This window comes from Ursus maritimus, unplaced genomic scaffold, assembly GCF_017311325.1.
Source record: "Ursus maritimus isolate PB19 unplaced genomic scaffold, ASM1731132v1 scaffold_11, whole genome shotgun sequence".
Lineage (NCBI taxonomy): Eukaryota > Metazoa > Chordata > Mammalia > Carnivora > Ursidae > Ursus > Ursus maritimus.
The window spans coordinates 34504068-34648246 of record NW_024423453.1 but is presented as its reverse complement, the minus strand read 5'-3'; the positions used below and the strand labels follow the sequence as shown (position 1 = coordinate 34648246).

Here is a 144179-nt window from a genome sequence, read left to right as displayed (position 1 = left end):
AGTTGGGCACCCTGTCTGCCCCCTCACGATCCCTCATGTTCTCCTGAGCTGCCCGCATCTCCATTTAGGCACCCAAGTGTCATCTCAGAGAGAAAGTTTGGTTCCTAGGGATGTTCTTGGCCCATTATAAAGCCTTCTATATATTTTATTTCTATCATGCTTTCGCATATTGGTCTCTACCCCATATCTGCCACCTACCATAGCACACTTTGGGCAAAGAGCACTGAACTGAAATTCAGGACTTCTGGAATAGTTCCCAACTTTACACTTTTTCTCTCTCCTCTTCTTTCCACCTTTCAGACTCCTCATCTGTCAAATTGGAATAATATCAGGTGATCAAAAGTCCAGAAACTCTTGGCACACACATATTTAATAAATTTGAATAGGTTGGGACATGCCACTGGATCCAGGGCCTCAGGTACTCTTCCTTCATGGGCCCCTTCTCCCTAAAAAGATATTTAAAATTATATTTTATTCTCTGACATCAACCATAGTAATCTTTCCAGCTATGTCTCCCAAGGCAAGGGAAACAAAAACAAAAATAAACTAAAAAATTAAAAGCTTCTGCACAGCAAGGGAAACAATTAACAAGACTAAAAGGCAACCTACTGGATGGAAGAAGATATTTGAAAGTGACATATCCAATAAAGGGTTGGTATCCAAAATATATGAAGAACTTATATAACTCAACACCCAAAACCCAAATAATCCAATAAAAAAATGGCAGAAGACATGAACGGACATTTCTCCAAAGAAGACATCCAAATGGCCAAAGGAAAAAAACAAAACAAAAGCCAAATGACCAACAGACACATGAAAAGATTCTCAACATCACTCATCATCAGGGAAATGCAAATCAAAACAACAATGAGATATCACCTCACACCTGTGAGAATGGCTAAAATCAAAAACAAGAAACATCAAGTGTTGGTGAACATGTGGAGAAAAAGGAACCCTCATGCACTGTTAGTGGAAATGCAAACTGGAGCAGCCACTGTGAAAAACAGTATGGAGTTTCCCCAAAAAGTTAAAAATAGAACTACTGTATGATCCAGTAATAACACTACTGAGTATATACCCTTAAAATAAAAAAAACCCTAATTCAAAGGGAAACACGCACCCCTATGTTTATTGCAGCATTATTTATGATAGCCAATTTATGCAAGCAGCCCAAGTGTCCATTGATAGATGAATGGATAAAGAAGAAGTAGTACATATATACAATGGAATATTACTCAGCCATAAAAAAGAATGGAATCCTGCCCTTTGCAACAACATGGAGGGAGCTAGAGAGTATTATGCTAACTGAAATAAGTCAGTCAGAGAAAGACAAATACCATATGATTTCACCCATACATGGAATTTAAGAAACAAAACAAATGAGCAAAGGGAAAAAAGAGAGAGAGACAAACCAAGAAACAGACTCTTAACTATAGACAACAAACTGATGGTTACCAGATTGAGGGTGGGGATGAAATAGGGGACAGAGATTAAGAGTACCCTTATCGGAGTGCCTGGCTGGCTGGCAACTCTTGATCTATGGGTGGTGAGTTCAAGCCCCATGTGGGGTGTAGAGATCACCTAAATAAATAAGTTTTTTTAAACAATACACTTATCATGATGGGCACAGAGTGATGTATAGAATGGTTGAATTACTATATTACACTAATCACTAATATACACGAGTCACTAATGTAACACTCTATGTTAACTATACTGGAATTCAAATTAAAAACTTAATCTAAAAATTTACCTCACTTTTTTGAAAAAATGCATTTTATGACTGTTGGTATAATGATAAATATATTAATATTATCAATTAAAACATTTTCTTTGACCTAAAATTTCATTTATTTTTCTTCCGATGTTAAAGGAATTAAAATGCTTTCATGGGTCCCTAAAAGTGTTAGGAGCCCTCAGCATTGTGCCTTCTAGAGAAGTCGGCGCTGTCCACATGACAAAGTCCCCACTGAGGTGTCATAGTTCGCCCTCCCCCTCTATCCCAGAGAGCTGTTGTGGTTATTGTTCCCCTTTCCATTCTTTCCCCTTTTTTGCTGACTGTTTCCAGTAGAGATAGGTTGCCTCTTTCCCTTGTCTCCAGCCTCCCTTAAGTTCTTCAACTCTGGTTAGTCAAGACACACTCGAAAACAGAAACAGCTCAAAGAATTAAAAATATCATGGGGCACCTGGGTGGCTCAGTTGTTTAAGCATCTGACTCTTGATTTTGGCTCAGGTCATGATCTCAGGGTTGTGACATCAAACACCACATCGGGCTCCACGTTGGGCGTAGAGCCTGCTTAAAATTCTCTCTGCCCCTTCCCACCCCTAAAAAAAAATCAAAAACTGTCCTAGGAGAGTGGAGGATGATTCGGGTTCAGTCCAGGCTGCTATCCTTTACCATCTCTAGAGACCCTTCTAAGCGGACCAGAACCACTTCTAAGTGGAGAAGAGATTTCTGGGATCACATGCATGAAGTTTTAAGAATGGTTTTTATTAGGTTGTGGGCTTTGGAGGATTTCTCTTTTTCTTCTTTGCAATTTCTATATTTCTCTCATTTTTGAAATGAGCATAATTTTTAATAGAAAGGATAAAAATAGTAAAATTTAATTTTAATAAAGATCAACTACTGTATTTTTCCAGAATAGGTGCTGACCTAGATTCTATTTACCCATTCCAGAATGGTTCCTTGGTCTCGAAAGCATACCAACTAACTCCATGCCCTGAGATAGTCAGTCTCTTTCCAGGCTAACTCTGGGCTTGGCCATATTCCTTGCTTTGGCCAATGGGATACTGTGACAAGCAGACTTTTAAATACCCATTTTCTTGAAATCATGTTTTGGATTGGAGATTAAGGCACACCATTCAAAAGACTTTCAAGTTTTTTTCAGCCAACACGATCACCATGAGAGAGAAAGAAGAAAAAGCTTTGCATTTTCCTTTAACACATTTTCCATTTGCTATCATTTGAAAGTGCAAAAGAATTTCCAGTGCCTCCGTAATTAAAAGGGAGGACTTAATATGCTGAGACACAATAAGTCGAATATTTTTCTCAGTGGGTGGCCTTGCAAATACACACCACACACACCACACACACACACACACAGAGTGTCTCTGCTCTAGCCAACCATATGGTCCTCATTTTCTGTATCTATTTCTATTTATGTTAACACAAGAATTCTGCCACTGTAAGACGGCTGACTAACCTTTTGCCCCTTGTTTCGTTCTTGTATTAAACAGAGGGCTTAGCTGGAAACATTTCTTGGGTGCTGTTTTCTTCAGTTTTCATCACATGGGAAAAAGAGTACAAGGCTGAACTGCTCAGTAAAAAATTACATTCGCCTTATTATTTTCTTTTAAGGAGTCCCCCTATCTGCATCGTCTAAGTCCTTTTTCTTTTGTGTTTCATTTATTTAAGGCTGTAGTCTTGCCATCTTCTTTTCCACCAAGGACCAAAGCAAAAGGATCCTGAATGATTTTTGCACACGAAGAGTCAGAATTAGTAAACAACCCAACACCGACTGCCCCCCACGGGCCTTCCGTCTGACTGGACACTAGGGAAGTTACAAGCGGGTCCTGGTGAAACCGAGAAGCCTGCTGTCTGGGTGTCCGCAGGCTCTCCATTCTCGGGTGGGTGGGGGCCGTGGGGGACGGGATAGCCAAGCTCGGGCTAAAAGGGCAGCTGCCGCTCCGCTCCGGCCAGCTGTTGCCATGTGGGAGTGTCGGCCGGCCTTGCCAGGTCATCTACTTTTTCCCAAAAAGCTCGAAATCAAGATTTTGGTCTGAAATCTCTCCATGAAAAAAGTTGCCAACTCATTCACATTTTTAAAAAATATTGTGTGGGTCAACGAATGTGGAAGCCAAATCAAATAAGTCTGGATGGCCTGACGTGGGCGGTAGCCTGCCCGTTTGCACCTTCCGCTTTACATTCTAAACTTCCTCAGAATTTAAAAATGCTTAGCCCTCAAAATGACTTGGTGCCATTTATAATGATCTCTGTACACGATATGGAGAAAAACCTTAAATAAGCCTACTTGTACACAAATTCTAAACAATAAAATCAGCCACTTCTGGCATTCGGTGCTACAGGGCAAAGTAATTTCTTGACAGCATTTTTCACTTTCAAATAATTGTTTTGATATCATGTAGATTCAGCCTGAATTATGTATGTAACAAGCCTTAATATTAGATTTTTTAGGATCAGGTCTATATCATCATCCCCCTCCGGACACACACACACGTAAGGTACTATTGTACTATTGTAAGTACAACAAAAATGACCCCTATAGAAGATTATTGGGAGTTCCTGCAGGATTATTACTGCTGGATATCACAAGTGGTTGGCAAGGATGTGGAGAAACTGGGACATTTGTACCCTGTTGGTGGGAACGTAAAATGAGACAGCTATTATGTGAACGGAAAGATCGTTCTTCAAAAAATTAAAAATAGAATTACCGTATGATCCAGCAATCCCACTTCTGAATATATATATCTCCAAAAGGATGGAAAGCAGGGTCTTGAAGAGATACTTGTACACCCATGTTCATAGCAGCGTTATCCACAATAGCTAAAAGATTAAAGCAACCAAAGTGCTCGTTGACGGTTGAATAGAAAAACAAAATGTGGTCTATACAGACAATGGTGCATGTAGAATGGTGGTCACCAGGGCTGGGAGAGGGAAAGAAGTAGTTTTTATTTAGTGGATGTATTAATCAGGGTTCTCCAGAGAAACAGAACCAAAATGATGCCTATATACATAGAGAGAGATTTATCTGAAGAAAGTGGCTCACGCAATTATTGAGGCTGACAAGTGGAAAATCTGCAGGGCAAGCCATCAGGCTGGAGACCTGGGGAGGAACCGATGTTACAGTTTAAATCTGAAGGCTGTCTGCTGGTAGAATGCCCTCTTGCCTGGGGAAAGTCAATCTTTTGTTCTATTCAGGCCTTCAACTGATTGTAAGGCCCATCCGTGTTCCAGAGAGCAATCTGCTTTACTCAGAGTCTACCAATTTAAATGTAAATATCATCCAAAAACACCCTCAAAGAAATATCCAGAATAATGTTTGATGAAATATTTGGGTACTATGGCCTGGTGAAGCTGATACTTAAAATTAACCATCACAGGGCGCCTGCGTGGCTCAGTTGGTTAAGCGTCTGCCCTGGTTAAGCTCAGGTCATGATTCTGGGGTCCTGGGATTTCGCTCTGTGACAGACTCCCTGCTCCGCGGGGAGCCTGCTCGTCCCTCTCCCTCTTTTCCTCCCCCTTGCTCGTGCTCTCTCTCTCTTTCTGTCTCAAATAAATAAATAAAATCTTTTTTTAAAAATTAACCATCACAATGGGTGTAGAGTGCCAGTTTTATAAGATGGAACTTTCTGGAAATTAGTTGCATATCAGTGTGAATATACCTAACACTGCTGAAATGTACACTTTAGAATGGTTAAGATGGTAAATTTTATGTTATGTGTATTTTGCCTAAATTTTGTAAAAAAGTATATTTGACCTTTCACTTGGGCCTGCAGCACCAGAAGGATACACCAGCACCAGAAGGATACGCAAGCATCAAGGTCTTCGTACCACCAGAAGTTCCACAGCCACAAAAAGGACCAAGTAGTGTGACAAACAGTACAAGAAAGCACATCTGGGCACAGCCCTGAAGGCCAATCCCCTTGGAGGCATATTACATTCAAAGAGAATTTTGCTGGAAAAGGTTGGGGGTAAAAACAAACAGCTAAATTCCACCATCAGAAAGTGTGAGGGCCGGCTGATCAAAGATGGCAAGAAACTCACAGCTTTCATACCAATATTGCAGAAAACAATGAAGTTCTGGTTGCTGGATTTGGTTGCAAAGATGATGCTGTTGGTGACATTCCTGGAATCCACTTTAAGGTTGTCAAGTAGCCAATGTCTTTCTACAGGCCTTTTGCAAAGGCAAGAAGAAAAGACCAACATCGTAAGTTTTGATGATGCAAACATGATCGGAACAAGCTTTCACATTCCAAAAAAAAAAGTACATTAGAGAGAGAAACTTTCTTTCACTAAATACAAAAATAAATCTTTCCATAAGAGACATTAGAGTACAAACTGGATTATATCCTAACTTTAGAGTTTTGCAAATGACTCCAAAAGTGTTCTTCATATAGCAAACTTCTATCAAAGTTGAGAGGGTAAATTATTACATCTCAAAAAAGCTATTTCTGTAGGGAGTTAAGATGACATAATCCATATTGCTTCCTGGGGATATACTTTTCCTCAGGAATAGAGCAGAGAGAGTAAGAGAAATAGAAGTTAATGCATTCCTTGATTGTGGCTCTCAAATAACAAACTTTTCAGCGGAAGTGTTGGTAATGGCTAAATAGCAGCCAATCCGCGGATAATCATTTGATAAATGACTATAATTTCAGCATTGTCGTGAACATTGCTGTGAACCCTAGAGGTAGAATGTGAGTCCATGCTCCTGAAGCATTTCAAGTAGGTTTTCTAGAATTTCATGCTCACCCTTGGGGATTCTTAAAGAAGTAAGAGCAGTAGCGTTTAGTGACTATTAACGGAAATCGTAACTTGGAGATTCAGATCATTCAATTTTCTGTATGCTAGAGAAAGTCTTCCTAATACAAGTTTCTGAAACTCAAACTTAACGGATGTGAGAAGAAGCCCTTCCTGGTACCCCTTCCTGATACCACTGTAATCCAGCCCTTAGTGTATCGGGTTAATAAGAGTGTATGAGTTGTAATAGTTCTGATCTTAATGCTGAGGATCAAGGTCTGATCATGGCAGGTAAAATAATTACCAATTTAAAAGGCAATGTGAGTTTTAGTTACTCTAAATTCCATAGGAAAGATCAATTGAGCTTTTTGTATTTTACTAACAGTTTCTGTAAAGACATTTCCCCCCGTGAAATTAGGGAGTTAAATAAAAGATAATTACTGATGAAGCAGAAAATGAGCTTTCCTTCTCCACAAGAAGGTAACCCCTGGAGAAGCTGTCCAGTCTCTAGGAAAAGTGCTAACACTTCAACGAGCTCATTTAGGCCTAAGGAGAGCAAGTCCAAGGAGGTGATGACAGAGGTGCTGGCTGAAATGCTGAGCTCAGCCCCCTGCAATTTCAGATTTTCGAGTCTCCCTGTTTCGAAAAGGAATTTATTATTTTCTTTCATCTTTACTTCATTTCTTAAAAGTCCTCAACTGTATACACAAACTTGGCAAACCAGTGACTTGTAAACGTGAAGGCAGTCCATGAAGACCACCTAGCGTATTTCTCTGCTTCCGAGTAAAACCAAACTTCAAACTAAGGTCCACCTTTTAAAGTGTATCTCTAGGAGCGCCTCGATGGTGCAGTGGGTTGAGCAGCTGACTCTTGGTTTCAGCTCAGGTCATGATCTCAGGGTTGTAAGATCAAGCCCCCGCCCCACAGTGGGGCTCCATGCTTAGCAGGGAATCTGCTTAAGACTCTCTCTTCCTCTGTCCGCCCCCATCTCAAATAAATAAATAAATCTTTTTAAAAAATTAAATGTATCTCTAAGGAAGGCTATTCCCTAACTGCCCCCCACCGCCCTCCCCAGACTAGGTTAGGTTTCTCTAGTGTACACTTCCACGGCATAGGGTATCTTTCTTTCCGAGCTCACACCACAAATGGAACCAAATAATTACTTGGACCCTCAGCTTAGGATGGCTGACTAAACTCATACTTTGGCCTCTCTTCTCTCCCCAAAGCCTGCTGTGATGATGAAGGAAGTACAGCAAAACAAAAACAACTACAACAGGAAGGGCACCTATAGACCAGAAGAGTATGGAATTTCCAGATTTAATCCAGGTAGGAGAAAACTTGTGGAGGCAAAGAACCAGAAACTCCATGTAAGTGAAAAAAGAGAGACTTCTAAACAAATTTTCCCACTGTATGATGGGAATGTGCCCTGAGCAGAAGTAGGTGGGACTAGTAGGAAACGGAGTCAGAGAGGCAGCCGGCACATAGCTAAGGGTCTGGGAAATACTTGAATCAGCTTGCAACTTTCAGAACCACTGACATGGCCTCAGCCCTAGGGCAAAACCTTGTACGTGTTTTTAAATAGCCAAATAAAATTAGAGTTCTGATGAGAACACTTCCACTGTAAGCACTGGGACTAGAGAAGATAGGCAGTAACCCCCTATGACTGCCGACTAGCTTGAAGGACAGGGAGTTGCCCTCACACAGAACACAAGGTACACGCCGCCCACCATAAAGAAAAGAGCCCAGGGACACCTGGGTGGCTCAGTCAGTTAAGGGTCTGCCTTGGATCCTGGGATCCTGGGATCCAGTCCCAAGTGGAGCTCCATGGTCAGCGGGGAGCCTGCTTCTTCCTCTGTCCCCTCACCTCTTCCCCTGCCCCCCTACCCCCCACCCTCCTCCCAGCTCCTGCACACTCTTTCTCTCAAGTAAATAAATAAAATCTGAAAGAAAGAAAGAAAGAAAGAAAGAAAGAAAGAAAGAAAGAAAGGAAGGAAGGAAGAAAAGAAAAGAGCCCATTTGGCCACCCTCAGTCCCCTGGTCCTCCCCTTCCTCCTAACCACCACAGCTGTCTCCTATAATAGGAATCTGTGTCCACTGCCAGGAGACCAAACATCTTCAAACATGCAACCGCCAGTATAGATCTTTTTACAAATATAAACAGACAATAAAGAAATGCCAAACATTGGAATAAGACCACGTTATTTCATTTTGTTATATTATTTCATTTCATTGGATCAACCTCTGAGAAAATAGTGTTAATACAGGAAATGAAAGACAATTTTAAAAGCATGTAATTATTATCCTAAGAGAAATTAAGAGAGTATTACACCCATTTAAACAGAATAGGTTACTGTGAAAAAGATCAATTATAGTTTTGGAAGTTAAAATTGTGATTATCTAAATTTAAAACATTTCAGCTTTTTTTAATATTGAAATTAAGATTTTCCTGTGACTACTAGAGATGTTTAGCATCTTTTCATGTTTTTTGACCATTTATAGCCCTTATTTCTGTGAATTACCTGTTTATATTTTTGCCCATTTTTCCCTCTTGGGTCATTTGGGTATATTCTGTATATTGATATGTTGCTTGATAAATATGGGGCAGATATTTTTCTCTTAGCCTGTTACTTGCCTTTTAACAGTCTTTCAGCATTCAAGAATGTGAAAATTTTATACAGACTAATCTGTAATTATTTTCCTAAAAGTTGTGGGCTTTAATTTCCCTTTAGAGTGTCTTCTCCAACCTCAACATAATAGCAGAACTTCTGCTATCTATAAATATTAAAACCACCTGATCTCCCTAAACATTTTACAGTTTCCCAATCTGTAAACTGGAAATAATATCTTCCTTACAAGGTGGCTGTGAGAATAATTAAGAAAACACATGTAAAATATCTACGACACGCAGACACTCAATAGGCTTCACCATGGAAACCTTAGTGTGAAGATAAGAAAATTGAGAGCAACGAAATCAGGGAACCAGCCAAGATTAAATACACATCATAATACAGCTTCCCAAGTCACTGCTTCAGGGCAGCCAGACTAAACAGCCTCTCCTTAGCCTCTGTTATGGACTTGGGCAGTTGGCTTTCCTTTTGACTTTATGTGAAACAAGTACACAGACCCATTGAAAATAGCTTACCCATCCCCCGTTCAGTGAGGACGATGGCTTCTGTGGTTGTCATTCCCTTCTTTTCCACCTCCCACTTGACCCACCATAGGGTATCTACAGCTGTGTCTTTCCCTCTTCCTCACATTGTCATTTTCACCCCTGCCTTGGCCTCAAATCTATCTGTCTACATACCAGGTCCCTAAAGCCTGAGACATTGATGAAGATGGCACCAGGGAAGAAGGATCCAGGATTGGCAAACTCCACAGGGAGGAAGGAACACTTCTGACTCTTCTCTGTGCCCTAATTCTTAACTGTCTCATCTCACTTTCACGTAAATTACTTCAACAACCTCCTTGCCTCTCACCTTCCTAGCCACCTCCACTTCCCTCCCACACACATATCCTCCTTTCTGTTGCCTTAAGAATATTTCTAAAGCCAAATCTGATCATATCACTTCCTACTTAAAACCCTTCAGTGGCTCGGCCCCTCACTAGCTATTTGGCACTAGGAAAATACTCACATTCGTTTGGTCACTTTCTCCATGTGAAGAATAGGCAAAATGGTGATCCATTGCTTTTACTATCAGTTTAAATATCTTAGCCTGGCCTATAAATCCCTGTATGACCTCCAGCTTCATCCTAGCCATTCTCTCTCTTGCATTTCTAGGTCAAGTCATCCCTGTCCCCTTTCCATTCCTAGAACACAACACGCTCACTCTTAACACTGTAATGATGCACACACTTTTCCCTCTGGAAGAATACTCTTCCCCCAGCTCCCAGTGCCCTTCTCTACACACTCATTGACTATTCTTGCTTATACTCCAACATTCAATTTCCTCATGGACTATGTTTCTAGTACATAATAGTCTCTCAGTAAATATTTGTTGAATGAATAACTTACCAAATATTGAGTATCCATTATATTTATAATCTACCATATTAATAATTTTATGCACATTACCTCATTTAATGCTCACGAAATTCCTGTGAGGTCAATATCATTTTTCTCATCATTGGATGTTAAAACCAAGTCTGAGAAAGCTTGAGTGACATGTCCATGTGTTACAGTCATACTGTTATAGGTGGAAGAACTGGTATCCAAATCCAGGTCTGTGTGACTCTGAAGACCAAGTATGGAGTGAAATAAAGGGTCAAGCAAGAAATGAAAAAGAAGTAACAGTAAAATCAAATCTTAAACAGAAAGCTCTTAAGAATAAGGCCTTCTCCAGCAGAGGCCACATAGATTTTCAGAAGCAGCACCAAATCTTTAGAGCTGGGCTTTTTCACTAATTCCTGGAGAGAGATACCAAGCAGTGAGTTTCTCTTGGCTGGCAAAGAGGTGTGGCAAACATTCCAAACAGCCCTCTCCCACCAGCACTCTTGTCCCACAGCATCTCTAGCATGAGAAATTAGGAATTAGAAAGCTCTAAAAAGAAATTTCTTGGGGCGCCTGGGTGACTCAGTTGTTGAGCCTCTGCCTTCGGCTCGGGTCATGATCCCAGGGTGCTGGGATCGAGCCCCGCATTGGGCTCCCTGCTTGGCGGGAAGTCTGCTTGTCCCTCTCCCACTCCCCCTGCTTGTGTTCCCTCTTTTGCTGTCTCTCTCTGTCAAATAAATAAATAAAATCTTAAAAAAAAAAAGGAATTTCTTTTTAAGAAATGTCTCTTTTTAATAAGGGCTGTTATCCTGACATACAAGTTTACCAAAAAATCACACTATGAGAGTAGAAATATTGTAGATACAAAGGCTAAGCTACTGAAGTGCCCACTTCCAGGACCTGGGAGAGTCTAATTTGTAGTCAGAGCACAAGGAAGAGACTGTTGCAGTGTGCTCTACACTGTCATAGATTATAGGTACAGAAATAAAACATGGAACAAATATAGGTCTCCATCTCAAAGGGTTTGAGTGCCTTTATTCTCTGCTCATCATAAGAAAATACTTTACAAATAGTCACATGCTTATGGTACTGTTAAGTTTGCTGGGAGTTTCTGGTAATAGTATGTATCAAATAATTCTGTAATGGTTTTGTCCTCAGACAATGCTGACTTCAAATAGCAGGAAGGTAACTTTCTCTGATGGTGGATGTAATGATGAATAGAGCCTAAAGAGAAGGAGGAGCAACAATGCGACATTTATTAATGATGGAATAGTCCAAACACAGGGGTTGGGAGTGAGGTACTCAAAATTTCATGCGTAGGTAGATTGTGAAGTGGGGGGCAGAACGATGACAGAATACAGTACAGTCTGTGGTATGTGTATGTGTGTTTTAACCAGATGCGTGCATTTTCATTTCTAAACCAAACAGGAATGCACAAGGTTGCCCATAAAGGCAAGGCTCAGGTGTTTGGGGCACCGTCAAGGTCAGCCAAGCTACCTTAGATGCAGTCTATCAGAAGCAGACCTGAAATAAATTACAACTTTCAGAAAATCGAGGCTTAAATAGCTCCGCTGTGCCCAGCCTAGAAAGAACCTGAGGGCGCGTATGAGAGCCAAGGAAAGAGCAATGGGAAAACTGAAAAAGAGATGGTCACTATGGTGCCAAGGAAAGTGAGAGCTGAAAACCAAGACTGTATCCCCATTCAGGAGCCAGCTCCCAAGGTCACTGTAAGTCTCTGCCTCTGTCAGGTCTTTCCAGAATAGTGGAGGCTTTTCCGACCATCATAGCTAGGCAACATCTTCCGCTTGTCTCTACTTGCTCGGGAGCAAGTCTCTAATGATCACTTGGCTTCCCATGTATCTTGACCACGGAGAAAATATGTCCTAATCATCGAAGGAGGGTGGAATGAGAGGTGATCCTAGCCCACCTTGCAAATGTTTTACTGCATTTAAATAAATGAAAAGGAAGTCACTTGTATACAGACAAGATAATAGTTCTGAAAGAGTTTTTGTTTCCGAGCATTTCCTTCTCTCTCTATTGAGAGAGCTAAATCATTAGGTATTCATTGGCTCAGGGAAGACATGTAATTGCAGAAAACAGAGAAAAAATAGACTTTTCAGCTTTGTGTTTCAAAAGCTAGCTACCTCGAATTAAAAACAAAAAGGGGGTTCGGGGTGCCTGGGTGGCTCAGTTGGTTAAGCGTCTGCCTTCAGCTCTGGTCATGATCTCAGGGTCCCTGCTCAGTGGGGAGCCTGCTTCTCTCTCTCTCTCCGTCCCTCCCCACTGCTTATTCTCTCTCTCTCAAATAAATAGACAAAATCTTTAAAAAATACATAAAAACAGAAAGGGGGCCATCATGACGAGGTTCAAGAACTGTAAGAGCAGGACTTCCCTACCTACCTTCGCTACCAACTAGAAAAGGAATCTCCACATCTGGTGAAAGAAAAGAATTACAGGAGAAGTGAGAAGAGGATAACAGGATTGTGACCCTGAGAAAGGGAGTCTACGCCTTCCTCTCCAGGCTGAGCACTGAGCATCAGGGTCAAAATTCCACACGGCATTATGGAAACCAGTAGCAGAAGACACTGGGCCCAACCAACTGGGTAGAACCCTGGGAAGGGAGCGTAATACCGGAGAATAAATATCTCCGTGATCTGTGTAGGCAGATAGGCTCACCATCTAACTTCAAGCTATCATGATGCGGCGGCAACAGGATGAGTCTCATGTGTCCAAGGGAGGTAAAAAAATAGTTCAGAGGGAGTGGCTGGATTTGAAGGATTGCACAGATGGGAACAAAAGATGTCTCCAAGACAAACTGCGTGGACCAATGAGGGAGAAACAGATTTTCCCCTGGCCTCCTCGAGGAAGACCAGATTTCCCCCTGTCCTACATGACCACCACCAATGCCTTGGAACCATATAACCCATGTAACCATATAAACTTAACATAAACCGTATAAAGTCAGAACTCAGAAATAACCCCATGTAAGGGAGGGGGCAGGAATCCAAGCTGGCAGGGATACGTTTCTGCCATCCCGATGGAACGGCTACTGAGAACATAGATCTAGCTGAGGTACCTGATAAGAAAGTTGACATATTTCTTGGGCACCTAAATGTGTGGCCTTAGATTAGTACCCCCTGTACCTATTGTATACCTCAGCTTCCCGTGAGTCGGAGAGGTTAATCCAAAGCTTTTACATGTAATGTGCCACTGGAACGTCAAGTTCCCCATCAGTTGAGTAAGGATTTTAATATCCATCATGTGGGGTTAATAAGAGGCTTCGATGTGACATGTGTGTGTAATGCCAGGCCCAATGTCAATGCTCTATAAATACTATTTCTCTCATTCCAATATCATCACTTCTATTGACAACCATAGAATATTACAATTTCTAAGTTTATAGCTGGTTAGGCATTAATTATACTTTAAGTTGCCGGCTTCATGGTGGCATCTTAGCATCTTAATCTCATCAGTAAAATGTCCTCAAATCACATGGATTACTTCTGGGAAGGGTTTCTGTGGCCGGTTAGTCCCACCCACAGTGTGTGGTTTCCAGTAAGCTTCAATCAAAGAGAGTGTCCCCTCCCTGACCTGAGCATGCTGTCATTTCCCAGTCCTTTTGCCACAATCATCTTGGAGTCCATCTTTCGGCATGCTAACTTGCTGTCCCTTATACGTAAGATAAGCCATGGTCTGCTTGCTCCCGATCCAGGAAATGAGTGCTGTCCCATTGCAGAACATCTCTTCCTATAGTTAGGTAAGGAAAAAAGAAGGGTATCAGCGTCGGCCCTCTATATGCATTATTTCATTCAACCTGTGCAATTATCACCATTTCATTGACCAAAAATTAAGGCTCGGAGAGGCTAAGTGATTTCCCTGGTATCCAGGAACTAGTAAAAGAGCAAAACTGGAAGCTAAATCTAGAAGGCTCCAAAGCGTGTGCTTTTTCACCACACAACCACACATGGAAGAAAGAATGTGGAAGGCAAGTATGATTTGTACCAAAATGATGGTTGATTGGAGTATGTGGCTAGTAATTAGGGGTATTTGCAGTTTGTCACCAAAACACATGCATGTGTTTACATAGTAGCATGTAACGTCAGAAAGAGAGAGAGTATTCAAATATCTTTCGTTGAGCTATCGTCAAAACTGGGGCTGACATTTAGTTCTATAATAGTAAAAATAATGATAACAATACTTTGTGTATGTCTAGTACTGGGCTTTTCTAAGTACTTTCACATCCATTATATGATTTAATTCTTACAACATTCCTGGCAAGATGTGCAGGAAAAGCATCATTATTCCCATTCTTATGAAAAGGAAAACAGGCACAGATTTATCCCACATGGCCTAGCAATCTCAGAAACACAGATCTGAAGTCCCAAAAGATGTTTGCAGCATTCGTGGATACTCTGAGTGATGGCAGGAGATACGGAGGGGTGTGACCTCCGTTTCCTTGAAGTAGGGAATGAGGTGTACCAGCCAGGGGCTCAGCAGGAAACAGATGACTTGGTGAAGTTGGATCACTTGAGGAGATTTTATTTAATAAAGGACTACTTATAAAAGAATGCTCAGGGTGCAGAGAAACCAGCAGACACAGTGAGTTCTCCAGATTGCTTCAGTCCAGGGACATAAATACCTGCATCTTACTCTCCTGCCTCCTGCCCCCTGATCACTTGCAGTGCTTCCTGTTGGCCAAATCCACATGAAAGTCAGAGGCAAGGATACCTATTGATGTGGTCAGAACAGTTCAGCCTCAAGAGGCGCAGAACAGGGAGCAAAGGGGTAGAGTGGATCTGGAAGAACAAACGAAAGATATCCTGGGTATGAGGCTTTCTACTAAGTGTTGAGACCACTCTAGAACAGTGTGTCACTAAGACTTCAGCTTACTTGAAATGATTAAACAATAAAGAGTAGTTACTGGACAGGCTTCAGGTACAGTCAAATCAGGAGTCTTGCATTCTGGGAGGGTGTGAGATTGTCCTCCTTGGCGTGCCAACTGTGTACTCAGGCTGCCTGACCACATGGTAGCAAAATGGCTGCAGCAGTTCCTGGTGCTGCATCTGCACACCACATTGAGTGGAGAAAGAGAGGGACCATGTTTCAGAATTCCCAGTGAAAACCCTAAGACTCACTGCAATTGGACCATCTTGGGTCATATACTCAATTATGGACCAAACATTATGGCAGAGATAGGGAATGCACCAATTGGCTTAGCCTAAGTCAGTGCTTCACCCCTAGATAAAGGAATGAAATGGCTTTCTATAAACCACATAGATTCTGGAACAGAAATTAGAGCTTTGTAGGATGACTGGGGAGCCACCAAGAAGTACTCACCCGGGTAGGATTGCCAACCTGCCACAATCAGTAATGGGAAGAGCCAACTAGGGCTGAGGAGTCATTCAGTCCAAAGTGTAATCAAACAGCAGAAACCTAAAATGGATTAAATGGACAAGGGTTTATTTATTTCAGTCAATGAAGCAACAATGTGTAGGTCATCAAGTGCTGTGATCGTGGCTCAATGATGCCCTTTGGTATGCATACTCCTTTCTTCTGATTATTACCTCATGGTAAAAAAATGGCTGCTGCTCATTCAAGTTCAAGGTAGGAAAAAGGAAAAGAGGCAAATGATGATCTAAAGGGAAAAGACTGTTCTCTTAGAGAGTTATATTGCCTTTCTATTGGCAAAAGGAAACCCTTTACATCATTGCCAGAATTATACTGTGCGGCCACCGCTTAGCTGCAAAGGAGGCTCGGGAGGAGGGAATTTTTGTGCCCCAGCCCGAGTCGTAGATGATGGGAGAAGGAGGTTGGGAATCGTTCTGGAGAGCTCAACCATGGTCTCCGCCACAGGAATGATTGCCTAATGGCACTGAAGACCCAGCTGAGGCTGGGAATCATAAATCTGTGGTGGAGCCAATCAGCAGGGAATCACCCGCTCAACAATGAAATTGGTTAACTGGAAAAAATGAGTTTTATACTAAATTTCACTGATTCTGCTAACTCAGAAGAACTACGGGCCAAGCTTTCCTAGCAAAGAGGGCAGTGAAGCCAACCACATAGACAATTCAAGAAAAGTGCTGGAACAATGGTGTTATCTCATTTCCAGAAAAATTAAGAGTTTTTCTGAATAAATGTATAAGGCAGAGTCTGTACACCGTCTATATCATATACCAATGTTGATAGTGGTTATTTTTCCAGAGAAGCTCATCCATTGAGGGAGACCTTTCCGTCTAGTTTTAAAGACTATGAACAAAGTTTCAGTACTCGTCTAAACAAAATAGTTCATACTTTATTTAGGCAGAAATTCAAAACGAATCCCTTAGTAGACAGGTCCTCCACTTTTTTACATTATCATTGGAATACAATTTTTTTCTTTTATACACATCTAGAACAGGGCCATATACAAAGGTGTATCTAATTAAATATAGCTTAATTAAATGAATTTTGTGCGTATGATTGTATAACCCAACTATAACTTCGCTTTGACTTTAAGACCCACAGTGAAAAATCTACAAATTCAACTCCAAGAGACTTGAAGAAACATGTCAATCTTCTCTAGGTGTTCTCTGGGAGCAATTAAGAGAGTTTACCCCCTACATAACATACCACAATTTCCCTCAAGTCCTTCATCACATTGGCAGCTGCTGTCCCCACAATTTCCTTCCCGTCTCTCCTACCTATTCCTGGAGAGACACCATGTCCTTATTTATGTAGAACCATTCACGCCCTTTCCTAGGCTCCCTTAGGTCCAAATCTTGTCCCATGCTTCCACCAGTACATCAAAGGCTCTGTGTGTCTTCCCAAGCAGGAAAGGACCTTCCTTCTTAAACAAAAGAGTAGGGAGAAAGACTGACAAAGGTCAAATCCTAGCAATGCCAAACTCTAGGCAAGTGCTTAATATAGCTTCCTAGAAAGTACTAGTAACTTCCCACCTTTAATAAATAATGTAAGTATTGGAGCAAAAACATATTAATGATTAATTTTCACATGGCATGATATGGCAAAAATAGCAAACATCACACATTTCACAGATTTTCAGTGTAAAAAAGAAGAGGGAAAGGACAAGGGGAAGATAATGACTTAAAAGATATGAAGCAAGAGCAGTAGTTAAGACTGTCGTTAACAGACCATGTGTAACTGGAAAGGGATTGCTGGAAATATGGATTTTTAAGCTCCTGAATAAAAGAAGTATGTGTTCTATGAAAAATGAAATGGCTCCCACTGTAAATGTATAAGAAAATTTATGTTTCATATAGCATGTGAATTAATAAAGCTGCTTCATGGTTTGTGAATATCCTTAAATATTAATAACTGAAAAGTAAAATGAAGTGATTTCCATATCAAAGCAAAGAAATGATAAGCACAGTTATTTTTTTCTTTACGATTTTATTTATTTATTTGTCAGAGAGAGCACAAGCAGGGGGAGCTGCAGGCAGAGGGAGAAGCAGGCTCCCTGCTGGGCAAGAAGCCCGATGCGAGACTTGATCCCAGGACCCAGGGATCATGACCTGAGCCGAAGGCAGACGCTCAACCAACTGAGCCACCGAGGTGTCCCAGTAGTGCAGTTATTAAGCTGACCGCCAAGTCCATCGGTGACTGTTTTCAAGTTCTACGATGCTTATTAGCAACCATGAGTGATGACTATGTGTATCCAAGTTTGGTTTCTTCAGTTTAAAAGCCATGTGATTTTGGTCCAGCCCTTTAGCTTTTTCCATGTCTCTGCTTCTTCCTCATAAACTGAGAAGATAATATTTGCCCTATGTCTACTTCCCCAGGTGCAGTGAGGATCAGTCTAGGTAACACTTACTCCAGCATTCTGGGAATTGTGAAATACGATCAAACCCAAAGTATTACTATCACTCATAATAGTGGTAAATAGTATTTACTGCCTATTCACAGAGCATCTTGCAAGGTAATGCCAGGCACGTAGGCTGCACAATAAGATGTATGATGTTTACTCTGAAATACTTAGTCTCAGTATCACTCTCTAGGACAGAACAACATGTCTTTGGAATGTTAATTAGTAGATCTAATACAGCTATCATTTAGTGAGAGCTTACAAGGCACTAGTCTAAAGGCACTTTAAATACTTATATCATTTAAAGTTCACAAGAACCTGATAAGGGAGGTAGCGTTATCATCATCTTTATTTTACAGAAAAGGAAGCTGAGACTCAAAAGAGTTTAAGGAATTCACCCAATCCCATTTCATGAGGGTATTGAGTGGTAGAACTTGGAATGGGTGCAGCTGATAGACTCTACATGCCACGATGTCTCCTTGTAGTCACACCAGTGATGTGTCTACAAACACCGGCAACAGATATGTGTTGACCGAAAGAACAAAATAAATCCCCATGTTTCAAGTAGTTAGAACATTAAGAGATTCCTATGATATTTATTATTATTTTCCTAAATGAGGAAAGGGAAAGAAAATTTCTCATACCTGTAATAACTGCCATCATCAAGAAATGATCTTTCAAGAGCAGACTTTTCCAGATGGACACTTAACTCTTAAAAGACCAGATTAAAAATCTTCAATTTATTTTGATGAAAATTTTATAACATATGCTAAAAAAATAAAAAAGTTTGAGAGTCAGTGGACCAGGGATGGTATTTGATCCCCCCTCCAAGAACTGAGTTGGTTTGTCTTCTAAATTATCCTTTCCATGGGGCGCCTGGGTGGCTCAGCTGTCAAGCATCTGCCTTCGGCTCAGGTCGTGATCTCAGGGTGCTGGGATCGAGCCATGCATCGGGCTCCCTGCTCAGCAGGAAGCCTGCTTCTCTCTCTCACACTCCCTTTGCTTGTGTTCCCTCTCTCTCTGTCAAATAAATAAATAAAATATTTTAATAAATAAATAAATTATCCTTTCCACTGTCTGAGTACATTTGTGTGTGTGCTACTCACTGTCCCTGCATCTAATATATGCAGCTGTGACGTATCTCTACTGCTTTCCGCCTTTTTCTCTCTCTTTGCTCTTCTTCCTCATAGATCATCTATTACTTCTTTCCTCTATGCTTCCATTTGAAAATCTGGCTTTTTAGAGGCAGAATCCACCTTTTCACTCAACTATCAAAGTAAATAATCGCAATAAATTAGATGTGTTCCTGATATTTATTTGTCTTTCCACTCAATTTCCTTGTAACTTCTTGCCTGGGATCTGTCCCACTGGTAACAAAGACTTTTTTAGGGGGCCTAAATCCCAATTAGACAAAAGTGGGCCACTGAGCACTTCCTGGCAATCCTTCTAGATTTCATTACTTTCCTTTCCCACTGTCTAGAAGGACCATCACACCTTATCTTTTCTCCTCAAACATTGAGGCCTCCTCCTCCATCTTAGCTGGTGATCTCACCTTCAATTTTTCTTTTTTTTTTTTTAAAGATTTTATTTTTATTTATGTGACAGAGAGACAGCCAGAGAGAGAGGGAACACAGCAGGGGGAGTGGGAGAGGAAGAAGCAGGCTCATAGCAGAGGAGCCCGATGTGGGACTTGATCCCGGAACGCCGGGATCACGCCCTGAGCCGAAGGCAGACGCTTAACGACTACGCTACCCAGGCGCCCCATTACCTCCAATTTTTCTGAGCAGGGAGAAGCAGTACAAATGCCCTGCCTGATCTTCCCCCTCCAAATACACCAACACGCCAGTGTCGATACCCGTATGCCCTCTCTGTTCACTCTCTATGCTGTGTTCTGGGCTGTTCTTTTTTATGATCTTGCAAATCACGAATTCTCCCATTAACTATCTTAGAATTCAGATTTTCTAATACTTTTGTACTCCCTGACTGCATTTTTCATTGACAAATTTTTGATCACCTCTTTTGTGTTTCCTTTTTGTGTGTTTTTACTCCGTAATTTCTTGTTCTTTTTAGTGGAAGTTATGCCTTTATCCCTTCGATCATCTCAATCATATTTATATTAGAATCGTACCAAACTGCTGCAGAGATAAATCTGATCTCATCTATAGTTAATTCACATTCTAATTGTCGATTCTGTTGGCTTTCTTTCTGAGCATTGAACCTACCCACGTGTTCTGGAATTTGGGTTTGCAAGCTCATATTGAAGCATTTGGAAGCTTTTAACATTTTTCTTCCTATCTCCCCTGCGCCTTCAGCCATGAACTCACCCTACTCTGTCAGCAGACCTTGGATCAAAAGCCGAGTCCTGTAGTAGCAGCTTGGAATTCCTGCCCTAAGGTGGTAGGCTGAGTTCCACAGATCCAGTCACAGAACAATCAGGCAGCTTGGCTCCATTTTTGACTGTAAGATTGTAACTAGGTACCTCCATCGCCCTAGCTGCACGGCTTTCTAAAAGCCATGTGTCTAAGTAAAAAATCACCTGGCATTTTAATTCTTTTCAGCCTGTTTTGAGAAGGAAGGGGTTTTCAAACTGTAAAGGGATCCAGTTTCTCACGGAGCAATTTTAGTGTCCTCTAACCCTCAGGAACTGAAATTCTGGCCAGTACTCTACACTTTCTGGATTTCCATAAACTTTGTGGTTTCAGCCTACTCCTTTGGCATTTTTGTTCTATTTCCATCTAGGAGATGTTTGTCTTGTTTTTGAACCTGGGTTTATCTTCCTCTTTTCTCCCTTTAGGTTTGATCTATTGTTGTCGTATGTTTGGAGAAGAGTGGGTTATCAAAGCTTGAACTCGGTGAGGTGTCTTAATCTAAAAATTGTACCAATATACTCTATCTTCTCTTTCATTTCTATCATAAGTCAAGCTCCTTATTTGTGCACTGCATTTCAGGCACCTTGTCTTCTTAAGTACTTTACTCCTGTAACGACTCCCCTCTTTTCTGGAATCATTCATTTTTTCTTCCTCCCTGGGCCATTCCCATCTCATACAGGTAAGCTGAAATATCACCTATTTTATTTTTTTAAAAAAATAGCGACAAATCTCTCCTTAGACTCCACATTCTCCTCCAGCTACTTCCCATTATTTTCTGCTCTTCTTTATACCAAAACTCTCTGCAAGAGTTCTCTATATTCGCTGTCTTCACTTTCTCATTGCTGCTTCTTCCCCAGGCTCAGTTCAATCAGGCATCATGTCTGAGACTGCATTATAAAGAGAATGCTTTGCTCATGTGAAGTTTGAATTGCCAAGTGGACATTCAAGCAAAGATAATAAGTAGTCTTGAGGCTCAGAGAAGAGTGCAGGCCTGGGGATATTAATATGGGATCTTTCAAAATATTGATGTTATGGCAGAGATTATTAGGTGCTTATCAAAAATTCTTTCTCCTCTGCCTCCTTAATACAGAACTTCAATTTTTAGCTAAGCATATTGCTGCCTGGAATAAAAGCCTCCCTTGCAGAGAGATGTAAACACATGACTAAGTCTAGTCATTGAACTAATGAGATAAACATGCAAAGGGGGGGATCCCCAAAAGTCTCCTTTAAAAAAAACGATCTGCGGGGAGGGGCCCCTTTCTCTTTTCCTTCTTTCTGGAATGTGTATATAGGGCCTAGAGCTAAATGAGCCATCTCAAATCATATGGTGGGACATGAGAATGAAAGCCACATGCTAGAATGAGGGAACAGAAGATCACAAGTAGCCTGAGTCTCTGAAGACTTTGTGGGTCTGCCACTTCAGCTACTGACCAACTCCTGACTCCCCCTGTGTGAGAGAATGAACTCCCACAGGTTTAAGCTATTGTAATGGGATCTCTGTTATCAGCAGTGGAACACCATCCATTAGGGAACAGATAGTATTGAAAGCCATGGAAGTGAAAGAGAACACCTAGGAAATGAATGGAGATAGAGAACAGAAGAGGACCAGGCCAGAGCCTATGGAACTTGAACAGCCAGAGGAAGAGGAAGAAGATCTAGAGGAAGAGGATCGAGAGGGAGAGGATCGAGAGGGAGAGGATCTAGAGGGAGAGGATCTAGAGGGAGAGGATCTAGAGGGAGAGGATCTAGAGGAGAGGATCTAGAGGAGAGGATCTAGAGGAGATCAACAAGGTAACAGGAGAGCCAGGCTGGTGTGGTGTCCTGGAGGCAAGTGAAGAAAATGTTTGACGTAAGGAGCAGTCATTGTCAAATGTTCTTCGTAGGTCAAGGAAGGTAGAACGGAGAACAATTGACCACTGGATTTAGCAACATGGAGCTCATGAGTGACCAGGACAAGAGCAAGTTTGGAGGACTGATGGGGAAAAGCCTGATTTGAATGGGTGTGAAGAGAATGAGAGGAGAGGAAGACAGAAAGTGTAAGCAACTTGTTAAGGTACTTTTGTTTCAGAGAAGAACGGAGAATTGGAGGAATCACTGGAGAAGTCGACTCAAAATAAGCTTTTGTTCATTTGTTTAAAGCTGAGACAAATAACAGTGTGTTTGGTGCTAATGGGAATGATCTAATTTAATGATGCAGGAATGAGAAGGTAGAATTGTTGGTGTGTTTTGTTTAAATCAAGTTGCTTTCTGAGCTTAACTCTAAGAATCACGTTAATCAACACTTTAATATGTTTTCATAACTAGCCATCATGTAGTTCATTCTTCCTGGTTCTTTTATATTTAGTATGGCAAAAAAAATAATAATAATAAACTTAATGCGTTAAAAAAGGGCATAAATAATGACAGAAAAGATTTTTAAAGAGAATGCTTGATTAAAAAATATTAAAATATATCCTAATTCAACCTTATTTAGATTACATCATTTAGATGCTAAGCACTGCAAACAAATACATTCATATATAAATCTCCAACATATTAAGAGAAAGCATGAGTTGAAGGCAAAAAAAAAAAAAAAAGAGAGAGAGAGAGAGAGAAGTGCAGTAATTTTATTTTAGGGTATGCTTCGTATTTAAGGATAGTCACTTTGACATACAATGTAAAGGCATGATTCTGAGTTTGTCCTTCCTGTAGTAATTACAGTGAAAATAAATAAATACAATTTTAAAATAAAATTACGGTCTTAAAAATGTACTTAAAGTGCTACCCAATCTTAGATAAGAATGGAGATGACTAAAATGTGAATGTTGAGCCTGAAGTATTTAAAATGTTACATGGAAACTGGAACTGAATCAAGACTAGAAGTGGATTCTTTAACTTAACAATGGACCCTGGAAGTATCAGGCTCTCAGGAAAGGAACTAGGGTGACCCCTGCTGGGAGGATGAAGTGAAGGGCTCTCCGTAAAGAGCTAGGAGGGGTGTAAATAGGAGGTTGCAAATTAAAAAACTTGAGTGGAGGAGGAGTTAGAATGAGGAAAGAAAAACAGTAAGAGATAAGTGATCATGAATGACCGAAGTAACTAGTCCACGAGAAAAATTAAAGCAAAGACAGGGAAAGAGTCATACTACAAAAAGAATCATAGTACATGAAACTCCCAGTGGGTAAATTCACATGAAGGTTTTGGTTCCAGACCCTGTGAAAGGACATCTGCAAATTCCTTAAGAGCTCACAGACCCTACATAGGTCAAGACACCTTGCTAGGAGAAGGGAATATTCTCTGAGATGTGCAAATGGTCAGTCATGGTGCACAAAATCTCTTCAGAAACTCATCGTAATTTCAGAGAAACATTGGGGTTTAAAAAAATAAAATCCGAGGGGGGAAAAAGGTCTGAGGAGAGGCGAGGAGATGACAAGAGGAATGACAACAGGAGGTCTGGGGAAGACTGGAAAAAGTGATGAGTTTTTTTTCAGTGGGCTACCAGTGATCCTTGCACCATAGCTTATAAACCCTCACTCTGACTGATTTCAGTTATTTTCTCTCTCACTTCATACAGTTATACTTAATAGATAAAGGACAGGTGAAATTGAAATGAGAGAGAGTGTATAGTACTATAAGATTAGAGATTTGATAGGTAAGATTGCTAGTTTCGGCTTCATGGCCCGGAGCTGCCGTGGATGGCTTTCAGAGGATCCACAAACCTGGGAAAAAATACGTTTTCCTTTTCTGTCTTCCCCAATATTTAGAATTATAGTTGGGGGGGAATTTTTTTGTACAACTTATATTTTTATTAAAGCACTGTATAATACTAAACAAGGAAAAAGCAACATGCCGAGCAATGCACAGGTTGATGATTTATAATTGTCCTCACTGGCCAGCTTTAATATCCAGCAGGCCTTCCTTCCGTATGAATTGGAAATGCGACACATCATTATGATTGTGAACATCTATCTAGCTATACCTTGATACCGACTTAGGCTAGGAAATATCAAAACAAAAAATCATTGGGTTTTATTTGTACCAGTGAGCATAATGGAATGAAAAGTCAGAAGGCATCTTATGCAGCAAGATTTTTACGTACGGAAGTAGGAAACCCAAGTGGTCCCTTACACCCTAAAAATACATTGTACCACCTGCTTCTTTTGCCCATAAAAGACTCGATTGAAAAGTGTTAAAACTTTACCAAAATCGGACTTGATCCCACAAAGTGTTGTCCTGAGTCTTCTTATAGAATTGCTCACTGCATTACCAGATAAAAGACCTTGGTGCAATGGTATGTCTTGGAAATGGTTACTTTGATTTGTGCCCTAGAGGAAAATGTAAACACTAGAACAATGTCTCTCTCAACTGTTCCTATCCCTTCCAAAATTGCTAAAATCTATTCCAGTATTTTGAAGTATATCATAAAGGGATTGCCATTTCTCTTCAAATGAGAGTACTGACTTCTCCTAGCAGAGACAAGTCCTGGTTCTCATGTTATTGGCATAAGGACAGAATCAAATGAGGATTCCTATTTTGGGAGCCCTTTTGGAAAGCTCAAAGGCCTCCTGTGGTTTTGAAATTGTAAAAAACGGTATTTGCCAAACAAAACGTCAACGCCCCGGTTGATACTGGCCATGGTTGGAGAGCCAGCAGTGTTTGACAGCACCTCTGGGGTTTCTGCCTTGGTGAAGAAAGAAACTCCGCATATCACTAAGATTCATTCCAGATTGCCTTGCATCCGTGTCAAAGACAGATCCTCAGTACAATTTTGTTTTAAAGATTTTATTTATTTATTCGACAGAGATAGAGACAGCCAGCAAGAGAGGGAACACAAGCAGGGGGAGTGGGAGAGGAAGAAGCAGGCTCAGAGCGGAGGAGCCTGATGCGGGGCTCGATCCCATAACGCCGGGATCACGTCCTGAGCCGAAGGCAGACACTTAACGGCTGTGCCACCCAGGCGCCCATACAATTTTGTTTATTACCACAAAGGTCTCGTCAACCTATTCAACATTAGAGCCTTGAAGTTCTGTTAGGAGCGTAGAGTACAATTCTCCTCTGCTAATACAAAAATCCCTTGGCTGTCTAAAAGGTAAGGCTAGTGGCCCTTAATTGAATTGGAGGTAGATAACGCCTCCTTGGCCTGAAGGTGTCAGGTTAAACACTTCCTTGGCATCATATCCCCCTTTGTTGGTACTCATAGAATCATGTACTTTTCCTCCACAGCAATTTTATATGTGCGGTTGTGATTGTTTGATTAATATCTGCCTTCCCTACTGGACTGTGGACTCAATGAGACCAGGAACTAATTCTATTTTAGTTGTTCATACAACTCAGCACAGTGCTGAGCATATACTGGTCTCAAGAAATATTCAGAAATAGAAGAAAGAACAAGCAGCAAAATAAGTGGCATGAACAAATTTTTCCGCAGCCTTCCAGGTATATGTGGCCATTTGATTAATGAAATGTGGCTGTTTTATTGTAAGTCTTTATCTGAATTAAGCTAATTCTCACAATAATCTTGTCAAGTAGGTACTATTATTGTCCACTGATGAGGAAATCGCGCCATATAGAGGCAAGTAACTTGTTTAAGTTCTCATGATTAGTAAGAGACGGACTCTTATTCTAAATTTAGCACCCACACTCCTAACTCCCTCTTTATTAGAGGAGTTGCTTGAAAACTACCTGCTCTTTGGATGAAGCTACCTCTCTGGAAGTGAAGAACAGAGGTAGACAGGTGGATCTGGGAGGAGATTTCCTGCCAGCTAGAATCCAGGGTAGCAGTTTCTCTGCAGGAAGAAATCTTTCAAACTGGGAAAAAACCCTGCATGTTGCTTCTGCTCAAAATACCACCTTGAGAGGGGCGCCTGCGTGGCTCAGTTGGCCGAGCACCCAACTCTTGATTTCACCTTGAGTCATGACCTCAAGATCATGAGATTGAGCCCCACAAGGGGCTTGGCGCTCAGCACGGAGTCTACTGGAGATTCTACCCTCTCCCTCTGCCCCTCCCTCGCCCTGTGCATGCTCCCCACCCCTCTCTCTCTCAAAAAACAAAACAAAAACAAAAACAAAAACACCTACACAGTGTCAATGGGGCAGATCTTGACAAAGACGATCTCAAGGACTACAAAACAAAGGAATGGTATAAATGGAATCCATCCCACAACATGTTTGAGAATTCTGACTTTTTTTTCTGATTTAAGCCAAACTTCACCCGGAAAAGGAAGCAATGGGAACTTTTATTCCATCTGCAATACTTACCCTTGTACAGGGACTTCACAGCTTACTGTCATAAGAGGTAAAATTCACCTCATAGAATGTCAACTCTGACCAGTGTCACTATGCCAATGACCGTTCCAAAGCTAAAATTCTTACTGAAGTTTTAAAAAGAAAAAAAAAGAAGCCATGTACTTTGACATTTCCTTTTCAGCAGAAATTTACCTATTGAATCTTTTTTTTATTTTAACTACACAATCTGGATTTATTTTTAAAATTTCAGGCATTGGCTACTATTTTTTTAATAAAAATGGAAGTGAGAAAGATCCAATTACTTGTTTAATAAAAGTTCTCCGTCTCTAAGGAGGAAAAACATTGTATGTTAATTTGTATGGGGGCTTATATGCCCTTTTTGGAGTCTGTGACCAAAAAGGAATTCATAATCACCAGTCTCTGGGTTGAAACCATCTTTAACAACTTTACAGCTAAGAAGTAGGTGGGTTAAAGAGTGACTGTATGGGAAGAGTAGGCTGTTGTTGGAAGTCCGTGTGGGGACATTCTCCATATGCCTCCCCAGATTTGCTATCTATCCTTCCCATCTCCTCTTTGGACATTCTGGAAACTGACCTGTCTGGACTACCTCATAGCTCACCTGCTTTCTTGCCTCCATTGGTTTCTCTACTGAAGGCCACACTCTTGTCCAGAAGCCCTTCTCCTTCAGCTTCCTGTAGCTGATACTTCCCTTTGCCCCCTTAGGCTTGGAGCTGGAGACCATCTCCTGCTAGGTCATCACCTTTGGTTTCCCTTAACCTTGACCACGTCTCAGTAAATAGTGTCTTCATTACAATTTTTTCAGTGACCTTTTGACAATGTTTTCTATTAGGACCCTGACGGATACAGGCTGCCTCTCTTCTTTCACTTTACCTAATCAAGAGGATTTTTTAAAAATAGGGTTTTGGTTTTTTTGGTGTTTTTAAAGTGAGATATGTCACTGGAGATCCAATCCATGGAAGAAATCATTAATAAGCTGAACTTCATTAAAATTAAAAACTCTTGCTCTGCAAAAGACAATGCCAAGAGAATAAGAAGACAAGACACAGAGTGAGAGAAAAGATTTGCAAAAAAATACCTGATAAAGGACTTTAATCTCATAAGCACAAACATTTGTAAAATTCAACAGTAAGAAAATGAACAACTCAATTTAAAAATGAGCCAAAGACCTTTAGAGACCCTTCATCAAAGAAGACAAACAGATGACAAATACACCTATTAGAAGATGCTCCGTATCACATGTCATCAGAGAAATAAAAATTAAAGCAAGATACCGCTACACACCTCTTAGAATGACCAAAATTCAGAACACTGACAACACCAAAGGCTGACAAGGGTGTGGAACAATAGAAACTTCCATGCACTGCTGGTGGAATGCAAAATGGTAGAGCCATTTGGAAGACAGTCTTGCTGTTTCTGACAAAGCAAAACATACTCAGTCTTACCATTGGATACAGCAGTCACACTCCGTGGTATTTACCCAAAGTAATTGAAATTTTATGTCTAAACAAAAACCTGCTCGTGGATGTTCGCAGCAGCTTTATTCATAATTGCCAAAACTTGGAAGCAACTAAGTCCTTCAGTACGTAAATGGAGAAATGAACTGCTGATATCCAGACAATGGAATATTCAGTGCTTAAAAGAAATGAACTATCAAGTCATGAGAAAATATGGAGGACCTTAAATGCATATTACCAAGTGAAAGAAGCCCATATGAAAAGGGCACATACTACATGATTCTAACTACATGACATTCTGGAAAGACAAAGCTGTGGACACAATAACATTTCTCAGGGGTTGCCAGGGGTGGGGGAAGGGAGAGATGAATAGGCAGAGCAGAGAGGATTTTAGGGCAGTGAAAATACTCTGTATAATAGTTTAATGATAATTTAATAGTTTAATGGTATATGTCATTATACATTTGTTCAAACCCATAGAAAATACAACTCCATGAGTGAGCTCTAAAGTAAACCACGGACTTTGGATGATTTGGGGTGATTATGATGTGTCAATGTAGCTTCATCCCAGGCTTAAAAAAAAAAAAAAAAATATATATATATATATATATATATTTACACACACACACCATTTTGATGAATGATGCCGATAAGACTACTCATGTGTGGAGATGGGATATATGGACAATCTTTCTACCTCCTCTCGGTTTTGTTGTAAACCTAACACTGCTCTAAAAAAAATAAATTCTTTTAAAAAATATGTTTTAAATTATTTTAAAAAATAGTGATTTAAAACTAAATTGTGTACTTGCTCTACATTTCTCTCTTCTTCCACTACTTCCTCTTCTCAGTCTAATAGTTTTTGTAACCTGAATGCCCTAAAGGCTCCTTGGCCCACCCCTGCTCTCTATACCAACCTGGAGATCTCCAGAAAACACACATTAAACTCCAAAAAGTATTAAAGAATAATGTTGATCTTAAAGATGTTTTTCTGGGCAGATGAAGAAGACGGTTATTTCGCCCTTCCACAGAACAATTTCCTCTCAATTCCCTTGCTTGGACATCTCTTTCCCAAGGTTTTTCCGCCACAGGCAGCCTTCTCGTCCTCTTATCTGTCTCCAGAACTCGCCTGTCTTTCCCGAAGCTTGGCTCAGCCTCTCCCTCATCTCCTCCTCAGCCGCAAGCAAAACAAAGACCAAGCAAAACGCTGCTCAAACACTACCCTCCTTCAACCAGATCTCTCCAGATGTTCTCTTCTCAGGAAGCATCCTTATAATGTTGTCTGAGAAGAGGTAGCAGTAGCTATATATAATTCCATTCCCATTACTCTAAAATGATTATCGCGACCCTCGTCACCGAATCATTAAATCTGTAAAGATTGTCTTGATTGCGTGTTTTGCAAGAAAAAGAAAGACAGATATCTTTTTTAGATAAGAAAAGTGACGCATGCTCATTGCAAAAAAGAAAAAAATCAAACATATCGGAAACGCGTAACTTACAAATTCGAATTTCCCTTTAATTCTAATATCCACAGATAATCACTTTATTGGCTTGGGGAATGATCCTCCAGATCTTTTTCTCTGTATATACTAATCAATATTATGTTACTTCTTTTTACTTTTTTTTTTTAAGGGACCACATTTTTTTAATAAGCAAAAGATTTGAACAGATATGGATAGCAAACAAGTTCATGAAAAGATGCTCCACAGCGTTAGTTATTAGAGAAATGGAAATTAAAACCACGATGATTGCAACAACATGGACCTATGGGGTATAATGCTAAGTGAAATAAATCAGACAAATGCCATATGATTTCACTTAAATGTGGAATCTAAAAAACAAAACAAACAAATGAAAACAGAGATAGATTCATAAACACAGAGAACAAATGAGAGGTTGCCAGAGGGGAAAGGAGTGGGGGATGGGCAAAATAGGTGAAGGGGATTAAGAGGTACAAACGTCCAGTAATAAAATAAATAAGTCACAGGATGCATATAAATGTCAAACCACGATGCTGTACACCTGAAACTACTATAAAATTGTATGTCAACCATACTTCAATTAAAACAAACAAACAAAACTGCAATGAGATACCACCATGAGCCTATTAGAAGTATTAAAATTAAAAAGACTGGCCATATCAAGTGTGGGCCAGCACGCAAAGACTAGAACTTTCATACACCACTGGTAGAATATAAAATGGTACAGTCACTTTGGAAAACAGTTTGATGGTTTCTTCAAGAGTTAAACATACACCTGCCCTATGATCCCGTCATTCCCCTCCTGAGTACTTACCCAAAAAGAAATGAAAGCATATGTCCATACAAAGACTTGTACACAGATGTTCATAGGTTTTTTTGAAATAACCAAAAATGGGAAGTGATTCAAATGTCCATCAACATTTGAATGGATAAAAACGCATTGTACTATATCCACACAACGAGATACTGCTCAATAATAGAAAGGAATAAATTACTGATAAAAGCAACAACATGGATGAATAAAGTGCTGAGTGAAAGAAGCCAGACAAAAAGAGTATACACTAAATGTTTCTATTTTCTTAGAACTCTAGAAAATGTAAACTGATCTATAGCGACAGAAAGCAGATCAGTGATTAGGTGGGAAGGAGAAGCCAAAGAGGGATCATAGGAGCACAAGAAAACTTTTTTCCTTATTTACTTATTTATTAATTAATTAATTAATTTATTTATTTTTAAAGATTTTATTTAAATTCAAGTTAGTTAGCATATAGTGTATTATTAGTTTCAGGGGTAGAATTTAGTGATTCATCAGTTGCCTATAAACTTTTGATGGTGGTAGATATTCTCATGATCTTTTTTTTCTTTTTTTAAAACATTTTTATTTAAATTCAATTAATTAACACATAATGTATTCTTGGGATATTCTCATTATCTTGATCGTGATCGTGGTAATGAGTTCATGTTTATAAAGATATGTCAAAATTTATCAAAGTACACATTAAAATATGCAGTTTATCACATGTCAATTATATATGAATAAAGCAGCTTAAAATGGAGACAAAACAAAACATACAGCTTCGTAATTTATGGTTTCCAGGCAACATATATGGAAGATTTTTTTATATAAAGGAAGTGAGGGACACAATTCAGATCAGTTGTACTGGGGCGCCTGGGTGGCTCAATTAGTAAAGCGTCTGCCTTTGGCTCAGGTCACGATGCCAGAGTCCTGGGATGGAGCCCTGTGTGCGGCTCCCTGATCAGCGGGGAGCCTGCTTCTCCTTCTCCCTCTGCTTACTGCACCCCTGCTTGTGCTCTGTGTCTCCCACTCTCTTTCTCTGTCAAATAAATAAAATCTTTAAAAAAAAAATACCAGTTGTACTAAAGGAAATGCTCACCAATAATGAGAAACTACCTACTTCAACAAATATTGTGTTACTAAATCACCCTTTTTTTTCATATTTCACTTGTGTGATCTATAAGTTTTCTTAAAAATAACGACTGGCTTAAGATTGCTAAAAATCAATATTATAATTGGAAAAGTGAGTTATTCAATAAGTGTTGTTGCCTTTCTCAGATAGTTCTCAATCTCTAATTGGTTTAATTCTATTCCTATCTTAGAATTATTTGGAAAAATAAGTGTTTTTTATATATACTTTAAAGTGCTAATAATTTTGATGCCCATATTTCAAAGTCAAACAGATCTGAGTTTGAATTATTGCTCTGATGGTAGGTAAAGCCTCCTCGTTTTCATCTGCTCAATTATTAAAAGGGATCAAATGATCTACTTGTTAGGGTTTTCATGAAGAATGAATGTGATAGTCATACAATTTACCTATCATGTAGCATGTATCCAACAAATGTTAGTTCCCTTCCTCCTGTTCTTCCTAAGCAGACTCTTCTTTCCCAGCAAACAATCTACTATGTAGGTAATAAAAGGATGACACATAGGATGTTCCTGGTAATCTTGGCGTGTCAGATGGGGCCTTAAATCTGAGACCATTTGGGTAAGTGCTTACACATTCCAAGAGAGAAACTAGACACATGACCGTGGAAATAGTCAAGCTAGTGTGACAACGAGCATCTACCAAGAGCCTAGAGATTCATTTTAGAAGAGATTTCCTTCATAGAATTCTTGTGAGTAGAGAACACCGAATTTGCACAGACCCAAGGCTGCAACAAGATCCCAATGTGACGTTTAGCAAGTAAAAGTTTCTAGGGAAGCTTGTCGTGTAACCCCTGCAGTTTGGGAGCATAGAGGCTGGCGTCTGGATGAACCTAGCACAGGAGGCTGGTGGAAGCAGCCAGCAATGTCGGTGACAGGAGGCGAGACAGGGGAGGGCCGGCTGTTTATACACCAGTTACACATATTCTGAGTTGCAATGAAGCTGGTAACTTTTTTAAAATTTTAGGTAGTTAACATACAGTGCAAGATTGGTTTCTGGAACAGAATTCAGTGATTCATCACTTACATACAACACCCCGTGCTCATCACAAGTGTCCTCTTTAAGACCCATCACCCAGCTAGCCCATCCCCACCCACCTCTCTCCAGCAACCCTCAGTTTCTTCTCTGTCATTAAGAGTCTCTCCTGATTTGTTTCCCTTTCTCTTTTTTCTTCCCCCCTTCCCACATGTTCATCTGTTTTCTTTCTTAAATTCCACACTTGAGTGAAATCATATGGTATCTGTCTTCCTCTGACTGACTTGTTTCACTTAGCATAATACTCTCTAGCTCCATCCATGTCATTGCAAATGGCAACATTTCATTCTTTTTGATGGCTGAGTAATAGTCCAGTGTGTGTGTGTGCGTGTGTGTGTGTGTGTGTGTGTGTCTATACACACCACATCTTCTTTATCTTTCATTAGTCGATGGACATTTGGGCTCTCTCTGTAGTTAGGCTATTGTTGATAATGCTGCTATAAACATCAGGGTGCATGTACCCCTTAGAATCTGTATTTTTGTATCCTTTGAATAGATACCTAGAAGTGCAATTGCTGGATTGGAGGGTAGTTCTATTTTTAACTTTTTGAGGGACCCTCCAAACTGTTCTCCAAAGTGACTGCACTGGTTTGGAGTCCCACCGACAGTACAAGAGGGTTCCCTTTCTCCACATCCTCGCCAATGCCTGTTGTTTCCTGTTATCAATTTTAGTCATTCTGACAAGTATGAGGTGGTATCTCATTGTGTTTTGCTTTGCATTTCCCTGATGATGAGTGATGTTGAGCGTCTTTTCATGTGTCTGTTGGCCATCTGCATGTCTTCTTTGGAAAAATATCTGTTCTTGTCTTCTGCCCATTTTCTTAACTGGATTATTTGGGTTTTGGGTGTTGAATTTGATAAGTTCAAAGCTGGTAACTTTTCATATCAAAATAAGAATTACAAAAAAAAAAAACAAATGAGAAGAATTGTCCTTACAAACTACGGACAAATACATATGCATCTACAAGATGGAAAGGGAGTTTAGAGTTTCATTGGACTTTTCATCAATGTTTATGTAGTTCATACATATATGGGTAAGAAGCAACTCAGCATTGGGGCACCTGGATGGCACAGGGAAGTGTCCAACTCTTGGTTTCAGCTCAGATGGTGATCTTGGGGTGGAGAGATTGAGGCAGGCATCAGTCTCTGTGCTCAGCGCGGAATCAGATTCTCTCTCCTTCTTCCTCTGTCCCTCCCCATCACACATGCGCTCTCCCTCTCAAATAAATAAATAAATCTTAAAAAAAAAAAAAGAGGGGCGCCTGGGTGGCACAGTCGTTAAGCGTCTGCCTTCGGCTCAGGGCGTGATCCCGGCGTTCTGGGATCGAGCCCCACATCGGCTCTTCCGCTATGAGCCTGCTTCTTCCTCTCCTACTCCCCCTGCTTGTGTTCCCTCTCTCGCTGGCTGTCTCTATCTCTGTCGAATAAATAAATAAAATCTTTAAAAAAAAAAGAAAGAAAGAAAAAAGAAGCAATTCAGCATAAATCCTTAGGTGGTTCTAACTGGAAGCAGAAATATTTGAATATGTTACATAGATACCAAAATTTGTGATAATAAGAAATAATAAGATGATTCTTTGGAATAAAATTAATATTCGAAGGTAGTGCCACTTACACCCCTTACCACAAATAATGTTTGTTCTATATACAAGTGTAGGTAAATTGAAACCATAAAGGGTAATATTGAACTCATAAACTATTAGTGTAGCTGAATCAGATACTTTCTATGATCAAAAGCTATTCTGTGTTCCCAGAACAATTAAATGCCTTGAGATAGACTTAGACATAAGTCAGAGATTACTTCTGCTTATTGGCTCCTAGATTGCTTATCTCTTCACTGCAGATTGAGATCCATTAGCTCAAGGGCCCTTTGACACCAAACTCAAATTTTTACATGTCCTATTGTTTTAAAAATGGTGCAAGCAAAATTTTAGCCATTTAGTGCCTGCATGCTTTGCATATCCCAAAAACCTCACTCAGCCGCTGTTACCTATTGTTTTGACAGGGCCTTGCAGAGATAAGGCCCCAGACTGATGCTACCCTCAGAGCAGTCTGTCACCCAGAAATTCCACGGAAGGCTCTGTCTAATCCCTCTCTCCCATGGGAGTTTCTTGGCCTTCCTCTCCCTCTGCGTGGTGGCCCCTTGTGTTTCGTGCCAGGAGGGTCTTCCTCTGTAATGTCGCCCTGTTCAACTGCCACCCTGTGTAGTATTGCCTCGCTTGGTCATCTTTTTCTTTGATCAGCCCCGCATCCCTCGAACTCCTCCCTCCAGAGACAAATTACAAATTTAGGAGAAAAATTGTAAAATGCTGCTGATACAGAACTATAAGAAGAAAAATTGTGAAATACATCCAGAATACATTTATTGTTATCTGAGACTATTAAGGAACGAAATGTGGGGAATAGGACAAAGATTCAAAAGATGCCAGTTTGGGGTGGGCAACAAATATGCCTTAAGCTTAAATTAATGGTTCCTATTTCCACCTATATTCAACGGGAATGGACTTCCCATTGATCTTGGTTCTATCATTTACTAGTTGTACAAATTTGAGCAAATCTTTTTTTTTTAATTTCTGTGGACTTCCAGTTCTGTACCAACAAAATGGAGACCATAATACTCATTGTGAAGTTATTACGGGTTATTGTAAATATTATTTGAGATAATAAATGCAAGGCACAGGGGCGCCTGGGTGGCACAGCGGTTGGCGTCTGCCTTTGGCTCAGGGCGTGATCCCAGCATTGTGGGATCAAGCCCCACATCAGGCTCCTCCGCTATGAGCCTGCTTCTTCCTCTCCCACTCCCCCTGCTTGTGTTCCCTCTCTCGCTGGCTGTCTCTATCTCTGTCGAATAAATAAATAAAAAATCTTTAAAAAAATAATAAAAAAAAATGCAAGGCACAGACACATATCGGGTTTTCAAAATTTGTGAGCCCTCTGTCCTAAATAGGGTGGAAACTTGGGTTTTTTTCCTTTAAAAGTGTTCCAAGTGTTATTATATATGTGATATATGTCAGTTATCTATACAAACAGGCACAGTGGTTCCAGCAGTAATTTACTGAAGAAAAAGCTGATATTTCAAAAGGTAGAGATGACCCAAACGACTGGCTTATGGAAAAGGCTAATCTTACTGTTCCCATCCTTGCCTTAAAAGAAGTCTTTATGCAAACAGTCAAGTGAGTAAAAGAGCTTCCTTCCGGCTTTCAGCCACACTCTGGTTTCATTTGGAAGACAATGTGGTCTAGTGGCGAGACGGAACAAAAACTCAAAAACTCGGAGCCAGCTCATTCCGACGCAGCGCAGGGAAGGCTAGCTGCCAAGTCACCGTCACTGAGACCCTGGGCAAATCCCTTGACCTTCCAAGCCCCAGTCAAACCCATGACGACAAAATGAAATGGACTAGAGTCAAGTTTCCTTTTCCTGAGAGTAAGGCATCTTTTAAAGGAGTCAAAGCAGATTGAAAATTAAAAAAAAAAAAAAAGTATCTTTCTGCCACATGAACTCCGAGTGCAATAGAAAAAGAAGAAGGAAGGAAAGAAAGAAAGAAAGAAAGAAAGAAAGAAAGAAAGAAAGAAAGAAAGAAAGAAAGAAAGGAAAGAAAATACAAATGTCATTGCTTCACACCAAAATCCAAACATCGGAATCAGGAAGACAGCAACAAACTTCCCCACATCCTTCATTGCTAGATATTTGGTTTAACCTTCCATCATGCCAAGCAGAACTTTAAATTCTGATGTCTGAAGTGTCGGTTCAGAGAAGTGCGGGTAAGGGATTCCTTACATTCTCGAAAGAACCCCCCTTTAATCCAGACTTTTACCATGTGTGGGAGAGAAGATAGTCTCTATTTCTCTTAGGACCTCACAGTGAGCTTCGAAACATTTTTAAGATTTTTGTTCTAAAACGACCTAATCCAGGGCAAAGTCCTGGAGAGTATTTGCTTTAAGAAAAAGTAGGAGGATAGAAGTTAGAATATAGCTTGCATCCTGAAAGAGGGCTCAAGATGCCCAGGTTCTATATTGATTTATCCTGCGTTCTAGGCCCCAAATAACATTTGGATCAGACTTTAAATCCATCAAGCTATCAAAGCATACCCAGACACATGCACGATCCAAAAATCTCCACAACACATGCCCAAGGATCTAATGCCATCTAAAGGCAGCTGAGGCAAACTGCAAAAAAAAAAAAAAAAAAGAAAAGAAAAGAAAAAGAAAAAGAGAGAAAAAAAACCCAAACAAACCAAAAAACTATTAAAACTTTTCACTTTGGATACAAACATAAATGAGGTGTTCTTAGCGTCATTTATTCCTGTATTGAGTCTATATAATACCTATTGAAGTCAGTGAAGCTTTTGTCCCAATATCCAGTGTAAGCAAAATAAAAATACAAATAACTAATCAGGAGGGGGAAAAAGTGTCTGTGTCTGTGTGTGTTCAGCATTATAATAAATCGAATAAATATAATTAAAGATACATAGGGAAAAGTTTTTTCAAAATTCAATACTGCTCAGCCAAAATGTGGAAGCAACCCAAGTATCCAGTGACAGATGAATGGATAAACAAAATATGGTATCTACTTGCAATGGAATATTAATTCTGTTTTAAAAAGAAGGAAATTCTGGCACATGCTACAACATGGATGAACCTTGAGGACATTATGCTAAGTGAAATACGCCAGTCACCAAAGTCAACCGCTCTGGTTGTATAATACAATATTTGTATTGTTGTATAATACAATATAATACAATATTTGAAATATTGTATTATCCCATTTGTAAGAGGTACCTAGAGCAGTTGAATTCATAGAGTAGAATGGTGGTTGTTAGGGGTTGAGGAGAGGGAAGAGAGGGAGTTAGTGTTTGTTTGTTTTAAGATTTTATTCATTCATGTTTTAGACAGAGAGAGAGAGGTGGGGGAGGGGCGTACACAAGAGGAAGGGGAAGGGACAGAGGGAGAGAGAAGCAGACTCCCCCCTGAGCAGGGAGCATGATGCAGAACTACATCCCAGGACCGTGAGATCGTGACCTGAGCTGAAGGCAGTCATTTAACCAACTGAGCCACTCAGGCACTCTGGGAGTCAGTGTTTAATGGGTAGAGTTTTAGTTTGGGAAGATGAGAGAGTTCTGGAAGTGGATGGTGGCGACGGTTGTGCAACAATGTAAATGTACTCAATGCCACGGAACTGTACACTTAAAAATGGTTAATATGGTAAAATTTATGTCATGTATATTTTACCACAATAAAAAAAGTTTAATGCTGGTATGAGAGGGCTGAGATGCATTGATACGCTGTTGATGGAAGCATAAAATTGATACATCATTTCTGGAAAATATTGTGACAATATGTAGCAGGAAATTCTTAAATATTTATATCCTTTAATTTATTGTGTTAGTTCTATGTCCAAGACTCCATCCAAAATATATATGCAACCCTTATGCCAAGAATTCATTCAAAGAACGATGTACAAGGATGATCATTAAAGCCTTATTCACACTGGGGAAAATAGGAAACAGCCTACAAATCCCATGACAAGGGGAGATAAATTATAGACAATGCATAAAGACTGGTGTGTTGCAGTTGAATCATGTCTATGAAGAATACTTAATGACCTGCAGAATTAGATGGAAAAAGGGGGATTCTTGTTTGGTTTATTTTTGTTTGTGTATTTTACAAACATTCTATTATAAGCATTTCTTACCATTAACTGGAAAAAAATGTATATATGTAAACAATTTGTGACTTGATGAGAGAGTTGAATTCATTCTCTATTGAAAATGCATTGGCATTGTGTTTAAGAATTTTTTTTTTTAAAGATTTTATTTATTTATGTGACAGAGACAGCCAGTGAGAGAGGGAGGGAACACAGCAAGGGAGTGGGAGAGGAAGAAGCAGGCTCCCAGCAGAGGAGCCCGATGTGGGACTCGATCCCGGAACGCCGGGGATCACGCCCTGAGCCGAAGGCAGACGCCCAACGACTGCGCTACCCAGGCGCCCCCGTGTTTAAGAATTTTTAAGGCTTTTGTTGAGATATAATTAACCCCCTCACTTCCCAGACAAAAATTATTTGAATATTCAAATGTGCTAAAAATTCACATTGTATCTACCACCACGAGAACCTACTGTGAGTGAAATTATAATAGGAGTTTAACAGATTAAATAAACTGCATCTAAAACCACAATCTCTGGGGTGCCACGTGGCTCAGACAGTGGAGCATGCGACTCTTGGTCGCAGGGTCGTGAGTTCAGGCCCCATATTGGGCATACAGCCTATTTTAATAAATAAATAAATAAATAAATAAATAAATAAATAAAACCATCTCTCTCGAGCCCCTATTAGACCTCGCATGAACTTAAAAGCCATGATACAACGTTTAGATTAGCAGAATGCTTATTCTGTTACAATAAATAAAATAAGCACTTGGCTCTATGTCAAAGATAATGCTTTAAAATATTGATCGCTTTATTCAATTCAGTAAGTATTTACTAAGTCCTATCTGCGTATTAGAGATACAGCAGTGAATAAAACAGCCAAAAATCTCTGCCTTCCCAGAATTCACCATCTAGTGGGGAAGGGAGAAAACAAACAAAATAAGAAAGTAAAAATATGGGGTATGTTAGACTGTGATAAGTGCTGTGGAGAAAAATACAAGGGAAAAAGAGAATAGACAGTGTTGGAGAGAAGTAAGCTGGGTAATGAAGGGAGGTGACCTTTGAGGAGATTTGAAGAAACTGAGGGCGTAAGCCACACACATGGATATCTGAGTAAAGGTGAAGGGCATTCCACATACATGCAAAGGCCCTGTGGCAAGAAAATGCCTGTGTTTGAGGAAGAACAGCTTAGAAGCCAGTGTATCTGGAGCAGAACAAATCGGAGGGAAAAGAAGAGGTCTGAGTGGTGGAAGGAATAGGAGCTCGTATACTGCCTCCTTGTAGATCATTATAAGAACTTTGGCTTTTGTTCTACAAAAATGCCCGGGAAGCATGGAAACAAAAAGAACAATTTCTGTTATTTTATTTTTTACAGACTGCAGATGTCCTCGATAGCATTTTTTTTAAAAGATTTTTATCCATTTACCTGACAGACAGACAGAGAACACAAGCAGGGGGAGTGGCAGCGGGAGAGGGAGAAGCAGGCTCCCTGCTGAGCAGGGAGGCGGATGTGGGACTCGATCCCAGGACCCCCAAGATTATGACCTGAGCTGCAGGCAGATGATTGACTGAGCCACCCAGGTACCCCAACATTTATCTTATGTATCAGATTTTCTGGACACCCAAAATGAGACAGGAAGTCACTTGGAGGGGCAAGTCACTTGGACGACATACCTTCGTTCCATATGTCTTAACCTTCTCCAGGTTAGCCCTGAGATGTTCCCATGGTAAAGGCAAAGGGACCTGGCAGCGAGTAGAAATGTGCCTGCACTTTTTCAATCCTCTGTTTGAAAACATCCCACTGGTCAAATCGAATCACATGGCTCAGGCATGTGCCTCCTGAGGCAGAAAGTCCCATCCAGAATGGGAGGTGCTGCTGAGCCACAAGGGCATGGCAATAGGGAGGGGTTAAGAAGTCAGGCCAATAATGAACACCACTACTGGTTCGGACTCTCTCTTCTGAGCCGGATGAAAGAAAGCCTAGGGACCTGGGCTAGAGAATACCAATGTTAGTATTTGAAATCCATAGTTCCTATGGAAAGTGTGGTTCTCAAAGATAGGCAAACACCCAAGAGGAAGGTCAATATTCTAGATCTAGCAGCCGAGGTGAGGATGGAGAGACAGAATACTCAGAACGGTTCTTTATTAAAACGGAGCTTCAGGAAGAGAATTAAAAGTATGATGGAAACTTTAAAGAGTTTTGTGAACAGCATAAATGGACTACATATTTGGCATACTAATTCAAAGAAAAGATGTTTAAAATTGAGGTTGAAATTTCTGGCCTGAAGATCAAGTTATCGTAGAACAAAAGCTTAGGAGAAAAATACAGAGGGATGGAAACCATTAGGGAAATGATAAGAGATTTGAAGGATAGGTCCAGAAGACCCAACATATGAATAATGTCATGCCACAGGGGAATAAAAAGAAATAATAGAAAAAAGGGAATAATTAAACATAGCAGAAGAACATTTCCTTGAGCTGAGGAGAGATATGCAGGCTAAAAGGGCTCACTGAATTCCAGATGGTTTTAATAAGAAAAGATACATTCCTAGGCATATTCTGGTAAACTTGAAACTCCAAGAAGATTGAGAAATCATAAAAGCTTTCAGTCAGAAAAAATTTTACTTACAAAGAAAGACATAGTGCCGTTTGACTTCAAATCTGTAATGTGAGAAGCTAGAAAGTAGTAGGATAACATCTATAGGTTATTGTAAAAAGAACTGAAACTCCAGGATACTTTACATAGATTACAACAACAACAACAACAACAGGAAATGAATTGGTCAACTGGGAAAGGAAGTTATAATCAGAGATTCAAAGACTATATCATGCCTGGATTCAATCTGAAAAAAACTACTAGGAAAATCTCTATAACCAAACAATATGTGAAATCAGAACAGACACCTCAGGCTGGGTGTTGAGCAAACAAGGCAAAACAATGCAGCGCACACGTAGAGCTGCATTCGTCGTAGAGACTCAGGAAACGGAAGTCTCAGGAGTACAGATCCTCCCATCGCCCACACATCCGGGGGTAGCGCAGAGACTTCTGGCTGAATCAATCTGTAGACAGGAACCCCAGCCCCTGGGCTATTAAGCTTTTAAGCCGCTTGTATGAGGTTAACAGCAGCGCCTCCAGCACATCGTTAGGTATGACCGCAGATGGGACTCAAGAGCGACTTGACGGGGCAGGAACTTGGTTCTAGCTCTATCCTGCCAGTTCAGTGGTGTCCCCTCATCCCCTGACATGAAATGGGGACTGAAGTTCTTGCAGCTAGATGATGCCGTGAGCTGTTACATGACTCAGGACCTTACCACCCATGGTTGGGGGAGCAGGATTCCCTTCCTCGCTACGATCAGGATGGAGGCGCATTGGTCCATTGATCCAACAATTGCCCTTGGCCAGTGCCTTTATGCGCTGAGCTATAATCAGTTTCCATGGAACTTTGCAGAAAGGCCATTTTTTTTTCTGAAAGACCAACCTGCAAGGGGGTCAGTCCTGTACAAGTTAACCCCCACTTCTTAGTGCCTCCCCCAATGATTCTTATCCTCAAATTTGACCTCTACGCTTTATACTTTCTCTGTCAACACTCTGTTTCAACTACTGGGGCAGTGAGGCCAGTCTATTGACTCTGTCGGTGTCACTAGAGGTGATGAGGAATGACCTAGTGTGAACCCCAGAGCGCAGATAATGTGCACTCCAAGTAGACAGAGGAGGCCGTTTGTGAGAACAGCCTGGGCCTGAGAAGCACACACCGTCCAGTCTGGGGTGTAAAATGAGTCCAGCATCTGTGGCTACAGTTCTGCAGTCCAGAACAAAGGCTAAACAGGACTTGCTCTCAAGCCTCTTCCAATGACAGGGCACCCCATGTTTGCTGGAGGAAGAGCCATTGTGCATGGCTTGATTACCAGTCTCCTATATTTCATCTACCATTGCTTCCAGACCCCTAACTGGAGTCAGATGCCAGCTTGCCCTGGTGGGGGAATTACAAGGTCTGATCCAGAAGACAGCTCTGTGCTAATAAAAAAAAATACCCCAATAAAAGCGGGACGGGGGCACCTGGCTGGCTCAGTTAGAAAAGCATGCAACTCTTGATCTTGGGGTCATGCATTCGAACCCCACATTGGGTGTAGAGATTACTAAAAAATAATAATTTTTTTAAAAGCTGGACTATTACACGCTCAGGTGTTTCAGAATAAAGGTTGTAGTCACCCAATCAAGTAAGGAATCCCAACCAATCATGGCGCTGAATGAGGACAAAATGATTATAGAATGGGAGGTGAAAGAAGTAATAAATATCACCCTTGACCTTGCAATAGTTACAGAAATAAGGATCATTGCAGCTATGCTCTTTTTAAAAACACACACACACACACACACACCCCAAATCGTTGTTTTTGTTTCAGATTTTTCCCTTTCTCTTTCCTACTATGTTGAATGAGAACCAGTAGTGCTGAACTTTACAATCGAGTTCATAGGTCACCCTGACCACAGTGAGGACCCACACCCAGGGACGATTGCTTATCACCTGGAAAACCTTGAGATGGATACAACGGCTGGTAAGGTTTTGTGTCCCCCGCCCCCTTGCTAGGAAGAAGAGGTCAGTGTCTTTGTTTGCACGATAGATAGTTGCTTTCTGTGAGGCAGAATGGTGAAGTTGCTTAAGGGTAAGAATGGTTGCTGAGTAGCAAAAAGGCCAGACCTCGAATCCATCCTCTGCCCTTTTTGTGCTCTAATCTATAGCAGAGGGAACAACGTCTCCTCACTCCATTTGCCCTGGCTTCCGTGTAGGTTCAGCCGATGAAAGGCAGAGGCAGAAGACCGGAGTGCAGGAGGAGAGAAGGTAAATTATTCATAACCCAGCTCAGGCAGCCCCTGTGAAGTGGCTGTGTCACATTCTTGGTTTCAGTTTCTGCCAGGCAGGCCGTGCTGGCCCCGCTCAGTGCGAACAGGTCCCCGACTCCAGCCCGTTCTCTGGACTTTGGTAAATCTGCCTCCTCTGGATGTCTTCCTGCTCTGGGACCATGGGAAAGTTCTGGGTTGCCAACTCTGGTGTCGCCTCAATGTCCTACGTTTGCCTTCTCAGCTTGTCTGTCCCTTGTGTGTGAACAATGTCATTCTCCGAATGAAAGTCCCCTCTTGTGAAAGCCCTTGAGTGGTTTCTGTTTTCTTGCCTGGACTTTGATAGAAACAATCTGCATATGTCATTATAAACTACCTCAAATTCTTGGGGAAGTAAGTAGGAGTTTTACAAATTGAAAGATGCTGGGGCATCTGGCTGGTTCAGCCGATAGAGCCTGTGACTCTTGACCTTGGGGTCCTGAGTTCGAGTCCCATGTTGGGTTGTAGGGATTACCTAAAACATTTTTTTAAAAAAATATATATTTTTTTAATTAAAATTGGGGCACCTGGGTGGCTAAGTCGGTTAAGCGTCTGCCTTCGGCTCAGGTCATGATCTCAGAGTCCTGGGGGGCTGTCTGCTTCTCCCTCTCACTCTCCCTCTGTGCTCTCTCTCTCAAATAAATAAAATCTAAAAAAAAATTAAAATCAAGATATTAAAATCATCTAAATACTTGAAATATTATTGCAATCATCTTTTAAAATTCAGTTATTAATTTTGTAAAGTATAAACAAGTCTTTTTATAAGCTACAGAGCACTTTAATGCAAGATGGTATTATTATTTACATAAATATTGCTGAGTATTTTTCCTGTAACGCGACAAGGTAATGCTCTTTTTAAATTTTAGTCTCTTGATTTACGCAATGGATGTAGGTAATCTTTTGATGGGTGAAATTCCACAAACCTCCCCAAAAAAGTCTGTTTTCTAGATTTTATATTTGACCAAGCCCTAAATGTATCCTTCCAGGCATTTTATTTTTTTCTCCTTAAAATTGCATGTGAAGTTGCAAATAATCCATGTTACTGATTTGTTTATATTTAAGTAATCAGCATTGTTTGGCGTAAAAGATTTGAAGGCCTGTGATGCTTTTCAAATATCTTTATCCTTTGAAAACCGAAGTTTATTGCCAATGCTAAGTGAAACTTGAGTTACAAAAGACTCAAGTCCAAGTCAGCCTAAGAAATTGTAAATTTGCACAAGCCCAAAGCTAACTGATGTTTTCACATCTGGCTCTTAATGCTAAGGAAGAGTTTTGTTTTGTTTTGTTTTCGCTTGTTTTGTTTTTGACCGTTAATTCCGCTCTTGTTAAAGGTTCCTATTCAATCACAAATTATATTTAATGACTTATGATTCTGACCAGATGGCTTCAAGATTACATGGCATTTGCATCTAAGAATGTAGCCAACATATCTGGCCTCTGTTCCGAAACAAGGTTTTTCTACCCATCAAATGCCATAAGCTGTTGTCAAATAACACCTACACATTTTTCTGTTACTAATCTATTTTCGTGGGCTGATGTACAGCCAAAGGTCTTTGAAGAATTCAAGTATACTGAAAGAAGAAAAGACTAACAGTATGGCGGAGTGATTAAACACAGCCTTTTGAGTCCGTAAGACATGGTGTGGATCCTGGCCGTGTTAGATCAATGTCCTCCTCTGTAACGTGAAGATAAGAATAGTAGCTGTCTCATGGAGTTGTGAAAATTAAGTGAGAATTTGGGGCAGGGAGGTGAACAAGGAAAAAAAAAGTTAAGTGAGAAAACATGTGAAGAGTTGAGCATACTGCCTGGCTCATAGCGTGTGTTTAATTAGCTATTACTATTTTAATACATTTTCCAGAACATGCTTTTTCGACGTTAGGAAATCTTTTTATACAAGGTAAAAGACAGAGATGAGAAGACATTCCTAAATGTGAGTAGAACCAATGAAACTTCTGGGGATCCGTGAATAGTTTTGTTCACCTATTTATATTTTTGTTTTGTTTTGCTGAAATTTATTTATTTTTCAAATAGTACATTTACATGGTTCAAAATTCAAAAGGTACTAAGAACTATACAGTGAAAGGACTCCCTCCCACCTAGTACCCCAGTTACCCAGTTCCACTCTTCATGAGAAAACCAGTATTAACGCTTCCTGGTGAATCCAACCAAAGATATGCACATACAAACAAATAAATATGAATAGGATCCCGCTTTTTAAAAAAAAAGATTTTATTTATTTATTTGAGAGAGAGAATGAGTGAGAGAGAGAGCACAAGCAGGAGGAGGGGGGAAAGGGGGAGAAGAGGGAGTAGCAGACTCCCCACTGAGCAGGGAGCCCGACATGGGGCTCGATCCCGGGTCCCGGGATCGTGAGCTGAGCCAAAGGCAGATGTTTGACCACCTGAGCCACCCAGGCACCCCTGATCCCTCTTTTTCACACAAATAATAGCATACTACCCACTTTGCTTATTACTGCACTTGTCATTTCTGCCTCACAATATATCTTGTATATATCATTACGTATCACTATGGCTATGCGGTATTCCCTACTTGATTTTAACCAATGCCCTGTGACTAGAAATTTAGGTTGTTTCCAGGCTTTTGCTATTGCAAATAATGTTACATATAACCTTATGTATTTATTACTTAGCATATATGTTATACATAGCATATTACTTAGCATCTTTGCTATACATATCTGCAGGATAAATTCTGTATTTCTATAGGATAAATTCTTCCCGGAAGACATGCTGGGTCGAAGAGTATGTGTAATTGTAATTTTGGTGATTATTTGCAAATGGTTCCCCATAGAGGTTTTACCCCATAGAGGCATAACCTCACAGAGGTTGTATTTTATATACCAACTAACAATACATCTGGACGTTTAAAAATCCACCTTTTGGGTCAAGTACAGACCAAAGGTTCAGCCCCTGAGTTGATCTGAATATACTTTGAGCTTCACATCCTTTTTTTAGTGATAAGCTCCAGGCAGAAGGATATCTCAGAGAGATTTCTTTTTGTCTCCATGGTGACACTTACCTCCTTAGAAGCCTCAAATTATTGTTCCTAGGTTACAACAGTAAAAACTCTGGATTAAAACAGTCTGCCCACTCCATGTTTTAAATAGGAAAGAGATAAGAAAAATGTACACAGGCAAACAGTGGCACACACGCCACATCACGTGCCTGGGGACTGTTCAATTTAGGCATTTTCTTAGTGTGTATTTGGGGTGTAATTTTCTGCCCTCTGAAACCGTCTTTAATTCTTCCCTCTGGCTTTTAAGAAAGAGTCTCTAATTTGTTTTCTTTACTAGCAGAACATGCAGAGAGGGTAAGCTCGGAGGGGACAGTTATGGGTTTGCACTTAATTTTCAGGCTCTCTAAGCAGAGGATTTTGCTATTTTCTGGCATGGCCCTTGATGACTTAAATGCATTTGAATTTCCTTTTTGCTATTAAGAGTTAAGATTGTATTAAACAGTGTTTTCCAAGGACAAAAATGTATCTACTTGTCTAATTTTCTCTTTCATTTCAGTAGTAATCAGAAAAAAATATTCAACTGAACTATTGGAAAATCTCACAGGGCAGAAGTAAACACATATACAATCTTCAGTGTTACTAATCACAGGAGGAAAAAAGTCCCTCTAAAATATCCTTCAAAAACATCAGAGAAGGGGGCGTTTGGCTGACCCAGTCGGAAAAGCATGGGACTCTTGAGTTCGATCCCCATGTTAGGTATAGAGATTACCTAAATAAATGAACAATTTTTAAACATCGGAGAGGTATGTACGTGTGGTCCTATCACTTGGGGTTGATGTGTGAAAATCTGCCCATTTGCCAAAAGGATTTGATTGGCTGTGAATATATTTATTTGCAACACCGAATCGCCCATTTGTGAATATATGCCCCTCTGCAGAGCAACTGTTTTCTGCATTTGGGTCAAACCAGGGGAAGGCTTTAAAACAAAAATCTTCTAGAGGTTTAAGCTTTTACTAGAACTTCCTTCATAGTGTTGATTCTAAATTCAAATAAAAGATTAAGTGAGGCGTAATTTCATTGGTCCAATTTTACGATGCTCTTCAGAGTGAAGATTTTTATTTATCCTTGCGGTTTCTTTATTAGTCTTTGAATTCTGGAAAATGTGTCATTTCAGTTAGAACAGAGAGACGAATAAAAGCAAAACTGAATATATTGTGTGATAATAAATCAGGTATTTACCATACTTGAGAACCAAAACTGGACTGATGTAACAAATGTTTTTCTTTCCTTCTATCTGTTTTGACATCATAAATACAGCTACTGAAATATTATTGGACTGCAAGTAGTCAATACAGCCCCACAAATCTTTTCAAGCTTCTTTCCGAGAACTGATGGAAAGCTGAAATGTGAACTACCGCAAATGAATTGCAGTTACTTTATTTACATCAGTAATAGTCCTTATTAAAAAATCAGCAATAAAACTCTAGCATGTACATTTTTATGGATAATTGCTTAAAGCATCTTAGGAGAAAAGGGAATTAGTTGGGTCAACTAACCAAAAAAAACCTTTAAAATTTAAAGTGATTTTCACTTGTGACCTAAAATCTAATAATCCCACACTCCAAGATGTGGTGGTTATTGAGAAAATGCTGTTCCATGTATCCCTTCTTTTTTTTTTTTTAAAGATTTTATTTTATTTTATTTTATTCGACAGAGATAGAGACAGCCAGCGAGAGAGGGAACACAAGCAGGGGGAGTGGGAGAGGAAGAAGCAGGCTCATAGCAGAGGAGCCTGATGTGGGGCTCGATCCCATAACGCCGGGATCATGCCCTGAGCCGAAGGCAGACGCTTAACCGCTGTGCCACCCAGGCGCCCCCCATGTATCCCTTCTTAATGTATGAGCCTAATCTGATATAAAAATTGAAATAATTTTCTTTTATTTTTCCAAACAAAATTTAAACAAAAAGAAGAGAAGGCATTTCGGTTAGGGGATGTTAAAACACAACCAGCCAAGCCTATATGTTCATATCTGTTTTATATTCTTTTCAGAAAAATAAAACTAGCTTTAAATCGTCACTGGTTTTAAAGATTTTATTTACTTATTTGAGAGCGAGAGTGAGTGAGCACAAGTGGCGGTAGGGGCAGAGAGAAACAGACTTCCTGCTGAGCAGGGAGCCCAGCTAGGGGGTCAATCCCAGGACCCCAGGATCATGACCTGAGCTGAAGGCAGACGTGTTAACCAACTGAGCCAGGCAGGCATCCCCTAAATGGTCATTGGCTTTATTTCAAGACCGTGTGCAGGGCTTCTCTTCACGGCAATATAGAGCTACATCAAAGGCAAATTAGGCTGATGGGGCCCTTCCTAACTCTGCCTCCATCGTGTTGTGTGTATACCAGTAAACAGGCAGGTAAAGAAGATCTATCTTTATATCGAGAAGATTCAGAACTTCTAAAGAAAAAAAATGTCTTTAGATGTCCAATGTTTAGTAATGATTATCTGGTACCCCTGGACTCCGCCTAATTATTCTTCCTAAACCATCTCCTACAGTGAAAGAGAAAAGTATATACAATAAACCCCCAGAGGTCTTCCTTTTAAAATATAATGTATAAGCATTACAAGTGAAGCAGCGTAGATTGGTGGATCAACCTTGGAGTCATTTAAGCCTCGGTTCAAATTCTGTTATGTTCATTTAACTTCGGTATTCTTACATTTAAAACGGAAATAATACTGGGGCGCCTGAGTGGCTCAGTCAGTTGGGAGTCTGACTTTGGCTCAGGTGGTGATCTTGGGTTCCTGGGATTGGTCGGCGGTGGAGGGGTTCCACATTCAGCAGGGAGTCTGCTTCTCTCTTCTTCTTCCCCTCCCCCAGCGCTTGCTTCACGCTCTCTCTCTCAAAATCTTTAAAATGAAAATAATACTTCATAGTGTTACAATTACATAAGATAATGTACATAAAATACAGTTCTTTAAATATACCAGAGTCTTAATAAATAGAGGCTGTTGTTATTACAATATGCTATTTGAATATTTCTTCGGCACCATTCACTGTAATAGATAGTTAAAGGAGACCCTGAAAGGGAAACAGATAACTGCATTTGTAGCTCCATGAGATTGCCAACTATCAGTTAATCAGCAAACCATGTGCGTGGCACTGTAATAGATGAGAAGATTACCATCTAACCGATTAGAGTGCTCTAACTCCAACATTTTTTTCCCCTTTCCTCCTATTGTTGCTTTTCCCCCTCACATATTAACCTCATTGTCTTAGACTGACTTTTTCTACAAGGCTGGAACTATAGTTATCATCAGGTCCAAGTTCACATCTCCCCAGGCTGGCCAGACAGGAAATGACTTGCTCCTTTAACTTCTAAATCAGAAACATCCTAACCAAAGTCTCCAACTGGCTAGGCTTGAGTCCTGTGCTCACTCCTATAACAGTGTGTGTTACTGGCAACTTCCTATAAAATCATACATTTAGAAGAGTGGGTGGGAAAGGGAGAGGAGCAGACCCCCCCCCCAAGGGAATGGCTGCATTTTCCAAAATGAGAGGGTGCAGGACAGGACAGACAAAACAATGGGTGTGCAACACTAAAGATGAAGTTTGAAAGTGAGATAAGTCTGTGACTGTCTAGTTGAAGCAGGAATATGATGGGATAAAGGTTAAAAACCTACACTAAGATGCATAAACCTTTTAAAAACTTGACTTCCCCCTCTAATGTGTATTTGTGCTGTGATTAATCACTGGCCATAGATGATGTTTGATACTTCCATAGTTTTGTATTGGTAACAGATGGAATGAGGCGAAATACAGCAAATGAGTGTATTTCATCAGGGTCCAGTCAGGAGAGATGAACAACATAGTCATTTGAACAGGGAAAGTTCTACATAAAGAATTATTACCTATAACAGGGGATTAGAGCAATGAGGTCTAGCAGGAGGTAAAGAAAATGCTAAAGGCTATGTGAATAGCAGATGTTGGGAACAGCCATCACCCCCAGGGCTGAGATAGAGCACCAAGGAAGGGGCACCCAGTGTTGACATCCAGACTTTGTCGGAAATTGCATGGCCTTATCTCACTGGGTCGCCAAGTTTGCTAAGGAGCCACACTGGTGAAACTAGCTGGAAATCTACCCCCTGTAGTGCTGGAAGAAGGTATTCATGGAGAAAGACCTTGCCACAAGCCCTCAGATGCAGTCACCCAAGAGACACCATGAAAAGCTGCTTATGAGGGGCTCAGCTGGTTAAGCGTCTCTCTTCAGCTCAGGTCATGATCCCAGGGTCTGGGGTTGAGCCCCACATCATGGGGCTCCCTGCTCATGGGAAGCCTACCCCTCCCTCTCGCCACTGCTCGTGCTCTCTCTCACTAGCTCTCTCCTTCTCAATAAATAAATAAAATCTTTAAAAAAAGAAAAAGAAAAAAAAGACAAAACACTGCCTTAAACTATTTCACTTGATTTTCCTTTACTCTTAATTCTGTTGTCCTGGGAAGTTAAGTCTATATTCTCTGTCTTCCTCACCCCACTGCCCTTCTCACAAGAAAACACACACACACACACACACACACACACACACACACACACACACCCCCTCTTAGCTTGCGATGCCTGGTTGGCTCAGTCGGTTAAGCACCTGCCTTCAGCTCAGGTCATGACCCCAGGTCCTGGGATCGAGTCCCGCATTGGGCTCCTTGCTCAGCGGGGTGCCTGCTTCACCCTCTGCCTGCCCCTTGCCCTGCTTGTGCTCTCTCTCTCTGAGAAAGAAAGGAAAGAAAGAAAGGAAGGAAGGAAAGAAGGAAGGAAGGAAGAGAAAGAATCTTTAGAAAGAAAAGAAAAGCTGCTTATTGGAAGCTGCCAAATGCTATGGTCCCAAGTGCGGCTGGCTACTGCTAAAGCCTGGGGAGGGAAGAGCCCCCTGCAGCCAGGAAGAAAAGCCCCTTTCTCCTCCAGCATGCTCGCAACACCTCTACCGACAATGCTGAAGAAGGAGAAAGTCCATTATTCTAGAGCCGGCAGTGAAAGGTAGATTTGGAGGTGGGAGGCAATGAATTAGTAACTGGTATGAAGTATTTATGAATTTTTCTTAAGTACTCATCTTCAAGAAATCCCCTCCGCCAGCCTTATTCTGCCATACTTAAATACAACTTAACCAGAGAAGGAGGAGGACAGAAAGTGTCCAGGAGGCTCTGCAAATTCTACAAGTGAAAGGACACTACTTAAAAATGTAAAAGGAAGGGTTGAAAATCCTGCCACTAGAAGAGCTTTTTTTTTTTTTTTTTTTTTTTTTTTTTTTTTGGCTCAGAATGGATGACTGAAGGTAGAAATTTGGTAGTCTCTTACTTTGATCTGGGGAGTACATGGAAATACATTACCAGGTGACCTTTAGCCGTATAGATGCAATAGAAAGTACATCCAAAGTAGATTTGTGTTTTTATAAAAATGGGCTACATACTCTAAGAAAAAGAAACTCAGATGCTTATTTTGCATGGAAATTCATTCACTGGTATAGAAGGCTTTATAGGTGGTGTGTAGGCAGGTTGAAAAACAACTGTGACATGTTCAAACTGAGATGAATTACAAATTTTTAATTAAGAAGATGATAAGGGTTGAACTAACTGAGAAGCAATGCTTACCAATGTTTTTTCCTTTTTGGTTCAGTCTTCCCTTTGTAAAGGAAGAAGTGGATACCCCTCCATGTTACAGCTAGCAGAGCACAGTATTGCATCCATCAGAGTCCAATGAGGGAAAAAAAGAGAAAACAAAAGAAAAAGAAAAACACCGGGTACGTTAACAGGGAGATTTTATGGTGACTCGAGGGTTGTAGAACTGAAAAAACAAGAGTGGAGCAAGGAGATCCCCAGAGCTAACAGCAGAAGCAACGGCTACACCGAGGTCTAGGGAAACAAAGGCAAGATCTTGGGATTTTCATTCACCTCCGTGGAGGAAGAGAACCTTTGGAGCTGCGTCAGGCCTCCGAGAAGTGTTTGCTGCCTGGCTACCTCCGAGGGGCTGATGAAGCTGGGGCTGCTGACAGAAGCTTGGTCAACACAGTTAGAAACAGCACAAAATCAAGAAAGAAGTCTTCTCCTTCCTCCTCCCATCTTCTAATCTGGCTCTGGAACTGGCAGAATTCAACACCAGCTGGCAAAGGAGTGTGGGAACTGTAACCAGCAAAGTCCCAGCAATAGAGAAGTCATGAAAGGGTGCGTTTGGGTTGAGAGACAACAGCTAAATAAATGATCATTCCTGTGAGCTAGCTAGCTAAAGGGTTTCATTTAAGAATTTTTTTCTTGGGGTGCCTGGGTGGCTCAGTTGGTTAAGCATCTGGCTATCTCTTGGGTCCTGGGATCAAGCCCCGTGGGGGGCTCCCTGCCCAGCAGGGAGTCTGCTTGCCCCTCTCCCTCTGCCCCTCCCCCTGCTTATCCTTTCTCTCAAATAAATAAATAAAATCTTTAAAACAAATTTTTTTTCCCTTGGGGCACCCGAGTGGCTCAGTCGGTTAAGCCGCCGACTCTTGGTTGTGAGATCAAGCCCCATGCTCAGTGGGGAGTCAGCCTGAAGAGTCTCTCCCTCTGCCCCTCCTCCCACTCACACGTGTGCACACTCTCGCTCTCTCTTTCTCGCTCTCTCTCAAATAAATAAGTAAATCTTAAAAAAAAAACCAGTAGATTTGTTCACAGGAAGTGTTACTCATTTATAAAACTGAACCTTGTAGTACGTCCGAAGGCAAATCATAATCAAATGCATTCATTTTTGGATTTTAAAGTTTATTAAAATACTTATATTCCATTTTATTTATTGGTTTGTATCAGCTCTGTTGAAGTGTAATTCACATGCCATAAAACTCACCCTTTTTCTTTTTTTAAAGATTTTATTTATTTATTTGACAGAGCGAGAGAGCACAAGCAGGGGGAACAGTAGACCGAGAGACAGCGAAGCAGGCTCCCCTCTGAGCAGGGATTCTGAAGCGGGGCTCCCAGGACACTGGGATCATGACCTGCACCAAAGGCGGATGCTCAACCATCTGAGCCACCCAGGCGCCCCTGAAATTCACCCTTTTAAAGTAAACAATTTCAAGGTTTTACTATAGTCATAGAGTTGCGGGCATTTTACCGTGGTCTAATTTTAGAACATCGTCTCCCCTCCAAAATCATACCTATTAGGCACTCACTCCCCATTCTTTCCACCTTGCAGCCAGCAGCACCTGTAAAACTACTTTCTGTCTCCATGGATTTGCCTATTCTGGACATTTCATGTGAATGGAACTCTACATGTGGACTTTTGTGACAGGTTTACTCCACTCAGCATACTGTTTTCAAGGTTCATTCATTTTTGGGGCATATGTCACTACTTTCATTTTTATTAATAAAAGATATTGCATTTTAAAGAGCTATATCATATTTTGTTTACTCACCCATCATTTGATGGACATTTTCATTGTTTCTAGTTTTGGCTATGATGAATAATGTCTGTATGAACATTAGACTACAAGTTTTTGTGTGAACATGCATTTTCAATTCTCTTGAATATATACCTTAAGTAGAATTGTTAGATGGTGTGGTAATTTCTATGTTTTCTTTTTTTTTTTTAATGATTTTTGATTATATTATGTTAGTCACCATACAGTACATCCCAGGTTTCCGATGTAAAGTTCGATGTTTCATTAGTTGTGTATAATACCCAGTGCACTGTGCAATACGTGCCCTCCTTACTACCCATCACCAGCCTATCCCATTCCCCCACCCCTCTCCCTTCTGAGGCCCTCAGTTTGTTTCTCATAGTCCATAGTCTCTCATGTTTCATTCCCCCTTCTGATTACCCCCCCTTTCTTTATCCCTTTCTTCCCCTACCGATCATCCTAGTTCTTATGTTCCATAGATGAGAGAAATCATATGATAGTTGTCTTTCTCTGCTTGACTTACTTCACTTAGCATTATCTCCTCCAGTGCCGTCCATGTTGCAGCAAATGCTGAGAAGTCGTTCTTTCTGATAGCTGAGTAATATTCCATTGTATATATGGACCACAACTTCTTAATCCAGTCATCTGTTGAAGGGCATCTCGGCTCCTTCCACGATTTAGCTATTGTGGACAATGCTGCTATGAACATTGGGGTGCATATGGCCCTTCTCTTCACTACGTCTGTATCTTTGGGGTAAACACCCAGTACTGCAATGGCTGAGTCATAGGGTAGCTCAATTTTTAACTTTTTAAGGGACCTCCACAGTGTTTTCCAGAGTGGCTGTACCAACTTGCATTCCCACCAACAATGTAGGAGGGATCCCCTTTCTCTACATCCTCTCCAACAATTGTTGTTTCTTGCCTTGTCTATTTTTGCCATTCTAACTGGCGTAAGGTGGTATCTCAGTATGGTTTTGATTTGAATTTCCCTGATGGCTAATGATTTTGAACACTTTTTCATGTGTCTGTTAGCTATTTGTATGTCATCGTTGGAAAAGTGTCTGTTTATATCTTCTGCCCATTTTTTGATTTGTTTATTTGCTTCTCGTGTATTGAGTTTGAGAAGTTCTTTGTAGATCTTGGATACCAGTCTTTTATCTGTAGTGTCATTTGCAAATATATTCTCCCATTCCGTGGGCTGCCTCTTAGTTTTTCTGACTGTTTCCTTGGCTGTGCAAGCTTTTGATCTTGATGAAGTAATCCCTTCAGAAGTGTATGAGGGATCCAATTCCTCTACATCCTTACCAAAACGTGTAACTGTCTGTCTTTTTTATTGTAACCATTCTAGCGGGTGGGGAGTAGTATCCCATTGTGGTTTTGATCTACATATCCATAATGAATAAAGAGCATCTTTTCATGTGCTTATTGGTCATTACTATCGCTTTTTGGAGAAACGAATAAGGATTGTGTTGAAACTGTAGATCAATTTGTGGAGTATTACCACCGTAACAATATTAAGTCTTCTGATCCATGAACAGGTGATACCTTTCAATGCATTTGTGTTTTCTTTAGTTTCTTTTTATTTATTTATTTATTTATTTTTTTCAAGCAGGATCCACGTCCAACATGGAGTTTGAATTCACGGCTCTGAGATCAAGAGTTGCACGCTCTATTGACTGAGCCAGCTAGGTGCTCCATTCTTTAATTTCTTTTTAAAAATATTTTTAACTACTTTATAATTCACATACTACATAATTCACAAAGGAAACAGTCAACAAAACCAACAGGATGGGAGAAGATATTTGCAAATGACATATAAGATAAAGGGCTAGTATCCAAAATCTATAAAGAATTTATCAAACTCAACACCCAAGGAACAAATAATCCAATCAAGAAATGGTCAGAAGACGTGAACAGACATTTCTGCAAAGAAGACATCCAAACGGCCAACAGACACATGAAAAAGTGTTCAACATCACTTGGCATCAGGGGAATACAAATCAAAACCACAATGAGTTACCACCTTGCACTAGTCAGAATGGCTAAAATTAACAAATCAGGAAATGACAGATGTTGGTGAGATTGAGGAGAAAGGGGAACCCTCCTACACTGTTGGTGGGAATGGAAGCCTGTGCAGCCACTCTGGAAAACAGTATGGAGGTTCCTCAAAAAGTTGAAAATAGAGCTACCCTATGACCCAGCAATTGCACTACTGGGTATTTACTCCAAAGATACAAATGTAGTGATCTGAAGGGGCACATGCACCCCGATGTTTATAGCAGCAATGTCCACAATAGCCAAAATATGGAAAGAGCTTAGATGTCCATCGACAGATGAATGGATAAAGAAGATGTGATATATATACACACACACATACACACACACAATGGAATATTATGCAGTCATCAAAAAATGAAATCTTGCCATTTGCAACAATGTGGATGGAACTAGAGGGTATTATGCTAAGCGAAATAAGTCAGTCAGAGAAAGACAATTATCATATGATCTTACTGATATGTGGAATTTGAGAAACAAGGCAGAGGATCCCAGGGGAAGAGAGGAAAAAATGAAACAAGACGAAACCAGAGAGGGAGACAAGCCATAAGAGACTCTTCATCTCAGGAAACAAACTGAGGGTTACTGGAGTGGAGGGGTGTGGGAGGGATGGGGTGGCTGGGTGATGGACATTGGAGAGGGTATGTGTTGTGGTGAGTGTTACGTATTGTGTAAGACTGATGAATCATAGACCTGTAACCCCGAAACAAATAATACATTATGTGTTCTTGATAAATAAAAAAATTAAAAATAATAATAATACCTATTTTGTGGAGATCAAATTAGTTAATTCATATGACTTTATCAGATTATGATAGTTTCTGGCCAGCTGTTCATCAAACATTTTTCCTTCTCCCAAATAATAGAATTACACCTCACCCCCACAAGAAAAAAGTTTGTGAAAGACTTAAGAAATAGGTCCAAAGGGGCACCTGGGTGGCTCAGATGGTTAAGCATCTGCCTTCGGCTCAGGTCATGATCCCAGGGTCCTGGGATTGAGCCCCGCATCGCATCAGGCTCCCTGCTCAGCGGGGAGTCTGCTCCTCCCTCTTCCTCTGCCTGCTGCTTCCCCTGCTCGTACTCACTCTATGTTAAATAAATAAATGAAATATGAAAGAAAGAAAGAAAGAAAGAAAGAAAGAAAGAAAGAAAGAAAGAAAGAAAGAAAGGGATCCAAAATCTTTGCCTCCAGTTTTAATGTATACCAAAAGAAGCAGTTTATTACAGTTTTTGTCTTTCAAGTTTGCAGTGAATTGTTGTCTTTCAAATAAAATATTAGATAATATTTTCCTTTTGCTATATGAATGTGAAAAGGCTAATGTATGCAAGAAAGACCCTTTTAGAAATGGAAATAGTGTGAGTGACTTGTTAACAGAATCATCAAAATTAGAAAAAAATGTTATGAAATGTTATCTAAGATTGAGAGACTTAAAACTTCTCGTACTGCCACAATTCATTCTAAATTCATCATTTTGGAATGTTTCTTTTCCTTGGGTTTGTCATATCCCTTCCCTTCAGTTTACTCAGTACTGCAGTTTGTCAAATGCAGTGAAAACTGCTTACCAGATGATATTGAGCAAGACTGGAAGCCTTTCATAACGGCGCTGGGGTGGGACCATGTCTCATTAATTTTTTATTATCTTCCTATTTGAATTCATAGCACCAGATCTCATAATTAGTTAGAACTTTGTAAATGGTCACTATTAGACAGAAATGTGAAAGCTGTTGTTCAGATAAAGTCATGACATGTCTCTTGTGTTTTTAGTTAACTGTCCATGACATATTGAAATATGGTGTTCACCATACATGAAGACAATATTATTGGTAACAGGGTATAAGACATGGTGAATTTTTCTTCCTTTACAATAGAGGTTGTGGTTTTGAGCTGTCCACTAATGATTATGTTTAATAATGATGTGAATATTATACTTATTATTTCTGTGGTATTCTTGTTAATGTTTTGTATACTGAAAGAAAATAAAGTTGTACTTGTGAAAAAAATTTTAACGACTTTATAATTCACATACTGCATACTACATAATTCACATACCACATAATTCACCAAATTGTACAATTTAAGGGTTTTTAGTACAGAATTGTGACATCATCACCACAATTAATTAATATTCACCATCCTCAAAAGAAACCCTGCAGGCATTAGTACTTACTTCCCACTTTTTCCTAACCTCTCACTTGTAGCCTGAGGCAAACTTTCATCTTTCTGTTCCTATAGATTGACCTATCCTGGAGATTTCCTATAAATCGTACAATATATAGTCTTTTGTGGCTGACTTCTTTCACTTAACACAATGTTTTAGCATGTATCATTACCTCTCTCCTTTATATTGCTGAATAATATTCCATTTTGTGGATGTGACACATTTTATTTATTCATCCATCAGTCGATGATGGATATTTGGATGTCTTTCACTTTTTGGTTGTTATAAATGCTGTTTTGAATGCTCATGCGTAGCTTTGATACAGACATCTGTGCCTCCTTTCATTTCTTTTAGCAATGTTTGTAGTTTTGTGTAAGTCTTGACCTTCTTTTGTTAATTTCTAAGATCTTAATCTTTCTGATGTTGTAGATAGAATTGTTTTCTTAATGTCATTTTTAGATTGTTTATTGCCAGTGTGTAGAAATAAAATTGATTTTTGTATTGATCTTGTATCCTGCAACCTTGCTGAACTTGTTTATTAAATCTTAAAACTCGGAAGGATTCCATTTTATTTTTTGTTTTTTCTTTTTTTTCTTTTCCTTTTTATTTTTTCAAAGTGCAAATGTGTCTTTGGTATGTATCCCATATATCAACTTCCTCCACTTTTAGAAAAACTTTTCTCTCCATTTACAATTCTATTGTACAACTTTTGTTTAAATCCTTATTCCTCTTGGGGCGCCTGGATGGCTCAGTCGTTAAGCATCTGCCTTCGGCTCAGGTCATGATCCTGGGGTCCTGGAATCGAGCCCTGCAGAAGCCTACTTCTCCCTCTCCCACTCCCCCTGCTGGTGTTCCCTCTCTTGTTGTGTCTCTCTTTGTCCAATAAATAGATTTAAAAAATCTTCAAAAAAAAAAAATCCTTGTTCCTCTTATACTACCGCTATTTTTGTATATCTTGTGAATTGGGTCACTGCAAGATTTGCTGAACAAATCTTCAAATAAAAGTATAGAACCACAAACTGATTAACAAACATGGATCAAAACATAAAAGTAATAAGGCAGTTTTTCAAAATTAGAATGTTTGTGGTGAATCATCCTTGTATATATTAATTTGTGATTGTCCAATGCCATATGGTGAAGAGAAGGCCCAGGGCATTCCTAAAGGGTAGATTGGATGCCTCAAGAAGATGTGACAGAGATGCATCCCTGCAGAGATGGTTGGGATCAGACCGCTTCCAGTAGGAGTCAAAATAGCACAGCACTCTTAGAGCCAAAATCAGGGAAATCTGAACTTATTTTGTGGCCCAAACTGAAGAATCTATAAAAAATAAAAATACGCACTGTATTTGTTTTCAAATTATTACTTCAGACGTCAGCTTTCAACCAAGATGGAATCACAGGAATTTTACCTTTTCTCCTAAAATGACCAAAAATCCAGACAAAGCATATGAAACCATGGTTTTAAAGACACTGGACATTAGACCACAAAGGACAATAATCGCTGAAAGATGGGAAATAGATGATTTGAGTTCTATGATTATCCTAGCTTAATGTCTTCAGAGAGGTTTCAGGCTGTGGTATAAGGAGAGGGAACTCAAGCGAAGCCCAGAGACTCTCTGAGTTGAGGAGATGGGATGCAGAGTCTGGAAAGACCAAGGCTGCTACAATTCACTGGGCAGTTTACAAGAGAGGACACGGCTACACAAAGAACTATAGTAAATTTGTGGAATCCCGCCTTACCAATGCATGGATAGGAGAAAACAACCCAAGATCAAGGTAAGAACTATCTGAGAGAACAATGCCCAGTGTATACAGAGGGCCTGGAATAGTCCTGCATCCCATCAGTTAGGCTAAAAAACCTTAAAATTCATGGGACATAGGGTACAATGCTCAGAAAGGTCTTGCCTTATAGTGGAGATTTTAAGCTAAATGCTGTTTTGATCCCATCTAACAAAACTTAAAAGACCCCCCCCAATATTAAAAAACATTAAACCGAAGAAGATACATAGTCAATACAAAAGCATACTTAAGGATACTCAACATCATAGTCATTAGGGAAATTCATATTAAAATCACAATGAGAGGTGCCTGGCTCACTCAGTCGGCAGAGCATGTGACTCTTAATCTTGGGGTCATATGTTCTAGCCCCACATTGGGTGTAGAGATTACTAAAAAAAAAAGTAAACTTAAAAAAAAATCACAATGAGATACTACTGTTTACCTCTCAGAATAGCAAAAATTAAAATGTCTGACCATACCAAGTGTTGGTGAGGGTGTGGAGGAAATGGAATTCTTATATACTGCTGGAGGGAATGTAAAATGAGACAACCCACTTGGAAAACAGTTTGGCAGTCTGACTCTGGCACCAATTGTGATGTGTGTTTTTTTCCACATTTTCTGATACCAGCTAGATGCCCTATAATTCAACTGAACTCAGACACTATCTACCTGAAGATAATGTCAATCCCAAAGTTTAAGGGCTCAGTCCTACAAGACTGTCACCCACCTGCCCAACCCACTTCTGAGATAATCACAAGACCAGGTGTCGCTGGTACTTCTGACCAATCTGCTATAAGGACTCCTCTCCCTGAGTTTGATTAAGCTGCTAGAGCTGCTCACAGAATTCAGGAAATATTTTAATTACTAGATCGCCAGTTTACTCTAAAAGGTCAACTGAGGGTGCGCCTGGATGGCTCAGTCTATTGAGTGTCTGACTCTTGATTTCAGCTCAGGTCATGATCTCAGGGTCGTGGGATTGAGTCCTGAGTTAGGCTCCATGTTCAGTGCAGAGTCTGCTTGAGATTCTCTCTCTCCCTCTCCCTCTGCCACTCTCTCTGCTCTCTCTCTCTCTCAAATAAATAAATCTTTAAAAAAATAAAAGGTTAATTGAGGAACAGCCAGATGGAGCAGATGCATAAGGCAAAGTATGGGAAGAGAGGCATGATGCTTCCATGCTCTGAGTGTTCTACTCTCCCTGAATCTACGTGTGTTCACCAACCCACAAGCTCTCTGAACACTGTCCTTTGGCAATTTTATGGAGGCTTCATTACCTGGTATGATTGATTAAATCATTAGCCATTGGTCATTGAACTCAATCTTTAGCCTGTCTCCATTCCCCACAGACTGAGGTGGAGCAAAGAGTTCCAACCTTCTGTTTGTGATTGTTTCCGCCCTAGGTTACCCAGGGACTTCCCAAAAGCCAGCTCAGTAACGTAACAAAGACACCTTTATCACTCTTTTCACTTAGGAAATTCCAAGGGTTTTAGAAGCTCTGTGCCAGGTACTGAGAGAGACAAAGACCAAATGTATATTTCTTATTATAAATCACAATATGACAGGCAATTTCTTAAAAACTTTACACACACACCTACCATATGACCCAGCTATTACACTGCTGAGTAATTTGCCTCAGAGAAATGTGGAGTTCACAGCAGCTTTCTTTTTAACTGCCCAGACTGGAAAGAACCCAAATGTCCAACAACAGGGAAATGGATAAACAAGTGTAGCTGGTCCAGACAATGAAATATAACTCAGGAATAAAAAGAAATGAACTATTTATACAAGAATGGATCAGTCTCAAAGTAATTATGCTGAGTGAATGAAATCAGGCAAAAAAGAGTTCATATTGAAATAGTTCCACACACATTAGCCTCTAGAAAATGGAAACTAATATACACTGACTGTTTGAAGCTGAACGATGTATTCCTGAAATTCATTTGTTGAACTTCTAACCTGGAGTACCTCAGAATGTAACTGTACTTGGAGATAGGGTCTTTAAAGAGGTAATTAAGTTAAAATGAAGTCATCAGGGTGGGATCCAATCCAATCTAACTGGTGTCCTTATAATTTCCTGGAGGGAAATTTCTGTTCAAATGGGTACAGAGCGAAGACCTTGAGAAGTCATAGTGAGAAGATAACTGTCTACAAACCGTGGGAAAAGGCCTCAAAAGAAATGAACTCTAAGCATACTTTGATCTCGGACTTCTAGCCTCCAGAACTGTGATAAAATAAATTTCTGTAGTCTAAGCCACCAGTCTGTGGTATTTTATTACAGTAACCCTGACAGACTAATGCAGTCACAGAAAGCACATCAGTAGTTACGTGGAGAGTTGAAGGTTGAGGAGGGATGGTGGGTAAAGTGTTACGAAGGGCAATAGGGAACTTAAAGGAATAATGGATATGTTCACTGTTCTGACTGTGATGATGGTTTCATGGCTACATACATACATCAAGAGCTGCCAAACTGCACATTTTAAATATGTACAGCTTATTGTGTGTCAATTGCATCCTGTTAAAATTTATTTTTGCTTAACTTTTATACCGCTTTTAAGAGTAGTGTGTTCCGTATCTATTTTGGTTTTGGTTGTCATGGTACAATTTGTATTTTTTATGAACAATGCCTTATTGTATATTCTTACTTTAATTTTAAAATCTTGATACTGCATTTTGCAACCATCTTAAGATACATAATTTTATCTTTAGATGGCTTTGTCTGGTAGTATTCTATATAAAATAATAAGTACAACATTAAGATTGGAGTCTTTTTAAGAACTTTTCATGACGATCTAGGAATTATAAACTCAGGAGTTTATTCCTCCTCTCGCATTAACTTAAAAGTCCATGATTTCCTTTTCTTGAGGAAATCCTCCTGCCACCACCCCAATTTTCAGATGTTCCAAGACCTGCTGGGTGAGCTTTTGAATCCCTTGGGGAAACTGATAAAAGAGATTCCTGTGTCCCATCCCTTGTTACTCTAGCTCAAGAAAACGAAGTTCAAAAATCTTGTTTTTAACCTTTTTAATTTTTTTATTTTTTATTTTATTTTATTTTTTTAAAAGATTTTATTTATTCATTCAACAGAGAGAGAGACAGCCAGCGAGAGAGGGAACCCAAGCAGGGGGAGAGGGAGAGGAAGAAGCAGGCTCCCTGCGGAAGAGCCTATGTGGGGCTCGATCCCAGAATGCCGGGATCACGCCCTGAGCCAAAGGCAGACGCTTAACGACTGAGCCACCCAAGCGCCCCTAACCTTTTAAATTTTTTTAAAGATTTTATTTATTTATTTGAGAGAGAGAGTGCAGAGAGAGAGAGAGAGAGAGAATGCACACCAGCCAGGGAGAGGGAAAGTAGGAGAGGGAGAAGCAGGCTCCCCACTGAGCAGGGAGCCCCGACTCTGGACTCAATCCCAACATCCTGGGATCATGACCTGAGCCGAAGGCAGATGCGTAACCAACTGAGCCACCCAGGTGCCCCAACCTAACACATAATCTTGACTAAATATTTAGACCTCAACTATAGTTTGCATAATTATAAATTTTCATTCTAAATATTTTCTTCATTGAGAGATTTATTGGAAATACATGAAAATATTTAATGAATATTTGTTGAAATATTCATCTAAATATGCAAAAACATTCTTAGATAGTTGGGAAATACAAAATAATCTTAAATTCTACAAAGCTACAAAGAATTTATAATCCCACTGGAGATCTAAAGTTAATTCTCTGCAATGCGACTTTGTGAACTCACTTTGGTGAGAGTGGGAATTGACAGGTGGTAGTGGAAGGAGGGCTAAAAAAGACTGGAAATATGTGGGGGTTTATCTAGAGAGATGAGGGACTCTGACTAACTGCTTGTATAAAAGCCTCAGTCTACTGTGAGATGGCTTAGTCTTTCCAGCTCTGGCATGGTGGTGTGTTCACCTGACAAAGAACTGACAGCTCTGATAAGAAACTAACCCATAATTTGACTCTTCCAATCATACTGATAATAAGGTTTCAGGACTACAGTCCAAGCACTGTGGTTTGGAACTCACTCAGTTTATTCCCTGAAGCACAGATCGGTGTTCCCTCTCCTCTCCTCTAGGTATTCATCTTGGGCCTGGGCAAGGGTCTCATAGCATATACCTGCTTTAGTCTTACAGAGCAGTCAGCAGCGAAGCACTGGGGTAGTTCACTAAAATGGCCAGTGGGAAATGCTCCCTCATATGGAGACTGGGGGGCGGAATGGGGATGGAAAAGATGCAGCCACCCTAGCTCTGGGGATCTCCAACCAAGCTTCTTGCAAGATCCTTCTCTAGGTTTGCTCATCAGGCACTTGCTTGTCAGTTGGCATCAGGGGCATGCCCATTTGTCCTCCCTCCCTCCCTTCCTTTCTCCTTCCTTCGTTCTCTCCTTTTTTTTTTTTTAAGTTCTTCTATTAATCTTAAGAGATATTAAGCCAGAGCCAAAAAAAAAATTCTGTTTTAATTAACTACAGGAAAGTGGCTCCCTTTTTTTGTCAGGGCTAGCAGAGGGTGATCATGAAACACTTTCCTGTGGTAAGAAGAAATATTTGCTGTCTCGGGAGAAGGTGTCCCATCTCCACTATTCATTTGAGCCTTTTCATGGAGCTAGGAAAAAGTAGAATAACTGAATAATTAGTGCTGTGTTAAAGGATTTTTGGCTACTTAAGAATGTGTAGTATTAAAGAGTTAAAAGATTCATGAAGGACCTTGTTAAGGCTGATATTTCAAGTTACGACAGAAATGGGCATAGTATCAGAGGCTTACTTGTAAAAATCTCTTAAAACCACAAGTCTTGGGACACCTGGGTAGCTCAATTGGTTAAGCATCTTTCTTCGGCTCAGGTCATGATCTCAGGGTCCTAGGATCAAACTCCACATCTTGGAGTCGTGAGTTCAGGCCACACATTAGGCATAGAGATCACTTAAAAATTAAAGATATAAAAAAAGAGTTCTTCACTTTTGCTGTTCACAAATGGCTTCCTCAGAGTGAACATTTTCAATCAGATGTGGTTTCTTACAAAGTTTCAGAGGTTAATGTTAACAAGGTCCTTTGAAAGTGAGGTTCTGTAAATTAGGGTCCAGTTTAAAGACATAGGATCCTTTAACCTTGTCTGAACAGTGAGCTATATTTGGGGATTTGGCATACTGAGGGTCTGTCTTGGATTAGGTCTCTAAATACCTAAAGGATTTCCTTAAACAGACCCAGGGTCAGATACAACAGGTGTTTCTCTTCTAATTTTGGAACCAGAAGCAGCCAGTTGATAGTGAGGCAGTTCTTCACTCATTCAGCAGGAGTGAGAACAGTAATTTTGCCAAGACGTCAAATGTAGAAAACACCGGAAATGTGTTATTCTTCTAATACTTCCGATAACAAACCACAATTTTAGAAGACAAATAGAATTTTGATGAATTCTGATAAAGACTTCTGTTTTCTTAGTATTTAATAAATTCGTTTAAAAATATTGAAAGTACACTTTAGTGTCAGGTCTTATTTAAATGATCATGTACCTTCTTATTTTGATTATACTATTGTCAGTGAATTACATTTTTGTAATGGAAAATAAAGACATGGTAGGTAAAGGATGTATCTGGTTTCCTTTTCTTTTCAAAGTATTCAAAGGAATTGTGGGGCTTTAGAAGATGGTGATATCACTTTATTAAAAAAATATATATGTAAGCACATTTAAATAAGGTTAAAAGATGGATAAGCTTTAAAATAAAAAATATGCTTTGAAACACAGCCACCCAAAATGAAATTACTATATATATAAAAGTGAGCAAAACTTTGTATTTGAATGACAAGAGTGAGATGCTCAACTACTGAGCCACCCAGGTGTCTGAAACATTTCAACTACAAAACAAGGGTTTATAAATTTTCAAATGTGAAGTTCCTGGAAATACACGTTTCTAATATGGCCTCAAGATACTCAGCAATGCAATCTTAACACGATATATACAGTAGATTCCTCATAAACACATATTGAACATGAAGTTACCTTTAGAAATTCTTATTGAAGGAATAGTAAAAGAAATATTAGAAAAGGCATAGTTTTCTTTTGGCACATAGAATCTACTCATTTTAGGAATTCAGTATTTAAGCTCTACAGTTTAGATTTTACCTTGAATCCCTCTGTGGGTTTAAAAGGCAAAACATGTTAAGATTTTTTTTTTTTTTTGACAGAGAATGAGGTGGGTGGGAAGGGGCAGAGGGAGAGGAGAAGCTGACTCCCTGCTGAGCAGGGAGCCCCATTAAAAGGCAAAACATGTTAAAAAAAAACAACAAGCCGTGTTGTAGGTAGTGGCAAAACTTGGTGTAATTCTTTTTGAGTGAAATGAAAAACATATACATGCAAAATAATTATTTTTAAAGGAAGAAAAGCAATAGGTTTGACTTGAAACTAGATTTTTCTAAAAAGTGATTCCAAAGTGTTTCTCTACAAAATGTACAAAATTTAATAATGGGGCAAGAAATTCATTTAGGTCACAGTAACTTTTGTGTTCTTGAAAAACAGCACAATTAGACAAAGACTCTTAGATAAACATTAAGAATTCAAAATTAGAAGCACTGAGGAATCCGAATATGGGCATCATTAACTGCTTGCACCAAAAGTACTGAAAACAAATTTCGTAAAACAGAGTTTTCAGTAATTTGCATTAGATTCTCACCATCTGGCCTGCTTTGCCCCCATTCCAGAGTTTACTTAACTACATGCCTAAACCTATGGTAACCATACACTTTTCCCTTCTCTCTCTTGCCCCACAAGGCCTCAAGACTGGAGTCCAGTTTATGATTAACCAGGTATTTTCATAATTAGGGCACCAGATGCTGTTGTATTTTAGCCAAGTGAATTCTGGTGCCACAAAAACACGCTGGATAAATTCTGGGTTCTAAAGCATAACATGTCATTCAACTTTGAAGGGTAGAAAGTTGAGTTGGAAGCCTCAAACACTGCAGGAACCCATGGCAAATCCAGCATGTTATCAAGCAATTACAAGACGAATTTTTAAAGAAAAAATATTGTAACTTTTTCCGACCAGTGATATCACTTTGTGCTGGGGTGCTCAGCTACCCAGGGAGAACAAAGTCTGTGGCAAAGGCATCATCTTGCCATAGTGAGGGAACTGTACTAATTTCTAATAGGAATCAGCAGTCCACGGTTGATTTATGGACAGCCTGTGTTGTCCTGCACGATGCCAGTTCCAGGAGACCTCGCCAATTAGCTCTATTTTCTGCTTAAGCCATTAAAGCCACCTCCATGGAAACGCCAAAAGAGGCCGGGGGGAGGGGAGCAGACAGGTGCGCCCTCTGTTTGGGAATACACAAAGGGCCGACCTCGCCGCCGCTGTGTCCCTGGCAACTCCACGCACGCAGGGCGCGCGCACTTGTCGCGGCGCCGCGGCGCAGTGGGCGGGCGGCCGGGCGGGGCGGCGCGCGCAGGTCGCCGCGCGTCGGCTCGCGGACACCCTCGGCCTGCTCGCGGACGCGGTGCCCGGGAAGCGCGAAGCCTGCTCCCGGACACGGCGGCGCCCGCGCTGTAGGGACTTGTAGTCCGCGTGCGCCCCAGCGCCTCCCCCGGGTAGGCCGGTCCGCGCGTCCCCGCCCGCCGCAAGCCTACTTCCTGCCGCTGCCAAAACTACACCTCCCGGCGTCCTCTCCGCTGTGCGGCCGAAAGTGAAAACAAATTCTGGGCTGAGAGGGTGCTGTCCTCCGCCGGGCGCCCCCACCCGCTCCCCGCCCCTCCGGCGCCCTCCTGCGAGGTGGAGAAACGAAAGGCCGCGTCTTTCTCGGTTGGCTTCTTCGGCTCCCAGGGTGGGGAGCGCTCGGGGAACGCAGGCCTCGCTTCCCCTGAGTCGGCCCCGCGCACGCGGGGGGCGGGGGTTTCCTCGCCTCACCCCAGTCGGGACGAGGAAACTTGTGGGGGCGGCGACCCCCGGCTGTGTTCCTGAGCCGGGCAGCGAGGCCGCCGGGAAGTGACTTCTCACGCTCGGGGGTTCTTTAGTTTGCCCCCCATTGGCGCCGGGCGCGTGGTCCCCCGGGAGGCGGCCGCGTGCGCACAGCCATGCATTAGGCAGGGCTCCCTTATGCGCGCGGGGAGCGCCACCCGCTGCCTCAGGCCGCCGCCGCCTGCCGCCGCCCGTCCTAGGCCGGGGCGTCGAGGAGCCGGGGGCGCGGCCATGTGGGGCTAACCCGCGCCGCGCCTGGCCTGCAGTAGGACCGGCAACATGGAGGCGGCCGTCGGCGCTCCCGACGGGGTGGACCAGGGCGGCGCGGGGCTCCGCGAGGACGCGACGCCCATGGACGCCTATCTGCGGAAACTGGGCTTGTATCGGAAACTGGTCGCCAAGGACGGGTCGTGCCTGTTCCGGGCCGTGGCGGAGCAGGTAATGGGGTGGGGAGCGGGGGGAGGCTGGGTGGGAAAGCGGCGGCGGGGCCGCTGTGCGGGCCGCCCACGTCCGGGGCAGCGCGTGGCCCGGCTGGCGTCACAGCGGTCCATTGTAACGCAGGAATGGGACGCTACCCTGGGTCTGGAAGCTGTAAATCGAAACTGAAAAACCCGTAAATTAACTGGGTGTCGTCCCTCCCGGTGAAGAGGTAATGAGGACAACCTGTGAGGCCTGTTGAGCGCGTGTACGGTGGATTGATTGCTGGGGACTTGGCGAAATGATATTTTTCCATTCTGTTCCGCATTCACCTCCGGTCGGGTTTATAAGCGCAGCGTTCACGCCAGTAAACCAGATGTTTACTGGAGGAGGTGGTGAACCAGGCATTACTCGCCGAGCATTGTTTTTTCTGCTACTGGACTTTGGAATGTGGGGGAGTCTAGCCCGTCGACGTCCGCTTGAATCAAGAGCGGAAAAAATGTGCAGTTTGGGAAAGTCAGCTTTTTAAAAAACAGAGAATGTTTTAAAAGAATTGTCTTTCAGTAGATCCCACTCTTTGTTATGCTCTGCAAGGTATGCTAAAAATAATTTACTTCTTAAAAGTCTGGTGTTGGGGATTCTCTAGGCTTTTGACCGAATTTTTCCTTGCTAATGGTCAACATGACTTACTAACAAGGAAGAATTTTTTTCTTTTATAAGAGAGCTTTTTTCCGTGTTATATAACACTGTGTGGTTGGTATGCAATCACCAAAACCCATCCTATATTGAAAAATAGCTGCTGAAATAGTTGGATAAAAGTTTCACATTACTGCCCTGGTGTGTATTTCATACCGTTCACAGTTTGCTTTCCTTCGGCTTAAGATCTCTTCCTCCCTTCTCTTCCCCTCCCATGGAGTTTTTATGATTTTTTTTCCCCTCTCACCTTTTCTTGAATGCTAAATAGTTTTTCAAAATTTCTGTTTGTGAGTAAATGTTTTACTTAACATCTGTAGACTGGTCTGTTATTTTTTTCAACTACTAAAGGCCAGCCATTTATTTTCCAGAGGCCCTTGTTTTCACATCAGCATCATAAAATCTTTTTTTCAAGGGAGAAATTGATTTAACTACTTAAGCTTTGCATTATGTTGCAGGCATTGTCATTCAGACATTCTTTGTATAACTCCCCAAATCCAACTGTCTTTTTCAGTTCATTAAATTTCTCTCATTTTTAGAAATTTAGGATGTTCCAATGTTGTTGTGGGGTATGTTCACACACTCCCACCCCAGTCTTTACTATTAGTGGATAAACAGTCTGTCCCATTTATGAATTTTCTGAATCTCCATCTGCCCTGCTGCTTCTGCCTCAGCTTCCCTGGACTGATCAGCACCTCCGGAAGCAGAGGGAAGGGGTGGAAGTGAATTCAGCCCTTATTTACATGTAGTGTTAGGTCTAGCAAGAATTTGTTAAGGAAGGAGGTAGAGACGAATGGAAATAAGGGAAGTGTGATGCTTATTTGGCATTGGATTATCCCGATCCTGGTTCATACTGAAGTAGAAAAGCATGTCAGTATCCTGTGCCATAATCGGCAAAACTTGATTATACAGAAACCTCTCTTATTGAAGGGGGATCTCTATGTTTTAAGTAAAAGGGGGCAAAGTTAGCGTCACTAAGAACGAACTCATTACATCATATAACACATTTTATTGTATCTCATAGGATTTAAATCAGGCATAAGAAAATATCCCCTTCGATCATGTGACTATGATTTTTAGTACACTGACCTTAGAAAGCTTAATGTGAATTTTGAAGGAAACTCCTTTCTTCAGTAGACATGGATTAAGGGTGTAGCCTTCCTGGCTAAAGGCAAAGTTGTGTGTGTGTGTGTGTGTGTTGGGGTGGGGAGGGAAGTAACACCAACCTCAGGCTTAAAGGGTGTGCTCTATAAAAATGTGTACAAAGGATTTACTTTTTTGCCAGCAGTTTTTCCAATAATATCAAAATAACTTATCATTTCTAAGAAGGAGCCCGAGTAAATAATCTAAATGGCAGTCTTTGGGAGGTAGGGTGGGGGAGAGACTTGAATTAGGAGTAGTCTTTCCCTCCAAATTACCTGATTTAGATAGGCCCTTCCCTTTTTACACTTCTGGACTTGGGCCTGCAGGAGGCCTGACCTGAATCAGCTCTGTGGCCCTGGAGCTAAAAATAGGGCGCTCTTAGAGGATTTGCTAAAGCAGTGTGTCTCGCCCTTTCCCAGTGTTTATCACTATCTTGTCCTAAGTAAAAATCGGAAAGTCTCCTATTTTCTAGGTTATTTTCATGTATATAATAATTTGCAGAGATATTTGTCTTAACCATTTGCATTCTTCCTGAGTGTCCTTGAACTGCACAAAGTTATACTTTTTAAACAGTTGTCATTTAACCTTCTCTTGCAGTGCTTGGCTTTGTAAAGCTCCAGCACTCTACAATTTATGGAAGTTGCTGAGAATTTTGCTTCTGAGTGACAGGTTCAGATTTCATGTACTAATAAGACCTTTCAAGAGGAGAAAAAACAGATATGCTTGTCATTGTTTTTGATGGAAAATAAGCTTTATTCAGTTATGTCTGCCATCTGTTGCTAGGTAAATGGCTTTAACACTATCTTCAGTTTTCCAATGGCAGGAAAGCCGCATCAGACAACACTGGTTTACTCAAAGTAATAATACCTTGATTCAAAATAGTGTCTAAAATAGCTTCTGTGGAAGAAGTGTTGCTAAATGTCATTTGTTGAATTGGCAAAAAATATTGTGTGGTGATTTATTTTTATATATGGACATTTCTTCCAGGGCTGGAAGCTTAGAATGTCTAAGGATGCTTTTTAATGGTTTCCAAGATAGCAATGTAGGTGTACTCCGTTAAGCTGAAAACCAGCTGTATACTGAAAAACTTATTGCTAACCTCAACTAGTACATCTTCAGTGTTTCTTAATGTAAAGGCATAACTAGCTCTCTCCAGACAGTTGTGCCTCTCTGGTTCTGTGAGTATAAAGATTTTATTTATTTATTTATTTTAGAGGGAGAGGGGGAGAGAGAGAGAGATGGAGATGGAGAGAGTGCGTGCTAGCTATTGCAAGTGCACGTGGGGGGAGAATCTCAAGCAGACCGCACCAAGCGCGGAATCTGGTGTGGGGCTCGATGTGGGGTTCCATCTCATGACCCTGAGATCAGAGATTATGACCTGAGCTGAAACCACGAGTTGGTCACTTAACTGACTGAGCCACCCAGGCGCCCATCTCGTTCTATGAGTATAAACGAACCTTGGATGTTATCCATAGAGACCTGTAAAATGCAGCTGGAGCCTTCCTTTTCCTGAATTCTCTGCTTACCTGAACATGAGGAAGAATCACTCATTTGGAACTGTCACTCTTAAAGCTACTTTATATTAATATAAATTCTCAAGAGCCTTATTAGTAGTTGGACATGTGATTATTATAAATGTTTCAGGTTCCCCCCCACCCCACCTTAACCCTTTAGGGTACCAGGAATACCTTCATTTGAGACACTCAGTAATAGAAAATAATTTTAATCTCTTCTTTCAAGCATGACAGTTACAGTATTAGAGGCGAGCCAAAAGGGTTCCCAAGCATTTGAGTACTAGTTTCTCTCAAACCAAAGCTTCAGCATTTTAGTAAGAGACAGAATGCCCGTAAGTTATCCTTTTGTTGAACTAGTTTAACAGAAGAATACAGAGGCTAGAAAGTGAGAGGATTTGGATCATCTTTGTATGGTGGCTTATTTCAGTTGGTGCTTTAAGATTTTGGGCCAGGGCTCTTAGCTCACGAAGTTCGTAGAGCACGTGACTCTTCATCTTAGGGTTGTGAGTTTGAGCCCCATGTTGGGCATGGAGCCTACTTAAAATAACAAACACAGATTTTGGGCCTAGGAGCAAGTTTCAAGGCTGTTGGGGTGACAGCACACAGCAGCATGTTTGCGTCCTGCGTGCCGCTCGCTTGGTTGTTCTTTCAAGGGTGCGTGAGCCGGACAGCTAAGGATGTGGGAATTTTTCTGAAACCCACAGTGGACTTAAATTTCTACATAAAGCAAGTAAATTCCGAATTATTGGGAAAAAGAAATCTAATTCTTACAGGCTTAACGGATTCCTATTGAAGTTGCCTGTTCTCTTTTCCGACAAGCATAGGATGAAGCGGAGGACTATGTAGCAGGGATTCTGCTAGCCCTGCTTTGTGAAGAGCAAAGCTGTAAGAGGGCTGGTCAAGAAAGGAAAAGTATGTTAATTTTACAAAGGTTTCCTCACAGGAGTGACCTAAAGGAGAAATGGTAGTAAGTTCTTCCTAGAATGACTTAAGAAGTACCGCCAACTGTATAGGTCACTTCCTCTGTGGTTAGAGGAAGAAGTGGAATGAATAAAGATTGAGAAATAGTACTAAGTGGCAAACGGAGAGACACCGATTTCTATCGGTTATTTAGGGTGTGAAAGAAAGTGCTAGCTTGTACCTTAAATCCTCTTTTGACAAAATGTGTAATAGCATGTTGCTTTTTCTTTTCAGGTGTTGCACTCTCAGTCTCGCCATGTGGAAGTCAGAATGGCTTGTATTCATTATCTTCGAGAGAACAGAGAGAAATTTGAAGCGGTAATTCGTAATTTTAAACGTGGAATGGTGTCTTGACTTGCATTTACATTGCAGCCTTTAGAAGTGGTCTGGTGGGAGTTTCACAGCCTGGATCTTAATGCAGGTTATGAAAAAAAACTTAAAAGAAAACTGCTTTAGGGGCGCCTGGGTGGCACAGTGGTTAAGCGTCTGCCTTCGGATCAGGGCGTGATCCCGGCGTTATGGGATCGAGCCCCACATCAGGCTCCTCCGCTATGAGCCTGCTTCTTCCTCTCCCACTCCCCCTACTTGTGTTCCCTCTCTCGCTGGCTGTCTCTATCTCTGTCAAATAAATAAATAAAATCTTTAAAAAAAAAAGAAAAAAAAACTGCTTTATTGAATTTAAATCCGGTTATATTCAGTTGTGATATTTTTAGGCTATTTTGTGGTTTTCATTTCTTTAGACATTTGGAAAGCTATGATACTTAAGATACTGACCTGTGGAAGATGGAAAGATGACTTGGACAGAGTCCTTGCGTATTAAGAGTGAGCTTTGTTTGTTATGGTCAGGGAATTGGGTGTCATGGTTAACTAATAGTTTTCTGTGATTGGTAACACCCTATGAATTTAAAAAGTTTCAGACTTGGAGTATAAAAAATATGCTGAGTATAGCTAATACTGAGCCTTTAATTTTATCAGAAGGCATTTACAGATTTTTAATTTTCAGGGTTCATCATTGTGAATCACACATCAGAACACTGTAATTATGTAAATAATGATTAATAGTTGCTAGTGTTGTATAACAACTTACTGTAATTTTCTCAGTAGTATGTAGTAGGCTGTGAAATAAGATGCCACAGTGGCCTGTTTTCATTTTACATTGAAAGCTTTATAGGATTTACTAGTTATTGGTTTTATGACCTAGAATTATGTCATCGGACTTTCAATGATATTTTTCCCCTTTGACTGGCAAAAAAAACATTGACACCTTGCAGATAACTCAATTCTAAAACTTAATAGGTAAATAGTTCTTAAATTGGATGTACTTTTTGGTTGGTGTTCTGTATTCAAGCCGGATGTTTCTACTGGTGACATTCTGGGTGCCATGTTATAAGACAGGCGTTAATACATTCCAGGAAGGAGAGTTAACCCACTTGATCAGGAGATTTGAGAACTTGTTCTACAAAAAGGAAGCTGGTGATGTGAAGGTTAGATAAGAGTATTAGGGTATAGTATAAAAGGGGGAGGGGTGGGGAGAGTGGAGTGTTCTTTTTTAAAGAAATTACAAGTGATTAATCATTATTGTTGGCCGCAGAGAGTAAAACACTGTTGACAGTAATGGAAATTGCTGTCATTGGTTGAGCACTTCCTATGTGCCAGGCATTGTTTAAGTTCTTTGCATGTATTTATTTAGCCCTCAACAGTCTAAAGAGGTATGATCAGAGGTTGAAAAGTTCCAAGGAGAAAAGTTTCACTTTCCTTTTATAATTTATAGTAAGTACCTTCAAACAATTCCTATTGGCCAAATTGGAAAAGGCTGTCAGGGGAAGGACCGTGGGGGGTGTATGCTTTGTTTACCGACAGTGTTTAGTCAGTCTAGATGGATACTTTCTAATTGATTAGAAAGGAGAATCTCAGATTGGATGGTGGCTTGTGTCAGAACACCGCATAGGTTTCTTCCAACTTTAAGTGGTTGTGTGGGTTTTTTTCCCCCAAAAGTATAAATTAATCACCTAACACAGAATTGTGCTTGGTGGGATATTTAAAATATATGGCTATAAAATACTGATTGGTGGGATATTTAAAATATATGGCTGTTTTATTATAAGCATGTGTTGAAACTTAAGATACTTTTTGGGAATTTGACAGCACATGATCTATAAAAGAATTAATCTCAATCTCAAAAAAAAAAAAAAAAAGCCATGAGTGTTTAAAAGATTTTTATGGACTGGAGCGTGTACTTTAATGTTTTTAAGTGTATCAATTTGCTAAGTTAACTGCGACTAATTTAAATAGAATTTGGTGTTTCAGACGAATGTCTTTTAGAGATTTCTCAGTTAAATTAGTATGATGGCTAACAAAAATCACATAGCTTGAATAAACTTTTTAAGTTAAACAATGAAGCAAGTTGTATTAGAAAAATCTTGTTGGTTCTCCAAAATATCTTGCATTATTAGTTCTCATCTGTGTTTTTAGTGTGACTGACCTGAGAGACAATATTCATATCTGTATTAGTAAATTAATATTTCTTAGCTCGTGTATTGTCTTTAATTCTCTTCTCTGCGTTGGCCATTATCAAAATACTCCTAAGTGCTTATTTTATATATTTCTCTGTTCGTAATATCACCGGCAGTGACCTTGAATTGCTTGCTTCCTCAGTCTGCAAGTCCTTCCTGGGCTCAAGGCCCTCTATAAACAGGTGTCCAGTTGAATTCCTCTTTCACTCTGTTCTCCCCACCCAGTTGTCCTGTTCCTGCTGGCTGGTTGGCTTCTGTCTTCTCAACACAGTGCTCGCTCCCTCTTTACGCCACATTGTGCCCGCGCCTGTCCACATCCTGTCCAGGAAATCTTTTCTGACCGTGTTTCCTTTTTAAAATTTTTTTGTCTGTTTATAATCTTTACTTAATGATTTTTATGTATTTTAATAATTAGGTTGTATATATGTATATAACGATTACTGATGTATCCAAGGTTCATGCAAGAACTCAGTAATTCACAGTGAAAACGTTTTTTGTTTTGATGTATTTCTAATAGACTTTTTTTTTTTTCTTTTTTGCAGTTTATAGAAGGGTCATTTGAAGAGTATTTAAAACGTTTGGAAAATCCACAGGTATGCAGTGATTCTATAATATATTTCTGTTTTTTATATATTGAAGTGTAATATATTCAACATTCATTAAAATGTGTAGGGTATGGAGGGGTTCCAGCAAGTACTTTTTTTCATAAACATTTCTTAGTTGCACATTTTACGTAACTTTTAATTGGAAGACAGTTGGAGCTGTGTACTGGATGTTGCCTCAGTAAGGACAGAGTTGTGCTTTCTTTATCTTTGTCATAATGGCATCTGAATGTAGCATAAAAGACTTACAATAACGGTGGTGATGATTTTCAGGATGCTGTATCGGTATGGGTATTGGTCTTGGTGGACAGGGTGCAAGATTTGATTGCTTATTTAGGCCGCTGAGAAAATAGGTTCTTCTATGGAGGTTCCATTTCCCATGATCAGCTTGAGAAGAGGGAAGAAACTGTTGAGAGGAAAAGGAAGGCGCTTCCCCAAGTCCCGCTGCCATACTTCTCTCAGTCATGTTGAAGTTAAAAGAATTTTTCTGTTTTTTCTGCTTGCAAAACTAATACTCTCCCTGTAAAAATTCACATATCATGAAATGCCACACAGAACGCCCTGTAGAATATTCTGTCATCCCCAGAGGTGATCACTGTTGAGTTTAAAATGGCATTAGCCAAGGAAGAAGCTCAGAAGAGGAGTTAGGGAGGAAAAGGAATAATAACATAGGAACAGGGTGTTTGATTAACAATTGGCATCTCCATTTGATTCTCTGAAACTAATTTGAGTCTTTGTTGAGTGCTGAGAATTGACACTCCGGGGATGCAGATGTAACTGGGGTTTGGGTGCTATTAGGAGTTTCCCTATAGTAGGGGAAAATACCTAATACAAGTGAGAAAGCACGTGTCTTAAGAAGTCTAGATATGATGCTGTAAGCATTCAGAGTTATATTTTTACCTAGGTAGGCAAAGGTAGTGGGTTGGCATTTGAAGTCTGAATAGATTCTGAATGAGAGGTGCCTAGGGTGAAGGGTATTTCTAGGTAGGGAAAATTGTGAGCAAGGTAGATTCAGAAAGCAGTTCAGTTTGTGTGGAGCACGTGAAGGTAGGAGGTAGCGAGAAGTCAGAGGGCAGGCTTTGGGACTGAACACGGAAGAGCCTTCACTGCTAGGCTCAGTAGTTTGGAGCTTATGCCTAGCATTTCTCAGAGTGTCAGCCATAGACTGTCTGCATCAGAATTACCTGAGGTGGTTGTAAATTCCACTATTCCAGACCTGAATCAAAGTCTATGCCTGGGGCCTGAGAATCTGGTATTGGGAAACCTTTCAAATTGTTGAGGAAGGAAGTGAGTGTGTCACTGCTGAGAACCGAGAATAGTGCTTGGCTTCCTTGTTGGCTGCCTGAATGGATGGATAGAAGAATATTGTGCAGAGATTGTTTGGATGGATTGGTGGATGAGACCAGAGGTGGGAAGACCAGTTACATGGTTTAAAAAAAATGTTTAGCACATTTTCCCAAATGTGCACAGTACGTGCAGTGTAAAAAAAAAAAAGGAGTAAGTATTGTGTTACTCCAGTTTTGAAGACAGACACCTCTAAAGGTCTTTTCGCTAAATCCACTCCTGACTCCATTTTTATTTCAGTCATTTCAATACTGAGTTTGCCCACATATCATGGTCAGAAATATCATTTGCCTGCAGTTTTTTTTTTTTTCCCCTCTTACTTTAAAGCCTCTTTGAAGACAAGGATTGTATTTTTTATTGCTTTTGGGATTTTCATAGTTACCTTTCAATTTGGGGTGCTGAACTGATTTGTGTGTGTGGTTTGTATGTATGCATTGTATGTAACCTACAGGAAAGGTAAACACCAGAATGTTGTTATCTCTAGTAATATTCCTGGTGATTTTTACTCCATTATGGAAAATAAAGGAAACAAAGTCTATTAACTCCTCTGCCCCCTTTTTTTAAAGTAAGCTCTACCCCAGTGTGGGGCTTGAAACTCACTACTCGGAGATCAGAAGTCACATGCTGTAGTGACTGAGCCAGCTAGGTTCCCCCTGTCCATTACCTTTTTAATCAAGAAAAATTGATGTTTTTTTCTTTTCAGGATGTTTTTTATAGTAATCTTTGTGTAGCAGTTCAGGCTGTCAAGCTATGAGGTTCTGAGTAAGGGTGGACATGGTGGGAGTGGAGAGAAAGGGGATAGAGGGAGGAAATGAGGTAGTGTGAACTGAACTGAGATTGATTTGGGCCTCTGTAGGAGAGGAAGGAGGGAAGTTGCTGTGGTTTTGAGCACATGGGACAGGGGCCTCCTTCCCAGGGTGCTGGCTGGCAGCTTATTTATTTTTACGACACCCCTTTCCCCAGTCTGATCAGATTTCTTCTCCAGATGTTTTGTACCTTCTGAACAGTTGTTTGTGCCTTTTTTTTTTTTTTTTAAGATTTTATGTATTTATTAGAGACAGTGTGCCTGTGCACATGGGCAAAACGAGGGGCAGAGGAAGAGGGAGAATCACACTCTCCCTCTGGAGCCCAACCACGTGGGGCCCTATCCAAGGACGCTGAGATCATGACCTGAGCTAAAGTCAGAGGCTTAACTGACTGAGCCACTCAGGCGCCCCCTGGGCTTCTTTGTTAACAACAGATATTTATGTCATTATTCTTTTTCCCTGATATATGGAATGTATGAAATGAAAAGAGAAATACAGTTGATGTATAAACTCTTATGTTTTGTCTAGTTCTCAGAGAAAACATCTTTATTCTCTTCTTAAAATGCCAGTGGAGCATTTTGAAAAATGCCTCAAACTTTTTGCAAGAATGTATTTTTCTAAGCTTTATGGAGGTAAAATTGACATATAGTAAAATTCACCATTTTTTTTCTTTTACGCCTAAAATTCACCAGTTTTAAATGTATAATTTGATGAGATATGACAAGTGTATACAGTTGCATAACCACCACTACAAATACATAGGGGACGTTTCCATCACTTCACAGAGTTCCCGGGGCCCTTTTGCCCTTAATCCCTTTTCCCCCACCTTCTGGCTTTTGGCAACCACTGATCTGCTTTTTAAGTTTTGCATTTTCTAGACTATAGAAATGGAATGATATAGTTTGTAGTCTTATGGATCTGGCTTCTTTCACTTAGCATAATGGAAACGCTTCTTTCACTTAGCATAATGGAAACATATAATCCATGTTGTTGGGTGTATCAGTGGTTTGATCCTTTTTATTGATGAGTTCATTATATGGATATACTGCAGTTTACTCATACATTTATCATTTCATGAATATTTGGGTTCTTTCCAGTTTTAGACTGTTTCATGATTAAAACTGCTAAGAATATTTGCCTGTAAGTTCATGTGGACATATGTTTTCTTTTCTCTTGGATTAACACCTAGGAGTAGAATTGCTCTGTCATATGGTAAATGTATGTTTAACTTAATGAGAAACTGCCAAACTCTTTCAAAGTGGCTCTCCCATTTTGCTTTCTCATTGGCAATAGATGAAAATTCCAACTGCTCTGTGTCTTTGTTAACATTAAGTCTTGTCAGTCTTTGAAATTGTAGCTGTTCTAGTGGTTGCGTAGTGGTTATGTCATGGTGGTTTTAACCTGTTTATTTCTCTAATGTTGAACATCTTTTCATGTGTTCATTTGCCATCCATATATTTTTGTTGGTGAATGTCTGTTCATAGATTTTGCCCATCTTTTGTTATGTTGCTGGTTTTATTGAATTGTAAGAGTTCTTTATACTGGATATAAGTTCTGTATTGATATGTAATTTTCACATATTTTCTTCCATTTGTAACTTTATCTTTTCATTTTCTTTTTTTTTTTTTTTTTAAGATTTTATTTATTTGGCAGAGATAGAGACAGCCAGCGAGAGAGGGAACACAAGCAGGGGGAGTGGGAGAGGAAGAAGCAGGCTCATAGCAGAGGATCCTGATGTGGGGCTCGATCCCACAACGCCGGGATCACGCCCTGAGCCAAAGGCAGACGCTTAACCGCTGTGCCACCCAGGCGCCCCTATCTTTTCATTTTCTTAATAGCATCCTTAGTAACAGAAGTTTATTTTTAGTGACTATTGAAGAACATTTAAATTACATGTTTTTTGTATAGTTCATGAGTTAAAACAAATTTTGCAGAAATGCTTTACTATCACTTACAATAAGGAAGTATATTAAACATCATAAGAAGTGATGAGTAAATAAAATTACAGCCTTAAGGTGGAAGACAATGGTAGAACGAACATAGGTATTTTTTATAATTTAAAATTGACCCAGGTTAGAGAAGACGAGATATTATGATAGCCATTATTTACTTAGACTACAACAGAATTTATTCTGAAGATTAAGGACTTATAAAATGGTCCATTATTTGAGAGGCAGTATTTTGTTGACACAAGTAGAATAATTTTCCATTTTTAAAAGTGATTTAACATCTTTTGCATGAAGTAGATGTAGCTTATGTTATTTAAGCAAACTGGTTTGAACAAAGGATTTCCTCTACTGCAGAATGTCACTTGCTGCAGTTCATGAGAAGCTATGATTGTTAGGCAGAGGCCTATTTTAAGAAATCTATTTTAAAATATGGTACCCGCTTCATTTTGAAAACCAGAGCCAACTTTTAAGAACTATTAAAATGAAAAATCTCTGGGGGAAAGATTATCCTTGTCTGAGATCAACACATTGTTTAAAATCTTTTCCTTATCTCAAATTTCTTTAAGGGAAAAAGTAGCAGCGTTCACTTACCATAGCTAGTTATCGTTAGTGAGTGTCGGTATGAAGTCTTGACTAATTTCACAAGTATCATAGGAACGCATTCTCATGTTAAAAGATTTAATACAGAATGAAGAGTGAAAATCCTTTGTTTTCCCTGATCTTGAATTCCCTGTCTCCACTGTCAGTTTGGGATGTATTTGTTTAGTCCTCATACACCTGCACATACATATACTGAACATACCTTTTTGTTTTTCTTACCCAATAGGGTTTTTTATTTTTTTGTAAGATTTAATTAATTCATTTTAGAGAGTGAGTGAGACAGCGTGTGTGCACAAATGAGCAGGGAGAGGAGCAGAGGGAGAGAGAATCTCAAGCAGACTCCGCACTGAGCTTGACCCTGAGATCATGACCTGAGCCAAAATAGGGTTGGACGCCTAACCGACTGAGCCACCTAGGCACCCCATGACTGACTTCTTATACTTGATAGTTTGGCTGATCTTTCCAAGTCAGTTTACATAGATATACCTCATTCTTTAGATGATTGCATGGTGTTCCATACGTGGTGTGGGTGAACCATAAATTATTTGATTACTCCTTTCTTATTAGTGGAATATTCAGACTTTCTTTAAAAATTTTTTTTAAAATTATTACAAATAGCTACAGTGAACATCCTTGTTTATGTACACTTTTGTGGACATATGAAATACTTGTTTAGGATAGATTTACAGAATTTGAATTGCTGGGTCAAAGAGTATGTATGGATATTTAAATTTTTTTTTAAAAGATTTTATTTATTTATTTGACAAAGAGAGAGACAGCCAGCAAGAGACGGAACACAAGCAGGGGGAGTGGGAGAGGAAGAAGCAGGCTCCCAGTGGAGGAGCCTGTTGCAGGGCTCTATCCCAGAACCCCAGGATCACGCCCCAAGCCGAAGGCAGACGCTTAACAACTGAGCCACCCAGGTGCCCCTGGATATTTAAAATTTTGATATATATTGGCCATTTCCTCTAATAGGCTTAAAGACATAAAGTGACTCCTTTAGGGCTGTAGAATTTCTATCTCATTTCAGAAAGATTGCTAGGACACTGATCTCTTTGTACTTTGAATCACCCTGAAAATAAGAGATCATCTCCTTTTTTATCCTTTCTGATTCTTGAGTTCTTCTTCTATTCAACATCTCATTTTCTGGGCACATACATGTTCTGAGCTGTGTCCTGGGTGCTAGGTTAGAGGACAGAGTCCTTGCCTTCAGCAGGTGCTCCACTTAGAGAGACCACTCCATGGTCTTACCATACCAATGGAACTATCATTTCACCCTGTGGTACTAAGGATTTTGACAACAGAGACTTGGGCTATTTTTTTAAGTAGCTTTTTAGTTATATATGTAAGGTCTGTTTTTTATCAATGTTTTCATAATATTCATAATACTAATAATGAGCTTTTTCTAGCTCATTAGGTATATTGTATGAAGGTATGTGTTAAGATATTGTATAGAGGTATATGTATTGTAAAAGTATGAGACACTTAAGTGCCAACTTTTTTTCTTCACTACAGGAATGGGTTGGACAAGTGGAAATAAGTGCCCTTTCTCTTATGTACAGGTAAACACTGTAGTAACGTAAGGAAACAAAAGATGAAATGGGAAATTAGTATATTCCGTTATACTAAAATTGTTAAAATATTAAAGCAGTTTTATGCCTTAATTGTGAAGCATCTTTTATAAGATTTTTTTAATTGCATCAGTTAGCTTTTGACGTTAAATATGTCAGTGTTTGGAAACTGTAATTCTCAAAACATTTTTGGGAAGGAATATAGATGTTTTTCCAGGCCTGTAACCAATATCACATATTAACTTGATAGAGGAATGATTTCCTACTTTCTCAGGCTGGTAGCATCAGATGGCTCTAGAACAGAGGCAAAACATCATGTTACCATTTTACTACTTCTGTCTGGGAGAGGAGCAGGTGAATGCTTTATTTTTTCTTTTTGAAGTATCTGTATAAAATTTCGTCTTCACAATTTCTGTAATTTTGAAGTCTCCTTTTAGAATTATATCTGAAGTTAACATATATTCAAATTATATTTGAAGTCCTACTTTTTAAAAAGGTACTTTCATATAGGTGTTTTACAACTTAGTTATTGTTGACAGACTGCTCCACTGCTTGGAACATGGCTCAGCACATATTAGGCTCTTGATGAATGAATGAACAAGTGGTTAAGTCATGAAATGCATTTCCTCAGAAGTAATTGCTCAATTTTATTTTCAGGAAAGATTTTATAATTTATCGGGAACCAAATGTTTCTCCTTCACAAGTAACTGAAAATAATTTTCCGGAGAAGGTAAGAATTTTTCTAAGTGTTTCTAAAGGATTTAAGTAAAAGAACTACTTGCAACCTTGACCTTCTAAGCTATAATTTTAAGGAGACCTTTGAAATATTTTTGTATGAAGGTTAGGATAATTCTTTTTTAGAGTTCCTGTTAATCATTATTGAGTCATAATTTATATTTGTTTTTTTCCACAAATCACTGTGAATACTATCAGAACATTACACTAGAGGAAAAAACCTCAGATGCTAGTGTATATGATTAGACCATTTTGCATCACTATAAACATTAAGTAGTAAAATAACTTGTGAAAGCAGATTCTGCCATTGCATCAAAAAATACTTGGGTATTAATGATGTATTTCTCCTTATAAAGATAATTTACTGGCCCAGGTGTTATTATCTAGTCACAAACTAGAAACAACTGAAAAATTATGTGAAGACTAAAAAGAAAAAGAAAACCCTCAATTGATTCATTGTTAAGAGAACTTTGTTTTAATTAGCTGTTTTGGAATCATCCAGGCCAAGTTGAAGTGTTTTTGTCATCATGCTAATCGTGGTAAGGGGGAGGGGAACTGAGTGAAATACTACCTCTGTAAAAAGGACTCCGGAGTTTCTAAGGTACATTGGCTCTGGATTTGGCCTTTCCGGTACAGGTTTCGGAATATGACATAACCCAAACAAAATCAGTGTGTATTTCTCATTGCATAATTGGCTATTTAGAAAGTACTTAAAACTAAAGCAACAGAAACAAATTTACTTTTGATTGTGCCTCTTACAGGTAAGCATCTTAATAAGGTTTTGGAGTATTTAGTATTTTCTTACAGTCTTTTAACTGTTGTTTTTTAAGTAGTTGAAATTCTGTTGTTTTCATGTATATTGTGTATTTTTTGTGATCCCATAAGCCTTTCCCCAGAAAGGTCATTAAGAACTTGTTGGTTTAAAGGCTGTGTAACATTTCAGCATTGGATATACCATAGGTGACCACATTGAAGAGTTAGATTACTTCTAAGATAATCTTTTTCTTTTAAGTAAGCTCCACGCCGAGCATGGAGCCCAGTATGGGACTTTACGACCCTGAGAATGAGATCTGGGCTAAAATCAAGAGTCAGACACTTAACCGACTGAGCCACCTAGGTGCCCCTAAAATAATCATTTTTTAAGAAATTTTACTTATTTTGAGAGCGTGCGAAAGAGAGTGGGGGAGAGAGCATGAGTGGGGTGGGGAGAAGGAGAGGGAGAAACAGAGTCTCCACTGAACGGGGAGCGCGATGCAGGCTTTGATCCCAGGACGCTGAGATCATGACCTGATCGAAGGCAGATGCTTAACCGACTGAGTGACCCAGGTGCCCCTAAAATAATCATTTTCTATTTGGAAATTATTAGTATTTCAGAGAAATCGGAGATAAAATTTGCTATGTAAGTGTCATAAATGAAAGACTGAAAGGTGCCTTTAATTTTTCCCTTTCAGGTATTACTGTGTTTTTCAAATGGAAATCATTATGATATTGTCTATCCCATAAAGTATAAAGAGAACTCTGCAATGTGTCAGTGTGAGTATCACCCTTGCGTTTGTATAGGAAGTTATATTACTAAGCTATACAGTCTTAATGCAAACAAGTCTGTTTTGTTGTATGCAAAGCTATCCTAAGAATCTTAGGTTAGCAAAAATATTAATACAGTAATAAAAACTTGTTTGACTAGGGAAAAATGGAGCTAATAGCTTGAGTATGACTTGTAAAATACCGTTATTTCTTCCTGCAGTAATTCATTTCAGTAATAAGGATTTGTGTGTGTTTTTAAAGCTATTGGTGTAGAGCTTGAAAATCTAAATGAGCAAATCAAGCATTTGATTGTTTTGGCTCTAGAACAGGGTTTCTTAACCTTGACACTACTGACATTTTGGGCCAGATAATTCTTTGGAGCTGTTCTGTGCATTATGGGATATTTAGTAGCATCCCTGGCATGTACCATGTAGAGAGCTCTCTTTTTCACTGCAACAAGCAAAAAATCTCTCCAGATTTTGCCAGGTGTTTCTTGGAAGAATAAAATCCCCTCTCCCTCCCCAATTGAGAATTACTGCTTTAGTAGTTCCTTTCTGCCTTCTTAATCTCCTTTATCATCTGTCTGAAGAAGTGCACATCACTCAAACAGAGCATCAGTGCTGGGCACGTAACAGCTTTTTCCTCTGTTTTTAAGCTAGTGGTGACCAGTAAAGATACGTGTAATGCCGTTTTTAAAATTGATGGATCTGTTTTAAAATAAAGTGTAGCTGTCTGTGTCCTGGGCTGTGTCCCCCTCTTCCAGCTGGTTAAAATCTAGATATTTCAGCTTTGGGAAGGATAGTTCATGGAGCCTACCTTACCTCTACTTTTCAGTGCCTTTGGTTTGGATGATAATCAGGGGTGGAAGAAAGGTGATCTGTGAGAAAGTAGTCTCTTTGGGGACTCATTTAGAGAGTGGGCACCTATTGTTGATGATTTTTTAGTTTCATAAAGATGACTGCAGTATAACCAAATGAGAGTCCTAAACGCCATGTATAATGTGTTTTTGAATATTTGGTAATTATATTTTTGTGTTTCTGGAGGTTTTTTTTTTTCCTTCTTTTAAAGCAAAAAAGTTGATTATGTATGCTTCTTTCTTACAGTGGCTGCTCAGAATACATTTTATAACAGTTGTTTTTGGAGTCCCTTATGAAAAGCTGTCTTTTTCTAGGAATCTTAATGTTTCTTAATGTTTTCCTTCCACGTCTCTTAAGGTTGGGCAGATGATGTGATCTCTCTAATTCTCAAGTTTCCTCATCTGTACTGTTAGGATGTGCCTGAAATTAAATATGAACATACATAAAGTCTTTGCACAGTGCCTGGAATGCAGTAATTGTTCAATATGCATGTTTAGCTTTTACTGTCATCATACTTGTTTCATGGTTGTGGTACCTTTTTGTGTTTTAAAAATGGCAGTATCTTATGTAATGATTTGAAATTAATTACAGAGACAGAAATTCTAACTTCTTTCTATCTAGGTAATTTTTTGGTTAGATCGTGTTCTTGATCAGAAGACGTTATAGGTGCCCTAGTTAGGATTTTAGAAGCCTGGGCAACAGACATTGTCAATTTTGTGTAAAAACATAAAATTAGTTAATGTTGCATAACATTTCTTTTGTTAATTGCAGCTCTCCTTTATGAATTGCTGTATGAGAAGGTATTTAAAACTGATGTTAGTAAAATATTGATGGGACTAGACACCTCTGAAGTAGCTGATGAAAACAACAGTGAAATATCAGATTCAGAGGATGACAGTTGCAAGTAAGAGTGAATTTAAGTCCTAAAGTATCTTCATAGTGCTCTATAAAGAAACAGTTCAATAAGGAATGTGAGGTATGGAGTTGCCTCACATATTGAAGTATTAAGTATGGTATTCCTAAAATACAGCAATCTGCAGTACAAGTTTCTTTTTTTCCTGCCACTGATTTTATCTAATTTTTATTATAGGACTGTTTTTGAAAGTTGATGTTTTTGGTTGATAAGCTCTATTTCTACATAATCTAGAAGTATATGTGTATAATAGACTTAGTCCTGCCTATATATGTGTGTATTGTAAAATTTTAAGGTTAACCTGTCATTTGTTTACATATCCAGTGATGGAAAAAAATGACCATTTTATTTCCGTGACCTTATTTTGTTGTTTCCTTACTTAGATAATGCATTCCTTTTTCTTTTTAGATAATAAAAATCCCAAGTTGGGGTACAAGTATGTGAACAGCTCTGGGTAATGCCTCTGTTTAGGTTGTGAATAAGCACCTTTTAACTTAGAGTCTCTGAGGCTTTTCTTTCCCACACAGGATATATAGGGTAGTCCGTAAGAGCTTGGGGCTGTGGACAGCCAAAACTGGTTTTGGTCTTGGCTTCCTGCCAGAGTAACGAGACTTGGGGCAAGTTACTTAAGTTCACTAGGAAGCCCCAATTCTATATAAAATTAGGATATGTTAGTATTTCCTTGAAGGAGGGAATTTGTAAGAATTAAATGATGTATAATGTCCACAGCCTAGCTTCTAGATACTGTGTCCAACCTTTTTTAGTTTTTATTAACAGTGTTAGAACATTTACTATTTTATAAGAACCCACCCTATTCCATTCCTAGTGAAGATAAAAAAATATTATTCCTAGTGTGTGAGAGTATGAAAGTATCCTACTTGGTGTTCCATACTGTAAAACTAGAGAAATAAATGAAATTAAGCCATAGGATATCTAATTTTTTATTAAATACTTAAATATATCTCCTTTTATCTGGAATACCAGGCATTTGGTGAGTTACGTTTTTCTGATCCTCATTGAAAACTTGATTGACTACCATTTCTTTGTAAGAGAGAAATGAGTCAGGTTAGAACCTGGGTCCGCTATTATAAGTTTAATTTTAGAATAGACTAACTTTGAACAGATAGAAGTTCTGCTCCATCATTTAATCCAGGCACCTGTCTGATTAGGATGTGCCATTGAGCTTAGAGGAAGTCGAGATGGAGAATGACTAGCTTGTTATAACTTATTACCTATGGTTGGTGTGGGGGCACTTCAGCACATGCCCTTTGGTTACTGTTAATAGTTTTCACAATAGTTGGGTCTGGGATAGCAAATGGCCGATGAAAGAGAGTATGGAGTTAAGGCTAGTAAGCTGGAGAAGTTTACGAGGAAAGGTGTGCTCATTGAAAAGTGTAGTCTTTTTATACTGTGCTAGTGTGTAGCCCTTGGAACATGGAAGCTGTTTTTTATCTCTGAAGATTTATTTATTTGAGAGCAAGTGAGCACACACATGCCAGAGGTGTGCACAAGTGGCAGGGGGCAGAGGGAGAGGGAGAATCTCAAGCAGACTGCCCTCTGAGCACAGAGCCTGACATGGGGCTTGATCTCATGACCCTGAGGTGACAACCGGAGCCTTAGAGTTGGACACCCAACTGAATGTACCACCCAGGCTCCCCAACATAGAAGCCTTTTTAATTTTTTAAAATTTATTTTTATTTATGTATTTATTTTGTAAAGATTTTATTTATTTATTTGCTAGAGATAGAAGAGCACAAGCAAGGGGAGCAGCAGGCAGAGGGAGAAGCAGGCTCCTCACTGAGCAGGGAGCTGATGCGGGACTTCACCCCAGGACCCTGGGATCATGACCTGAGCTGAAGGCAGACACTTAACTAACTGAGCTGCCCAGGCGTCCCAGAAGCCTTTTTTAAATTAACTCTTTGTTCCATTAATGACATTTCTCTTTATTTGTGTCGTATTTGGCTTAAGGAGGATAAGGCTTCAGTTAGGGAAGAATGCTGCATTAATTATGGCACAATAGATAGGCATAGTTAAGGTATTAAGGAGGAAAGACCAAGGATGTCACTCTGCTCTTGTGCCTGGATTCTTTTCACATTCATATTGGTCAGTCCTGAAGTAGTGGGAATTATGGGTGATTTTTTAGTCTAGATTGTTGTTACTTGGGGTCTCTTAAATATTGCTACATTTAAGGACACAGATTTGGAGATTGTCCTGAAGACTAGAGATTGTAATTAAGGAGGAATTGTAGGACAGAAGACTGCAGTCTCGTCTCCTCTTCTGTTCTATCTGCCATCAATGTGTTCCTGCTTTGCCAATCTCTTGGCCACCCCAGGGTCTTTCCATTTGTTCTCTCTGCCTGGGTTACTGAATAGCCATATGATTTGCTGTATCATCACCTTTAATTCTGTATTCAAAAAGGTATTTTAGCAGGTCCTTTCCTCATCTCACTTTTAATTAATCAAGTCTATGTCTCAACACTATCAGTTCTGCTACCTGGACCCCACCCCATCCTGTAGATAGCACTTACCGTCATTTAACATTACTTATTTAGTTTGTGTCTGCTCTCATTAGATTGTTGTGGAATATTTTGTTTAATGGAGCCTCATCTATATACTGAAAGAAAAATTTTACATTAAATGTTTTATAAGTTCAATTTTTCTATCCACCCAAATTTCATAGTTTTGTTTTTTTTGATGATTGAGCCTTAGACAAAGAATTACTGATGAAGTTTTTGATTTATAACTTAATATGCATACACACATGTATGTATGTGCATGTGTGCACACGTGTGTGTGTATAAAAATACATCCTTGGGGCGCCTGGGTGGCACAGCGGTTAAGCGTCTGCCTTCGGCTCAGGGCGTGATCCTGGCGTTATGGGATCGAGCCCCACGTCAGGCTCCTCCGCTATGAGCCTGCTTCTTCCTCTCCCACTCCCCCTGCTTGTGTTCCCTCTCTCGCTGGCTGTCTCTATCTTTGTCTAATAAATAAATAAAATCTTTAAAAAAAAAAATACATCCTTATACTGAAGCTTGTATGAACTCACTGGAATATAGCTTTGACTTTTTGGAATGTAACTGTGACTTTGGAGACTTTTATGTGAGGTTAAGATAAGTTAATTGCATGAACACATTTTTGTACTTTTAATTATGGTTATATTTCTTCTTTCGTAGGAGTAAAACTACCAGTGCTAATGATATGAATGGAGTTAAAGCTTTGTCAAGTGATCAGGTATTTTTTTTTTTAAAGGTTTTAACTAGTTCTTCCATATTAGAAAGCTCATGAATTTAGTCTTAATTTTTTCTTCTACATTATCAATGGAGTCAGGATCATCTGACTCTGAGAAAATTTTTGGTGACTTCCTAATATTTTACATTTTCTTTTTCATTTGATTTTACTCTTATACATGTCTCAAACAAATATGTTTTAAAAGCATTTCTGTTCTGTGTTGATTGGACTTCCTGACTTTGTTTGTTTAGCACCCGAAAAACAATGGGAACTCTCCTAGCCTCCCTTTGTCTAGAAAGGTTCTTAAGTCACTCAATCCAGCAGTCTATAGAAATGTGGAATATGAAATTTGGCTGAAGTCCAAGCAAGGTAAGTTAAACAATCTATATTTTCCATAAATTTGTTTTGTGGCACTTGAAAATAATTAAGTCAACTTGATGTTGTATTGGTCTTGTTTACAGCTCAACAAAAACGTGATTATTCCATTGCTGCTGGCTTGCAGTATGAAGTTGGAGATAAATGTCAAGTAAGTGATTATATAGAAGAAGAAAAGATCTTACTTGAAATCTTAATTTATTCTAATAGGAATTAAGAAAACAGTTCAAGTTTGAATGTGTTGTTAATTCGAGGTTTCAGAATATACTTTATCACATATACTTTTTAATAGTTGTAAATGTTTAGCTTTTTGATCCATTAGAGTACATTACCAAAATTGTGTGTGTATAAAAACCATGGTGTCCCGTCACGGGATCTTAAGTACAGTGTCAGTCTTTGATACTACTTGTTTGAAAGTGGTAACAATAACATCTTAGATTTTTTGGTATTTTCATTACAGTTGGCAAATTACTGAAATTGATTCAAACTTGACATTATTGGCCAGTTTGTTTTATGAAAGTCATCCTGGAAGATTTTGATAGATCCATAATGGTTTTCTGTCGGATTGAGAAAGAGTGAATAGTAGTGAAGGGAGTTTTGCCATTTTGAGTAAACTATTGCTCTGGACTTAGGTAGCTGATTGTTAAAGGGGAAAGTTGGGTTAGATCAGTTCTCAACTTGGAGTGATTTTGCAATCCTCGCTGTCCATTTGGCAGTGTTTGCAGACAACTTTTGTAGTCACAACTGGGGAGGTGCTACTGACATCCACTGGGTAGAGGCCAGGAATACTGCCAAACATCTGCAGTGGATAGGACACCCCCACTTACCCCCGAACAAAGACTCGTCCAGTCTAGTGTCAGTATGCCAAGGCTGGAGAAACTGGATAATTTCGAAGGTTCCTTTTCTCTTTTTGTTAATGAAAAAATAGTACTATTTCCAAAACAGAAATAACCTATGTACACAAAAATTTTATTTGGAGATAATTTTCATAAAAAATCATTTTCATTGAACAGTCTTGCCTTTTAAAAAATTACTTTAACCATTGACAAACACTTTTGCTTGACTTGTGGAGGTAACACTCATTTCCTGTGTGGTAAAGTGGTTTGTGAAAAGTATCTGATTGACTAGGATTGTATCCGCATCAATGATAAGACTATCTTAACAACTTTTGAAAGTGTTCTGATTCTGAGGTATTTGAAAGAAAAGGAAGAAGTGGATGATTCATGTATGTTCTTCCTAACAGAATTGTCAGAAATGTGCTGTAATCACAGAACAGAATTTTGGAATCTTTTGTTACAGTGATTTAGAAAACTTGGAAAAAAACCAGGAGAGAATCTAGGGCTCAGGGCCCCCCTCCCTCTGACTCCTCCTTAACAGAGAAGATTGCTTATCCTTACGCTGCCTCACTAAAACTGTTATTTGTTATTTTAAATCAAGTATATTTCCTTTGAGGTTGCAGTGCTTTTGGTAAAGTAGATGCTCTTAATAAAGTAGATGGTAAAGCGGATATTTGTTTTAGTTTTTTTCCTTTTTAGAGTATTTTGTTTCTATACCTATTAGACTGTTTCACTTGGGTAAAATTTAATTGAAATTCTATTATGGAAACTGCTATGACTCAAAGGGAACCTTTGTTTACTCAAGCATGTAAGATGTAGTTTAAATTTTTGATACAGATTAACTTCAGAAAGATCTGTTTTATTGCTAGGCTGTTGAAGACAGGAAGGCACAGTGTCCTTTTGTGGTGAATGAGAAATGAAACCTCAGGTTTAGGACTTGGATCTCCTAATAGAAGTAGGAGGTGAATGTAAAGCAGTCCTATGTACATTGGGCTCCTAGTGCAGTGATCAGCAGGTGCCCTGTTCATTGAGTACCGTTTGACTCTAGGAAGAAACCTAAAGGCTTACTCTTGTCACAATTTACTATTGGGTAATATGAATTGTATATTAGGGAACGTGTGATGAATCTATTTTTAGGGAGGAAAAAGGTCACAATTATGCATTTTAAATATTGGGAAAGTGAGAAGATAATAGTAATTATAATACTAGTTGCTCTCATTTATAGAATGGTTGCCGTGTATTAGTCCGTGTCCTTTCTGTATATCATATGTTCCTCATTCCATCTCCCTGAGTCCTATGATGTAGGTACTATTATTAGCTCCATTTTGCATGTGAGGACACTGAAGCATGAAACAAGTAACTTGCCAAAGGTCATATTGCTGCTAAGTATTAAAGATGGGCCTAGAATCCGGGTATGTGCAGTGCTGTCACCCTTTGTTCACAACCGGGGCATGCTGCCTCTCTTGTTTGGAGCCTTGATAGATTGTGCTCCTACTTCTCCCTGAAATACTTACAGAAAGAGTTTATAAAATTTTGGAAGTGTAAACAAAGAAAAGTATTTTAGCTAGAGGTAGAGAGGTCTGGGAGGTCAGAAAAATATTACAGTGTACCGGTTTTAAACTTGGTTTTGTTTTCAACAGTAGTCATTTTCTCTCTAATTGAAAATGATAAAAATTTAAAAGGTCATCATTAATGCAAAGGAAGCAGGTGACTGATTTTTCTTTCTGGAATTGTTCAGCAGGNNAGGTTGGATCACAGTGGAAAATTTTCTAATGCAGACTTTCCAGGGGTTCACTCAGAGAATGGACCGGTTTTGGTCGAAGAACTCGGAAAGAAGTATGTACTGCTTTTCAACTAAGGCATTTACAATTAGCCTATTGTAATCATGAGGATTTTTTTTTAAATAATTTTTTATTATGTTAGTCACTATACAGTATATCCTTAGTTTTTGATGCAATGTTCCATGATTCATTGTTTGCGTATAACACCCAGTGCACCGTGCAATACGTGCCCTCCTTACTACCCATCACCGGCCTATCCCATTCCCCCACCCCCCTCCCCTCTAAAGCCCTCAGTTTGTTTCCCAGAGTCCATAGTCTCTCATGGTTCATTCCCCCTTCTGATTACACCCCCTTCATTCATGTAATCATGAGGATTTCTAAATGGCCCTGTGTATTTGTACGTTAGTTAAAGGTATTGCCTATCTGTAGAAAATGTATTCGTTTAGATCTCTAGAAACAGCGGTTTGAGTTCAAATTTTGTGTTTTGTGTGTAAATGCATTTTAAAAACTTGTTGCTTACATTTTAAAATGTGCTATTCTTCATTAAGGCAGTTTGGGAAACTGACTCTTTTGTAACTGTAAAGTGGGGAGCATTGGAGGACAGGGACCATATTCATTTCTAATTTTCACTTTTAATACCCATTGCATGTGGTTGATTTTCACTAAATGTCACATGGAGTAGTACTGTGGTTGACTTGCTGTTACACGGTCTTACTTTATAGCACCTTTTGTTTCAGTTGCTGCTGTCTTTGTTAGAAAAAAGGGTAATAAGTCACACCTAAACTTTACTAGGGAAAATTTCAAACATACAGAAATGTAAAGATAGTACAGTGAATCCCACCCTCTGTAAACATCACCCTGTTTCTGCAACTAACAGTGTTTGGGCAATCTTTTCTAATCTGTTCTCCCTAACCACCTTTTTTAAAAACGGGAATGGAATTCAGTATTTGAAAGCAAATCCCAGACGTCACATCATGTTTTATAGACACTTAGATGCTTATATATTTCTCTAACATAGTAAGGACTCCTCCCTCCCCACCTTAACTGTGGTACCGTCAGCACATCTAATGGAATTAAAGTCATTCCTTTCTTATCCAGTCTTTTGCTTAGATTGTGTTTAAGGCCTTTTAGTCTTCCATTTTTTTAGGTTAGAAAATATGCTTTTGATTTGTGTTGTCTCACTTGATTAGAATTACATATGGATTGCTAAATGCTTTGTACTTTAATTTTTAAATGTAAGAACTAAAACTAAATTCTTTTATAAGTTAAAAATACTCATGGTGGAATACTGAAGTAAATATTCTTATTAGGAATACTTTGTTGTTATAAATTTTTTAATTTTAATTTTTTTTGAAGACACTCCCCGAAGAACCTCAAACCACCTCCCTCTGAAAGCTGGAACACCGTATCAGGGAAGAAGATGAGAAAACCTTCCACTTCTGGACAAAATTTCCACTCTGGTTAGGATTATATCAAATTAATCTTTGGGGGAGAGATGATGGTACTTAGGTTTTTTTTTAATAGGAAAATTGTGTGGTATTTTTGGCTTCTTGTCACAGACATGGATTACAGAGGGCCAAAGAATCCAAACAAGCCAATAAAAGCTCCATCAGCACTACCTCCTCGACTCCAGCATCCGTTGGGAGTAAGACATGGATTCTCGAGTCATTCTGCAGGGTCACAGTCTCAGAAACCCTCCAGTGAGCACAAAAATCTTAATAGGACACCCTCACAGATCATAAGGTAACCTTCGTGAATGCAAGAGAAATAGAAATTGAGTTGCATTTCTTTTATCTGCCACATTATATGCATTTAAATAGTTAAAATTTTTTGTTTATTTCCTTGTCTATAGTATAATATTAAAAGTCTTGTTGATAAAATACCGTGTGAGGATTTTAGTTCTTTATAATTAAATGCATAATTTTCTTTAAATAAATCAAAGTAACTTTTAGGGTAAGGCGTCTTTAGTTTTGAATAATTTTTTTCAAATGATCCAGGAGACCTTATCCTAGCCAAGTCTTATTCTTGTACTTAATAGTTTTTTGGTAGCTTGTGATGTGTTAAATACTGAATTCCAAATTGCATTTCTGTTCCTTGGTGGGGGGGTGTTCCCTTTATATAAGAACGTAACCAGAATGGTCGGTTTCCTTTCTTCTGATAAGTTCGGGTTGTTTGTGGTCATGTGCTTCATACTGAATGGGTCTACAAGTTTTATAAGTTAAAGTTATCATGATATTGGCCATCTGAGTGAATATCCGGAGACAGATGAACTTCAGGATCATAATTTTCCTGTGCAGTGGATTTTATTCTTTTCCCTAATCTTTTTGTGGAGTAGTTCATAGCCCTTTGGAGGAACTTTGTGAGGGTATGTCTTAAGTCGAGGCTGTCCTTGTCCTGCATACTTGGCCGTGTCTCCTGGTTACTTGACCGTTGCCCCCCCATTCCGAGCTTCCTCTCCCCAGTCACCTGAGCAGCTGCAGCATCAGCTCATGTGCTCACCACACTCTGGTCTCAGTTCCTTTATTTCTGGCTTTTGGGCATTCTCCTTTCTTGGGATTGCACTTAGCTTTTTTTTTTTTTTTTTTTTTAAGATTTTTATTTATTTTAGAGAGAGAGCGTGCGAGTTGGGGAAGGGGCAGGGGGAGAAAGAGAGGGAGAGAATCTCAAGCAAACTTCCACTGAGTGGCAGGCCCAACACGGGGCTTAATCTCACAACCCTGAGATCATGACCTGAGCCAAAATCTGGAGTTGGACTCCTAACCGACTGAGCCACCCAGGTGCCCATTAACTTTTTGTCATTAAAGACAGCTTATGTAATGAAGATCTTGAAGACAGAGTTGCAGGTTCCTAGGCTTACATACGCCAAATACTGTGTTAGTTTTCTGGGGCTATTTGTAGCAAGGTACTGCAGACTTCTGGCTTAGAACAGCAGAAATTTATTTTCAGTCTGGAGGCTAGCAGTCTGAAATCAAGTTTTCAATAAGGCCATACTCTTTGTGAACTCTCTAGGGGAGAGTCTGTTTCATACCCCTCTCCTATTTCTAGTGTTGCCTACAGTCCTTGGTGTTCCCTGGCTTGTGGATGCATCACCCTGGTCTCTGCCTCCATCATCACATGGTGTTCTCCCTGTGTGTCTGTCTCTCTTCTAATAAGGATAGCAGTCATATTGGGTTTAGGGCCCACCCTACCCTGGTGTGACCTCATCTTAACTTGATTACCTCTGTAAAGACCCTATTTATAAATAAAGTCATATGCACAGGTGCCAGGGCTTAGGACTTGAATATATCTTTTTGGAAAGCACAGTTTCAATCATAAAAACACCAGGACCTCAAGTCCATTACGTTTTTCTTGTTAGTTTAACAAACTATTAAGGATAGGAAATTTACTTTATGTTGTTCAAAGTCCAAAACATTCAGATGTTTATTTATTCTGATAATTCTTCCTTTCCCTATTTTCCCAGTGATCTAGTTTCCTTCTGCAGAGGCATCCAGTGTTCACAGATTCTTGTGTATCCCTGCCAGGGTACTTCACATATGCATAAAAAGTACATAGATATTCACAAACCAACTTTCCAAAAGCTCTAAGGAGAACAAAGGATTCAAAATCAGAAGAGAGATGTTACCTCCTTCCTGAAGGTTGATGATACAAACACAATCCTGAGAATTGGTTTGGGTGAAGAGTGGTCAGAGCTTTGCATTGTTGGCACACCCAGCAACAGTGTGCAGGGACATTCAGGGATTGTGGTGGGTTATCGCTCCTAACAGACAGAATTGGAGCCAACAATCAGCTGGTTGTGGCTAAAGTCTGTTGTTTGGACATTAGACTCCCCTAACATCCGGTAGCATCTTATTCAAAGCAGGTAAAGTACCTAAGAGGACTAATTTATTTTGAATATCAACTTTGGAAACCTGAATATATGAAGTAAATATATGAAGGTCATAGGCAGAATTAAGATTTTCCTTTAATAAAGTTCTCACTTTCTTAATAGATTAGAAAAGAAACATTTTTTCCCTTGAATACAAAGATGCTCTTTAGTGTTTTAAATATTAAAGAAAATACACATAGACTCTTAAATGGCTGATTTTATACTTTACCACAAACTGAATTTATGGCCAGTGTTTTGTGGTGGTGTATCTAGTCTCCTAGGAATTGGTAGAATAATCAGACAGTTGTGAAATGTCTTTGTCTTCCTAGGATCTTTATGTGTTAGCTATATACTTGCTGTATAAAAACGCTTGATAGCAGAAGGCAGTGGGTAATATATAGACATGAAGCTTCAAAGAATTTTTGACATTGTAACTGATTACATAGGAACCTACTTGGATTTGCAGTTAAGTGCGCCTTCTCTACTGTGGTCAGGTGTATTTTGTTAGCATATTGAAACAGAGTTAGAGACTCCTGATGACTAAATAGTCACAATAAGAGTTTTAAGTCTAATTAAAGTATGGAATTTTATGGCTAATAGTCCAATTGATTTTAAGCCCATTACTTTATCTTAACTTTATATTTAACACACCCGTTTTGAAGTCTTTTAGTTACAGAATAAAAGAACTGTATAATGTTGGGCCTTATGACTGTCACTTTTTCATTTCTCTGTCTTTGGAGATAATAAAATGTAACCAAAACCATGCACGATTGCCATGTGTGCTTTCACTGTGCAAGTGCTGAAAAAGTAATGTCGCTGCTGAATATCTCTTCAGCTAACTGCAAATAGGAAGGATTTGGTTCTTGCTGTGTGATGGGTGAGGGTGAGGTGGACAGTTTGGGTGATGGGACATCGTGGTGAGGTACAGTTAGCTTTCCAGGGATTCCTGGCACTTGCTGAATCCTCTCTGGAGTCTGAGAAAGACTGGTCTAAGATTGTGAGGGTCCAGATTTGCTCCTGTGCCTTTTTTTCCCCCAACTGAGTTTGATAGCTGCCCTGTTGGAATTAGGGTTGTGATTTTAAGTGGGACTATGTGAGGACATGAAATCGGTATTTTTTAATTGGAGGTAAAAAAAAAAAAATCAGATGATATCATTGTGTCCTCATTTATTTATTTTTTTAAAGATTTATTTATTTTGGGTGGGGGAGCAGGGCAGAGGGAGGAGAGAATCTCAAGCAGATTCCCCACTAAGCTTGGAGCTGGCTGCAGGCTTCATCTCATGACCCTGAGTTCATGACCTGAGCCAAAATCAAGAGTTGGACACTTAACCAACTCTGCCACCTAGGTGCCCCCATGGCCCTCACTTTTAAAAGGAGGATTATATGTCTTGGTATTGTGACAATGAATTTTTCCTGTAGGTTTTGGATTTTCATTTTCCACTGTTGTGGAACTGTTAGACATGGTAGAAGTATATTTGTATTGCCTATAATAGTTACAAGCCATATAAACACGTTAGGGTTTTGGTATAGGCTGCTAAACTATTCATGAATTTCTTGTCGTCCTTCTCGAATCAAATTATATTGAGATGATGGCAGTCTTACCTGTGCAGTTCGTATCTAGTCTCGTGTATTTTAATTTTTATTCTTTCTAGCTTTCTGTCTCTCGGTGGCCGTCATCAAAAAGCGGAGGATAGTCCTGGTGTCTGCTTTGAATGTTGCCCTAAAGGGTACAGAAAATGAGAGTGCTCTTGAGATCCAAACTAATAACTTTCCTTTTATTTTGAAAGTGAATTTTATGACAGAATTGGACTATGGCATAGTGCTTAAATTTCTGCCCTGATGAAAAGAAAAAAAAATCTCAGTTATTTCTGTACCACTTGAAAGTGAGTTATACTTTTCTTTTTTTTTTTTTTCTTTTTTTCCCATGTCATTAGTCGTGACTCTGTCACGTGGCCTAAGCTACAGGAGCTTCCATTTACTAAAACATTTATTAGTCAGGCCGCCAAAAGTTCTATAATGTCACAGTATATAGCTAAATTAGTCAAATATTTGTATTGCAAAAAGAATTATTTTATTTTAGGTACTCAATAAATTTTGTCTTTTTTTTCATGACGAGAATGTTTTATTTGACAGAAAACCTGATCGTGAGAGAGCTGAGGATTTTGATCACACCAGTCGAGAATCTAACTATTTTGGCCTCTCCCCAGAAGAGCGCAGAGAGAAGCAAGCTATAGAAGAATCTCGTTTACTCTATGAGATTCAGAACAGAGATGAACAGGCTTTCCCAGCCCTTTCCGTATGTATGAAAAGAGATTTTAAAAGTTGTTTAGAAGTCTCTTCTTAATATAGTGTTTATATTAAACTATAGTTTCTAATGGTAGACTAGTAATTTTTAAACTGAAAAGTACCTTAAAGATCATGTAATTGCCCCTGATTTTCACATTTTTCGTGAGGAAGATGAGGTTTGAAGATACTGCTTGTTGCCAGAGTTGAGGCAGGTAAATTGTTTAGCTCACTAGGTTAGTATTTTCTCTTGAACCAAAACAAAATACATTTCTTTTGCTAGCTAAAGTCATGCAGTACAGGTTCCTGTTCAGTAAACAAGATATGTCTGTAAAATCAGGGAACTCTTTTCAGTGTCCTTTACTAAACACGCCAGGACCTAATTAATAGATACAGAAAGAATTGTCATTCAGAGTGTTTGCTGTCGGAGGTGGTAGTCCATGTAACCCTGTGGCTTTGCCCTCGCTCTGTGTGTCACGCTGGGCTGCGGTAGATACTTCTGATGAAAGAAAGAAATGTTTTCTACCCTTGGGTCTCTTAATTCTATGGGGGAAGTCAGAAGGGAAACCAGTTCTCATGTAAAGTGAGGTAACTAACTCAGTTTGGGGCACTGGGCTCCCTGTGCCTATGGTCTTTCAAATATTGGTAAGTGTACCAAATACTGTGATCAGAATGGTGGTTGGACGCTTTTATTCTTAACAGTGGATTAAACAAACAAAATGGAATGTTACGGCATGCTCCAGATACACCCGTATAAAACATTAAAGCACCATACACTCAATTCTCTGGCCTCTGTGGAATCCTTTAGAGGTGTGAAATGCTCAGTTGAAACCACTGATTCGGATAGTAGTTCAGTCCGGCCACAGAGGTTGGAGCTTTGGAATTATTGGAAGATGTGCCCAAATCCATGTGTGCTTTATGCTAAGTATATTTGTCTGTATGTGATAGATGTTATTTTCCCATAACATAACGTTTAGATAATAAAAAAGTACAAATCATTTACGCTTGTATCCTAGCTTTTTGTCCTTTTGTTGTTGTTGTTTTTGTTATTGTTGCTATGGTAAAATACAAGTAGTGTATGTAAATGGTAAAAATGGTAGCGAATGGTAAAAATAGAACTAGTGTAATGTGGGAATAAATTGAAATTTTTTGATTGTTAAAATGGGTCATCACACTTACCATTTTTAGACCTGTCTTGGACTCGGTAGTGACTCAAGTTTGTTTGTCTTCTAGAAAACTCCTGTCACAGAGGGCTGAGTTCTTGTTCTCTGTGCAACATTTACTCACAGAGAGCTAGAGAAGGAAAGGACTTTCAGTGATAGCTTAGCTTAGAAACCTGACTTTGTCCCTTTGTTTCACCAGTTAGAAGGTTGGATCTCACGCAGAGCTTAAGGATTTGCTGATGGTCAGCATTTCAGTGGGAAGAATCCTATGCAGTGTATCTGCTCATTTGCACTTGGGTATTTTTTCCCTCACAAAGGTCTGTGGACCTACAATGGGCTTTTGAAAGTTGTTATGAAGGGCGCTGTTCTTGGTGCAAAGAATAGAAGTGTAATAAGTTGCAAGGCAAAGGTTTGGTCAGGGTGGCTTCCTGAAGAAGGGGTATGAAGAAGTCGCACTACTAATATAGGATAAAGGTCTGATTGCCTAGTATTTTTGACTTACTAATAAGCCTATTGCTATAGAGTATATAATTATATAATTAAACAGGAACCCTATGTCCTGTTTTTTGTAGTTTTTGAAGTATAAAGACATTGGATTATGAATTTTGAGATTTTTAATCAGATGTATGAAAAGTAAGATGAATTGTAAGACTTTTGTTCATACATTTGTGGGTAAATCTTTAAAACAAAGTATTGGGTTTTTGTTCCTTTTAAGAGCTCATCAGTCAGTCAGTCAGCTTCTCAGAGTAGCAACCCATGTGTCCAGAGAAAATCATCACATGTAAGTGACAGAAAAGGAAGCAGGCGGAGAATGGATACCGAAGAACGGAAAGATAAAGGTATGTTATTTCATATGAAAGCAGATGCTAGAGCATTGTGTCTAGCTTGAAGTCATAGGTTGGGAAAGAACCCTTTCTAAATCATTAAGTAGTGTAACAGTCACATATCTCACTGTTGCAGAGAAACATTGACTCAGGCCAAAGCATGTTAAATGTTATTCCAAAAGCTGCTCTTTTCATTGACTAAACACAATTCAAATAGTACTTTTGGTTTTGTCTGTCTTCATTATTTTGTTGTTCTATCCTCAGACCTGTCAAGTGGCTGATACGGTCTTTTTTTTAAATCTTGATCTGTTACAGACTCTGTTCATGGACATATGCATTTGGATAAAAAACCTGAGCCAAGCACATTGGAGGTAAATGTTTTAAATAATAATTACATCTTTTTTCCCCCCTTAAACATGATAAAATAGCAGGAAGAAGTAGAAGATGAAGCTGGAGATGATTTCATCATTTCATAACTAAGTGTTATGAAAGTAGAAAAGCAGAGAAAAAAGTGGGAAAAGCGTGCTTGCGGAGAATTCACTCACAAATTATAACCCGTTTCTTCAGGATGACCTATGTGAATCAGTGGAAAGTAGCTTTTACTTTCCATTATTCTATAGTACGTTGGCATTTTTAAAGATTTTTCAAACCACATCCCCAGTAAAAACTGCCTGGTAGTTTGATATGATCCAGATGTGCAGGCCAAGTTACCTGTTGAAGACCAGATGGAATTGAAAACCTACTTAGTCATGAGAGGGTTGAGTCAGGTGCAGGAAGGGTGAACTGTATAAGCAGCCATGATTATTCTAGAATGTGGGTCTTCGAAATATAAAGTGTCATTTTTTGGTTTTTTTGCTTCCAAAGAATATTAGTGATGATAAATGTGCAAGAGTTTCGTCACCATCAAAGTCAAAGAAATCAGAGTGCCCACCTGCAGAGCAAGTAAGTACCTCGTCTCATTTGACATCAAGCGCTTCATTCTCTGGGTTTCTTATGTCTTTAAATGATTGTCTGAAAACAGAAAATGGGAAGACTTTGGCATCATAATTTGGGTGCATTTGTGATCTGTAATTTTTTGTTGCTTATTTAGTCTACAATGTTTTTTAGTTTTTGTGAATTTTTTTTGTCGTTGCTGTTTTTAAGTAATCCTAAACCCAGCGTGGGGCTCAAACTCAGAACCCTGACATCAAGAGCTGCATGCTCTACTGACTGAGCCAGCCAGGTGCCTCTGTGGAATGTAATTTTTATAACACCATTTTTTGGACATAGAAGCCATACTTCTGAATTGATCTTGAATAAGTTTATATTTGCTAACTTGTGTTATCTTTGCGGTGGGTTGGGTTGGCTTGAAAATTAGATTTTTGAAGGGAAATTACAAATTTCTACTTTATTTCAAAACATTAAAAAGAGTTGTCTGAATCTTTAACAATTATTTCGTAGAAGAAAGGGAATGTAGTGATTGAAGAGATTAGAAAAATAGATACTTAGAAAGCAGTACCACCAATTTACAAAGGTAATGAAGAAGGAACTTGAGTTCTGTCAGACGTTTTGGTTCTCAGTCTAATACAGGATAAAGTTCTTTGTCTTCCTTGCCTTTCAGTTGACATCCTTCATGTCAGTTGGAGAGCATACAGTTTAGGGTACATCTTTGTGTGAGGAGCAATTCAGAATAACTCACGAGGGGCGCCTGGGTGGCTCAGTCATTAATCGTCTGCCTTTGGCTCAGGGCGTGGTCCCGGCTTTATGGGATCGAGCCCCACATCAGGCTCCTCCGCTGGGAGCCTGCTTCTTCCTCTCCCACTCCCCCTGCTTGTGTTCCTTCTCTCACTGGCTGTCTCTCTGTCTGTCAAATAAATAAATGAAATCTTAAAAAAAAAAAAAAAAACTCACGTATTTCAAAATGATTTCAGTGATTTTTGCGTTCTTTCTTTAAAAGCATAATGTTCAGATTGCTTTAGAGTTTGTGTGTAACTCTTCCAGTGTCTTTGACTTCTGGTAGGCAATTCCTGGTTAGGATCAAATGTGTTTGTGTGGAATTTTTAGCTGTGTTTTCTTCCACTTGTAAGATCAGAAAGACCATTTATACAGAAACTATGTGAAAGGCAGCCGAAGGTACATTTAGTGTTAAAATTAGTGTTAAGCAAAATGAACTCTTGTCTGTTTCCACCCCCCTCTCTTGAAGAAGCCAGCGGAACACGTGTCTTTGTCACATCCAGCTCCCCTTCTAGTCTCTCCAGAGGTACATCTGACTCCTGCGGTGCCTTCTTTACCAGCCACTGTGCCAGCCTGGCCAAGTGAGCCTACAACTTTTGGACCAACAGGTGAGATAAGAATTAAAAAATTCCTTGAACCAACCAACAAAAGCCTTCCAAGTCTGCGACTTCAGGTTCTTTATTATTATTATTTAATGTTTTTACTTTTTTGAGTAACCATTACACCCAGCGTGGGGCTTGAACTCCCACCCCCAAGATCAAGAATCGCACGCTCTACTGACTGAGACTGAGCCCGCCAGGCACCCCAGAGAGTTCAGATTCTTGATAGCTTAAACTTGGAGCAGGGTTAGCTGTGTGGAGCCTCACAGAGCTTTTTGTGATCCTCTGCTTTGCTCTGCTTCCAGTGTGGGAGGGCCATTTAATTTGGTATTCGTGTAAGATATGCCCTCAAAATCTCAGGAGCAAGGTGTTCGAGCTGATTGTCTCCACTGGTTGCTTTTGTCGCTCAGCACTGACACCACAGTTTGCGTGTCCCATCAGCCAGCTCTGTATACTCCCCCTGCCCCAGCCATTGAACCTTTTGCCTGGCTCTGTGTCTTGCTCATGTTTGTAAGAGGTGCCATTAGAAGACATTGACTCAAAGCTTGTTTCCTGGGCTCATTTCCTCCTGTGTGTCTAGGAGGCTTCTTAGTTGATATAAAAGGTACTTCTTTAGATTTCTTGTATACTGTTTTAGCAGCTGTGTCACTTGCCCAGCATTTTTTTTTCCTTTTAGCTTAATGGAACCTTACATTTGTAGGGAGAAATATTTTCACCTTTTTATACTTTGTGATTCCTTTCCCTCTCTTGCAGGTGTCCCTGCTCAAATTCCTGTTTTATCAGTGACACAGACTCTGACGACTGGACCTGATTCTGCTGTGTCCCAAGCTCATTTAACACCCTCTCCAGTTCCTGTGTCAATACAGGCAGTTAACCAGCCCTTGATGCCTTTGCCTCAGACATTGAGCCTTTACCAAGACCCGCTCTATCCTGGGTTTCCTTGTAATGAAAAGGGAGATCGAGCCATTGCACCACCTTATTCACTGTGTCACACTGGGGAGGACCTGCCTAAAGGTGAGATCCTTCTCTAAGTTGCACTTGATTTTATTTATCAAGTACTGATAGGGGTTACTGATATGGGTTCAGTGGGAAATGGGACTGGAGGTCAGCGGTTAATATTACTCAGGAAGCCGAAGGACTGACTTGGAGAAGGAGAGAAGAGATTTGGCTCTCAGTCATTTACTTTCTTGTTTCAGCTTGTGCTTGATTGGAATATGGTTTTTGTATGTTTAGTAACTGTCTCTCCCCTGTGTCATTTTTTTTTTTTTTTTTTCAAAAACAGCCTAAAACTGTTTGAATGAAATCTTAATGTCACTAACTAGGTAACTTAAACGTTACTGAGTTTTCTCATTGGATTGGGTTTTGAAATTACTGCTGATATTTCATTCATGAAAGAATGAATATAACAATGTTTTTTAAGAATTTCTTTTAAATTTGCCTTTTTTTTTAAAAAAGGAATTTTAGTTTGTGAAATTTCCTATTTGTAGAAAAATTGAAGAGTCATTCAGTGACTGTATGCTCTTTACCTGGATCTTTGTGGCTTATTTTGTTAGTGGTTCGATGTTTGAGTCTATGGATAACTGGTTAGTGTCAAATGAATACCTACTAGTCTTATGTTATTAATGAGTTAGGTTTATGTTGATTTTGCCCATATCCCCCAACATTTTTATTTCATAATTTTTAAAACCCCATAGAGTTAAAAAAGAAATATGATGAACACCTGAGTTTCCTTCACACAAAATTAATTTTAATCAGATAAAAATCTCAGTTTAAGCCATTTTTGGACTTAGGTGTTAGCATAGACAAAGCATACTGAACCTGGAATTACCCTATAGTAACAGAGCTTGGTTTGGGTTATATTACAGTTTTTATCTATGTTTTATATCAGGCTAGAGAAAACAATTTCAGTAGGCAGAATTGTCTTTAGAGCTATGTATTGTTTGAGGATAGTGGGGCAGGGGGAACCTTTTCGAATGTATAATTTTAGTGAGTGATTATTATGTTATTTATTTTTAGATAAGAACATTCTTCGATTCTTCTTTAATCTTGGCGTAAAGGTATTTATATTTTATCATTTTAAAGTTATTTTTAAGTCAATAGTGTGTTAAATTGTCAGTATTTAAATAATCTTAACTCTTGATCTTGTCAGTGAATAACCTAAGGTTTACTAAATCACATTTAAAAACACGGATTTTCAATAGTGTATAGCTTATTTTAAGTGGTGGTTTGAGGCTACAGTATTTGCTTGCTTTTTCTTTTAACTGGCAGTGTTTTAACCGTGTGAGTATATTCAGGAAATAGTCCTTGTGCCCTGGGCAGCCTAGTGAAAATGCTGTCATTGAGGAATTCAGTGAAAGATCTGGGTTTGAAATTCTGTTCCATCACTTTTTAGCTGTATATCCCTGGGCAAGTCATTTAATGTATCTTAGCCTAGCTTTTTTCGTTTGTGTTATGTGGATAATCTTCCATTCGCCTCATTTGTTGAAAGGATCAAAGGAAAGAACTTGTGAAAGTTCTCCTATGGAACGTGATGTGTTCACTAGCAGAGCGGAGGTATCCTTTGGGAAGTGGTCAGCCTAGAAATAGCTTGTCATAGGGACGCTGGAGGACTCTATGTCCTTGTCAGTGCTACATCTCCTGTTGTGGATTAATTTCTGTGGGTTTTCGACCATTGACATATGAAATGAAGTGCCCTGCTATAGCCTACTGGTCATTTCATAAAAGGAGACTCAGTTAATTTTATCTACAGTATTCATTGTCTAGTTTTATATTTAACTAGTTAAAGTTGGCTTCAGCTAATTGGTTAATTTGCCAATTAACTGGTAAATTTTTATGTTTGGAGTTTAGCTGGCGCTTTGCAGGGGGAAAGATTTGCTTTATTTTCAGTATTTCTCTTCTCGGACTGGAAGTCTAACTTAAATCTGTGACGTTGGAACGCTCTCAGGGCTCCTGGACCTGTAGGGCCCTAACATTGGGGATCATCTACTTCTATAGCAGCGTTTTTCTGGTAGAACAGAAAGGTCCAGACCAATTAACTAATTGGCATGGGCTCACACAGTGAGTTCGTGGTAGAGCCAGAACACGAGTGCAGGTCAAGCTAGAGGGCCAGTGATTGAAGTATTCAAAGCTGGAGGCTCGGGTGCTTGATTTTGGTTGTTTCTGCGATCTGTGCCACCCCAAATTGTTTCCATGCAGTTAATAGCCTAAGGATGGAATTAGTGATTCATGATAATCTGTGGGTGAGTTCATCATATTGTCTCCTGTCACCTCAATACCAGGACCTTGGGTTGGTTTCAGGTTAGGAATAAAGAATAGAATCTTATAGCAGTGACTTAATTTTGTAATTTCTTTTCATGTTACATATCACAGTGATGATACAGTCTTCGCAGGCATGAAAAACTTGAAGCACTCGCTCTTAACCCCCCCCTTTTGTTAATGTAACTGTTTTTGTCTCTTTTAGGCATATAGTTGTCCTATGTGGGCCCCGCATTCTTACCTGTACCCTCTGCACCAGGCCTACCTGGCAGCCTGCAGGATGTACCCAAAGGTCTCTGTCCCCGTGTATCCTCCAAATCCTTGGTTCCCGGAAGCTCCTTCTGCTCAGAACGAAAGTGATTGTACCTGTACCGATGCACACTTTCCTATGCAGACTGAGGCCAGTGTTAATGGTCAGATGCCACAGGCAGAGATTGGACCGCCAACATTTTCTTCACCTCTGGTTATCCCTCCATCTCAGGTGTCTGAAAGTCATGGACAGTTGTCTTACCAAGCTGATCTTGAATCTGAAAACTCTGGGCAGCTTCTTCATGCTGAATATGAAGAGTCACTAAGTGGCAAGAATATGTTCCCGCAACCGTCCTTTGGACCGAATCCATTCTTAGGCCCAGTTCCCATTGCACCTCCTTTCTTTCCTCATGTTTGGTATGGGTACCCTTTTCAGGGATTTATAGAAAATCCAGTAATGCGGCAGAATATTGTTCTGCCCTCTGATGAGAAAGAATTGGATCTGCCCCTGGAAAATCTGGATCTGTCTAAAGATTGTGGTTCAGTTCCCACAGTAGATGAGTTTCAGGAGGCCAGAGGTGAGGGCGCACATTCGCTCCCTGAAGCAAGTGTGAGTAAGCATGAAGGCCGGGCGGAGCAGTCGTCCCAGACACCTAAGGCGGATCTGGCATTGGCTTCCATCCCTCCTGTAGCAGAGGAAAAGGCCCATCTTCCCACTCAGATTCTAAACAGAGAGAGAGAAACTGTGTCTGTTGAACTTGAGCCTAAAAGGACCATTCCAAGTCTGAAAGAAAAATCAGAAAAAGTGAAAGATCCTAAGACTGCTGCTGATGTGGTCAGTGGGGCCAACTCTGTGGATAGCAGAGTGCAGAGACCAAAGGAAGAGAGTTCAGAAGATGAAAACGAAGTGTCTAATATTCTGAGAAGCGGTCGATCCAAGCAGTTTTATAATCAGACTTACGGAGGCAGGAAGTACAAAAGTGATTGGGGCTCTTCTGGTAGAGGAGGATATCAGCATGCTAGGGGTGAGGAGTCCTGGAAAGGGCAGCCAAGCAGAAGCCGAGATGAAGGTTATCAGTACCATCGAAATGCCCGAGGACGGCCTTATCGCGGGGATAGGAGGAGATCGGGGATGGGAGACGGCCATCGGGGGCAAAACACTTGACGTTGTTGCTGTGGTATGTTAGAGCAGAAGCCTCTTCTTAGGTGGGATGTTTCTGAAGGCTTTAAGAAAATACGTTAAAATAAAAACCCAAATTGGAACTATCTCCTCCCCTCCCCCTCGGCCCTCACCCCATCCTGGACAGAGATTTTGGATATGTGTTCAAGGGGCAGGTGAATTCCTGGCATTGCCATTTTCCTTTGTTCAGAATCTGTGTATCAGGTAACTGCCCCCATAAAAAGGAGAAAATAAGTTTGTTAAAGTATTTTTTATAAACAGCTTAATATAAAACGTAGATTTAGTGTTTGGTTTTTTTCCTTATATAAGTTTAATTTCAAATGTTGGAAATGTGTGCTTTATAGTGTTTATTACTAAAGTGACAAGAAAAATACCATTTGACACACTATAGATTCCAAAACATAACATTGCACCAAATAGAAATGTATATTTTATTATGCAATGCCTTAGTCATAAACTGGGCTCAAATAATTCTTAGCCTAAAACACTGTTGTCTTTTGAAATGCTTCCAACCCAAAGGCCTTTCATCTCAATATCTGTCAAACTTGAATAATGTCTTCTCTTTAATATTACACATAAGGCAGCCTATTAACCTGTGTCTTAGAAATGTTGTATATAGTTCTTTTAATATTCATAGGGTATATTTTTGAATTTTGGTGAGTATTTGTTGAACTTGAGATCGCATACAAGACAGATGTTTAAGAAATAATAGGAAATCTAATGAAATGGCTGTTTCCACCAAGAATTCCTAGCACTGGTGTAAATATCATGGTGCCTACTTGAAAGAAATGTAGATGCTATGCATTTTGAAAATAATCTGCATCTGTTAAAACTGCAGAAGTTTTTTAATGCCACTTTAACACTAATGCACTGACAGATTTAAATATTTTGTGAGAAGAAATGTTAAAACATTTTTAGCTTGACAGGTTTCTATGGAGTTACTGTGTTTTGTTTTTCTCTTTGCACCATTGGTTATGTGTATCACTTTACATTTGCATGTTCAACTTGTCACTCGCCTGGAACTCTTGTACAAAAAAAGGATGATTGTGATTTCTAGTTCTTTTCTAGAGGATGCTGCTAGAAACAGGTTGCTTTGCGTTTTATGGCTTGTTTACCCTATCGGTAACCTAGCTCTTCTGATCCTGCTTCTTTTCAGTCTTCGCAGTATTCACAGAAATTCCCTTTGCATGTTGCACTCTATTCTCAGTTGGAGATTTAACTCTGAATCAACATAGTATTCATGCATCTGTGTTACTCTGTAAAAATAAGTGTAGCTTATGGTTCTTATTTGTACATACCAATGTGAAAATCTACCCTTTTTTTTATGTTCTCTTTTGATCAGGAAGTTTGAGTGCTATGCAAATAATGTAATTTCTCTTTGCATGCCATGTGTAATATACCTAGCCAAAAATAGATTTTGTTTTTTAAAGGCAAATTACTTTTAAAGGCAAATACAATTCACTTGAATTTGACAAACTGAAGCAGATGAGTTTTCTGGGTTCTCTGATTACCCGCAGGAATGTTTGGATGCCAGTTAGGCTCAGTGGAATCTCCACTGTACTGTAATAATGGTTATTTACCTCCGTGTTGTTTTAATTACCGAATGTCTGTGTAACTGCTGAGTAGTGAGTAGCATTTAGATGTTTTGTAACATAGGATTTTAGAGAGCACTTTGAAAGATAGCATTTTATTATGATGGTGCTAGGTAAAAATTTGTAAAGATGGATGATTGTGTAGAAAAGAAAATTTCTTGGGAGAACTTGTTGGAAGAAGTTTCTTTTTGTCACCTTCTAAGCTAGAACAATTGGGGAAGGTACTGCTGAAGCCATTTTTTTCTTAGTTAACATCAGCAGTTGTTAATGGAATGAGAAGATTATAGGGTCCCTCCACTTTCAGCTAATGCTTTTTTTATGTTCACATTAGCTTACCTGATAAGTTTTATGAAAACACATTTAGAGATAATGACCAGATCTAAAAGTTCAATAGAAGTTTGATCTCAGGAGTCCAAAAGAAATTGCTATTTCCAGTGTCTTTTTGTTTTATTGACTGAGATTTGATCTCAGTTTCTTCTGGAAATGTCTAAAATCTGGATAGGAAAGAATACCGTTCATTTCTTCACTGTCACTCTGTCTTACCTCAGTTGAGTAGTGGAATACTCTCTAGTTCCTGCAGGAAAATACCGATTCGCTTCCTGTTTCCCGTCTCTTACCTCCAGGACAGGATGGAAACAGTGCTGAAGAGAACTTTAGCACATTGTACTCTACGCAGTGACCTCTGGAATAAAAGAACTCTGACTTTTGATCATTAGTTTTAAAATTATTAGTCTTTGCATGAAGGTCAGTTTTACTTTTTTTCCTTTAGTTTTGTTTTAAATGTTTTATTAGTGCAGGGGATTTTGCCTTATGCTGAGGTCAAACTAGGGCCAAGCAAGCTTTTGTTCTCCTTCATTTTAACTGAGTCATAAGGTATGTTGACATGAGATACAATGTTTCTATATAAGAGAAAAACAGAAGCTTAGAAGTGAGAATCATTTGTATTTTGAGTTAGAAATTATGGAACTTCACTGTATTATGGTGATACACATTTTGAAGAACAGATGTTTAGAACGACCAAAGCTCACCTGTTCTTTTTTGTTAGTTGCTTTTGCTGAACTTGATTCCTGTCCCTTGGCTTTTAGTATCGTATGTATTTCTCAAGTCCGGTTTCCTCCAGTTACGTCCTCAGCCCTTGTTCCATGTACTCGTTGGCAGTAGGATGCTAGCATCTGTGTAGTCGTCGTCGTCTTGTTTCCTGGTAACCCGTATGTTCATTTTCAGGCTGACCTATGCTCAGACCCTGTCTTGACCTGGCAGGAGTAGGTCTTCCCAAACCACAATGTTGATAACAGCTTATTTGATGCAAGCTATGTATATTCTTGCAGTGTGTTTCCTTTGTGACTCAAGGTTGAATTAAAATGCCTGTGAACTGCAAACTTGCTTATGATTGACTTGGTGCAATAAAGTTCCTTTCTAACCATTTCTGGTTTAGAAAACATTCAGCCATCCTAGAAACTAGCAATATTTATTTATGCCTCATTTATTTTACCTTTGGTTTTAGATGAGGTAACCTTAGTCTTTCACTTATGGGTACTAAGCAAGGTCCATTTTTGTGTAGCTGAAGAGAATGCTTATTTGGCTACACGATTTCTGTTTACTGTAATTTGCTTCCTATTTAATGTCTAAATGCTATTGTGTTTTTGTTTAAAATCTTAGTAATGGCTCAGTTCCAGTATGTCAATTTCAAAGAACTAAGGTTTTGCTACTAGTATCAGCCATTTACTTTCCCACTAATTGGGATTTCCCACTAGCTGGGAATTTCTTTCCCCCCTGAAATAGAAGTTTTAGAAAATCTTAGAAGAGGGGTGGGTGCATGTCTTACTGCTGGGAAACAGCAACTTTGGGGTTGAATTTACTTGAATGGATTAAAAATTGCATTGTTACAGAGCTAGAAGAAAATTTATGTATGAAAAATGATAATAGCCTTACACTGAGTACAAATAATACTTAAAAGCATGTGAAGATGTGATCATTTGTGATGTTACTTGTAAAAAAAGTATATACATATCTTTTGAAGTGTTGAAAGGAAAATAGTACTTTATATTCTTTATCATATCACTTTTTGTAAGTGTTGAATATATTCCTGTTTATTTTTCTATGTTCTGTTTTGTAGCCTTAAGAAGTGTTTCAAACATATCTGAATGTATAAAATAAGAGTAAATGCCCTACATGGTGTGATGCTGCATTATATCTAAAACTGTGTGCATATATTAAATTTTGTCTCTTGATTCTGCTTGTGATTCTTTGGTTTCAGGGTTAACCAAGTAATATAGCATATAAATCTTAAGAGGAGTTTTAGTAAGCATCTGAAAATAAGAGATGATTTCCATGGTTTTTATCCAGTCAGAAGATAATTCTAGTATGTGCAACTAAAAACCATGTGGGATTTATAATCTCTGGGGTAGATACTGTTATTTTCCCTACTTCATATATATAAAACTGAGATAGGCCAAGTAGTTTGAGTAAGGTCATGCACCTAATAAGTGATAGAATTTGGAGTTTGATCTAGCTCTGAGTGGGTTTAGAACTAGTGCTCTCCCATTTTTCCCAGCGTTCATTAAATGAAATGGGATGTGTAGACTAAGAATAATTTACAGATGAAATGACTTTTTAAAAAGTTCATATTCAATACAGGCATACCTTGTCTTACTGTGCTTTGCTTTATTGTGCTTCGCAGATACTGTTTTTACAAATAGAAGGTTTGTGACAACCCTGCATTGAGCAAGTCTGTTGGTCCCATTTTTTCAACATTTGCTCACCCTGTTAACATTTTGGTAATTTGTGCAATATTTCAATCTTTTCCATTGCATTTGTCGTGGTGAACTGTGACCATCTGATGCTCAGATGGTGGTGAGCATCTTTTAGCAATAAAATATTTTTAAGCTAAGGTTGTGTACATTGTCTTTAGACATAATGCTATTGCACTTTATAGTCTAAACATTTATATGCACTGGGAAACCAAAAAATTCTTTGATTCCCTTAGACCCACAGTATTGCTGAGGAGGTATACCTCTATTACTGTCTAATGAAGAAAGATAAATCATTCAGAAGTTTTACTTGAAAACTGAGGTAGTAGGTACACTTAAACGCTTCAAAACCCCACGTTTCTTAATGCTCGTTTAATCTACTTATTATATGGACTTTGTCTTAAGAATGGCTTTCCCAGGAAGGAGAGCCTGAAAGAAAGCCTTCCTTTTCAGTACAAGTGTTTGGTGGAGAGGTGAGCTGGGAACAGGGGCAGCAAGCCGGGTAGGTAAGTTGGTTAGACATGGAACCTGGTTGTTTGGGGGATTGCCCAAGCAGGTGAATGAGGTATCACAGAACCTTGGAGGGAGAGGGAGAAACGGGAAGCATTTCGCTGTTAGCTGTGTGAGTCAATAGGGAAGCTGGAGTATGGGGAAACAACGGTGTCTCTTGGTGTTGGGTGGAGCTTTCAGAATTGGTCACTTGAAGTGGATGGGATAAAATAAGGTGAAACCAAGTGACCAGGAGTGTTCTATACAGTTTCTCTTCAAGTTTTCTATAGTTACAAGGGCTTGCTTTCCTCTCTATTTGTTGTGTTTATCTAGGAAATAGTATGAGAATGTAGACTACAAAAGAAGGAACTTAAACAGCTAACTTTCGTAAACCCTAAATTTACCAAGCCCTTCTTTTTTTTTTTTTTTTTTTTTTTTTTAAAGATTTTATTTATTTATGTGACAGAGAGACAGCCAGCGAGAGAGGGAACACAGCAGGGGAGTGGGAGAGGAAGAAGCAGGCTCCCAGCAGAGGAGCCTGATGTGGGACTCGATCCCGGAACGCCGAGATCACGCCCTGAGCCGAAGGCAGACGCTTAACGACTGCGCTACCCAGGCGCCCCTACCAAGCCCTTCTAAGAGTGAATAATGAACTCATCAGAATAGTGAAGTTACATTATAAACATCATGTTAGAATTTTTAAGATTGATCTGAGTTCATTAGAAATTGGAGCTTCAAAGTCCATCCTTTTTACATACGTACTATCCCTGTGATTATATGTTTTACATTTAGAAAAATCTAGATCAAAAATGTAAATACAGATGAACAATGTGATTCTCATGGCCTTCTAGCCCTTTTAATATTTTAACTGTCAGCGAAAGTTGTGTGTAGTAAGCTAATTTTTTTCTTTTAAGCGAAAACTGGCTTTGAACTAACCAGTAGAAAACAAAATAATGCTTTGTGCCTACCTAGGGATGTACATATTACTATGTAACTTGTTGAATATTTCTTGTGAGTTCTTTTCTAAATTAGAAGTCAGTAAAAGCATTTAAGTCCTTCATAATTTTGTAAGGTGTATGTAATTGTATGAGATATTCACAGGTTAGGGCCAAAAACGGAGACCAGAAACCAGAGGTACAGACTTGAAGTGGCACTAAGACTGCAGCCCATGAGAAGGAATGGATGGACGTGGTTGACAATCTGATTAGCTGAGAACTGTGTAGGTCTGGGAGCGACTGGAGCACATGCAAGGTTGGGAGCTGGAATGAACACGTTTGCATTAAAGCCAGGAGCATCCCAGTAAAAACGGCAATCAGAAAAGTAAAAATTCCCTATACCTAAATATCCCAAACACCGAGCACATTACCATATTTGTTTACAAGCTATGATAAGTGGTTCCCAGCTGTTGGTAATACACTTGGGTCACGTGGCAGAAACAAATGTAGAGCTTCTGGAGAGAGACCTGTTTGACTTATGGTAGCCTAAATGTATTTTCCTCATATAAGAAATCTGGAGGGAGGTGGCAGCTGCAATTGAGCAGTTCTAATTTGAAGACTAGCAACCTTATGGCTTTCTTGGCATTTCCTTGTGTCACCTTATGGACACAAAAAATCCTTAAGAGGCAGTACCAGGTATGCATCTCCTTTTATTAGGAAATCAAGAGGGCTTCCAGAAACACTCCAAGAGACTTGTACTTTGAACTTACTAGCTAGAACTGGGTCAATATGGCTAGGAGAATATGGAGGGAGGACTGTCACGATTGGCTTAGCGCATTCATGATCTGCCATCTGGGGCTGGGCACATGCTACCCGTCAAACTGGAAGGAGGGAGGTGCTGGTGAGTACAAGGTTGGGTGGGAAGGAAAACGGGGAGTGTTTGGGACACCAAACCTCAGAATTTTCAGAGATACAACCTCACATCAATTCACAGACCAAATTACAAAGAAAAAATATGGGTTAGGGGGTGGTTCAAAATACTAAGACAACAGGGGCACTTGAGTGGCTCAGTTGGTTAAGCATCTGTCTTCAGTCCAGGTCACGATCCCAGAGTCCTGGGGTGGAGCCCTACATAGGGCTCTCCGTCTGCCTGCCGCTCCCCTGCTTGTGCTGTCAGATCTTTAAAAAAAAAAAAACACTAAGACAACAGAATAAAAATCAAAAGCTTCTGAGTGACTGCTACCTTGGTAATTCTAGCTGCTTCTCTAAGTGGCTTTTGCTTTCTCTCTTCGATCCCTACAATGAACACGTAAAAATCTCGAATTTCTATCTTGAAGGCACTGAAAATCCACACGTGCCTATATCCATCCTTTTCCCTCACTCATCTCCATGCCCATGCTGATTTCTGCCTCGGACCTGACGTTTATTTTGCCTTACACTGCAGATTTATCACGTATTACAGGTGCTACTTTTTCTGGGAGCTACAGCCTTCACTTAGCCCTTTCTGACTCTCCAACCCAGAAGAACAGTTTCTCTTCTAAACCACTGAGTGTGCATAATATGCCAGACACTGGGTTGAGAGCTTGACGTCAATGTATCTCAATGTTAATGGATACCAATGAAATTACAGAACCGAGTAGTTTACCCAGTCTTCCTACTTTCTCTCTGGCATAATAGGTTCATTCCTCCAACATAGAAGGCAAACTACAAGCCAGATGCCAAAATACACAAGCAAGAGATACAGGACTGGGCTTGAAGATGCCATGGTCTAAAATTATGTTAATATTGCTGTACACTGGTTGAACATAATACAGATTCTCTTTATTAAAGATTTAAAAACTTAAATGATCTCTAAACAGTTGATACATGCAGCATACAAAATTCAAAAGGTAATGGCTATTACGTGTATTTATTTCATTTTCTTACCTGTTCTTTAACCAAGTTGTTATTCCCCAAAGACAGTAAGTATCCTTCTGGTATTTTAGTATTTTGTATATTTTCATATAAATGGTGTATTGTGTTGCACTATTTAGAGAGATGTTCCAGTTAGGACATATTGAGCATTCTTTCTAAATGTAATAGCTAACATCTGCACTGTTGGTGTATTTGAGTTGGTATTACTGATTTTTATAGAAAAACATTTTTCTTACGTTAGCAACTGTAAAACCTTTCTTATTGCTATATAAAAATTTAAATCTGTATTTTAAAAATTCATTTACATGAACAATATAACTAATACATATTCTGTCATTAGCAGTAAGTAGAAAGAGCTGTGCTCTCATCACAAGTGTTTTCTTTAGGACAGAATACGGAATCAGTAAGTAAAAACAGCTTTTGTCTTATTTTATTCAATATACTTGAAATCATCATTCACAAATCTAACCTATCCTTAAAAATAGGCACTACTTATTTTAGTATAATCCCATTTATGTACAAAACAAACCCTTTACATATTCACACTTAGGTAAGTGCACAGAAAAAAAAACCATAAAAGGATATATATTATTAAATGCAAACACTGGTAACCTTTGGGAGGGTAATGTGAGGAGAGATTGTAACATTTTATTACATATATTTCAGTAGGTTTGAATTTTTCACAACAAATATATTTATGGATTACTCCTAAATTAATTTTTTAAAAGTCCTAACGGGGACCAGTTAAACCATATTTTCTATTCACTGTCTGCATATTAACACTTCTATTGTTTCAAGGAGCTCTAACAGTCTTTAGTAATTTCCAATTCTATTTTGCTTGCCCTATTAATTTATTTAGTAAACTCTTTTCCTCACTTGTAGTATAAGTTAGTTCCAGTTCAGTGCATTAGAAGTATAATTGAAAGTGGTGTCACACTACATCCCACTGCTCAGACTCAGGAACTTAAAAGATGTGGGTAAGTTTCTAGAGCTCTTGCTACATAGTATCCAAAATTGCACCCGCCCCGCCCCGAAGTCAAATAAGTTTGATCATGTCCTCTACATCCGAACACGGAGGTGAATATACTTGGTACCAAGAGGTACTTTACATTGCTATCTGGGGGATTTGTTTGCATTAATGTTGCCTTTAGGAAAGTGGCTCACTGTCCTTGGCTGCCCATTAGAAATCTGTGGAAGTTTAAAATTACATAGATGCTTAGACATCAACTCTATAAAGATTTTGAGCCTATAGTTTTAAAGGAAGCACATATTCTTTAAAATGCTTTTCCTAAATTTTGATCAGTGATTATATAGTTGTGTAAAGAATGACATTACTTTGTGAATTACAGAATATAGAATCTTACGGAATACTAAAACTGAATAAATTCATAAAGTTAGGGTTTCTTCTGGTGAATGGGGGGAAGGGTAATGAAATGATTTCTGATACTCAAAGATATTCAAAAGCACCAAAAACATTGTAAACAATGCTTAAGTTGGGAACATGGCCATTTTTCAACAATGGTGTTTTGTAGTAGATCTCTTCCTTTGAAAGTCTAAACACACTGAAAACATAGTGCAAAGACTGAAAACAAGTAACAAATATAATCCTGATGTTTATTTATCAAATTTCATTAGTGGAGTCTTCGACTGGCTTTTAAAATATGGGCAGTTTCATTAAAGAGGAATATCTGGCAAACTAAATACGGAAAGCTTTTTCAAGATTTTTAAAAGGGGGTAACACTGGTCAGCATTTGGTACATGAATATGATAACATCTACTGAAAATCTCCCCATACATCATGAAAACTTGGAGGTAATTTGTGTAGCTTGAAATGTCTTCATTTTAGGATGTTATACACAAAAAGGTCCTTATTAAGAACAGAAAAGTACGTTTTCTGTGTTCAGACTATAATTTACAACACAACTGGCTTTTGATGTTACATTAAGTAAATTATACTTCAAGCTCCAGAGTATGTGGGGCATAAAACCTGATTAAAGTTTTATATGACAAAAATCCCAATAAATGTTTCTTTTATGAAATGGCTTTTCAATATTCTGATTCAGTTTAGTCATCCAAGAAAAAGTAGTTTCCACTCTTCTTTTGTTCTACATCCTGAAAAATAAAGCAGAGAAACAACAAAATCAACACCATTCTCTTATACGTAGGGGTCGATTTTCACTCGCAGTGTTGGTTAGCAGTGTGTACACCGCATCTACACAGCCTCCTCTGCACTCACTGCATCTGGATATTCCTGGGTCCCCTAAAGCAAAGGCAAGATTAGTACCTCTGTTACTCATCCCTACCATCAGTAAACTTCCCTTGGTCCACCTCAAGCACAGCCCCTTTATATAAAATGCCTTATTTACATACGTAAAATTTTATTATATAAAATACTATTTTCAGTGAAACTATTAAATTCCATTTTCATCATTTTGACTTTAAAACCCTAGTCCAAAAGGTTAACACTGTCAGTTTGAGAACTGCCTATTACACAAAATGCATATACAAGTATTTTTTCCCAGTACTGTTTATAGACTGGCCAGTAATGACCCATTTATCTACCTGCCTAGGTGCTTCCTTCTTAGGATCGAGATATGAGGACTACGATGAGTGGGCACAGAGAAATGATGACTGGGTATACCTGGGGCCAGAACCATGGGTCTCTACTAAGAAAATGACAAATACAACATTTGTTACGCTTCAGAAGGAATTCTTAGGAAAATCAAGCTGTGCCTAAGTGTTGTAGAATTCAGTTCCTCTTTTCTACCTAATATGATTTTTAAAACAAAAACTTTTCAATTTTAAGTCAGAACTTGTAATTTCATTATCCTGGCCAGAGAGTAAAAATAATTTATAAACAAAATACACAGCAAAGTCTAAAGACATCAATACACTGTGCCAGGCACTTGAGAGTACATGATGTATATATTGACCTGGTGGTCTCTGTTTTCTAAGAGGTCAGAGTTTAGTAGCAAAGCTAGAGTACAAATATGAAAATGATAAAATCTAGTAAATGTTAGTATTAAGGACAAGGGCTGGAGGGCCATGAAATGTAAGCAGCATTCTACGTAGGCACTGCAGTAGACAAAAACACAGAAATGGTTTTTTAGAGTTCATTCACTTTTTTTTTCTAAGTGACCAAGAAATTACTGCTTTTGAAAACACCTGTTCCACACTTACATCAATTGCAGGGGCATGAGAAGTAATTTTATGTACCACAAAGAAAGGAAAAAACTGCCAGTTAAACTGACAAAATGTTTTTCCATTGTGTAGAATTTTATGCTCCTTGAAGGAGCGTGTCTGGATTCTTAAAATATTTTAATCAGGCGTTGGCTGTTGTGTATGCACTAGAAGAAAGAGATGCGAGAAACTGGTCATGGTATTTATTTTGTTTTTTTAAAAGATTTTATTTATCTGAGAGAGACAGAGAGAGACTGAGAGAATGAGTGGGGGAAGGGGCAGAGGGCGAAGCAGAATCCCTACAGAGCAGGGAGCCTGACATGGGACTTGACCCCAGGACCATGACATGAACCGAAGGCAGATGCCTGACTGAGCCACCCAGGTGCCCTGGTCACAGTATTTGAAAAACTTCTGTTTCAACAGTGAATTAGGGTAATCTTTCTGAAGATATTTAAAATGGCAATTAAACTCAACACAGGCAGTACAACAGTGGGTACAATTCCGAGACAACATGACCGGGTCTGAGGCTGCACAGCGATAGCAACATCATAATTACTGCCTACCAGACTGAAGGATGCCCTCAGGTATTCATGTGAAAAATACGAATCTTAGAATTAACAAAATGACATAAATTTTTTCATGAGACAGTCTTCCAATTTGAAGTATGCCTTTCAATTATTATGAGAAATTATCCACAATTTAAGAGTTCTTTTTACCTACCTTAATTGAATTGAGTTTGTTTATTCTTGGCCTATAGTTGTTTGGATCTCTTCTGAATGTGATTTCAAGCTGAGACAAAAATTTATTCATGCCAGCCAACAGGGTCTGAGGACTAGAGGAAAAATAAGATCTGTCAATTGTGATTAAAATTTATCCCACAAATTTAACTACATTCTGGGATGAAGAGTATTAAGCAACACGGTTCTCTCTAGTTCCTCAATTGTAAGTTATCTACGTAATAGTATAATCACAGCATATTCTAAATTCTATGTTCAGAAGGGTCTTTGCTTGGACCGTTTAGTTTGTTTTGACTATATTTTTGTGCCAAACAAACCCAGTTTAATCTATGTTTCTGATCTGGAAAAAGAAACATTTAAAAAATACTTTAGAAAAACAAAAGGTTAATTAGGAGATTACAGAGTTTCCAATCTGACATTTCAAGGGGAGAAGAGAATTGAACAGAAAAGATAACATTAACATCAGAAATTTGGCACTGGAGGGAATATGGACAGCACAATGGATTGTACTCATCATTCCTTTTTCAATTTCTATGCTTTATTCATCTTTTTTACCCAAATTAATCCTTAAAGCATACTAAACTGCATCACACTTGTGGAACATTTTAAACATTTTTGTAAATACAAAGGACTGTTTGAATTCAGTAAGCTTTATATAGTCTATGAAATTTCCCTCTCAAATACGTTCTCAACTGGTAAACAAATTTAAAATGAAAACAAAGGAATTTTGGGAAGAAGCTAAGTACTTTCATTTTTTGGATGAATTATTCAAATAGTAACTCCATTCCTCCCTCTCTAGTATCAGAAAACATGTTGGAATCACACAAAATTGCTATTTTTACAGGAAAAAGATGGTGGCATACCATTAATTCCGTATGTTTCAACCTAACATAAGGTTAGCACTAAAAAGTATAAGAAATTTCTCATTAAACTGATTTGAATGTTAGGCTTCTCTATATTACAAGTGCTCTCAATAAAGGAAAATCAGAGGAAAAAAGGGGAAACGGCAAAATCTTTCATTTCTGCTGTAGATCAATACCAGATATTTGGGGTCTACTGTGAGCATTACCGCTAGCAGTGTAAGCTGGACAAATCATGTAAACTATGTGCATCTTGTTTTCTTTACCTGCTGTATACAACATCAATGGTTTTCAGGCAATCAAAATCCTAATCTGTTTTGAAAATCCAAATAATAAACCAAACAAAAGTTAACTTTCAAGAAAAGGTGAGCGGCCCAGAGCTCTGCATGCCTATTCCCTGGGTCAGGAATGCTATAGTCTGAACACTAGTCTTTCCAGTCCCATCCAGTATTCAACATGAATAATCCTGCGAGTCACACAATCATTTCTAGAATTTCCAGCTACCTCTTTAAAAATTAAAACGGTATGATTAATGTTTATAATAGCTTAATGGAAAAAAATTTTTTTTAAAAGATTTTATTTATTTGACAGAGATAGAGACAGCCAGCGAGAGAGGGAACACAAGCAGGAGGAGTGGGAGAGGAAGAAGCAGGCTCATAGCGGAGGAGCCTGATGTGGGGCTCGATCCCATAACGCCGGGATCACGCCCTGAGCCGAAGGCAGGCGTTTAACCGCTGTGCCACCCAGGCGCCTCTAATGGAAAATTTTGGTTAGTAACTTTCTAATTGTCAGAACTTATACTTAGGCTTGAATGTTCCAGAAAATAGTTTTACCTGTTTGCGACTGTGTTCTTAGATGGAATGCCATCAAAAACGATGACTCGATCTGCTAGATAGGTGGCCATAATGAAGTCATGTTCCACAACAAAGGCTGTCTTCTTAGCATGGAGTATGAAACTAAAATACATGATTTTGAAAATGTTTCCAGTTTTCTATTATCAACTATTCAAATGCTGTATTAAGCACCACTGTATGCCGGTGCACGTAATTAAAACTAATACTCTTACTGGCAGGACATTACCGTTTGACAACTCGAGCTGCCATCAATCTTTGCTCAGAATCCAAATACGCAGATGGTTCATCAATTAAATAGACATCAGCAGGCTTGCCCAAACAAAGAGCTAAAGCCACTCGCTGCAGTTCACCACCAGATAATGTCTGCACCTATTTGGAGAAGAAGTTTAGCAAACTATGTAGAGACACCCAAAGTTTAAAATAACAAAATAAAAATCAGAGTGTGTACTTCCTGATCGATGATGTTTTCAATTTGCAGAGGCTTCATCACATCAGTCACAAATTGTGGATGAGTGTAAGCGTCTCTTATCTTTTCATGTAGCAACTGTCGGACACTTCCCTGTTTTTAGTGAAAAAATTATCGAGACTTTATTTCAGTACAGAACTCTTCTAATTACCAATCTTGGCAAAGTTAAGCTGCAGAGCAAAAGAAGTGTACCAATTTGCCACCTGTAGATATGATAGTATTTTTATTGCTTTTTCAGCATCTATAGCATGTTCTGAAATTTTTAAGTTAAAAACCCATCATGTCCAACAAGTAAAAAAAAAAAAGCATCTTAAAATCTGAAAGTAATAAATGATGACTTTCAACAAAGATACCATTTGACAACAGGAGTAATTTCAAGGTCAGCATGGATATCAAGTACCCCCTGGCAATCAGAAAGATAACACAAAATGCATAACATGATAGGGATGACTCTTAAAGATTGTGTCTTGTGCTTGTTATTTCAGGAGAGGGCTGACTGAGTCTGAGAACTTAAAAGCTAAGATCATACAAAGGATCAACAATAACATTTTTATTGTAAGCTAAGCTATCTCAAATAGGCCTAACAAAGTGGTACTGAGCACAAATATTATAGTTTCAATTTCATGGATATGCCACACTGTGTTTATCCATTTATCAGTTGATGGACACTGAGCTGGTTTTCCTTTCTGGCTATTATGAATAATGCATTTGTGTGCAAATTTTCGTGTTGAGACAAGTCTTCTTTTCTCCTGGGTATGTATCTAGGAGTGGAAATGCTGGTTCATATGTAACTCTATGTTAATCATATGAGGAACTGCCAATTTTTTTTTTAAGTGGTTCTTACCATTTTAACATTCCCATCAGCAATGCATGAAGTTCCAATTTTTCCACATCCTCACCAATACTTGTTACTGTCTTTTTAAGTCATCCTAGTGGGTGTGCAGTATCTCACTGTAGTTTTATCTGCATTTCCCGAATGACTAATGGTGCTGGGCATCTTTACACATGCTTATTTGGCCTTTTGTACATTTTCTTTGAAAAAAATGTCTATTCAAATCCTTTGCTCATTTTATTTATTTATTTATTTTTTAAAGATTTTATTTATTTATTTGACAGAGATAGAGACAGCCAACGACAGAGGGAACACAAGCAGGGGTAGTGGGAGAGGAAGAGCAGGCTCCCAGTGGAGGAGCCTGATGTGGGGCTCGATCCCAGAACGCCGGGATCACGCCCTGAGCCGAAGGCAGGCGCTTAATCACTGTGCCACCCAGGCGCCCCCCTTTGCTCATTTTAAAAACTGAGTTGTAATAGTTCTTTATATATTCTGGATATAAATACCTTATTATTAGATAAATAATTTGCAAAAGTATTCTTCCATCTTGCAGATGGCCTTTTACTTTCTTGCTGATGTTATATGCAGCACAAAACACATTAAATTGTGGTTGGTTTTTTTGTTTTGCTTTGTTTTTTTTAAAGTAAGTTCTACAGCTAACATGAGGCTTGAACTCATGACCTCAAGATAAAGAGTAACACGTTCCACTGACTGAGCCAGCCAGGTGCCCCCACATTACATTTTTATTTTGGAAAAAGATGTCAAACAGATCTTAAAAGCACGTCCTAACAATGGAAATGAATCAAGGACTGATGTCTTAATACTCTTCCTTAGCACTTCTGGTAAAACTCTAGAGAAAATAATTAGAATTTTGATACAGTGAAAGATTAAAGCTATAGGCATATGTGTGTGTATAAACTTTCCTTTAATAACCAAATAACAGAATAACTCACAGTTGATTTGGGACTGATTTTCTGTGGCTTATAACTGACATTTAGAACCGGCACTTCTCCTGCAAAATAATGCAAATAAAGAAGACTGAAAATTACCCATATCTTCAAAGTTTCCTGTGTGTGACAGAGTAAAAACAGTCAACAATATACAACAGTACCTCCTTCATCAGGCTTAAGTCTTCCAGCGAGCATTCTGATAAATGTTGTTTTACCAGTACCTGCCAACACAATATGCAACAAAAGACTTGAAAGATGGTTCACAGTTATAGTAAATCACCATGTACACTCCTGGGTTTTAGTTAGAAATTAGTTTTAAAGATATACGCTGACACTACTGAATTCTGAAGGTTTACAGAAAAATACTTAAAACTTTCATGATTCACCTCTGAAGTATCATTTGGAAACTAAATGGGAGGAATATAGACTAATAAATCTTATTAATAACAATTTGAATAAACAGATCTAGAAAAGACAAGTCTTGGGTTAGTTTTTAAAAGACTTATTTGGCTAAAATACCAGTACAATTTATTGTTAAGTAGTACAGTATTATGATTGATACCATCCTTATAAATCCATTTATATGAAATATTTAAGTCAAATGCAACCCAGTTCAAAATTCCTCCATTAGGTAACGACTGACACATTGGAAAATCCTCCTAGGGAATTTCTACAGATTTGTAAGCTGTATGTATACAATTCAAATCTTTTCTTTCTTTCTTTTTTTTTTTAAATCTTGAAAGCAATACCAGACATTTGGTACTCAAATTCAACTCACAGCTCTATTTATGCCAGCAATCTAATATTGAAAATTCAGGTGATACAACTATTTACAAAGATAGACTAGCCTGAATTTAGAATGAGAGCTCAATTGGATAAACACAAGAAAAAATTTTAAACTAGACTGTTTCTGAATTACCTATTTTATCCTTTCCTTCCTCATCTGTTTCTAATATGAATAAATGTCCTATTAATATATACACAGAAAAGCTAGCTTGGAAAAAAATCTTATTTTCACTATGGGTTATGAAACAAAATACATAAAATACAAACTTGACTGAATGACAGTGAGATTAAATCATACAACGTCAGAAAATGTGAACTACGCTGAGAAGTGTATGGATTCGGCCTAGCTCCCAGACCTATAACTGAGTCAAAGTTTTTCATGGAGTAGATAAAACTAAGTTACTGGATAAACAGAACAGACTTTCAAATAAAGGAAATAAGGAAAACTTACCATTCTCCCCCAACATCACCATGATTTCAGAATCTGTAAACTCTCCAGCTACAATTGCTAGCTCAAACTCTCCCATCTTTTTCTTCATTCCAGGATATTTATACATACACATCTTTTTAACTTCTTCTTCATTTGCTGTCTCAGCCACTTTAAAAACAAGTGATGCATCTCTGAATCTCAAGTTTTCTGTTGGAACGTAGCCATCCAAAAAAATGTTTATGCCTGTTGGAAAGTCATTGGCAACAGATTAGTAAAGATCAATTAAAGACTAGTTTTTCTCCACAGCAAGAAATGATCATATAAAAGCAAAACCCTAGGCTCTCTTGGGAGCAATCTAAGCATAGATTTCCAATATCTGTGGATTTGTGGTAACATGCAGTGACAACATGTATCTATGCAAGTTGAAATGACCTATGCGTATGTATGTGCCTATATATACAAAGCATATCTTTTCATTACGATGTGATTTTAATAAGATTAATTTTTCCATCAAGTTCTATGCAAAAGAATACGGTGCCATTTTTGCTGTATTTTTAAATCAAAACTTGCAATTTTTCTGAAAAAAATGACAGGTAGGTAAAAATGGAATATTTTCGAAGACTGACATAAAATGATATAGTTTGGGGAATAATTTTTTAAATAAATAATTATGAGTATGCATTTTCACATGAGATCCAGATACCACAAACTGAAGTTATAATATATACTGCATTTTTTCAGATTAGTTTTGCAGGTTTGTAACATATTTATAGTAATGAACAGACTTCATTTAACATTTTTTTGGCTTCGCTGTACAAAAATAAACACCATTATCTAAACAGATTTTAGTAACTGAAAGAAAACATATTGTACATGAGAATCCCTCAATACTAAAACTGTTAAAATCCACAATGGCAGACACAGAAATGAAAAAGTGGGTTATTTGGGAAAAATAAAAAGATCTGTTTTCAGTGTTTCCTATATTTAAGATAATAAGAGAAAGATAGTAGCTCAAGCCTGTAAGGTCTTGAAAGAAAGCCTAAGGATATTATTCATCTCTGGAACTGAGAGCCATATCGGGGTTTACAGCCTCAGCCTAGACACAGGTGTTCAGTATTTGCTGAAAGAACAAATGAACGGATTCTGCCAAAATCAGCATTTTTTTTTTTTGTCTTAAAACTACTTAAAACCTATAAATGTGAGGATAAAAAAATTAAAACCAAAAACTAGACAGGAACATAAATTTGAAGGAAATCTTAGTGGCCATTTAATCCAGATACCTAATTTATCAGGTAAGGGAATGAAGGCTCAGAAAAGTGTGACTGTGCAAAAAACCATTAACAAACCAGCCTTTCCGTTTCTACTGCAATGTTTCTTGTCAGTTTAAAACAGGTCAAGCTATAACTGCCTTTACAGTTATACAGTTCAAAGAAAGCTTTGACATATACGTATGGCATTAATTTCAGAATATTCACGGAAAGCAGAAAATAAGTTCTAATTTACCTGAATCGTTTTAACAGATGGGGAACATCAAAAACTTCACTAGGAACCATTTCTTAAATGGCGTAGCTTTTAGACATGGCATTTGTAACTAGAATTGTGCAGAGTGAATGCCAGCTGCCTACACCATTATCAACACAATTCTGGACTTACTACATGGTATAGACTAGGTACTCAATAATAAGTATTTGCTAAACTGAGAATAAAAAATTGTTTTTGATATCATCTTTTAAGACTATTGGAAAGAACTGGGCAATCTCACAATTTTTCCCTTAACATATGCATATATTTATATCAAATGTACAAATAGATAAGTGAGAGCAATTCCTTCATCTTACCCTAACCTAAAAACTTTATGTACTTTTTATAAACTAAAAAGCTATTGCTGCCTTTTTATGCGAAGTGTATGGTGCAATATAAATTTCTTTTCCCAAAAGTTTCTTAGGTATCTCAAAAAATTATCTCTTTGAAGAGATCACTTTAAACAAAAAAAGGAGCCTGCTCAACCTGAAGACTACATTAATAATTATTCTTGTAAAATATGGTATTTTTTCAAAGTATGAACTAGGTAGTCCTTCTGGGTGTTCCTAATTGTTCTAGACTGTCAGCTGAAGGCACACCTAGAGAGATGAAATATAAAGTAAAAGAGGAGGAAGAAATCAGGGGGTAAATGACAAAGAAATTAAAAGGAAAAAGGCATACCAGGTAGAGAATGCACTGACATTTGTTTCAGGAGCCACTTAGTGGTAGGTTAGTTTTTACTTTTGCCTAACTTGCTTAAGTAGAGAGGAGACATGGAAAAGAGAGGCCAGAGAGTCCCTCTTTCCTGAAAGTAGAAGGAATAAATGAAAATATACTTACTAATAAGCTATTTTATTAGACTTTGAGTTACTTTTTAAACCAACTTACTAAACTACCTTATTTTAATATACTTATTAAACTATCTTATAAGGCTTTTTAGACAAAAAAATTAGGTCTACAAACTTAAGATACAGATTACAGATAAATTTGAAACATGAAAACAAGATGAACACTAAATAAATTTTAAGAGTTTCACTACTGGTATTGGTCTTTCAAAGATAAAGATGACAAATACTACAATGGTGCTGTAGAAGCCAAAATACAATAAAAACTTTTAAGATCGCAAAGAGTGAAACTGAAAAAGCATTTCTACCCCCTCCAATAAAAAATTCTCCAAAATGAAATGTTTTGAATAACTGATGGCTATAACCTCATACATATACATTCTGTTGAATGATTAAATCCCATTAAGATCGGAGTTTTGGATAAATATTAGAGCCACATGTAACTACTTAATATCAACAATAATACATTTTCTAAGCATTAAAGTCAACGAATACAGCATTGTGGAAATAGTTTTTCAAGTTACCTTCTCTTACACTAAAAGGCATAGTGACAACACCATAAGCACTTGGTACGCCATATAAACAGCAGATGAAGTCAGAGAGATAGTCTAATACACTTAGATCATGCTCCACCACAATGATATATCTGCAAATCAATATAGATTTTTATTTTTAAATGTAACATAACATAATGGAATTAAAATTATATTTAATTACAATTTAAACTCTTACACAGAACAGTGTAAATGTCAGGAAAACAGATACATTAAAAAAAAATTAAACGTATAGACCATACTAAACAAAAGCCTTAGAACATTTTCTTTAAAATAAGACTCATTATCAGTCTTCTGTTTCAAACTGTTTTCCTAAACTAAAAGGAAGGGGAAAAAAATTAACAGGAAACAATTTATGGATACATGAAATAAATGTGTTTTGCCAATAAAGAACGCATTTTAAAATAAACTTTACCAAGCAGAAACAATTACAATAGGTTTAAATCTGATGTAGCCTCAACTCTTTATTATGCTATTCATCTTACAGATTAAGCCCTTCTAGTGGTCCTTTCCCATGTGCTAACTGTAGTAGGGGATGCAGAGAATAACAGGACAGGATGCTTAACCGGAGAATTTTCAATTTAGCAGGGGAAAACAAGGGATAGACAGGAAACATTACCAAAAAACCTACACAGCCAAGTATGTCCTCTAGATATAAAATCCAGTGAAGGTCAGAAAGGAAACAGGTTGTACTGGAGTACTATATAAGTGGGATGGGATATGACACGACTCTTGAAGTCGTAGGAAACAGTACTGCTAGTGTACAAACTATCAGACAAATAACAGTCGTTAACACTTTTATGCAGCACTTCATTCCTATCTTAGTGCAAAATGTTAAAAAAGCAATGTCCTAGAGACACCTCAAATTCCAACTTAATTTGTTTCCTATACAAATAAAAATTCTCCATATTTGTATTAATGGAATCATCACTCTTGTAAAAAAACAAAAAAACAAAACTAATTTTATTCTCAATGATATACTGTTTAAAACGTCAAGTCTGTCAACTCTTTCTCAACAATGTCTTTTGTGTTCATTTCATTCCTTTCTTTTTCGAAATGCCTAAACTAGTTCAGGCTCTCAGATTTCTTTGAATATTACAATAGACTTTTAACAAACCTCATTTTTTTAGGTTCCCAGATATGGCTCTCAGTTGCAAACAAAACAAATTAACATCCTGTGACTTTCTTTCAAGACTTTCCAAAACTTCAGGTACTATTTCTCTTCATGTATGTATAAGGCACACTGAAAATGGATCTTTTATTGTTTCCTGAATAATCCGCTTTTCCATTTCTATGTGTCTAAGGGCTGTTCCTTCTCCTAAGTGGTCTCCTGTCTAAATCTCACCTGTTGAAATCTTACTCAACCCTGTGAGGTCCATCACAAATCCTACCTACTATAGGATCACCCCTCCTAATATGCAAATGAGCTTTCCCCAACTCTTGATCCTTTCTAACTCTGAATTGATACTTGGATTTTATTATTTTTGAGTATTTCTACAAACTGTCCCCAAATTCTATGAAGTGAGACAGTATAGTACATTTTAGCACCTCTATGATTTTTAGTCTTGTGATATGTACCAAAGAAATGTTTAATAAAGTTGTTGAATGACAAAATGAAGAATTTGGACTTATGCTAACTGGCAATGGGGGAAAATGGTAGGTTCTTAAATAGCATTGTCCAGTAGAACTTTCTATGGTTATGCAAATGTTCTAGTGTCCATATTTGGTACAAGTAGCTACTTGGAATGTGGACCACGTGGAATGTGAGTACTTTTGACTGAAGGAATGAATTTTTAATTTCAATTAAAATTAAAATAGCAACATATGGCTAGAAGGTACAGCACAGTTCTAGAATAAGAGAACAAGAAAAAACATCATTTTAGATTAATCTGGCAAGAAGAAAGAACCATAAGCTTTTAAAAGGAAGCTATCACAGCAATCTAGGTATCTGGTGGTAAAAGGAATGAAAAAAAAATAGGGGCAAGTTTAATTATGAAAAGAAAATATTAAAAGGAAATGTTTTTGGGGCACCTGGGTGGCTCAGTTGGTTAGGTGTCTGCTTTCAGCTCATGTCATGATCCTAGGATTGAGCCCCACATCTGACTCCCTGGCTCAGCAGGGAGTCTGCTTCTCCCTTTCCCACTCCCCCTGCTTGTGCTCTCTTTCCCTTTGTCAAATAAATTTAAAAAAATATCTTAAAAAAAAATATTTTCTACCACATTGGTAGTAAGAAGCATCAATAAAAATGGCAAATCACGCAAGTGAGCCAATACTCATCCTGCCTTGGTATCTTTGTTGGTAATGTGCCATTATCTGGAGTAACTGTCTACTTTTTACCATTAAAATCTTCATGACTCATTGTAAGGCAGCACAGTATCATCTGGGGCTTTTAATTTGCTTTGAAAAGAAGAAAAAAAACCAGGTCAAACCTTCTGATATTGCTACCTTTAAGCAGAGCTTATACAGAGGTCTAAAATGTAAAAAAGATTTAGGTGTGCCACTCTATTTTCTGATGGTTTGGAAAGAAATAAATCAGCAGCATAATGAGAAATCTATGCTCTGAAAATCTTACAATTAATTTTGGGTTACCTGTTGGTTTTTAATCTTATCAAAGATGTTCTTGGAGGTTAAATGCCAAAAAATCTTATGTATTAGTGTCCTTTCTTCAATCCATGCTCTATTTCTTGTTTTAAGGATATGATCTCTGAATCTTTTTACAGCATTAAGACTGAACATTGCCTTGACATGTCACAGAATTTCAGGATGCATATACTTGTCACTTTTTATCATCAGTGTATCACTTACAAAGAGATTATTTTAATCCTTTACCTATAACACCCAAGACAGTTATGAAAATGTCTAACACAATCATTTCCTTCACTTTGTCAATCTAATTTGTTTTGACATATTATCCTTATTACAATTAAGGTTACTGCCCTCTCAAAATACAGGACTGCAGTGATTTGCCTGAACATTTTCATATTTTTTAAGATTTTATTTATTTGTTTTTTTGAGAGAGAGAGAGAGAGAGAGAAAACATATGTAAGCGGAAGTAGGGGCAAAGGGAGAGAATCCCAAGCAGACTCCACTGAGCGTGGAGCCTGACTCAGGGCTCGGTTCCACAACCCTGAGCTGACACCAAGAGTCAGACGTTTAACCGACTGAGCCACCCGGGCACCCCCTGAACATTTACATACTAAGATTCAGGTCAGCTGGTTGCAAATTACTTTCCTTTTAGTTCTTTTTATTATGGTTACGATGTTGTATGATATATAAAAAAGGATTACGTGTGAAAATAGGGATCTACGATTTTCATAATAAGAGGATATAAAAATATTTTATAAAAAGGGGTTAGGGTTCAGAACCACTGACTTGACTGCTTGTATATTCTTTTCTTTACCACATTGTGAAGTCTTTGAATACTGGGACTACATGTTACATTCTTATATTCCTCAAAGAGTCTATCATAATGTCCAGGCCTACATATGAACTGAAAATTATAGCTACTATTTGGCTCAACTAACACTGTCTCTTTATCACTGATATTTTAACTTTCATTTCAAAGTATATATGCAGCTCATTTGTACCTTTAAGAATCTAAAGAGAAATGATAAATTCACCATGGCTTTATTTTTCAGACTCCTATTAAAATATATGTAAATAGTCTTCTCATTCCAGTCCCTAAACCTCCCTTCTGAACTTCATCTGAGTTCAATCTCCTTCTCAATCTGCTGTATTCTGGTAACTTGCACAGATCAACTTCTCAGTTTTCTAATGCTCTTTTCTGCTGTCCCCAGTCTGTCTCAGCTGTTCAGCGAGTTTTTAATGTCACAGCTTTACTTTCAATTTCTAAATCTGTTTGGGTTTTTTGGACATTTACCTATTGCCTTTTCGTGGTACCATATTCTTAGGATTTTGTACCCTTTTATGTTTTTATTTTAGATACTATTATTTTGTAGTTTCTTTGAGAATGTCACCTGAGACATTCTTGAAGGTCTAATTCTGTTGTCTGTTGTGTCTACTGATTAATTTGCAGATGGTTTCCTAATTTCGTTTGGATCATGAGATTTTTCTTGTAGAAATCCTGTATGACCAGGGTTGAGGGCATATTCTTGCAAAGTGGTTTTATATTTGCTTCTGCTAGGTACCATAGCAGAATCTTTAGTGAAGATTCTAGGACCCTCTCTACGTTACTTTCTTACCGTGAAGAGTTGAGACTCCCCTGATTATATAAATTTTAATTCCATATCCATGTGAGCTGCTGGTCAATAATTATATTTGAAGGGGAGCCATCCCTTCACTCTCAATGAGCTCAGTGAGTGACAGCTATGCTTCCCTGACATCTTCATATGCTTGTGTTTTGCAGATAAAGCAGTTGAGAGTCCTGGCATTTTATGTGTGATAATCCAATACACAAGGCTTTGTCTCCTGCTCTTGAGTGGTTGTTAAAGCCCAAGACCTATTACAGATAAGCAACATCCATCAGGAAACCCATCTCTTGGTCCCTTCCCTTTAATTTATAGTTCTTTGATTTTGACCCCTAGGAATTTCTTTTGCACTCTTATATTGGCTGTGTATTACATCAGTCACTGATAGAAAGGCATAGAAAATGCTACACAGAAAAAGATCCCTGGGTTTTGGCCATAGCTTTGCCATGTAGTAAATTTGTAACCTAGACAAATAACTACCATTTCTGACCTTAAATTTCTTCATCTACAAAATGGAAATACCACCTAAAGAGTCTAATACATAAGACTACTATGAGGCTCAAAGGAGAGAATGGATTTAAAAATTCTGCAAATTACAAAAGTACCCCATAAACACAGGGTGTTGTGATTACTTAACAGGTTAAGAACTCTCTGGAGTTCAGCAAGATCCTAAACAACTACAGTTACTCTGGTGATCCTTATAATGTTCTAAATTTTGTGCATTTGAGTGACTTATCCATTTGAGGATCTGATAAAAGCTAATGATCTGCCTCCCAGAAATACATACACAGATGCCAGAACTTTCTTATCATTTCAGAGTATCCCTAGGCTACCTGGAGACAGGCATGGTAGTTAAATATATCTTGCATGAAGACCCTCTGTTCTAGATAGAGGAAGGCTGATTTCAAGCAGTAGCTCTAAATAACCAAAACAGAAAATATACACATGTATATGACATTGATGATGCCAGTGTTTAATCTTTAGAAATCTGTATAACTCCCCAATTAAAATAATACAGACATATACCAAATCTGTACTTACCTATCTGGATTTATTAGAGATCGTATAGTGATAGCAGCCTTTAAACGCTGCTTGACATCTAGGTAACTAGAAGGTTCATCAAACATGAAACTATGAAAAAGAAAAGCAAATATAATAATTTGTAAGACAAATATAATTCTCTCTTACATGATACTTTAAATCCCTGTAATATGGTTTCTGATTCAACAACAACAATCCCCTGTTACACTAATGAGGAGTCCACTGCATAAGGGTAAGAACTTCCGTACTCTGTTCAGAAGTAAAAAGAAGAAAAAAAATTATGAAAGCAGGGTTGCACATCAGGCCTGGGAAGAGACTCTCAGCTTAGGCTAACTTACAAATTATCTCCACATGAAAAATGTTCTGATATAGTCTGAAGTAGTTCAGAGAGGCTTCTCTTGATTAGCTGAAGTCAGCTGCATTAAAACAAGTAAGACTTTTTAAAAAGGAGGGCGCTGAAGAGAATTATAGAATACTTTGTGGAAAAGACCTAGCCTGCATTGGATGCCAGAGTAGAAACGTGGAAGAAGATGGGAGCAAAACATATCTGGAAGAAAGAAGAGAGGCACCAGAAAGCAGGGAGGAAACTCCTTCTTTCTTTTTCTCTCTCACATGGCATGCCACCCTTTTAGGGTAACTTCAAAGACCTCATATTCTGCTTGAGGTATTTAAAAAAGCTTGTTGGCCTGGTTGTTTCCAAAAAAAAAAAAAAAAAAATCCTTTTATGTATAAATAGAGTTTAAATAATAAGCAACTGATTATATTAAAAAGTGCTGCACCCCATAAGTTATAAAGTACTTATTCTGGGAATAACAGGGAAATGGGTAACAGATACACAACTGCTTCCATATCTTACCTCAGAAGTAGAACCTTAGATACTATTTGTTAATTTCTCTCAAAAGCACTGCTTTATTAGCAGTAATTCAAATAAAAACTCTAAAATAAGGATCAAGATATACAAAAGGTATAAAGCAACCTACATATCAGCTTTCTGTATGCAAACGACAGCACAAGCAAATCTCTGCAATTCTCCTCCTGAAAGATCTTCAACATTTCGTTCTTTTAGATGGGTTAAATCTACAAAGAACATAGAGGCATTGTGTTCAATGTTGTAAGTTTTATTTTACCTCTTCTAGGCAAAATGTATATTGTACATCATTCTGGGTGTGAATGATATCTCAGTTGAAAATTGTGTTATCGTAGAATATAAATACGACAGTTACTAGAAATTTTCCCATTTATTTCAGCAATCCATATAAAAGGTAACTGTCTTTATGAGTTAAGTTCAGGGCCTATTAAAACATGTACACAAAATAAACACTCACCAAGTTGCTGACATACAATTGCTTGTGTCTTTGTTTCATCCTTCCGGTCCAAAATAGACCCCACTGTCCCCTGTCATAATATACCAGAAATAGTTAACTAGTATTTTTTTTTTCAATATTAAAGTGAGTTACAAAGTAAAACAAGTTTAGTTTGATACATCTTTGATACCTCCACAAATATGTAATACATAAATTCCTCCTAAAGAATAACTGACCTTTGCAGCCTTGGGAATCTGGTCTACATACTGAGGTTTGATAATGGCTTTTAAGTCATCTTCCAGAATCTTGGTAAAGTAATTTTGCAATTCAGATCCACGGAAGTAAGTCAAAATTTCTTGCCAATCAGGTGGATCCTAGAAATATAAGTATCTGAATTTAATAATACATAATAATGCAAAAAGGATGACTTATACAGTTGACTCCTGAGGAACATGGGTAAATTTTTTTTTTATAATTAAAGTACTATAAGTGTATTTTCTCTTCCTTATGATTTACTCAGTAACATCTTTTTTCTAGCTTACTTTACCATAAGGATACAGTATATAATACATACATGAAATGTGCAATTCACTGTTCTTGCTAAGGCTTCTGGTCAACAGTAGGCTATTAATAGTTAAGTTTTTGGGAAGTCAAAAGTTATACACAGGTTTTCGAATGTATGTGTGGGGGTCAGTACACCTAAGACCCACACTATTCAAGGGTTAACTATACATCCAAATAGAATCCTCTGGCATCTAAAACTTCTAACAGTTTAAGGAAACCCAGATTTGTCTGTTAAGTAGCATTAACAGATCTTAATTAAAAAGGAGTTTCATCTATAGTTTCTCAGCACTAATTAATGAATAATGTTGAAAATAGGAGCATTAAAAAAATTATATGCTCTCCTTCAAAGTCTCATAAAACTGACCTAAGTATTCATTTTCATAAGGTAGTATACATACGTCATATTTTCCAAGGTTTGGCTTTTGTTTTCCTGCTAAAATTTTTAAAGCAGTTGACTTTCCAATTCCATTAGTTCCAACTAATCCCAAAACTTCACCTGGACGAGGGATAGGCAACCTGTCATAAGTATACAAAAAAATAATAAAACTTGGACTTGGGCAGAAAAAGCTACATCATATTAGGATCATGTATTTTAATGCACGTGCACTCCACACACATTCATTAATAAGCTAAGAAATATATGCCAGATATTATTGGCTATTAGAAAAAAAAGACCAGCCAAGATTAACTGTTAATTGTTAGAAATGCATCCATGACCAATATTACTCCAAATTTTATTTTTCAATTTTCATTCAAGTCCATTCTAAAGTAATTCTCTTTTACATATAAGGCTAAGTTTTAATGTATAACCAAATGCTCTGGTACAAAATTACATAGCAGGTGCAACCTCACACTGTCTTTTTTTTTTTTGGCCTGCCATTTACTTACAAGGAGAAAAGTGCCACATCAACCAGAAATATTCCACTTCATTCTCCCTGTTGCAGTAGGCTCTTTAAAGCTGGCAGGTTGAGAAATACCTTTTTATTAGTAAATCTAGACTCCTAGATTCGAAATATCAGTGTTCAGCAGAAATTAAAAACCTCAAAGAACTCCTGTGATTTATTTACAACGTATGTCCAAGTTCAGAGTAATATTCTCTGTAGATGAGATTAATAGGTAAATAAAACTGAGAACAAGTTCCCTTAAAAGTTATTTGGGGATAAGGGTATTATTAACAATAGTGATTCTCAACCTCACTTGTATATTTAAATCACCTGGGAGCTTTTACGACTTACTGAGGTCTAGACTCTATCTGGGGATATGATATAATTCAACTGGACTGAAACCAAGGTATTAGTTTAAAAAAAAAAAAAAAATACCAGGTAATTCTAATGTTAGCCAGAATGAACCACTGACATATACAGCTTGATTCCATATGATGTTATAGTTTTGCATTTCTCTTTAGTGGATGGTTAATAACTTTTCCCATTTTTATATTTCTCTGAAAATTTCAAATGTATTTTACTTTTGACTGAAGTAGAGAGGAATGCTGACTTGAAAATATACCTGTGAAGTTTGAAGGCATTGGCACAATATCGATGTGTTGTTTCTTTTTCCAAGTTGCTTGGTAAATTGACAATTGATAAGGCGCCAAAGGGGCATTTCTGTTATTTAAAGTAAAGAATTTTGTGTTAATTTTTAGAAATATACATATGACTGGGGCACCTGGGTGGCTCATTTGGTTAAGCATCCAACTCTTGATTTCAGCTCAGGTCATGATCTCAGGGTCGTGGGACAGAGCCCCATGTTAGGCTCCCCGCTAAGTGGGGAGTCTGCTTGAGATTCTCTTCCTCTGCCCTCCCACCCTCACATGCACTCTCTCTGAAATAAATGAACACATCTTAAAAAAAAAAAATCACACATATATATCTATTACATAGATATATAATATATACATATGACTAAAACAAATACGTTAAGAATTTTTTTTATAAGCAATCTTCCAAACGTGGGAATTATGGGGAGCCTGGCTGGCTGGCTGAGCCAGGAAAGCATGCGACTCTTGACCTTGGGGTCATGAGTTCTAGCCCCACATTGGGTGTAGAGATTAAAAAAAATAATAAACTTAAAAAAAAAAAACCCACCCAAATGTGGGAATTTCACAAGGATATAAAATACTGCTTCACTTTCTTATTTACTTAAAAAATAAAAGTTCCTTGAAGGCAAGAATCATATTAACGAATTTTCTCCCTTAGTGACTAGCATATTTTTATTAGACTTTAAATGTTTTTAATACTTACTGAAACACTTTATAAAAATTGATGTTTTTTTTCTCTTTGTTTTTTTTAACATTATTAGATGAGGCTAAGAGGCAAGATAAAACATGGTTACTGAGTATATCATTCCATATTCAGTTGATGACAGATGCTGTCTCACTACTTCCTTCTTCCTGTCTTTGTATGCTTTCTTTTCTACTTTGTAGAGTCCTTTAAGGTCTTTATGGTTAAGGTTTAGTTAGGCTTAAGGTTAAGTCTATTATGGATTGTACCTTTTTTTGGTCTATTTATGTCCCATCAACAGCTAGCATAATATTTGCACAGAGCAAGGATTAATGTCTTTCCACTGTAGTTTTTAACCATCTTGTATGAAAAAGATGCTTTATATTTCAATTAAGTAAATTCACATTAAAAAAATTCTTAGAAAAACATACTCAAATAACAGTTGATTATCAATCAGATAAATGTCCAAGGAACAAGAATGGCAAGAATTGGAAGGTTATATAAGAGCATCAATGTGATCAGAAAAATTTCTCAGAGAACTATAAAGGTACATTCAAAGAATAAAACCCTAGATTAGAGATGTGTTCAGCAGAACTGTTTAAAGACCTGACGGAATCAATTCAAAAGTCTCTGTAGAAAAAGATTTGAGTGAACTCCCATTTTATAAGTTATAAGAACACCGAGAATTAAAAAACAAAAACAAAACTCTTGTATTCTAACAATGTAATTACCACCCCCTAACCAAAACTATTAATTCTTTACATAAGATAGATTTCTGCCAGTGGAGTTACCTCCATTCACACAAATTTTCTATTATTCTATCAATGTACATAAAATGTTTATAGGCTGCAAAGTAATCTAAGCTTCTTTAAATCTATAAGGAAAAAAAAATCCATACTGTTTCATCTATGAGGGGCAGTTTGTAAGTATCTTAGTGTTCAGAGGGTATATACTACCCCCACCCCCAGAGTCATCACATCAGTATCTTTTCAGCCACTGAAGTATACTGCAAATCTGGTATCTCATTTTGCTATAGCAGTAAAGAAGAAAACAGAGTAGAAGATAATATATTGTTCAAAATCAGATCTCCAGCACCTGCAACACTGACAGGCACATAATGAGATTAGTAAATGTTTGCTGGCAGTAATGTTTCCTGATTATATTTTCAAAACAAGGTACACTTTTATGTACCAATGAAATCTTTCTGGATACTTAACTAAGGATTCAGAAACCAATGTAAAATACACATAAGCCTTATTAAAATCAGTTAACAGGGTGGTATCCATACTCTGGTAAAGTTCCTTTCTAAAAATATTATCTACAAATAAAAATATGTAAATTAAGAATGTAATGCACTGGTTCTTAAATATTGTTTATGAACTAAATTTAGAAATCTATCATTTTAAAGTTAAAAGCCCTAACCGAACTATTCGATGCAACAAAAACTAACTGAAGTATTTTGAAAAATTATACTACTGTGATAACGCCAACAGAAAAATGTATAATATAGCAGAAGCACTTATGAATTAGGTTAAATTAAAACAATTTTGGCTGTATGCATTTCTATTTAAAAGGTGTGATTTAAAATTAAATACAGACTCGAAAGTGCTATATGTAATGACTCATACTTTTTGTATTTACGTTTCTAAGAAGTACTTGTAAAGACATGGGAAAGAATGTCCTTCTCATAAAAGGGTGAGGAAAAAAAGGATGAAAAAAGAGAAATTAATTTTGGTTAGAAATGTCTTTCCAAAGTTGAGTATGGCAAGGATAACTTTTACATAGGGTGGTTTAACTAGTTCAAAAAGCAACAATATTAAATATTATTGATAGAATACCATTTTCCTAAATTTGCATTTTTAATTCACTGCTTTTTTTTTTTTTAAATTTAAAGATTTTATTTATTTATTTGACAGAGACAGCCAGCGAGAGAGGGAACACAAGCAGGGGGAGTGGGAGAGGAAGAAGCAGGCTCCTAGCAGAGGAGCCTGATGTGGGGCTCCATTCCAGAACACTGGGATCACGCCCTGAGCCGAAGGCAGATGCTTAACGACTGCGCCACCCAGACGCCCCATTAATTCACTGCTTTATACTTTGCTTCTTTAAAAATAGTTATAATGTATTCAGAATTTTCTGACTTCTTCTTCGGGTTCCAAATTTGAGCCCATAAATAAAATATCACTTACCTTAATACAAATACCACAACCAATACAAAGGGTTTCAGAAATCCATGCTATTTTGCTCTGGGGTGTAACCTCTATGCATAATTTTCCTGGCAAAGGAAAAGAGAGTTTAGTTATTTTCCCTGCCATTCTAATTTTCTGAACATTGTTATTTAGGTAATTCTGGTTCCAAATCTCCATACAAAAGCAGATTTTCAAAAACAAAGACCACACAAAAAAATACAATTGAGACAATATCTTAAAAAAATCAGTGCTTTGTGGGGATTAATTTTAATATAATACATATTAATTTACTACTGGGGAAGAAAATATGCTCAAAAAACGATGGCAGATCCTGAAAGCTTTATTTTTAAATTTTTTTAAAAGTTTATTTACTTATTTAAGTAATCTCTACCCCCAATCTGGGGCTCAAAGTCATGGAACCGAGATCTATTAAGAGTTGCATGTTCTTCTTACTGACCCAGACAAGTGCCTCCAAAACAGTTTTATTTTTAAGCTGTTTGACCTGAATATATAATTCACAAAATATGCCCTGGAAATGGTAATGTAGAGAAAGGAATATAATACACCAGCTAAATCAAGGAAACTCCGAAAAGGTATGTAGTCATCCAATATACACATGAAATTAAACTTGGCATTAGGGATATTAATAATGGAATTTCTAAATACTATGGTAGAATATAATAGATGACATCTAAAGTTTCTTTTAAGATTCAAAAAGCTTACGCCTCACCAGCACAGTAAAAGTAACAATTACCTTAACATAACCCTTAAAGACTACCAATAATTCTGGATTGTTTTAAATTTCTCTAATCTTGAAAATATAGCAAAATCTCATGAATTAGCTATTCTTCTTAAGTTATTCATTCTTGATTTTTAAAATGAGAATACTATCAAAAACAAATACATTGGTAGTCCTTTCTCCATAACTTAAAGTAACTACAGTACTTTTCCAAAACAGTAAGAATCTCAGTAACAAACTGATTTTATAGTCAAAATGAATTTTAAAAAATATTGGTAATAATACATATTCGTATTAACAAAAATAGGATCATTTAGTCACAAAGCAGTAAAAGAAATTTAGAACAAAATCTGGTCTTATCTCTATATTTTAAAGAAACTAATAGGAAATAAGTATATGCCTAGAGGACTATGAAGCCAATTTATTTAAAACCTTCTCTTATCTTTAAATGATCCACAGAACAGCTTACCCATTCGAACCACAGGGCAGCTCTTTTTGCACTCCTGCCGACATTTCTTAGGTTTACATTTGTCGTGGTTGACAATAGCAATTCTCGTTAATTTATCCGCCATAATTCTAAGAAAGTAAGAATATCCAGCTCTTCTATTAAAGAAAAATTAACAAAGTTATGGCACAATCAATGCAATTAGTTAAGAGAAATGAGTCACAGGCATAAAAGCTAGAGATGAGAACATAAATTATCACTATCTTCAGATATGATTATCTGGAACTACTAAAAAAACAAGTAAAAGCAATAAAATAATTTAGTAAGGCTGAAAAAACACAATTTTACATATATACTACTAATCAGAAGATTTATATAAAAAAGAAAGATCACCATTTTCAATGGTCACAAAAAAAAAGGATCTAGGAATCAACAAAACTATATACATGTGAGGAAACTTTCAAACCATAACCGAGAAATATAAAAGACCTGAACAAATAGAATGACATACTGTCTCAGTTTTTATAATATAGAATAGTCAATACCAGAGATTTCAACCTTCCCCAAATTTATACATTTAATTCAATTTCAAAGAAAAAAACAAACAGACAAACCAAACCAAAAGCTCTTATGCAAAAAGAATGGCTAGGAAAAGGAAAAAGAACAAAGGGGATGTGGAAACTATACTTGATAGATGGACAAAAATGATATAGTATCTCCACAATTAATACTGATACCAGTATCTGAAACAGTCAGTAAAACAGAATAGGAGCTGATGTGAAAAAGTAATACGTAATTAAGATGTTTATTCCCTCTCTCAAAACATGAGAGACTATGGACTATGAGAAACAAACTGAGGACTTCAGAGGGGAGGGGGGTGGGGGAATGGGATAGACCGGTGATGGGTAGTAAGGAGGGCACGTATTGCATGGTGCACTGGGTGTTATACACAACTAATGAATCATCAAGCCTTACATCGGAAACCGGGGATGTACTGTATGGTGACTAACATAATATAATAAAAACTCATTAAAAAAAAAAAAAAAGATGTTTATTCCCTCTCTCAAGTTAAGTATTACTTCATGTCTTATTTGACTATTAAAGATGCTAGTAACGGAAGTTATTATTAAGGTTGTGACCATGATGTTGATTAAGGGGAAAAAATAAAAACTGCATTTCTCTGGGAATTTGTAATATGGCCAAGATGAATTTTATGCTAATAGCATTAAAACGAAAAGACCAAGGAACTGTTTAGGTGTGGACTGTGCTCACTTTCAAAGCTTTTATAAGTCTTGATAATTACCAGTGCCATCACTTATGCAATTAAAGTTAAAGTGCACTTAAAAATCTTCTACAATATTGGACTTAGTGACAGACATCAATTTTCTCAGAATAGTGATTAAAGTTAATAATTCCAAAAACGATCTTAAAATTTCAGGTTAATCCAGTATGTAATGGCAGAACCTGAAGCCAAAAGACTACCCACTGACAAAGGCAATCTGTTGGCCTTTTCTATCAAGGACTGGGACAATCAATTCTGATTTTTTTTTCTTGACTGCTTCCCTTTGTAGACCTCTTTCTCACACACAGCAATACCATTAGGCTTAAAGAGGGATAAGACAGTATGTTCCTCAGTGCTGCTCCCAGACTATCTTATCTCATCCTCCTCCCTAAAAAGTCAGCTTTTGCCTCTCAGATCATCCAACTGCTTTAGTTATTCACTATCAGATCACCCCTTCCATTTGAAGACTTCTGCCCTTGGCTAAGTTTCACTCTCTCTCTTACAGCTCCTACCATAATTCTTGATTTCAGTATGTTCATAGATGATCTTTCTATTAATACCCTGTCTTCTTAGTTCAGTAACCTCTCTCCTCCAGTGATCTTTCACCCTCCCTCAATCCCTCATTCCTTTGGTGAAACCCTTGACCTTGTTATTACCAGTAACTGCAATCCTTCTATAACCTCCATTTCAAATACCCCATTCTCCAACCACCACTCCTTTCAGTTTACCCTTGTTGTACCCAACAATCCAATAACCTTTTAACTCCTCCATTCCTTAGATCTACTATCATTATCTCTAGATTCTACCACATTTCCACTGTTCCTCAGCTCTTGTATCTTCATGTCCCTCTGTACCCAGCTAAAATTTCTTTGTCAATCATTTATACTCTTAACTACAATCCTGGTTACATACAACTCTTCACCTGCACACATAAAGCTGAAAATGGTAGACAAAAAAGCAAAGCCATGCTGACTAGTGTCACCTCATGTGAACCCTCATGCCAACAAGCAATCACATTATATATATTTCCATGGTAAAGTCCACTTGCACACTAAAAGATGTCTGTTAAGGGGAATATTCTAACAATTCTATCTCCAGTCTTTCACATCATCAATTATTCTTTCCATTGGCTCGTTCCTATCAGCATTCAAACTTTCTATTATCTGACCCCATCTTTTCCCATTGCCTTATTTCGCCCTCCTTTCACAGCAAGACTACTTAAAAGAGTTGCCTATAGTCAGCGTTCCAAATTTCTATGTATTTTTTCTGGACTCCATTTCAGACTTTAGTGCCCATCATTCCATTAAAACAGCTTATCAGGTCATCGCTACTCTACACATGAGTAAAGCAAATAGTTAATTAACGGTTCTCAATTCACTTGAACATCTACTGCATCTGACACAAATTATGACTTTTTCCTAAAGATAGAAAGCCTTTCTTAACTTGGTTCTGGGACACAGCACTAATCAGGTTTTCCTCCTATTTTCTTGGTCACTTCTTCTCATCTTCTAGGCTACTGAAAGTTGAGAGGTGCTCTAATACTCGGTCACATTTTTTATCTATATTCATTTTCTAAGGTATTCTATTCTGATCTCATGGCTTTAAATTCTATTCATAGGCTGCTAACTCCCAAATTTCTATCTCTAGCCAGGATACCTCTCCTAACCCTAAATTTGTGTATCTATCTACCCGACTACCCAACATCTCTTCCTAAAGGTCTAACATGCATCTCCGAAACTGAATTCCTGAAGTCTCCACCAAAATTTGCTTCTCTAGCAGTCTTGCCCATTCTGTTATAGTACTACTCCAGTCTTCCATTTACTCAAGCCAAAATCCTTGAAGTTATCTTTTACACGCCACAAGAGCAAATTCTGTCCAATTTACCTTCACGAATCTGACCACTTCTCATCACTCTGGTCTAAGTCACCATTATTGCTTATCTGCATTACTCTAATAGCTCCCTATCAGGTCTCTCTGCTTTACTCTTACCTTCCTTCTACTCTGACTCTTTAGTGTTCCTTCTCACTACAGAAACCAGGATGATCCTTTTTAAGTGTAAGCCAGATCATGTCACTCCTCTACTTAAAAGTCCTACAATGGCTTCCCTACTCATTCTGAGTAAAAGCCAAAGTCCTTAAAATAACTAATGAGGTACTGATCAGCCTCTATTACTTTCTGATATCATCTCCAACTCCTCTAGCTTTTGTTCATCTTGCTCCAGCCACACTGGCTCCTTGCTGTTTTTAGCACACGTCAGACATGTTCTTGTTTCAGGGCCCTGACATTTTCTATTCCCTCTGCCTGTAATGCTATTCCCCCTAGTGAATTATAAGGCTCATTACTTCAGGTCTTTAATGTTTACTTCTCAGTTAGCCTTTTCTAGCTATACTACCAAAAAATATACCCAACCGCTTTTCTGGTTTTTCTTCTAATTTGCTTTTTCTCTTTGGCTCTTCCTACTATACTGCACAGTATATATTTCATATGTATGTGTACATACGGTTTATGTACATATTTATCGTGTCTATATACATTATTTATATACTCTTTCTCTCTACACACAGTATTTTTCCCAACCCAAGTAAAAGATACTCCATCATGAGGGCAGGAATTTCTTGTCCGTTCAGCCCAGTGGCTAAACTAGTGCCCTGTACATCATAAAAGCTCAAATATTTCTGTTGAATAAATGAGAAAATGAATTTAGTTATAGTAAATAATTTCTTATAGGTTATAGTGACTTCAGAAATATTGTCGATTATTTCATAGTGACTGCTATCTGCTAAAGTATATAAAGAAAAAAAAATCACCCAAGTATTTATGTAATAAATAGAATTATGGTAACTAACATCCACTCTACCCCCTTAAAGCCTTTAAAAACTGGTCCAGTTTTCATAAAGACTGGAAGAGAAAGAAATTAAATGACTTCTGAATTGCTACAAAAAAGCTTTCACTCTAAGTGACAACTCTCTGAAAACTGAAGTCTTTAGTTATTAAAATAAAGCTGGACACCATACAAATTACCTGGTGAGTGAATGTCATGAAGTCCCTTCTAGAGGATAAATCTTTTATCACAAAATTGCTGATGCTAAACTTTATTTCTGCCAAACCACTAAAGTGTTTCATCTGATATCTCAAACCATTTTAAAAACCAAGTGACTGAAAGAGATGACTTACAGAAAAATTAAAACATACCAGAGATGATTAATAAGCTGATCTGTATAATAAACAGTGGTAAATTATAATGCATTTAAGAATAAGGAATATCAATTCTTTGTAGAACTGTTACTTGTGTGAACAATAATGACTAATATATTATTTTCAAGAATTGGGGAACAGGGATCCCTACTTTCTTTTTCAATGAGATACAGCACAG

At 38.5% G+C, this 144179-nt stretch overlaps 2 protein-coding genes across 4 annotated transcripts in view; one reads left to right on the top strand and one right to left on the bottom strand.

The window, feature by feature from the left end:
• The first annotated feature begins 67472 nt into the window (after window positions 1–67472).
• Window positions 67473–110946, top strand: OTUD4 (OTU deubiquitinase 4). 3 transcript variants are annotated; one of them, XM_040626341.1, is made up of 21 exons: window positions 67473–68070; window positions 72594–72677; window positions 75415–75465; window positions 81689–81735; window positions 82402–82474; window positions 83931–84012; window positions 85632–85764; window positions 88946–89003; window positions 89252–89369; window positions 89462–89526; window positions 91950–92047; window positions 93349–93452; window positions 93552–93735; window positions 97991–98153; window positions 100019–100142; window positions 100443–100498; window positions 100992–101069; window positions 102313–102448; window positions 103193–103453; window positions 104456–104496; window positions 105900–110946. In XM_040626341.1, exons 1-21 carry the CDS (start codon window positions 67912–67914, stop codon window positions 107106–107108), a joined length of 3324 nt encoding a protein of 1107 aa, XP_040482275.1. In that variant the 5' UTR covers window positions 67473–67911; the 3' UTR covers window positions 107109–110946. The 3 variants fall into 3 exon arrangements, with proteins under 3 accessions (XP_040482275.1, XP_040482274.1, XP_040482276.1); XM_040626340.1 differs by having other exon boundaries at window positions 102310–102448; XM_040626342.1 differs by lacking the exon at window positions 67473–68070 and adding an exon at window positions 68213–68281 and having other exon boundaries at window positions 102310–102448.
• A 5457-nt stretch (window positions 110947–116403) lies between these two features.
• The window catches only part of ABCE1 (ATP binding cassette subfamily E member 1), a 29468-nt gene continuing 1692 nt past the window's right edge, over window positions 116404–144179 (bottom strand). The window contains exons 2-18 of the mRNA XM_008685441.2: window positions 139549–139682; window positions 138341–138426; window positions 135442–135539; window positions 134334–134451; window positions 133608–133745; window positions 133393–133462; window positions 133048–133144; window positions 132068–132157; window positions 126789–126910; window positions 123920–124141; window positions 122844–122903; window positions 122686–122744; window positions 120883–120993; window positions 120661–120803; window positions 120414–120536; window positions 118704–118815; window positions 116404–116915 (exon numbers count right to left, since the gene is read on the bottom strand). Coding sequence (XP_008683663.1) covers window positions 116868–116915; window positions 118704–118815; window positions 120414–120536; window positions 120661–120803; window positions 120883–120993; window positions 122686–122744; window positions 122844–122903; window positions 123920–124141; window positions 126789–126910; window positions 132068–132157; window positions 133048–133144; window positions 133393–133462; window positions 133608–133745; window positions 134334–134451; window positions 135442–135539; window positions 138341–138426; window positions 139549–139651 — 1800 coding nt within the window. The 5' untranslated portion in view covers window positions 139652–139682 and the 3' untranslated portion in view covers window positions 116404–116867. The remainder of the gene's footprint in view (window positions 116916–118703; window positions 118816–120413; window positions 120537–120660; window positions 120804–120882; window positions 120994–122685; window positions 122745–122843; window positions 122904–123919; window positions 124142–126788; window positions 126911–132067; window positions 132158–133047; window positions 133145–133392; window positions 133463–133607; window positions 133746–134333; window positions 134452–135441; window positions 135540–138340; window positions 138427–139548; window positions 139683–144179) is intronic.